Source organism: Oxyura jamaicensis, chromosome 4 (assembly GCF_011077185.1).
Source record: "Oxyura jamaicensis isolate SHBP4307 breed ruddy duck chromosome 4, BPBGC_Ojam_1.0, whole genome shotgun sequence".
Lineage (NCBI taxonomy): Eukaryota > Metazoa > Chordata > Aves > Anseriformes > Anatidae > Oxyura > Oxyura jamaicensis.
In genome coordinates this window covers 8,742,810-8,886,988 of record NC_048896.1, presented here as the reverse complement: position 1 = coordinate 8,886,988, position 144,179 = coordinate 8,742,810, and the positions used below count along the sequence as shown (strand labels likewise).

The 144,179-nt window shown below is 39.7% G+C and overlaps 1 protein-coding gene and 3 long non-coding RNA genes across 8 annotated transcripts in view; 1 reads left to right on the top strand and 3 right to left on the bottom strand.

The window, feature by feature from the left end:
- LOC118166552 overlaps positions 1-8,764 on the top strand; it is a 90,721-nt gene extending 81,957 nt beyond the window's left edge. The window contains exon 4 of the long non-coding RNA XR_004750571.1: positions 8,501-8,764. This is a non-coding gene — a long non-coding RNA (uncharacterized LOC118166552). The remainder of the gene's footprint in view (positions 1-8,500) is intronic.
- A 22,442-nt stretch (positions 8,765-31,206) lies between these two features.
- LOC118165648 lies at positions 31,207-36,703 on the bottom strand. The gene is made up of 3 exons (XR_004750157.1): positions 32,800-36,703; positions 31,291-31,297; positions 31,207-31,218 (listed from the first exon to the last, which is right to left on the bottom strand). It is a non-coding gene; the product is annotated as an uncharacterized LOC118165648 (long non-coding RNA).
- Positions 36,704-43,778: 7,075 nt separating this feature from the next.
- On the bottom strand, positions 43,779-119,843 carry KLHL13 (kelch like family member 13). Of its 5 annotated transcripts, XM_035323837.1 has the most exons (9): positions 119,725-119,827; positions 109,746-109,810; positions 101,368-101,426; positions 63,468-63,609; positions 61,186-61,318; positions 60,781-60,977; positions 54,196-54,991; positions 46,981-47,094; positions 43,779-45,343 (listed from the first exon to the last, which is right to left on the bottom strand). In XM_035323837.1, the coding sequence occupies exons 3-9, from the start codon at positions 101,385-101,387 to the stop codon at positions 44,856-44,858; spliced, it is 1,890 nt and encodes a 629-aa protein (XP_035179728.1). In that variant the 5' UTR covers positions 101,388-101,426; positions 109,746-109,810; positions 119,725-119,827; the 3' UTR covers positions 43,779-44,855. The 5 variants fall into 5 exon arrangements, with proteins under 5 accessions (XP_035179728.1, XP_035179727.1, XP_035179724.1 ...); XM_035323836.1 differs by lacking the exon at positions 101,368-101,426 and having other exon boundaries at positions 119,725-119,843; XM_035323833.1 differs by lacking the exons at positions 101,368-101,426; positions 109,746-109,810; positions 119,725-119,827 and adding exons at positions 78,827-78,939; positions 79,409-79,805.
- LOC118165647 lies at positions 64,719-67,007 on the bottom strand. The gene is made up of 2 exons (XR_004750156.1): positions 66,015-67,007; positions 64,719-65,978 (listed from the first exon to the last, which is right to left on the bottom strand). It is a non-coding gene; the product is annotated as an uncharacterized LOC118165647 (long non-coding RNA).
- Positions 119,844-144,179: the final 24,336 nt, after the last annotated feature.

Here is a 144,179-nt window from a genome sequence, read left to right as displayed (position 1 = left end):
GACCCTGAGACATGAAGGAGACTTCTCATCCAAAAGACCCCACTGAATGTCCCATGGGTCAGTCCCCTCTCAGGAAGAAATGTATTCATTTACCTTTATTTCCTCCCTTTCTTTCACTGTCATTTTTTTCCTGCTTTTCTTTCTCCAGCAAGGGAGAAAGGCCATCACAGAAGCATGCCAGCATCACAGCAGAATGAAGGGTTTTATCCCTTGCACCAGGGATGATATCGGTCATGCTGATTGCATGAACATCCTGGGAAATGGCTGGGCTGCAGAGTCCCCAGGTTCCCTTCAAAACACTCCTCTCGGAAACAAGAATTGCACAGGGTAATACAGCAGCATTTCTGCTCTCTAGTAGCACTTTCCTGGTTTGAGGTAAACCTGCCATTCCCTGTTTCCCAACTCTCTCATTCATTTGCAATGGGCAGTTGGCTGAGAGTCCAGCAGAGTAGTTTGCTTGTGGAGAAGATCTGGATGCAGGAAATCAACAGGATTTCAGATGACAAAATTATTGGTGTGCTGGAAGGGAATATATATAGCTATAGTAAACCAGCTTACTTATTCTTTTATATCATTTTAAAAGAATACCCATACAACGTTGAAAGATCAGAAGTAAGGAAAAAAGAAAACTGCAGGACGAGATGCATACAGGATTCATGAAACAAGACAGAACCATACCTCATGGCACTGAGAGACGCAGAGACACAAAGAGTAGCACAAAGCCCTGCAAGCTCTTCTACTAGCGTCCCACAACCCCGTGCACAAGCAGCCACAACAGCCACCACCTACAGAGCTGGAGTCAGTACTGCAGCTTCTGGAGAGATGTTACTCAAGCTGCTGCAGTTATTTGCTACCAGAAACAATGCAAAGACATCTTTAATCAACACATCTACCTGGGAAGGAACAGGGCAGGAAAGAAAAATTGCTTCTGCTGAATAGACATTGATGCCAAACCTGGGCCTAACCCTGGTGAAGCCACAGGCTGAAGCAGCCCCGAGGGACTGGGCAGAGCCCAAGTGCTGCTCCTCCAAGCTGAGCCCAGCACAGCTACCCTGGCCAGGCTGGCTCTGGGGCTTGCTACACCTTCTTCATCTTGCTCTGTCCATGCACACTGCCTGCGGGCTTCAGCTCAGGGCAGGCTGGTAGTTGCTCCCCCTGCACTTCTTGGGGTCAGCAGCAGTCCTGGGGAAGCCCCAAGGTCACAGCCCTTGGATCTGGCCAGACCCTCCTTACACTTTCTGGAGTCTCACAGCCCAAGTAACCTAATGCTATTTTTCTTTGTTTGGTCGTTTGTGAAGCTGATGGAGGCACCGGCCTCACACAGACTGCGGTGACCACCACACCATGGCCCCTGCTTTGGTGTATTGCCTGGTTGTGGAGATCTTACACCCGTGGCATGTGTGTTTAGCAGATATAGTCCTAAAACCACATTGGAGAATTGGACTTTGGACAATGTTTCCTTTCCCAGGTGTCTATGGAAGTGCTTCTGCAGGAAGTCTGAGGGCTTTGCTTCTACTTAATGCTCTTATTACATTTATCAGTCAGTCCATGAAAGATCTGGTGTTTGCTTCAGTCCTTCCCTTCACACACTGGGGGCCAGGAGAATTGGCTACTTATGCCAGGTTTGCACTAGGCTCTGCCAAGCTCTACTAGTGCTGGAATTTTTAAAAAATATACCTCTTTCTGCCACATTTCTCTGCTGGCAAAATACATGGCAGAGATGTGTAGTGCCAGCATAAATTGCATTTGCCAATTGGGCTTATTTTGCTTACTAAAACAGCTCTGAAGCCTGCATTTGTGTTTTGCTAGAGCAGCCAAATTTCTCAGCACAGACAAAGCTGACTTTCCAGCTCATGGCTCTGCTCTGGCAGAGGAGCAGATCTGACTCTGCAGACCCTTGGGCAGCCTGGGAGGCTGTCCAGGTCCTGCCTCCACCACAGCTCCTCTGCTCCCCAGCTTCCCTGCTCCTGCCAATGATGGGAACTGGCTTCCAGTGGGTCCAGTTGAGAAATCTGCCCTTTCCTTCTTTCTCTTTTAAGAATAAAAATATTAGACAGCAAATACAAACTTGACTCTATGTGTAAAGACAATCTAAAACACATTATCTTTTTACAGAAGGCTTCAAAGTAAAAAATGATTTTAGTTATACCAGCAAGGAGAGTTTTAATCAACGTTGAACAGTTCAGCTTCTCCTCTAGCCCCTGATTAATGAACATGAAATACCATTTACCTTATAACTACTCCCAAACACCTAAATATGTTAAATATCTTTTTGATTCTCTCTTGCTTTTTGAGGATGTGTGAAGATTCTGCTGAATACAATTTGTGCCATCAGCAACTGGAGTTATTCCATAGTTGTCACTGTTAACATTACATTTCTCTTAATGATAATGAGGTGACACTGAATTATGGAAGTCTTTATACTGTTTTAATACTGTGACCATTCAGGTGTTATTAATCTGTAGGAATGTTAAGGCAGTTTAGCTATACATCTGCCCAGGCAATACTATTTCCAAGGATTTTTTTGACCAGGCAAATTTAATCAACAATTTAAGCCACAAATGGCTCTCCTGCACCTCCACTGCAAGTAGTCAGGGGTGTCTTCTGAGGCACTTGCTAAAACTTCTCAAATTAATCTCAGCTATCAGTGAGGGCATGAAGGACATCTGGAAGGAGAGGAACACAGGTGTAGTGAAGTCATTCTTTCAGAGAGTGGCTATGTCACCTCTCTGACAAATTTCACCACTCTTTTCAGTGGTTTGTGGGGACAGGACAAGGGGCAATGGCCACAAAATGGAGCACAGGAAGTTCCGCACCAATATGAGAAAGAACTTCTTTGCAGTGAGAGTGGTGAAGCACTGGGACAGGCTGCCCAGGGAGGTTGTGGAATCTTTCTCTGGAGATATTCAAGGCCCGTCTGGAAGCCTACCTGGGCAACCTGCTCTAGGGAACCTGCTTTGGCAGGGGGGTTGGACCTGATGATCTTTTGAGGTCCCTTCCTACCCCTACAATTCTGAGAATTCCTGTATTCTTTGAATCTGTGAAAGATGTTCTCTGACAGCTGAGAGATGTAGACCTGTTCCAGGATTGAGTTAGACTGAACCAGTGGACATGCAAGAGCATATGCGTGAACCTCCAGTCACAAGCACATCAAACACATCTGCACATGAATGGGGCCACTTTAAACTTTGTGCCAAGAAGGAATCTGGGATGTCTTCTTATGTAGAGGAGGATGTAAATATTCGTGGTGAAGCATGACTGAAAAAAAGCTACTAAATATTTTAATCAACTCAGTCACCATGTGAAACAGAAGTAATTTTCCCCTCCCAGGGCCACATGGATGGGTGCACATGTGCTGCCTGATGTAGCAGAGATCATCTATTTAGGCTGCTTTAGCTTAATAGCTAAAATTCAGCTCTTTGACTTCCTATGTTTAGGAAAGAATTTGATATACATTTTTAAAATCTTGAAATAGAAAGAAGCTAGTAATAGCTGCAAAGAGGGAAAAAAAAAAAAAAAAAAAAAAAAAAAAAAAAACATTCAGAGAAAGCACAGCCTAGGATAATCCAAAATTAGTTTAAGAGCATTCCCCCTTATACTGCCCACTTCTTTATCTCATTTTAAATCTCTCTTTGATAATCCCAACAGTCCTTCCTAAATCTTTATGTTATATACAGGATGGTTTTGTTATTCCCTATCCAGACCATTAAAACAGGTGTTGAGCAGTGTGGTAGCTAGGGCAGGAACTCAAGCTCCTGGCTGTCAACCTTTGCCATGAAGAAAAACATCTATTTCACCTCAAACTTTGTTTGCCATTTCCTCCTGATTTCTTTCTGTGCCTCACCCTGTGGGCTCTTCATTTCTCCAAGCACTCCCTTGCAAGCAGAGCTAAACACCAACCTCTGCCATAGTCCTTGTCCAACAGCAAAGTGTGCACGAATTTTCATCATCTTGTTTTGCCAAGAATAGGAAAAATTAAAATGTGATGGGATATATTTGAGTTGCTTACACCCAGAGCTCATGTATGTCTTACCATTATTATTAATTTAGATTTTCAGTATTATACTTTAAATTATGAGAGTCAATTAGACTGGTAAGTACTTCTGGAGTACTCTAGTCCAACCCCTACTTAAAGCAGGGCCAAATTCAGAGCTGGACTAGGTTTCTCCGAGTTGCACACTCCTATAGAACATTTCAATTGGAAATCCCATTTTGGGCAGTATTTAGGCAACCATTTACAAATTTCAGATCTAGTAGATGTACTTCCAGTCCAAGCAGTTTTCCCACTTCACTACATAGTTCTTAGCTACTTTCCATACAGACTGAATAAGAGAGCAGGGAGAAATACATAATTTTAATCAACTGAGACAATTTTTGAAGAGAAAAGGGAAAAAAACAAACAACAACAACAAAAAACTATGAGAACTACTTGAAATGTATCTTGCCACAAAATGTTTGGAAAGCAGTCCAAAAGAAACTTAGGTACCAATGGGGGCCAGACTTAATACCCATCTCCATAAAGATAAGTGAACCTGTAGGTACAGGTAATTAATTTCCAGGCAAATGAGACATAACCGTAACAAATTTTGGCTCAATTTATCTTCTGAAATCTGTCGGCACCTTGCCATTGGTTTCATTGGCAGCAGGGCCCAGTTCCCCGTTCAACACGAAGCTCATTTTCATTCCCCAAAATGGGCTGTGCCATGAGCTGGTGGCCTGGAACAGCCTCATGCACCTGGGCTCAAAAGCAGCACCCCAGGCAGTCTGAACTCCCATGGGCACTGGGGATGGTTCCGCATGTAAATGAACATCATAGATCACTGGCCTTTTGCCAGAGGAGCTCAGCATCATGTGGTGCATTTCACCCCCCTCCTTTCAAGTGGTCTCCTTAGGGACTTAGAGAGCCTCATATGGGGGCCACAGGGCCACTGCAATCCCTGCCTGGGAACACACTAGTTTTGGCACCTGCATTACAAATCCCAAAATGTGCTAGTACCCAAACCAAAGCCAAACAGTGTCTGATTTCAGAAGTGAATTTAGACCTTTAGAGCCTAATCACAGGTCTCTGGCCAAAATCCTGCCATCCTTCAGACTGAAAATGAGTAATGTCAATAAATAAATAAATAAATAAATGATCATAAAATCACTTTTCTTATATTTGTTTCCCATTTCTTTTGTACTCTTCTTCTTTGCCAATGTCTGGCCAATGACTTTCCCTCTTAGGTTTTTTGGCAATCCCAGTTCCCTCCAACAGCAGCCAGACTGGCTGCCCACGAGGGAGGTGGGACTGAGCAAACTTTTCAGATACATGTGGATCATTTTACTGGGATTTCAGGTTTGTTAGGATGCAAAATTAATAAAGTTAATTAAATTAATGGAATGAATTAAATCACATTTAGGGCTGTGCCTAAAACTGGATGTTTCCCTGGCAACATGGAGAACTTAGTAAATCTGAGGAACAACAGTGCACAGATTTCCTCACTGTAGTATCAGCCCATGGAGCAGCAGGGAAATGGCTGGGAACAGCGAGTCCTCCAGCTGTTGTGAGCCACCAAGCATCTCCAGCCCAGCATGGGCACAGCTCACTGCTGTGAATTAAGCATCTTTTGGCGGCACAGACACAGCCTCCTGCACGGCCTGTGTCCAGCACAAATGACAATGCAAAGGCTGCTATACCTGTAATGCCCAGCAATGCCATAAAATGAAGAAACTACAGCAGCAAAGTGCAGTTTTAATTCTTTCCACTCAGAGAAAAAAAAAAAAAAAAAAAAAAAAAAAAAGAGAGAGAGAGAGAGAGAAAGTAGTTTAACTTGGAGGGCACCTTGACTTTTAACAGAGCAATGCCTGTGAGAAACATAGACCCCAAAGCATTAAACTACGCAAGTAGAAAACTCAAATATGTCCTCTCTAGGTAATTTGCCTCAATTCCCACAGTGCAGCTGAAAGGGGAACCAGTCTTCTGACCCAAGACAACCTGCACAGATGCCTTGACCTTGGTTAATGAGCCAAGGCTTCCCAAACCATACTGTCAGAGGCGGTGACAGTAAGTATTCAGAATCAGTGTTCGCAGGGAAGAACGCATGCAGTGCAACCAAATTAATTAGAAAACATAAAAACTGACATGATGTATAAGAAATGAACAAAAAGGAATCCAAAATTATCTCCTTTGCTTCTTCTTACTGAAAATGTTTTAGTGTATTGTTCTTCAATACAATTCATATTATCAGCTGGTAGGACAATTATCTAAGTAAAATATTTAACCATAATTAAAGACTAAACAATATTATGAGAAAACACATACTCAGCCTTGCTTTAACTGAATTTCAATTCCCCACATATTTGGTGCTTTATCTACGGATTTTCCAAATAACCAGTCTATGAGGGTGCTAGGTAGCATTTCATAACCTCACACACAACTTACTATCCATTACATCACTACCAGAAGGACCAGCACATTCATTGCATGAGTTTCTTTGGCCTGTCCCAGTCTATACAATTAGCTCATGCCATATTTTGGATTCTCAGCTGAATGCAGTTTATTTCTCTTCCAGCATAAAATACAGGGAAGCCTAAAACCATGTCTGTATGTGCACAACACATCAACTGCAACAAAGCAGTAGGGCTCACTGGCTATTTTGCTTAGAGGTACCAGAAAATTCCCCACCAACACCTTTATAACACCTTTTATATTGCTCCTGTCTTTTTTAAAATAAGAAGTTAATATCACAGAAAATGGGGAGGTAGCAGAGGGTGGATGGGGGGAAGGTGCTTTTAGTTTCTCACTGCTCTAGTCGGTTAGTGATAGGCAATTAATTATATTAATCTCTCTATGTTAAGTCTGTTTTGCCTGTGACTGTAACTGGTGAGTGATCTCCCTGTCCTTGACTCAACCCTTGAGCACTTTTTCAACACATTTTCTCCCCCTCTTTCCTATGAGGAGGGGGAGTGAGAGAGTGGTTGTGATGGAGTTTAGCTGCCCATCATGGTGAAACCACCACAATAATAAACAGCATTCTAAGGACTGATAGCACAAGGAGATGAGAGCCAGTTTTCTCCTTGCCACACGCCAGCCTCTCCCAGTTAGGCAGCCGCAGTTGACCTTTCAGTGAACAACAGGCAACTGAACCCATCAACTTGTCCATGACAAATGATAGAGTGCATTAAATTAAGAGTTTTACAGCAGTGAAATGTCAATAAGCCAATGGTTCCTGATGACTTTCCCTATGACTAAGCAACACGTTCATATCCAGAAAATGTCAGCATCTTGTGGCAAGAGCTGACAGACATTCAAAGCATGTTTGGCTTAGGGACCTATGCAGCCATACCTTACCATTGCCAACATTGCTTGCTGCCATGCATGATTCAGCCTCGAAAGACCCCAATAAAGGAAGGGATAATACACAGAAATGCAACCTGGACTTACTGCAGTACTGCTAACTTCAAAGCATTTTAGAAAATACTCAGGTGTACATACCAATACAAGGTTGTGCTATGGTGTATCAGCTGAGAACAGAGAAGATTAAACTGACAGTCTATATTTTGATTTATCACATAAAAATGGCAGGGTTTTTATTCATTTGGCTTGATAAACAGCTCTTCTACTTGATTTTTTAATTAAATTGTGAAGACTATTTATTATATGACCATAAATTGTTTGTGTAACTAGTTGTGTTATTGAGGGATCTGAGAGCAAAGGACAAATAAAATAAAAACTAATAAAAATGTATGTTTTTCTCCAAAAAATCAATAGTAATTTAAGCATGCTACAATTCTATTTGAGAAAGATTGATTATCTCACAGGAAGAATTTTTAAACATTTGGCTGGTTCCTTCCATTTTCCTAGAATTGCTTTCTTTTAGAAAACTGACAGCAAAATGTTAAGACATGTTAACTTTAAAATCCCGGGCTTTGAAAATCACCTATTTTTTGTGCATATCAGGTAAGTGACGGGGAATATATATTTTAATAGAACTGCCCATAATCTTGATAAAAAAGTGACAAAAAACTGCCTGGCATAATGCTTATTCACATGCAGAAATAAAAGTAATCTGCAATAACTATTTCCCCACATATGAATTCAATGCCACATAATAACAATCAATACACAATAGAAGAGAAACTACAGGTACAAAATTCTGTTAACATACAGTGATGTTGGATGAGCTTTATGCCAGTTGGATGACAGAAAACTGCAAGGAAAACTACAGCTGAAGGAAACTAATTATGGAAAATCCTGCAGAACATAACACTAAACACAGAACTGAGTATAATAATTTCCAGACCTTTCTCTTCTACATTACAGATGTACAGATTTTTTTAGGTAGATTTCTATACCTACACTTGCATTATATTTTATCTTTCTCCTCCTTACAAACATAATAGTACCAATTAAGCTTTAAAAGCTGTGCAAGATGGATCAGTGAGGCTTAAAAATGCCTTGGCTGACTAGACTTGGAAAGGCACCTTGCATTTAACATATTTGCCTGGTCTATGTCCATAGAGCTGAAGGTGACTTCCACTTCACAGGATTTCCAGCGGAGCTCCAGATAAGTGAGATGCCTCCATCTCTAGGAACTCCTCCAGAAGATCACATTTTCAGGCAGAGCATAGCTTCCTCTCCTCCTAGTATCGATCTTACCTTCCTTACTTACGCTAAGTGATTTTTAGGCATGAACAAAGCCCCACCGAGGGATTTTCCATCACATGATTTGCAGAATTTGCCCTGTACCACCTCCTACAGATATTTAAAAGGACATGTATCAAGCCAGGACTCTTGACAGAAAATGGATGTAGAAACCCAGGACCCCCAGCAGGCCCTCTGGAAAAGCAGCAAGGAAGGCTCATGTGCCTTGGCAAAAGTTCCGTGAAACACTTCATTTTCAGTGAATTAGCACTTTCAAAGGAAGAAGTGCTGCATCAGAATATTGCCCTTTAGCTCCAACATGAAGGTACATAACAATAGTTTGATTTGCAACAAATCCTTCAATAGAAAGTGCTGAGCTAGCAGGGCTGCTTGCCTGGAAGGTTGCATGAAAAATTTGTACAAACACCATCAAAGATGAAATGAAGCGTTAACTTCTGGATTATAACTAATCCCTCTGGAAATAATCACTTATTCAATCAACAAAATAAGACCAGTTACATTAGCCTTGAAAGATCTACTTATAGCTACTCTCCAAGCTTCACATACACAAACAATGAGGTTTAGTACCAACAGTTCCTTGAATCTGTTTCCTCACACTATTTTCACTATAAAACAGTAAAAAATATCCTCATGGCCTTTTTACTGTTTTGCTTAAATAAAATGTAATAATTCAGGAGCTAATTTTTTTTCTCACATGACCATGTTTATTTCAGACCCTACTTCAGCAAAGTTGCACTAATGCATGTAAACACAGAGGAAAAGCACACAGGGAGGAGCTTTCTCCACACAACACTACAGAATTTTTTAAAACCTAATTCAAAGTGCCTGCAGAAGTTGGGTCCTGAACTAAGACCATGACAAATTCAGGACATCTCCAGTCAGACAACTGGCACAAGTTTTGAACTCTCTCTAAAAGCCACCATGAGCAAGGGGATCCAAGCATTTTCAGCATGTGTTGCTGGGCTGCAGAGCAAATGGAAAGAAGGCTGGGAAAGGAATTGCTTTTTCTTCCCCCCCCCCCCCCCATCATCCATAACTTAACTGCAACTTCCAGTGCAGTCTATTTTTTTTCTCAAGAATAATTCTGACAGAAGATGGCTTCCTATGTAAAGCATCATGCTGCAATGTCCTTTTCATGTTGTGCTGCTGCTCCTTTGTGGGCAATGCTGTGTCCATGCTGCACAAATTGCCTGTGAAAGGAAAGACTTTGCAGTAATCACAAATTCAGCATGGCCATTTCTGGAGTGTGGCCATTTCTGGTGATGGAGCACCCCACGAGCATCAAGCAGATGAGGTTTGTGGATACAAACCCATCTCCATGCAAACAGCACACACAGCTCAGTGAGCTGGCCAGTGGGAAAGGAAAGAATGTTCCCTCAGCCATTTCCAGTTTCTGAATCCTTGAGTTTTTTTCCAAAGAGAAATTCAGAATAAATCAAGCAGGACAGGTCATTCAGATAACCCTGGCAGGTAAAAGCTACAGGAACATGAGAGCTTCTTGTCTAGGTCCATACCCTACCAGAGCTTCACGATTGCTCCACAGGAACCCACTGACAGCTGAAATCACTGAGAAAGGATGGTTCATGAAGAGCCAGGAGCCATCTGGAAGGCAATGTAAAGCTGCAGTGTGCTATGGGCAACCATACCATTCACAAAACTGCAAAAACTCAGCTTTTTTTCAGTATTCTCATAAAGCAGTGGCATTTAACTGCTGGCTATGCAGAGACACCAGAATGGCAGTTTCCTAAAGAGCTGGAATTACCTGGGATATGGTCACTGAAATTCAGGTCTATGAAAGGGTTTCTGTGCTGTACTCCATTTCAAGCATGATACCAGGAGAGATCAAGATGCCCCAGGGTGGTTTCCACAACTGCCACAAGGTTACATAGGGAGCTGCCAGCAAAGATGTGGAAAAAAGGAGGTGTCTCCTCTTGGCCAAAACTTGTTCAGTTGCAACTGCAAATACTGAAAAATATTGTGTCTGGTAGTGTTCCTGGAGATGGGCAGCAGCTGAGCAGAGAGCTGAACTTAAGCTCTGAAGTCCTACAAAACCCAAAAGCTCAGTTCTTGGGTGCTCAATCCAGCTCTGACTGCAGAAAGTTTATTCCAATGAACTAAGGAGCAAACTTTACTGGTACTTATATTTATAAAAAATATAGCTAATATTTCTGCGATATTCATTCTGGGAGCTCTTGGAGGACAGCAACTTCAGAAGAAAGCAAACTGGAAAAGATAAAAGAGTTTGAGTCAATAAAAAATATATAATTCATATATTTAACAGCTGCACCTTTCTGTGCAGTTTTTAAAAGAACTCACCTTCATTTGCTAGCTGTGCATTTGTGAAACACCTTTAGCCTTCAATTCTCTGGAAAAAATAATTAAATTTAATAGAATCCACTCATGTTCTAAAGCTGAGATGGAAAGTACTTATATTTAATAGAAACTACAGCTTCTAAAGGATTATAGTATTTAATTTGCATTTTCTTTACTATTTTAACTGGAGCTTTATTAGAACTGCATTGCTGGTTGCTGTGTTTATCTTTTACCACCACTGTCATGATAAAAAATAAATACATGGAAAGCAGATGAAAAACAGAAAACATAAAAAGACTGAGCACAAGCAGAGTAGGCTGAATATTTGTGTTTTGGGAAAAAATAAAAAAATAAAAAAAAAAAAACTCAGATCTCTAAAAAGCTCAAATCCCCATTTACTCTCCTTGTGAGCTTCCAGGAAGAGAAAAGAAAATATAGGATGGGGCTGGCTCATTTCCATACCAATTAAACAGAAAGAGGCAGGCTGTCAATTGGTGAATGTGCAGCACTCCAGAAAACTGTGCCCATTGACACTGGTGGAGGAGCCTTCTCATAGCCTGCCTTTTTCTCTCTGCTCTCTCCCTCTGAGGTCCAGCCAGGCTTTGTGAGTTGGACCTGATGCTCGAGTTTTGCCGGTTCAAATCCCCAGCTGAAGATTACACATCTGCACTCAGATGTGAATTTCTGTTAATAAAATCATCACAGCCATCAAGAAACAAGGTTGTAACACTGGGCCTAGAGTGCCCAGAACATTTGGCAGAGGTGAATGAGGATTGGGTGGGAGCAGAGGTACCCAGTGGGGTGGGTGAGCTGGGACCAGGTGGGTACCCAGAGCCCCACAGCCCTCCTGAGCCCACAGCCCTCCCGCTCCATCCCCAGCAGTCCCAGCCATGGAGGAGGGACGGGGTAAAGAGTCAGAAGGTAAATGGCAATGGGGGAAGGTGAACACAAAAGCCAATTTGGTGAATAATCATACTGGATGATAATGATGTTATACAGTCTGAGCTGCAGTCTCAGTATCCATGTTGTCCTCTGCTACTGGCTCAATAGCATTTGCCAAATAGCTTTCAGAGCAGTCACAATGCCCATATAGCATGTTTACACAGGGTCACAGTCTCTCCACGCTACCCTGAGTTTCTGGTGGTGACTGACTTGTGGAGAAGGGTCCAGGCTGAAGGACACCTTGAGCTACTTATGTCCAAGAGGCACGTGAGCAGATCTGCCAGTTCCCCTGCATGCTGCTCCTCCCTGTCTGAGTGCAGGAGCACATCCACCTGCTTCTAGCAGCAAAGAACCAGACCTGTGCAATGCCTGCAGAGATGTTAAGTGAGGAATGTGGATCAGGGCACTTGCCTAGAAATCTGCATATTTCTCTGAAAGGGCCGTCATCAGTCAGCATTCCCCAAGCCCTCCCACAGCAGAAAGTATTGAAAGAATTAAAAGGGGGAAGTCAGGAGGACTGTCCAAGTGCAGGAGCACCTGCTGCAGCACGAGACACTGGTGAAGCACAATATATTCAAGCAACCAGAGTACCCCAATAGCATTCACAGCTAATTTATGCAGAATGACCCATGTGCCTGCAGCCAAAAACGGTTCCTGTCCTGAATCATGGTACAGGAGTTTGGCTAAAAAAAAAAAAAAACTATCTATGCTCACTCTGCTAATTTAGTCATTATACTCTCCTTCAACTTTGACCATAGGTGGGGATTTGCTCAGATTCATTTAGTCATTTTGTCACTTTCTGGATAGAGCAAGGAGCACTAGCTCACCTTTTTATAGATGTCACTGATTTTATGGCCCTATGAAACTGTGCTAAGTAGTCAAGGCAAATGCAACAAACATGATGTCTCCACTTGCTAAGAAACCTGATTCACACACACACACACACAAACAACAACAAAAAAACTATAATGATTTCTTACTGGTTCTCTTTTTAACAGGGAAAAAAGAGAGAGAGAGAGAGAGAGAGAGACTACAGTGAACTATATTTCTTGTGAATGACAGGCTTATTGGAAGACTAATGTGTCCGTTGATAACATTTTAAGAAAAAGGACGTTGTCCTTCTGTTAACTGCTGCTTTTGAGACTGTCAACCTTTTGCTCACTTCATTCATGAGTGTAGACAGATCACTACCAGAAAGCAAAGTTTGATCCAGTGTAACACTCACCAAACCTGGAGCAGAGCAAAAGATGCCTGCAATTGCAGGACAGCAACAAGCTTATATCCTGGGGTTCCTGCACTGCAATGCATAGAAAATATTTCAGACAGCATGATTCAGATAACATTTCAGATAGCATAATTGATAACAATTGTTTTAATTAACCCTTGCCAAACAATACAGAACAAAGCACAGTAATACCAATACTCCAAGGTAGGTGCACCTTTTTAAAGATTCGCTTACACATGCTCAAGTGGATTGTCATCACAACTCTGTCTTGGCAGGAAATTCAAAGAGAAATGGTTACTGGATCATTTATGCAGAGACACATGAGCTTGCAACTATTAAACACAAACCTAGCAAAGACCTTACTAGATGGGAAAATAGAGGTTCAAAGAGGAATTAGCCTGTATTACCAACTGAAAATGATTTCTTCAGTGGTTTCTCTGTGCCCAAGCTTGAAGGTCTTCAGCCTTTCTTGAAACATATTCCATGTTATCTCAGGAGAAATACTCTAAAGAAAAAAGTCTATCAGTGCTTGCACTCTTTCTTGTGAAAGACAGCTACCTCCTCCACCTCCCTTAGATCTGCAACAGAGAGTGGATCTGCTGAGGAGTTTTTCAGAGCAAAAACTTCTTAAGATAATGATGCCAGACTACGGAGCACAGCAGGCGAACCCCCAGATTTCACTTCATAGCAAGAGAAAGAAAAACTGCTTTCAGCATTTGAAATCTTCTTATAAGCAGGTCAGATAACCTGATTAGAAGCACTCTGGCTATGTGGAAGATTTTGTAGGAGTTTATAATGGCAGAGAAATAAAATTTATATACTCCATTACAATTTAATTAATTGACTTGTAATTATCCAGCCTAATTCATCAACAGTTGTGCCAGGATGAAACAGTATATACATCAGCACAGCAGATTGCCACATGTGGCTCAGGGGTGCCCACACTGGTCTCAGTCAGCACCAGGGGCTGAGCTGGAAACCAAACCAGTCAGAACACAAATGCTGGGAAAAAGCAAGGGGGTTCAAATCCTCATTTAGGTGTCTTCCCAACATGCAAAGTTTGAACATCACAGGCTGTTCCCAAGGGGTATGAATGGTCACGTCAGGTCTTCCAGTCCATCTCTGACCTCTGGCAATGAATCAAATTGCTCTGCAGGCCACCATTACAGATGGACAAGGCAAGCCACAGGTCACCATATGTGAAGATGATGTCTGGAAATGGTGTTACAACACAAAAACAAACATGTCCTGTTGCACACTATTGCTTTAGAACCTCACCAAGTCCTCAGATTGTGGCTAAATCTACCAGGCTCCAGCTGCACTTTGCTCCTTTCTAGCAGTGCTCCATTGTTGGTGTTCACTTCAGGTTGAGTTCTTCCTTCAATTTTAATTCTACTGTGTCGGCATGTTTTTGTGCTCACATTCAAGTGAAGCTAATTTTACATGGCAATATGCCAGTTCAGGAAACCAATACGCAAATTCATAATTATTCATGCATAATTCAGGAATTATTTGCATACAGTAAACAGGCCATCATCCTGATGAAGTGTCAAATGATATAAAGTGCTAATGAAAGAAAGGAGAATAGACAAGAAGAGATCATGAGACCAAGAGAGAGATAAAGTGGAAGTGTATATGTATCCTCTAATGAACTTTTGAAAGTCTCTCCAGGCTCTTGTGCCTGTAAAGAGACTCCCAAGACACCTTTAAGCCCAGCTCCAGGAGCCATCCCCTCGCCCACATTTGTGTTCAGGACAGCACAAATAGTCCCAGGGAGCAAAGATACAATTTCAGTTTGGCCTAGGGGTTATCTGGGTATAAATCAGATCTTTCCAATCAAACCAGAAATTAGTTCTTCCAAGACCTAGTAATTCAAAAGACCCATCATTGCCAGAGGTGAAGTGTTTCATTATTAAAGGGCTCTTTGGCTCTCTCAGGAGGGTGCCTACACTTTCCTGGAACCCTGTTATGTATTATGTATGGTGAAATTATTTTAATCATTTCACTGCAAGAGCAAACATTTCCCAGACTCATTCAAGTCTCTCTTTTGTTCTTATCCTGGGGTTTGTGAGACAGAGTCCCCAGCTCTGGCAACTGTGAAAATACTCTATATTGCTAAGAGTGCTCGTTAACAACATGGTGTTCACTGAGGAGGAAAGGCAGAAGTGGATTCACACTCGGAGAGATTCTGGCATTGGATTAATTCACATTGTTTTACAGTGCTATATTCAGTGGAGCAACCTGACTCTTACAGAAAACATGTTATTCACAAGGAAAAAAACAATCAAGTTTGCAGACAACAGTAAATTCTTCCGTTTTAAAATTTGCAGATTTTATTATTATTACCTAAAGTTTTAAAGCTTTAATATTTCAGAAAATGTCTTTTAGCTTTCAAAATTCAGAATAAACCTCTTATTTTTAATGTGATTTTATGTAGATATGTGGATAAATATTTCTACCAAACTGTAGACCAAAGTTATTTTAATATTAATCTTAATAAAAACCTCAGAGTAAAATGTTGATTTTTTTTTTTTTGAGAAGAATGTTTTTCAAAGTCATTATAAAGTGTTTTATTTTGAAAACTTCTCTTAAATCATAGTTGTTAATGAACAAGTTATCAGAGCAAGGAACAGTGCAAAAGCAAATTAGAAAGCACAGTTTCTGTGCTGACTTACCATGTATGACCCTGTTGCTTTATGTATATTATACTTTGCATAAAATTAAATAGACGTGGTAATGGATTACACCTGGTACTAACTCCTGCTAGACTGGATGAAGCCTAACCAGGTTAATTTAGGTGTGCAGGGCTCACAGGCCCTATTGGAGTTTCTAGTGCTTTTTGTGTGCATGCATTATTGGTTGGTTGATCATTGATTAAGGTTCATAAAAGACCTGACTTTGATGGCTGTTTCTATTGAAGTGGAAATCGGTGATATCTACCCAGCCTTGCGATAGATTTATTATACCTCCACTGCACTGAAAACATACCTATTATTAACGGAGGGGCAGTTGACATCATCACTAAATACAGGTACCAAAACATTCATTATCTCTAAGCATTTTGATTATATTACAGTTTGCTCATTTATACTCTCATATCAAGAGCAGCAAGGCTGCATTCAGAGGACAAAAGGAGAGACAGGCTTTCATTGTGTGCCTTTTTGTTTGTTTGCTCGCTTCCTTTTTAAGAACAGGTTTTGTGGAAAGGCAATATTATTTACAATCAGCACTTCACTTTTGCTTGCTGTTGGTTTGCTGTTTTTTTCTTTTTTTCTTTTCCTTTTCCATTTTTTTCCCCCATGAATTGGGGGAAAAACAGGGCAAACAGGGGGGCTGAGATTGGGAGATAAATACATAGGCTGCAGTAACTCTTGAGAAGAGCTGGTGATCTGTGTGTCCTTCTGTTTCATGCTGCTGTATGCATGATAAAAAGGACCTTTTATGGGGAAGATGGGTTAGGAGAAAGTGTTCTAAGCACAGTGCATGGCACAGAGAGAAAGAAGGAAACAAAGTCTGGAAAAGGCAGGAGCACTTTGTGCCATAAGAAAATATTTCAGCTTGTCAGAATGAAAGACAGGCATTTTCAAAGTGCGTAATTTCCACAGAATTACATGGGATGTGGGTGGCTTCAAGGTTACAGCTTCTGCTCTGCCACAGATAGGTTTCAAGGCCAGAACATAATTTTATCCTGTGATATAACCATCCATATTATTAAGTTGCTGTGGCATGTCTGAACGCCTGTTGCCCAAAGCCATTAGCGCCTCTGTTTCCTTGTTTCTCTGAAGCTGTGGACAGCATGAGAACAGGGCAATTTGATATCACTCTGTGACTTTTCTCACCTTGGCCTTGTGAAGTGTGTGGGTGACACAGTCACAGTCACAAACATTGCTTTGAGCAGCAGCAGAGCAATCAGCAGTGGCTTTTAAGACATGATGAAGGTGGTGAAGGGGAAAGAAAGAAAGCAAAAACTCCTGCAGCGGACATGAGCTAGGGAAGATGATCTTTTTTTTTCAGTCATCCCAAAGAAAATTCAGCTTAAAATTTAACCACTTCAGGGCAGGAAGCAGAAGTTCAAGGAAGGGAGATAACATGGGCAGTATTTTGTACTTGTGAATTCACAAAGGCTGACTTCACCTACTCCCTAATGAGTTTGGAATCACCCTTGGAGAGTCATTGGGTTGAAATTTGATTTCAAGCAAATTTCCCCAAAGCAAAGCAAAGAAAACACAAATTACATGCCAACAAGACAGACCTCGAGGAGGTTGACAAGGATGAATGCTTTTTGATGTCTTTTCCTGATAGATGATTGTAGGGCTGGGAGAGGACTGCATGGTTGTGACTTCCAGAAATTTCTCTGTCAGGGCTCCCAGGATGTTCTCTCTCAGACCAGGGCAGGCAAACATCTTCACATCCATGGCTCCTGCCTTAGGGCAAGAACTAGGCAAAATGACCTCCTCCAGTCCTTGTGAGTCCTGCTAATAAAAGATGTCTTATTATCTTTGAGCTCCCCCTAATTTCTCTGTTGTCATCTGCAATGGATTCCAAAGAGACACAAGGAACCCCTGTGAAAGAAATTTGGGGAATATTTTTTGATGCTCAGAAGGCTTTGCCTGATCCTCTGGAGTGTGTCATGAGATACATCATGTTGTAGTTAACATGGTTTCTAACAATGCATTAATAAATACTAACAGTTCCTTGAGAGATGCTGATCCTTCCAGCCCTCAGAATTAAAAATAAAAACAAACAAACAAACAAAAATAAATAAACAGCTTGATTCTGGGAGACTTGCTGGGCACCAGTGGAGAATCAACAAGGTGTTTGTCTTCACACAAGTTATGAATAGACCAACTGAAAAGAATCAATATTCACCTTCACTCACATCAAAATGTCTGCTATCAGCTAGGAGAGCTGTGTGTAGCAATCAGAAAAGAAAAAAAAAAAAAAAAAGAAAAAAAAAAGTACAAGTACTCCTCCCTTTGTTACTTTACCCATAAATAACAGAGAGAGAAATGTGCCAAAATGCTCATAAATATGCTTTTTCAACATAAAACCAAACCTACTTATCACAAGAGCCATGCAGGGCTGTGCAGCAAATGCTGACGGGTTGAATACACAGTTGCTGCCTGGGGCCACTGCAGAAAATTTCAGGTTTTGCTGTCACCGCTGTGTTCCAAGGACAGCTCAAAACAAGGTTAAACAACAAGGTAAATACTGGAAAGGGGGGGGAGGAGAGGCCTTCCTGGTGAAACACATCAGGATTTTCGTACCTTGCAAGTCCTTTCTCTCCTGTTTGCTAGCTTACCCATAGTGGTATTAAAGCAGCTTTCTAATGACAAGCTCAGAGTCAGATTTTCCCTGCCTACATAAGATCACTGCCAATTCCACCCACCAAAAATATTGACCACTGCTTGGATGGGGTCATGCCTAGAGCAGCCAGGAAATGGAGAGCTACACATTGTAAAACACAAATTAAGTCTCCACTGACAGTGGTGAGTGCTAGCACAAAGACAACTTTTCCTCCCAGCATAAGGCTTTGTAAGAGGTTGCAAGATTGAAAAGAAAAACAACACGTGGTGAACATGACCTTTGGGCAAAGGAAGAGCCTAGGATAAAGCAGTTGCATCTGTTACAGCCTGAGGAGGTGCAGGAGGGTGCTGTGACAGTGGCAATGCTGCTGAGGGCCACCTCTCACTTCTGCAGCATGGACAAGACAGATGAACTCATTTTTTTGCCCTAACTGAGCTGACACCAACCATCAGCCCTCTCAAGTTAGATACCCAGGGCCAGCACAAGCACTAAAACAGGTTGCAACCATAAACCATAAATTCCCTTGTGAAACTCTGCATTAATGCAAAGATTACACCATCTTCACAACACAGCCCATATTTATTTTGCCTTGTACCTTACCTTGTATTTAGCTTCATTAAAATCAGCTTATTCTACACAAGTGCAGAGCTGTGTATAAATTATGCTGCTGATGATTATAAATTCATGTTGTTATTTTCAAAGTAGGAAACCTTCTCAAGGTGGGAGAATCTCTCCTGTAATCCTTCTACTTTAATCAACCAAGCTTGTAAACTTATAAAGTAAACAATCAGAAAACTGGTATCAAATTTGTGTGACAAGGTTATCTTGCCCTCCTTTAATATTTTACTGGTTATGAAGTAGGATTTAAAATAAATGCCTTCAAGGTACCTTCAACCCTGGCAGATGGCATAAGTAGCAAAGCAAGAGCTGTAATTGAAAAATCAATAGCAAACTCATAATTTACTGCCTCCCACATCAGTGTTGAAAACAAAGAGAGGGGTTCCTGTCTATGGATGCTGAGAGTGTCCTTCTTCCGGGCTGATAAAGCTGATGAAATCCTGCCTGAGAGGCCTCTGGCTAGGATGGCCATATCCCCCTGCAGTGGTTTTGGAGATCTCCAGACTGCTCTGTTGTTTCCAGGACTGAAGCCAGGGGAAGATACACCACTTTGCCTGCTAACAAATACCCAGTCAATTTTCTTTAATGCCCGTGGAGCAGATTCATGGGAATTGGCAGGGGAAGGGCAATTAGTCTGGGACTGTGCCTTTCACAACCCCATGACAAGTGACCAGGCACAACTCTGAATTTCACCAACACCTGGTTATAACATGCAGAAAACCTGTGCTCCAAGAAAAGTTCCATGTAGGTATGGATTAGGGCAGCTCTACTTACATGTTTGCATGGTATTTTTCCTGATTCCCAGTTCCAGAGGACTGGCAGCAGGGCTGACTCATGATCCATGCATTTAGAAGGAGCTGTATTCGTAAACCATAAAGATCAGCCCTGCATTCTCTAGGCCTGCTTCCTGAAATATCAACAAGGACAGCTAAGGAATGAGTAGTACATTGCCAAGGTTCTCAGCAAGGGCTGAGACTGACTGGCATGGCCTGAAAAAAATAAAAATAAAAAATAATTAAAAAAAAAAAAAGCAAAAGTACCTGAAATATTGGCTGTGCCTTGGCTGCAATGCATTCAAATATTTGTGCATCTCTACTTTCGTAACCAAGTCCTATCTGCTGGCAGGCCTCCAGCATGTCACACAGCAGGCTGGACTGGTGGGGAAGCAATCCCAGAAAGGAGGTGCGGGAAATTAGAGAATGTCATGTGGAAGGTAACTGGGCAAGTGGTGCAGGGGAACAGGCAGCATTCAGGTGCAAGTAATTCTAGAAACATCCATAGAGCACATAAATTCCAGAAAAGATCATTTTCCTTTACTGGCCCCTTCATTTTGCTTTTTATTGCACTCTTCATATACAATAAAGGAAAAAAAAATTGGGGCAATAAAACAGCCACAAGGAAACAGCCAGGCATCTTCTGAAATACTGCGCAGGGCAGGACCCATATACAGTTTCGGGAAGGAACAGGATGCTATTAATGAAGGAACAGAATTGATGAGCCAGTGCTGGACCAGCCCTAAGACATCCATCTGAATGAAAACCACACACTGTTTACCCTTTGTCACTTTCCCTGTTTCAGGACACTTGCCCACAGGTCCCCACAGTAGGGACCACAAAGATGCCTGGGGAAGTGGAGCTGGATGACAGATCCTTTGAGTGCCTGCAGTAGGACAGCCCCAGAGCAGTCCCATGTGATTCAGGTGCCAGATGTGATGAGAGGAGATGGTCCAGGACAGGGTCTGTGGCACCACGATGCATCATCAGGAACCAAAGCAAGAAAATTCCACTCCCATATCCCAGTCAAGGCAGAGTAGCCCTAATTGTACTGCACCTCACCGGAGAAAATTTGGCCTCACAAATTAAATACCCAGGAAGAACCTTTTTTTCTTTCTTTCTTTTTAGAAACTATTAAAGTATCAAAACCACAAATTGTGCAGGAATGCTACAGAGCCCATCTAGGGAGTTAAGATGCTTGCTCCAAGCAGTACCTGGAGCAGACAGGACAGGAGCACGCTGTGGCTTAGTGGGACAAAAAATCTCAAAAAGGTTTCAGATGAGACTCCCAGTTTCAGAAAGAGCTCCATTGTGCACTCAGTAACTACTTGCAGCAACCTCATTTATGTGAAAAACCTGATAATTTCTCTGCCTATGCACATGGGACTTTGCTGCTTGTAAGGCATACCTGTGAACAGATACACCTTCTGCACAGATCATACACACTGCAGAGCAATAAAAAGCTTTTGATTTTGGAAAATTAAAGTTCGTCTCCACTGTGCTAATGAGCAGTCATTACTTGAAGATGCCAGCATCAAAGTCATGCGAGAGAGATTCTGCAGCAGAGTAAAAGCATGAAGAGTTATTGGAGAGAAGCACAATCACCTTTCCTGCAGAAGGATGGGGCTCTCACCTAAAGGCTGCTGTGTTGTGTCCTGGAATGCATCTAAAATAAAAGAAGGTATCAGACAAGACAAAAACAAAGTGGCTGAGCTGGAGATGTAGCAGCCATGACCCAGCATTTCTGGTTTGGAGGCTCAGCTCTGCCTTGAGCACAGAAGATTCTCACCAGCTCCAGGGTGGGGTAGTGGTTGCAGCCAGCTTGATTGAGCATAGGCATTTGATCAGGATGACCAAATGAGAAAATCCACCCACAACAAGCCAAAATGGAGCTAAAATCCCTGTTGAGAAGCATGGGCTCTGTACCGTGTGCTCAGGTGGGATAGTCTCAGGCTCTTGCAGAGCAAAGCAGGCAAGGAAGGGAAGGCAGGAGCAGGAGAGCCCTGGGGGCTGCAGGAGGGGTGGCAGAGTATGGAAGGGGCTGCACTGGAAATGGCCATGCAGAAGACAGGTCACTCACTGGGGTTTTCTGGGAGAGCTCTTCCACCTGGGTTATTCAATCCTACCTATTTTTGGTGTTAAAAGAGCTTAATAAATCCAATACAGGAGCAAGCAACACAATTAGTAAGCAAATTACACATCACAACATGATGAAGAGTGAATAAGGGAGAGGTAACTCATTGAGATGATCTATTTGCAAGTCTCCTGTTGGAGCAGGCTACATAAACAATTTCTTGGAAACTTATTACATCTGTATGAGTCAGAACTGTTTTGAAAGCAGCAAAAAGGTAAAAGTTCAAAAAATTATAACTGGCAACAAACATTTGATCAACCCCAGAACTAGTATCTTAACAGTGACATAAACAATGCTGACTTTCCTATGAATTGTGTAGAAAGACATTAAATAACATCTATTGCCATTTCTAATTTAGCCAGATAGTGTAAAATAATGCCTGATAAAAAAAAAAAAAAAAAAAAAAAAAAGCCAGCAACACCTAATTGAAATAAAATTATTCACTCTGCATATGCAATTAGAAGGCACAATCCCAGGGCCATGATATTGTCAGTCACTTAATGTCAAGCTTTTATATGAGGCACAGTTGATGACACTCACTTGTGCATGACATGGAGGAAATGCCAAGTGCTGGAATTGCAGTTTTCATTTCCAGCAGATATTACTGTTTATGATGGCCCTGATCTTTTTGTCATAAATTTACAGATCCTACTGCTGTGCACAGATATCACACACTAAATCCATCAGAAAACATTACCCAGTATAGCTCTTGGCAACACCGATTCCACTACATCAACCAGCCAAAACAGGGCTCTAAATGAGGACAACAACTTGGATCATATGTTTTACTAATTATGCACAAGAAGAAGATGTAAACAAGCTCTATTAAGATTATTATGCATGAGTTCATGTTTCCACACAATTCACAAATTACCTATAACTGTTTTTCTCAGATAAATAATGTTGGAACAATAAAACTGACATTTTATCCCAAAGATTATGACTTCATTGTGGCTTTCAGGAAAATTACCCTTAGATTTACAGTCTTATTAACCTGTGACCCTGAAAAATGTCTGATGAGACTTGTTTATCATCCTAGTCTGGTGGCTGAAAACAGTCCTCATCCTTAATCCAGATGACTCAATGCAGAAGCACAATGGATCTGGACTGAATTCTTAACGAGGTGGTCTGAAAAAAACAGCCTCAATTTACACCCCTGTGGATGCCCCTGTTTTGCCTAGGACAAAAGCTGTGTCAGGAGGAAAAACAAATAGGATATATTTATTTTTCTAATGGAAGTCAATCCTATACAAAAACATTTAGGTGTGCTCAAAAAGATAAACCTTTTAGAAACCATTTGTCCAGCAGTGTCCCTGGATCACACCAAGCCTGTGATCATCCTGCAGAGTGATGGATATTGAGCTTGTGGGGTTGGGACAAAGACACAGGGCTCCTGCCAGTGGCACCGCTATGTCTTGGTTAAAAGGCTCCAAATGCATTAAGCCATGGCCTCTTCCTGGGGCTCAGATCACTCTGAGCATCTTGCTTTGCAATATCACTCCCTTTTTAGAGTCCTCCAACTCCAGCATTTCTGGCCTCACTCCTAACTTTTGTTTGTTTGAGGCTTTCTGTTGAAAATGTTGAGAAGTGACTGCACTCATTTTATTTTAACAGTGCATAATCACATTGGGGCAGAATTGTGACTTTTTATTAACCATATTCTCATTTTGATACTATTTTCTTCTGGTCTGTTATGTAACAGGAACAACTATCTAACCATTATACTCTGCAAATTGCTCTGATTTGTTCCTACTGAGCACTGGCCCACTAACACCAGGAAGGACAAATCTTACTTGAAGAGATTGCATGTTTTCCTATAGTATCTCCTGCCAGAGCTAGAAGAGAGAACCAAGTTCCCTGAGATGAGAATAACAACCCAGGACAAGTATGTCATCTCAGGCACCACTGCAAACTGAGCTATGCTGGTTTGTGGGAGGACAGCAATGCTCACCAGGCTTCTTCCCTCAACTGAACTTGTACACATGGAGGAAGCATTAACTAACATTTCTTATATTTGTAAGTCCCTAAATGACCTTTCCTTATAATAGTTCTGAAGCACTGCAAAGTTCACCAACCTTCTGTCATTTCTAAAATTATACTGAGAGCCTTTGCTTACATTGGCAGTGGGGTAAAGAGTGGCTTGTCCCAGCTCTTCACACCTAAAGGGCTTTAAAAAGATGACCTGAGGATTTCTGGAGAAACCTCATCCATGTTCCTAAGCTGGCCATCATAAGACGCACAGGTGCTGTAATACTGAGTGCCCAATGGACAGGAGGGTGGATGGACAGGTCCCTCAGGCAAGTGTTCAGGCACTTATCTTTCAAATTCAGGCTGCTCAGGGGCTCCTGCTCTACGTAAAACTGTGCCCAGACCCTGAACATAACATTTGCAAGTGGCATCCGTGTTCTCCTTGACCATGACATAGCCTTTAACTACAGGTATTTTAGAATTATATTAATGTCTCTAATACTACGTAAGGTGGATTAGAGTTCTGTTCCTTTTAGTATTGCTCATCCATCATTTATTTAACTTTGCACATTGTCATTCAAAGCAAGTATTTTAAAATCAAGGCTCCATTAAATCTATTCAATTATCTGTTCTTATGGGTAACTGTTATCACTGGCTGCAATAGCTTTTAATAACTGAAATAGAACACTATGAAAATAAAAATACAATTGTTAACCTTGGAGTATCCCTAGGCCCTCATTTTAAAGCAGCTCAGGCATTAATTCTGCAGCTTATAAATAAATGATTATTAAAAAAAAGACTAGGAAAAGTTGAAGAAACGGACAACTAAGCAATGTCTTCTATCATTGACTTTGCTTTTTTAAGCAGGTAGGTCTTTTTTCCATGCAGCACACAGAATGGCTTTGATGTTTTATGTAATGCTGTCACTCACTGAAAGGCAACTTGGAGTTCAGCATAAAATTCAGACTGCATTCTAACCTCACAGCTTCTGCATTCCTATTTATGAAATATTTTACACTTAAGAGTATTAATATTGCTTGAAAACTGTGTTCAGAAGAGACACAATTGTGGTGACTCAGTCTTAATCACTTTGTAATTAGACGTGGTTTTAGTAACTTCAAAGTGAGGGGAAATATTCGTCTATTTCCTTATTATTCTTACTCTAAGTCACGCTTGTAAAAACTTCAAAGTGTTTTAAAAACAGTCTGATTTCATACATAATTAGCTGTGGAACTGATACTTCCAAACAGAAGCCTAAAACAATAGCAACCTACTTGCAGCCATGTGGCAAGGAACAAAATGAGACAGAGATGACAGCAAGAACTAGCTGATACCAGAAATCACCTCCCAGTTCCTGACTGGGGAAGTTTGGGATCAGACAAACTGCACGGCCATGTTTCTTTAGGCTTCTCATTTGTGCCAAGAGGTTAGAGAAGAAATCTTATGGATTTAAGCATGGGAAAAGGTCACGAGATAAGTGGCTAGACACAGGAACATTTTAAACAGGGAGGTGCAGAAGAGAAACAATCTCTAAAGGAAAATGCACTCAGCCCAGCTCCCTAGGGGCCAAGGGGACCTGGTACAGCATCATACAAAGTAGCTAATTACAAAACAAACTTGCAAGACTGAATCTGCAATTTCATGGTGCTTAGACACAATGGTTAGATTTGCGTGGGGAGACATGTTAAAGCAGGACTCTAGTTAGCTTTCTTTTTCCTAATCCTGGTCCATGCTACCTCACCCAAATAGCCCAGACTGCTCTTCCATGGCTGGCAGTGGTTGCACAGCACAGCCAACACCATCTCAGCAGTTCTCTGGTGCAAGAATCAATGCAAACTTCTGTTAAAGCATATTTTTCTGCTGTTTCTCCATCACAATGCAGAGAACAAAAAACAAAACAAAACAACAACAACAAAAAACTTTGAGAGTTGTACATATGAGATTAGATGAATTACAATTACAGGCAATATGAGTAAGGGATGCTTTCAGGTATTGACTAACCTTCTTGCTCAAAGTAATTATTGCAGGCTGCAGCAAAGAAGCTGCAGTCCCCTAAATACCTTCAATCATATCTCATTGGCCTCCAGCCAGATCAGCTTGTAAGAATCTTTTCAATCACACAATCCTATAAAAGCCAATTTGCTTTCACAATGGTGATGAATCTGTCCTCTGACTAACCTTATTATTTGCTTGGTCACCATGAGAACACCCGATTAGACAGCTTCAGATTTATCCATATGTTTTCAGTATTTGTTAATCACTCTATTGCTTTATTGATGTACCCATATTGGACAATTATCTTCATCCAAAGAACGCTTTTTAATTGTCAGTACCTGGGAGGCTGGGCATTTGTGATAAATCTCATTAGGGGAATAGCATCTCTGTTGATCTATCTGAACATAATAAGCATCTGCAATACAACAGGTTAAAAACAAGTGGAAAATTGAATAAAATGTGTTTTCACCTGTAAGAAAACTACCTTGTTGGACCCAGGAAATACACTTGTCCTCATCTGCCCAGAGTGCAGCAGTCAGTGAAATCTCCCTGTGCTCTGAGGTGAAGCAGTTGGGAATTAACAGCAGGAACCATCTCTGTGAGGCATGCTAGCTGGCTGTGCTGGCAGGAGACTTCTCAGAGCACAGACATTACCAGCAGGGACAATCCTGCACATGATGGCTGTTAAGGTCCACCTGTCGAACAAGCAGTTGTGATGTTCAAGGAGCATTTCAGACTCACATTCAAGGCAGTTGTTTTACAGGGCAAGATGTAAGATTAAACCTGTGTAGAACTGCACTGTACAATTAGGACTTGCTTTTTTATTTTTAAATGTCAAAATGATCAGCCTGAGAGCCAGAGAAAAGGTGGTGATATCAGAGGGACTAATAGCACTGAAGAGCAGAACATACTGCAAGGAGACACAGCTCGCCTCTGCCCTGCATTAGGCTGGTAATTACCTTTCCATACCCCTGGGAAGGGAGGCAATAAAAAAACATTCCACCTCCTAAAGAATGGAGATCTGAAAAAAATGTAATTGACGATGCAACTTGCTTCTAATTCAGAAAATTTTGAGGTCTGCTGCTGTGGAATAGTTTATAATGAAGCAATTTCTACCACCATGCTGAAGAGGATAGAAATTTGGGCCAGGAACAAATCAAAAGCCACTCCACCAATATCATCCCTCTTGAACAGCCATTAGTATTGCTTCTGAAGTGCCTTCAAAGCATGTGACTTAGCATTTATTATCCACACTGATGCCATGCTAACCTGCCCAGTGCAGTTGGTGTATCACTGGCTTATCTCTGCTGCCTGTGCTGTGCTGAGCCTGGGGGCCCAGATGATATTTGAACTCCTCTGTGCAAGTAGATGTGCGGGACACAGAGCATGAGCTGCTCCCATTTGCCCCTGAGAAAAACTTCATGTCTAAATAATGAAGCAGTGGAGGAAAAAAGGCATTTTATAACTCCAGCTGCTGAAGCTTGTGTCTGCAAGGGCTCTACTCCATCACAAGTAACAGCAAAGACTCAGCTGGTGCAGAGCCAGCTGCAATGGCTGTAGGATTTCCTCAGCTCAGCCAGGGCTAGCGAGGTGCAGGGGAGCATGAGTGGCAGGAGGGCTGGGTGCCAGGACAGGCACTCCAGGGCTGTCTGCCAGCCCTGGGAACCAGCACCGGGAAGTCTTGGCCAGGGCAGCTTCCAGATCGTGGCACTGCAGTGAGGCAAGCTGAGCACTCACTCTAACGAGATACCAATTACATCAACAAACGGCATTAATTTTAATGTTCTTCCATTTATGCCAGAGTCATTACGCCTTCACACTCCATTTACCTGATGGTGTCTGCTGAGACAAACAGTGGCTTATTAAGAGCTGGGACATCTCTGCACCCCAATAAGCTGTGGGTCAAGGAACAAATCTCAGGTGCAAGCTTGCCTGGGCAACTGGTACTGCCAGCTCCTCCATGGGCAGGCAGAGCCACCCAGCCCCTCTCACTGAAAAAAAAAAATAAAAATGGTTACAGTGTTCACTCTCTCACATTGAACTTTTAAACTGAAAACACCACATCTTCAAAGAAGGCCAAAAGAAAAAATATGCACATAAACAAAAATTAATAGAAGTATTTCCAAAGGAATCTTAAGCACAAAGAAAGTTTTATAAATATCTATGGAAAAAATTACTGTTATTTTCGACCATCTGTAGAGTCATCACTGAGCAACAGATTTTGCTGAGCATCCACTCTTCTAGAATACTTCCCAGTATAGAAAGCAAAACTCCCTGTTTTTTCAGTGCACTGAATTTGTTAACTTTGTCTGAGGAAATCTACCTGTCCAGCTAATTACTTTGAACTTCAGAGCAGTCGCAAGGGAGAGGCTTGGGGCAGCAGCAGGGACACAGGTCTGTCCCCAGAGCAGGGAGCAGCACTGAGCTAGGGATGTCTTGAAAGAAAACCCAGCAGAGATCACAGGGAACAGAACCCTGGGAGAGGCTGGAACAAACTGTATGGCTGCAGCTGTTGACTAACAAACAGCAATTTACTATCCAACTTAGCATCAATTAGTGTTAATGCACGAGGACCTGGCCACCCCACAAGCCAGCAGCAGCATCTCCCTTCAGAGCCTACAGCACCCAGATTCATGCATATGGGGCTTTCTTTCTGGTAATTACCAGCAAAAACAGCAACCTCTCTGCATACAGATATAATAATAATAATTTTAAATGGTGGAACTAATGTGATTTGACCACACATTTAGGTTTTTCCCTTCCCCTGGATAAAGCCCTTATATTATAATTTATTTATTAGCATAAATCCTTATTGTAATCAGGATTAACCTCCTGCCTTGCACAGCTTGGAACTGCACAGATAGCAGGGATACGTGTGCAGCACAGGGGACCCACAACCAAAGGTCCCTATGGTTTTGTACAAGCAAGGGGGACTGGAAGAGTTACCAAAATGGCACCGCTGGTTGTTGGGAAGAAAACAGCATCAGCGACGTCTGTGGCTGGCACCAGAGAGGTGCTGGCAGCTGCGCCTTTGTGCATGTTGATGCAGCATCCTCTGGCTGAAGGCGAGCGATGTTCCCCCAGGCAGGGCATGATGCACATCCATCAGGCAGAGCTGTCCCCCAGCATCTCCTCTGGCCTTGTCACCACCCATGCATTCTCCCAGGTTTTCTGCCTGTACCACGATGACTAAGAACAACTGCACTGCTGAGATGCATCACTGTGTCATCCAAATGCAAGTGTGAGTACAGGGATAAATGTGACTTCCAAAACCACAGCAGGTTTGGTGTGTAAAAACATTTTTTGATGATAGAGTAAAAATCTCAGAGAAAAATCTACAGAGAAAAATCTCCATACCTACCTTTTTTATGCTAATCTGCAGTATAACAGACCAACAATCAATCTTAGTAATTCTAGTTAAGTCAATGGAAATACTCAGGAACTAATTTATTCCTAAGTGTTTGTTTTGTGACAGTTAAGGTGAATGACAGCATGACTCCTCACTTCTTTTGTTTGTTTTTAACAAGTCTGGACATGAATAATAATCCACCACGTGGACTATTACCAGAGTATTGAAGCAATTTTGGTTCAACTCCAAATCTTCCTGAGACAAAAGGCCTGCTTTCATCGACTCTGAAAGGTGTCAAGGCTCACCTCCTACTTCCCAAAGGCTGTGTTGCCCCAGGCACAAGATACAGAGAACAAATATTGGTGGTCATCTGCAGGCCTGACTGGACCAAAGCCAGCATCTGTTGGACTGATCTATCATTGCTCTGTAGAGTTGGGGCTGCATTAAATAAATAAATAAATAAATAAATAAATATTATGGAAGCTTTTTATTTTTATTTTTTTAAAGAAAGGTTCCTTCACAGACCTCTCCTGGCCACACAGGTGGGATCCTGCTTCCATTGACCAGAAGAAAAGGCTGTGAGATCAATGAGGTTGGATGACATCTGAGTTTCACATGTGCCAAAATTAACTCAGTAAGCTGTCAATGCCACAGCAGATCTTTGCAAGGCAGGCTATTTGTAAAGTTATTTAAAAAAAATGAATTGGGAAAGAGTGTAGGTATTACGAACTCCACCTGAAAACTTTAAAGACAGTTCACTAACTAAAGAACACAATGAAAACAAAACAAACAAAACAAAACAAAAGAATAAAACTCAGAGGCTTTTAATTCTTTATTTATCAGATAATCTAAATATAATAGCTAAATCCATCAGACTATAATATTGTCTTTAACAGGTTTAAGTTTCAACAATTTATTTGCTATTTTTAGTGACTACATGAAATCAGTCAGCATCTTGATTTTTTTTAAAACGAAGACAAATGTTAAATTATTATCTTTTTAAAGAAGCCCAAATCACAGTGGGTGAACATAGAAAAGGAAAGCAATAGCAGAGAAAGATGTAAAACCTAATTAAAGACCTTTGGCTGCTGCAGAATAGAAAACCAATTAAAGAGCTTCTTTTGCCAAGAAAAGTCCCAGAAGAAATTCCTAAATCTTAATTTGCTTCTGTCCTTATCTCCTTTGTGACAGGTCTCTGAAGTCTCCCTGCCAAGGCAGGATGATAAGAGAGGAGTGAGTAGAGGTGCACGGGGCTGCCTTCCCCCTCTGCAGGCAGAGACGGCTGAACTGCAATCTTTAATTATGGAGCATGACCAGATGCTCCATTAGAGAAAGGCCTTTAAAAACCAGAGCTCTTTTTAAAATTTGATAGGCAAGCCTCAATACATTGCTGCTAAGTATAGCCTTTGTGGCTGAAGAAGGATGACATTCAGCCCAGGCCATGCCTGGAACCCACCTCCTTGTGCCAGCAGCTTCAGCTGTTCCTGGCTCAAGCCACACTGGGTAAAACAACTGCAGCACAAGCAAGAAGTCAAACTGAAGTTTTCAACTTTATTCAGAAAACAAAAACATTATAAAAATCAGCACAATTCTATCCTGCTGTGAGGGGATACTGCTTTAGCACTTTGCCAGACACCTGATAGCATTTTGTTTTATTACTGCAGAGAATTGTCAAGGAGAAAGCGTAAGGACATTCTGAAGGAGCCTTGTTATAGGTTTGTATTTAATTTAAGAATCTAGTAGTAGATTTTTCGTTGTTGTTGTTAAATTAACACTTAATTTTTTGCTTGCTATTTGAATGAATTCATATTTGTGGCCAGCCAGCGAAGACAAAATTGAAAATTACAGTTCTAGGGGTCCTATGCTGCATGTAAGTAATCTTTGTAAGTAATCTTTATTTCTTACATGGATTTAGCCATCTATTAATTTTATTTAATACCACTTTTTGTTCTGTATGACAGTCTCATTATGACATGGATTTTGACAGTCACAACCACAGCAAATGCAAAGACCCAAAGGAACCAGGGAGCTTTGCTCCCAGTCATATACTAGGACCGCAGCCTGTCCTCTGTGCCCTGTGACTGAGCACAGCTGCCACCCTCCCAGGCACTGCTGGCATGACTATCAGCAATCCCACATCATCAGCACCCTCTGAAACATGACCTGGGAGCTGGTGCTGTGCCAGACAGGGAGCATCCTGGGACAGAGGCAGCGCACACCCGTGAACATGATGCCTAATTGGAGCAATACAAAAGTCTCTTCTCTCCCTGCACAACTTCACCTCTCACTGAATGCCCCCTTGCTCCTGTTGCTGTCCCTTTTCCTTCATGTTTTTAGACCTCTAATATGTCTTGTAATTTCCTTCCCAGTCGAAACAGACTCAATCTTTCCAAGCTGTGCTGAGCCCTGTGGCCAGGTCAGCTCCCCTTGAGGCTGCTGGTGACCCTGCTCACCCATCCCCTCTCACATGCTCTGGGCTCCTCACCTGGAGGAGAAGAATTAGTATTTTCTTAGCAAAATGCTGTCAGGTGATGGATGAATGACAACAGCAGTTTCTTGGGCATCAAAGGTGTTTTCATTGTTCTTTCTTGCTGAAGCCCCATGCTTTATCCATGTAACCAACCAGAGAGAACAGGTCTGCCTCTAGTCAGACACAAGGAACTAACACAGTGCTGCTACTTACCAGCAATTACATAAAGCAAATTTTGTCCTTCAGAAGATATTGAGTTTACCTGTTGGACCGCATGAACTCTAGAGATCCTTTCTAACTTCAACCATTCTGTGATTCTGTGATATTTATAACTTGTGCTCCCAGCAACTTTGCTCCTTTCGCTTGTGCACATCATGACCGCAGCTGCAGGCTTGCTGCCTTGAGTGAGCCACGCTAGGGATGCTCTCACTGTTCTGTTCTTGCTCCCAGCCCCAGGTGGACACTGGCTCTTGCTCCCGCCACGTACAGGGCAGCCAGCCTGCCAGCCATTCCCCAGTGGAAAAGGGAAATTTTCTGCAGCAGAAGGGCACATTGGCTATAACTCAGGTGAGATGCAGGTGAAGACAAGCAGCAGGGCACAAGCACCCCAGACACACGCATCCCATTTAGAGCAGCTAAACTCTCTGCAGAGAAACAGATACCAGACCAGGCTCTTCCATAGCATAAAAGGATAAGGGTTTTCTGCTCATACAAAATGCTCACAGTCCCTGCCACTGTCAGGGAAGAGTGACAGGGACTCATTGTGTACATGGAGCTCACTGCACACACAAGCTCATTGACATGGAGCTGCTGTTGGAGACGTCCACATGCAAGTACGTGCGGGCTAGGGCCCCCATGCACATAAGCTGGGCAGCTGCAGGCTGCAAATTGTTCCTTGGTGGGTACTGCTGTTACAGTGCTGGCCAACAGCAACTCCTGTACATGTTCACAGGTGTTACCCACACAGATGAGAGCTGGAAAACGTAACAGTCTGAGGAACAGCTTTCATCGCAGCATCTCCCCCCAAGGACAGGGACACAGAGGACAAAGCTTTTTGTCACCAGCTGTGACCCCGAGGTCTCACTCTTAGGCATGCTGTGCGATGCGCCTCAGGGTTCTGGTGGTCATTTTGCTTCAGACAGGTACACTGGTCATTGCTTAGCATTCGTAAGCAGGCCTCAGGGATCATTTTCACAAACCAGGGTGATGAGTCATCTGATCAGCATGCTTTCCCACACAAGTGAGTCTTGCTACTTCACTTGTTACCTGAAAAAGACAGCTTTTATTTGGGGACAGCAGTTTTAATCCTGCTGGAGGACAAAAGCCATCAGGAGTCCATTTAGTGCGGTTTGGGGGAAGCTCTGCAGATCAGCTCTCAAGAGGTCAGGCAACAGAGAGGCAACTCCAATTGGGAATTAACCCATTTTGCAGTTACTGCTAAACCTTGAGGTTTAATTATTTTAAAGGAAGCATTTTAATTCCCAACAGTACTCTTTCTGAGACCTCCTAGCCTCAGAGCAGGTCCATTTCCACAATGGCAGCTTCACAGCTTTCTCAAAAGTAGGTCAGATGCAGAGCTCAAGGGGCCCCATGCCATCAGACCCATCCAGCCACTCCAAGACCATCAGCCTCAAGGGCTCTTTTACACATAGAAATAGGCTTCCATCTCACCCCCACCCCCTCACCCCCCGTCGGTTCAGCTAAAAGTAATTTTCTTTTATGCTAAGCCTTTATTCCTGCGCAACAGACTGTCCCGAGAGAAGGATGGAGAGGGCCTTGTCTAGAGGTTTGTGTATTGTGAGGTCACAGCAGGCTTTTCCTTACATAAGTCACTAATAGTATGGCTAGACATACTAAATGACATAAAAGTCTAGAGTGGACAATTAAATATAATTTCAGTGATACTTATCCTACTTGGAAAGAGTACTGGTTTTACAATGTCTAATCTTTGCAAAATGTCTGTAAATTAATAGCAATATTTCATGTGACCATGTCTCCTGGTGGTGGTCTCGTTAGTTTATCCTCTTGTTAAAAATACTCTTGGTTTGTCTCCAGGAATACAGTAATTCTCACTAGCAAATCATTGTTAGTCTTATCTAATGGAACAGCACAGACTAATATACGTCGAAAATACATAGAAGAAATTAAATGATGGCTTTATGCTCTTATGAGCGGTAAAAATAGTCAAAATGATACATTATTTTCTTTTGAAAATACCAAAACCTAAAATCCCCAACCCACTACGTGAAAAAGCTAGCAATAATCTCATGCATGTTTAAGTTATACCATATACCTCATTGTGCTCAAAGCATATGTCGTACCCACAGCTGCATCCTTTCATTACTTGTGGCACCTCTTAGAGGTCCTTGACACAAGCCATACTGACCTGGCAGGGGTACGTGCCAGCTGGAAACAACACAAAGCACTCCAGTTCTACACCAGGCTCATTTTGGCTGAAGTTGCAGCTTTCTAATGTTTCTCCATTACAAGAACTTGGCCTCTGATCTACAGGCAGTTACTGGTTGGATTTCCCCAAAGTGGGTCTTTCACATCATCCCTGCAGAAATACTGCACTCTGTGGGAAGCAGCACAAGCACTGCAAAGTCCTTTCACATTAGTCCAAATTTGCAAAAGAATACATTTTACAGAAATTTTAAAGCATCAAGGGGAAATTCTTAAGACTATACCGAGTACCTCCTGTGAAGAATGCTGGTCAGGGCACCCCCGTTACATAATGGCTGGGGCTTGACTGTTGCATAAACCTGCCTTTCCCCTGTCTCTCAAGGTCTGTTCCCTCATATTTACCAGCAACAAAACCTATTTGTTTGTTCAGATGATGTATGGGCAAGTGAGAAAGCAGCTAGTTACCATGAAAAATAACATCAGGAAGACAAAACCAATCACAGCCACAGGTTTAGTTTTATTGTCATAACAGACTACCCATCAGTGAAGAGATGTAATGATGCTTCTTGAAATGCATGGCAGTGCTTTAGGGGTAAAAAAACAAACAAAAAACCACCACCAACGAAACAACAACAGCAACAACAACAAAAACAAAACACAAAACCACACACACAAAAACAAACAAACAAACAAAAAACAAGAAGGCCAGACTTTCAGATTTTATCTGGCACTATGCCTCTCTAGGGATCTGGTTCGACAGCAAAAACCACTTTGCATGCAAGAGCTTATTTGCCTTCTCTGCTTCATTTAGTTTCTGTATTGAGGAAATGAAGTGACCAGAGTAATTTTCAGAGTTCCCAAGGGGCAGCCAGTTTGGAGATCACCCATTCAAATAGCATGGCTGAGCAAGGAGCAGCAAGCAACAACTGAAGCAGGCCAATGCTGCCAGGTGGATCGATGCTGAATCTGGCCCCTCTAACAGGCAGACAAGGAGGCTGAGAGAGACAATGCTGAGCACACCAGCAGCAAGCCATACTGCAAATAGGATGCTCCCTTTGCTGGAGGAGAGCTGAGCTACAGTTGAAGCTATAGGGTACCAAGGCAACCTTGCAACATGGCAAGCACTGAGTACTTCCACAGGCTTTACCACTTTCTTTAAGCAGTAAAATTCTAGGAATCCATCAAACGGGCCAAAAGGTAAGGAATACTTTTACTGAAGTTGCTTTAAAATCATGGTAGTTTTCATAAAAACTCTCATTTTACCAATAATTTTATCATATTGTTTTGGTTTAGAAAAATAAGAGTTGCTTCATTGCTCAGCCACAAACAAAATTCATACTACCCCTATGCCTGTAGTAATGCAAGGAATATACTCCAGATTTTTTTTTTCCTGAGCCTTATATTACTTGAAATAGCTTTTCAAGACACGAAGATCTGATTTATTATCCCCACAAAAAACATCTCAAATTGTACCATACCATTCACTAGGGATGGAAGGAAAATGACCCTTAAATGAACATACAACATTGCATCTGAGTATTAACACCTTTTTCAACTGAGGGAAAGGAGTTTCCTTGTTACTTCCTTCATGTTTATCAAGTTACTCAGATATGAGCACCTGATTACTGGTGACACATTCTAACAAGTAACCAACTTACATTGTATGTGATTGCATTACTAGAGTCCTCCTATTATTCAGGCCTGGTAAATGAAGCACAAAGGTGTCAGGCAGTTTGAAAGGTCTGAACAGTACAAACACTGCTGGTGAAATGGCTCATGTGTGTTTTCTAAGAACAGGTAGTCACTGTAAACTACTGTACCTCTGCAGTGTCTTAATGATGGAAAGCAAAGACAGGAGGGAGATTGTTTGGAAGCGGTAAAACCTTTCCTACAGGCAATGAGGAGGAGCAGGGCTGGCATTGCCATACATTCGCCCAATGTGGTGAATATTTTTACAACCACATGCTGAAGTAAAAACCATCATCTGTGATGAAACAAGCACTAAAAGTAGAAGAAAAAGTACATTTAGTTCCTATTTAGTCACTCAATTTTTCTATTTAGCTATTCAAGGTGGTCTGATTTTTTTTCTCCCCCCCCCCCCCCCCCTTTTTTTAAACAATTATCCTACTCCACCTTGACAGCTTGTTTACAATTTGTTTCTACCCACAGACAGCTGACAGATGTGATGTGATTAGCAAGACAAGCCAGCCTGAATACAGAGCAGACAGCACAGCAGAAGACACGCAACAGGACTGCAAGCTACTTTGCACGCTTCAACATACTTACAAGTGTCAAAGTATTCTTCTGAAACTAGAGATGTACATTAACTCCTACAACTCCACACAAGGTGAGGTTTCAAAATTGACTGCATTTAGGAGGAAACCCAGTTGCTTATGAATAATAGAGAAGAAGTAGACAGCTTTTTGTAGCTTGACTCTTTCAGTCAGAAACACTTTCAGTTCAATTCCACTACTGCTAGCAGAGTTACTAAAATAATTACTGCCGTTCAGGTTGTGCACTGGTGACCTCTCCTTGATGCCACATCTGCAATGCCATGGTAACAGGAACCTGTGCCATGGGTACCGCAGGCTGCCACAACTGCTCTGATCTGCAGGAACAGAGGTGCCTGTGGTGAAACGCTCCCCTCCAATATTCTGAGTTGCCATACGTAAGGTCATCTGCGTATTTGGAAATACAGAGCATAGCTAGCTGGGAGGCCACCATGTTTTTTGAGCAGGATTTTTTGTTACTCCTCTGGAAGCCATGGAAATCCTCACACCCGTTGCACGGCAGTGCCGCTTCAACACAGCTGAAGCCTGGCTGGGTTGCAACTGCCTCCCATGCTCAAAAGTGATGTCTCAGAGACAGGAAGGGCATCTTGTACCACATTAGGCATTTAGTCTGTACCACACCACACCTTCACTCAGTTACTCCTGCAATGAACCCAGTTACTTGGTTACTTGCACCAATTCAAGAACTGTTCAAAATTGTAACTATTTCACTTCCTTTCAGCCAGCGCACTGTTAAAGAACCTAGAATTTGTTCCAGAGACCATAAGACACACGTCATCTCTATCAAATTATCCACATTCTAGAAATTCCATATTGATACAAGTATAAATATGGAATAGGAAAGCGAAATGTGATTCCCTAAGAACTGCATTTTCTGGAGTAACCCTGAGCTGCAGGATGCAGCTGTTTATCAAACAGCATAGCTTCCCATGCCACTTGGTGTTAACAAGACTAAAAACTTCATCTTGATTTAGAATAGGCAGAACAAAAATAAGGAGCTCTAGTTAGAGCTCTCAGATCTAATGGCCCATCCAATGAAAAAGTACGTTTACAAATAGGATAGGCTTTCTTTGGAGAGAAAATAAGGAGGGGGAGAGCAATGAGGGCTGCAGCTTTTTTTTTTTCTTTTTTTTTTTCCCCTCTCATCAGCAACACTAAGAACAGGACATATGCTTGGTGATACGAGGAGGTCACAGTCACATTCCTAATTGCTTAGCCTCTGCATGCCCCAGCATGCCTGGAATAAGACAAAATGCATGTGAAATATTTAAGGACTGGGCAGATAATGGGAAAAGAAATTAACCCCCTCCAAAATCAGTGGCTGTAAAGTGCAAAAACAGAGTGGTTTTGTCTAGAAATCCTCTAACAATGACCTCTACGTGCAATAAGCGCACCTGAAGTTCACCCTACATTTTGGAGAGCTGAGATTCAAATAATTCCTATGAACTATCAAAGATTAATCAATAAAATATTTCTTTATTCCTGTTGTTCCTGTTGGATGAAGAGATTTCCAGGGCTTCCCCCTCTTCATAAGAGACATAGCATGAGCCCTGCTCATCCCTGCTCGGAAAGTACCAGAGGCACTGTGGCATCCTACACTCCCAATCCCTCCAGTGACCTCCAGTTTCCCAGGGCTGAGGCTGAAGTCTCACCTGAGGAAGAGGCGGCCGCACAATGGTCACTGGCATTATGCAGCTGTTCCCACTGAGGAGAGCAGATCTGTCCTCAAGGCAGGTGCACAGGGCTGGGATTTAAGCCTTGCTGCCTCAGTGCAGACAAGTGTGCATTGTTATTCTGCTGCATATGACAAAAGCCACTGCTCTGGGAATAATGCAAAAATGTTCGATTTTTTACTTTCCCAGCACTGTGTCACTGCAGGCCAAATGGAAACCTTGTGGGTTATTAAACAAGATAAATTTGACAGGATTGTAAATCATAAAATTGTCTCAAATTGCAGAGCTGCTGACAGCACATACTATAATCCAGTTGGCATCTGATGTTTCCTTAATTTCTTCTTGCCACAGGATGAAATATCCCTTCCTTGAAACTCTCCACAGCAAAAACAAAAAGCAGCAATGCCCCCAAAAAACCTGAATGATGAACCAAGATCTGACCTTTCATCTTGCCTTTGAAAGATTCACCTAAATGCAATGTTATAGTAGTAGTAACAGATATTGGCTTTAAAAAATTGTTACAAAAAATGTATATCCCCTTACTTCCTATATAACTTTAAAATGTTATTCAAAATTGACTATAAAGAAAACTGGCTCATAGGGACTAGAGCTTCATCCATGTGATCACTGCAGAAAAGTGAGGCATTTGTTATACTTAAGCACTTGAGACATCACAAATACTGTCAAGTGTTAATAGTGTAGCATATCAGCAGAAACAATCTGTCTCTTACAGGGACAGACATAGGGATTTACTTGTCTTTAGCTATAGCAACAATCTTTTCATTGCTAATATCCTGAACATGTCTAAAGGAGAGCAACTCTCCCTTTTCTTTCTAGAAAGATGGGCTTTCTAATTCAGATGTTGACTTTTCTTTCTTAACTGCAATTAAGAAGCTGCTTTGATTTTCCTTCCAAGTTCAGTTTTCCTGTCCCTAATGCAGGTTCTTGTTCCTTTGAAGCTGGGAGAGCATCGCTCTCAGCAAGTCTTTGTGGGCAAAAAGGGAGCCTTACAGGCAGAGATTGAGTAAACCTCACAAGCTATTGCTCTACCCACCTATTAGCAAGGCATATACATTATTTTTTTTAAAAAAAGAGCTACATAGGCATTATTTGCAGAATTATCTGAAAGACTAAAATGCTCAAAACTGAAAAAAGTTAGAAAGCACAGGCTACAATAATTTGCATTTAAATGCCTGATCCAGTGTAGATCTGTTCCCCACAGCAAAGTTCTTTTTTTCAGATGTATTCTGTTGCTAAGAAAAGGGAGGATCCATTTTACCACATGCAATGATGCAGCATGGGAACCTGCACCCATTAGCAGGAGCTGCATGACGTTGTAATCATACGGAAAGCTGTCAAAAGCCAGTGGTGAAAAATTGCAGTGGTTATGAGAGATCTGGAATGGTAGACTGACATGCACTACATCAGAAACATGGGATGTGGATTCAAGTGATCAGTGGTGTTTATTTTTGTGGATAAAATACGTAAGGAAAATTATCTCCACACTTCTAAGAGGTTACAAGCAATGAAATGAAAACAGAAAGCTTTTTATTATTATTTTCTTTTTAGAAATGTTTAACAAGGGAAGTAAAGACAAAGCTGTTAATGAAACAAAGGCCAAGTATTTTGGAACAGTAACTGGGAACACATTAACATGGACTGGTTTTAAGTTTTTCCTTAACTCATTGATACTGTTCTGAGAGTTAGCATTTAAAGTCTGAAATGTTCCGACAGTTTTTTGCTACCACGTTGTGCAAACAGCTGAGTGTAAATAAGCTTTCTCTCCCCTGCGGTCTTGAAAGAATGACAAAGTTCTGAACCTCCTGCCTAAAATTTTCATATGGGCACAGAAGAGAGAAAGGGCAGAAACAATGGCCAAGCAAGTTCTTTGTTTTTACCTGAAATCAACCAACAGCTAGTATGGAAGATGGGATAGGTTCTTTTACACTTGCCCAGAAATAAGAGATCCCAGCTAATGCAGAATGCTGCAGTTAAGGGAGAATACCCTCTGCCCACATAGCGATATAGCCCAGTCAAGAGTGCAAGCAGGTATGAACAAGTGAGTTCTGGTTCACCTATGCCAACTTAAAATTATTTAAAATAATTCCAGACAGCCTGAGAGTGTTCATTGCCCAAAATAAACCTCTGAACCATGCCAAGTCTAAAAAAAAAAAAAAAAAAATGCTTTGCCTACAATTAGAGTTTTAATCCTCAAACTAGCTTTGTGTGTTTGCAGTCCCAAACATTTTAATCCAAGATTTTTTTTTTCACATTGCAAACTGAATACTTCGAAATGGATAAGAAACAGCCCTGAATAGATGACTTTTTAACGATTATGTGGCTAGTCTGATGGCATGTAGCTTGTAAGGAATGGAACCTCTCACTCCTGCACCAAGTTCACAGAACCGTTACTCATTTAACGAATAAAGTGAAAAACCCAAACAGCAGCAATAAATACTCTCAAAGATGAAGAAAAAAACATTTAGGATCATAAATAATACACACAGGAAGAGGAAATCCCCATTCCATATTATCCCTTCTGGAAGGTCAGCCATGCAGGGGTCCTGCTTAGCACTACTCCCAGGTTATCTGGGCTTTCGTCTACAAACTGCTTGGTCACTAAGCAACTCCGGAAAACTCCTGCCTATCCTACCATTATTGGAATTCCTGACAAAAACTTGTCATGTTATTTTAAAGGGTAAGATATGTTGTGGAACAAACGCCATTGTGTTTTACCCTGAATAGGTAAATAGCAAGCCCACCAGAGTTGGACAACAAAAGATAGAGCCTACAGGCTGAGATACGTTCAGAGTGAAAGACCAGAACCTATGAACCAACGCCAGTCAGTGAAGTCATCCCAGTTCCCTCATTTGTTTTCAAAGCTGTGATCACCTTTTCTCAGCTGTCAAAGATCCTGCAACAGTAATGGGACCAAAGAACTTCATTATTAAGCAAAGTATACATAACTCTGCATTTTAAGGCTTCTCTGGCCTTATCTGCATGCAAAGGAATAATCATTCACATTTTGGCTTAACTAAAATGCGCACACACCCAAATCTGAGAAGTTATATATACCATGCAAGTAACACCTACACAGAGCATGGAAATCATAAAGTGCTACATAAGAATGCCTTACTCTTCAGATCTCTGGATAATCTATTACTACACAGACTAAAATGCTACATAAGGTGCAAGCAATTAGAAAATGGGAGAGGCATTACTCCTTCAACAAGTATGCACCTTTTTACTAGGTTAAACCTGCTTATAGAACTGATTCCCAAGTACACACAAGCTAAATTATGATTACATTTATCAAAAAATATTACATGTCAGCAGACTATTTCTTGTGATGTGGTCCTCACACCAAGGGAGGAAAGCTCCAGCTTTACCAATTCAGGTTAGGAGTTAAAAATCCCAGCTACAAAAGAAAAGAATTAAAAAAACAAACAAACAAACAAACAAACTGGCAGTCAGCAGTCAGACACCAATGCAAAGATGCACTAATTATCAGCTGGAAATTAAGTAGTAATAACAGTTAGAGTGAATTTTGCAAAGAAACTGCTCTGTAGGCTTTCCTTGGGTTTTCCATTTTCTCTTCCCATCACTTGTCTTATTTCAGTACATTACACATGGGAAACGTCATCTTGAATGTCTTGAGTTGTTCAAAGTACTGTGTTTCTTTGCAAGAATATCAACCAGATCTTTTGATGAGCTGTGGATGGAAGAGAGCACTTCTGGCATTTGCTGCTAATTGGGAACCAAAAAAAAAGTCCAAATGAATTCCAAGATTGTAATGAGACTGTAATGTGGATCTGACATAATAAAGACAGGGTAGACAGCTCCAGTGGTTCTCCCAGCCAGCACATTGAGGTAGTCTTATTCACATTCACATCAAATAGCTACTAATTGCTTTTTATCCAGATGCTTTTCTAATTTAGGTACTATAACTACAAAATAGAAGTATTCAAGATCTATGAGAAAAGAAAGGGCTGCTGAGTATCTGGGCACTGCTGGCACTAGATGCTACGGTGGGCTTACTCTTCATAAAAACAGCTTTACTGAATTTGGAGACAACATATGCTACAGCTATATGCACACCTGATGCTCTGGATGCAGAGACAAAGGGTTTGTTATGGTATGGTTAAGAAAGATGTAATAGGCAGTCATTTCATACTGCATTACAGAAGAAAACAGTTTGCAGTCTCTGGCAAATCTTTGATGTTTGCTTTTCACACCTGGTGAGTATGTTAACTAATGTCATTATGAACCCTTTAATCCAGAGGGAGATATAAAAATATTCAAAGATTAAAGATTTTATTGAAGCACTACATTTAATCTATGCTGTGTCTAATACTGATGACAAAATGATGTGCAAAAAAAATTCCTCTGTTTTAAGTAGAATAGATAATGCATCACTAAAAAAAAATAAAAATAAATCTCTACGTTGCAGCAATGTAGAGATGTAGAAAGCAGCTCCTGGGTTATTCTCAAGGCTCAGACAAAAATTTGATGTCCTGACCTCTAGCCACCTCTTAATGGAGAGAAACCACCCAAAGCTTCTTCACAACGGAGAACGCCAGTGAAGATACCCAATTCTAAAGAGTGCATCTCCTCATCCCCAGCATACAGACAGTACACTGTACGTTATCCAAGAGGAGTTGCAACTACTTCAACTACTTTACTGTTTAATAAAACAGAATAAGTTGGAATATGAATTTCAGAGGATTTAAAGTCAAACAGTCTCTAAAATCTGGAATCTGACTTGGAAAAAAATCAGTAGCATGTAACACATACTTATATGACTTGCATACTTAAGTGACAGAGCAGCATTTTCCTGTCTAGCACTTTGCACAGCATCTGAAGTATTCTTAAGGTGACAGGTCTTTCATCTTGACTGGCTATTCTCCAAGAACATCCATCCACTGGTGTAACACTTCCACCTGCAATGGTCTTGCACAGCTACACAGAATTAAGATATTTTTTTTTCTTAAGAGAAGGAATTGCTTTCAATTTTAACCAAAGTAGTTATTAAACCTAGAGCTTATGCATACGTTTTGGTAGTGATCATAACTAGTAAACTAGATAAAGAATAAATATCAGTATTTCCAAAACTGACACCATAAGAATACTGCTGCTTGGTTCATCAAGCAGGGACAAAACACAAACAGCATGCTCCCAGTAAGTCTATTAAGCTTTATGTGGTTATTGGTAATAGGTAGCACAATAAAATAAGCTGATTTAAACAATTTTACTCTATAACCATGTTTGTTAGGAAAAACACTTGTAACACAATGGGAAGTTTAGGACAATCATGATGGTATTAGCCTTATATAAGCATACAGAGCCACCGTTTGTCAGCAGTGCACTGTATTTTGGAGCAGATAAAAGATTTCTGTAAAATTTGAACTGCTGCATAGACAGGCAGTAGTTCTCCTTGAAAAGAATTAAGACAGGTTTTTTTTGTTTTGTTTTTCTCTAGTCCTTAACAATAAAATGGACACATCAGGCCAAAATAGTTTCTTGAAAGTAGGTCAACAATACCCATTCACGATCGTTTCTGCATTGGTTTCCTAGCAAATTAATCTACCCACACAGATATACGTAACGCGTTTCCTGGATACAGTGAGGCAGAGAAAGAAAACCAAATACATTAATGAGGTAGCTTAGACTGAATAACTGCAGTTAAAAGTTTTATTGAACAAAAGAAGGTAAAATGTGGTAGTCCAAGTTCACCGAGCAAAAGCAGCTCTCCTGCTGAAGCTGCACTTTGTGCTAAATAACCTTATTAACTGAGACTATACAGAGGACACATTATGCAAGTTATCTCAACAGCAAAGGAGAAAAAGATTAAATTTAAACTGATGGAAAATTTCGGTCAAATTCAGTGGCTTAAGTTAATGTTTCTAGCCCTTATCTAACTATATTCAGTACAGGTGTACAACAGAATATACAACTGCACTGAATTCCCATTTGATATAGTTATGTGCTCCCATGTAGGAAGCTCCCATTGGCAGAAGCCAATTCCTGAAAAAACATGAATTAAAAATACCCAAATATTTTAAATCTTGTGTTTGAAGCATCACTCATCTGACTCAGGAAAAACACTCATCATCATGTTATAAAAAACTCTCAGCCTCTACAAGGTCCAATTCCTGTATAGTACTAATATTTTAAAATTAATTATTTCTCCCCTCTGCCTAAGAAACTTTGTATGCTCTGAACAAACCCACAACGTCAGGTTGGTAAACAGATATGTCAAAAATACTCTGTGAAAAGAGGGAGGTAGCTCAGGCCCCTTGGCAACCTTCTGTCATAGCTAACATTGATGTCGTCTACCTCCCTTTGTAATCTGCAGTTAAAAATGAAAGAAAAATGGATTTTAATTATGAAATTTAGTGAAAGAATGAGTTCAATACAAAGTCTTCAAATGTGACTCACTGGGCTTCCAAATTAAGTTGTAAGGTACCTCACACCCAATACACAACATTAATAACGTACCTAATTCATACATTTTACAGACAATATCTTTCCATTTGTTAAACATTTGGCTCGTGTGAGTACATTTTTTTGTTAACCACTTGACAAACATTCTAGGCCAGACAAACAGCACAAATAATGTCAAAGTCTTTTTTTCCAGTAATTGTACCAAATGCTGTAGGCTAAGCCTAACAGAAACTACTGAAGAAAAATAATAGACTCCATGATGCAGTGCAAAGGTGTTACTACAACATCGTAAGTCAAGGGATGTTTCTAAGGTGCTGAAAGAGGAGATTCTCTAGACGGTGACCCTGTATTGTCCTCTGGTGGGAAAACAGTAAGAGTGCAGGCTCGAATGCCACCAAGTGATTCTGGAAGGTCAAATACTTTATGCCACTCATCTTTTTCTGGATCATATTTCTGAACTATTTCCACCATACAACGGTTATTCCAAGAATATCCTCCAACAACATAGATTTTATTTTCAAAGACAGCCACCCCAACATCACTTTGCCCACGTAACATGGCAGCAATTGGAGTCCACTGGTCTAGAGTTGGTGAATAATATTCACAGCTTAGGACATCATCATAATCACTTGTTCCTCTAAAGTGATTTCCACCAATAACATAAAGCTTGTCTCCTACAGTACACATGCAATGCAGACCTCTGACGGTTGTCATGGGAGCTTTCTGAGTCCATTTGTCTGTGTCAGGGTCAAAACACATAAGTTCCTTTTGGAAAGTATCATGTGTAATTCCACCTAAAGAAATAAGACATATTAGAACAGTGCTTACACTAATAGCCAATAAGCAGCAAAAGCCTATACTTCAGTGGATTAATTCTGTCTTCCTTAGAACTTCTTCACATTGCCTTAGATTAGCATCAGAGACATACTCCATTTCAAATTACATTTTTAATGTACCTTGTTCCTTTAAATTTGAATAAAGAAAGGAGACATGTCTTATACAGTGCTTCATGATATAAAATGCTACTGGTAGATTAAAAGAACAAAAAATTGTTACCCATGCTTCATTCTGGCAAAACATTTTTTTTTAAACATTTGTTTGCTTTGCTGGTTGTTTCATCATGAAAACAGGAATCCACTTCTTTCCATTTTTGATTCAATGTTACTACAATTTAAGTGGCCCTTACCACAGAGCTTTCTGAAGAAAAACTAGATAAAGAAACAACAAAGGACTGATTTTTACATTTTCATCCCCTAAGTGTCTTGACTCATGGGGATAACTGAGGGGAGATGTAGAGGAAAAGAAAAATCTGTGGCAAGTATACAGCATCTATATGAACAGCCACAGTAGGGAGCATATCCACGTGCTGCCTGCAGTAAAACAAGCAGAGCAGGGGAAGAAAAAGAGTACAAATAGCAAGACAGTGATTACAAGCTAGCTCGATCAATTTAGGCATAGAAATACAAGCAAGCAGCTGTACTTTATGGTAAATTTGGAAACAAATTCTTCCTTTTCTACTGGCACAAGGCCTCCCCACTCCCCAACTCAAAATATCATGAGAATCAGCCAGCTCCACTGTATCTCCCCACCAGTTGCCTACAGCTGAACAGTCTTGCCCACCTCCTGCACAGAATTTTGGCTTGGATACTAGTGGATATTCCTTAAAACTGCAGTAGAACATACACAGGGTTATGTCCTCCTTTCACCTTCTCTACAGTCACAGAGAAGATAATACTTGTGGATGACAGCAGATGCTAACCCTAAAGTATTTAGAACAACAAGCCGAAATCATAGGTGCAGGGTCTGATCTTTCCCATCACTGGTAGAAAAGTAAAGTTGGAACAGAGCTAGTAGAGACCACTGACAGACTGAATCTTCAGAAGATGAGCAGATACCAGTCTTCCTACTTCCCCAGTTTAGGTAAAAAACAATGAAGCTATAACCTGGGTAACACTTAAGACTAAGAATACTACAGTGAAAGGCTAATGCAAATACAGTCATCATTTGTAAACTGTGATTAACATCACGCCTTATCCCTTTGTGTTACCTGCCTTAGCAAAGGCAGATGTCTTTCTTCAAAGGATTAAAATATCCAATGCTTTCCAAAATGCATCAACACGGATGTGTTGAATGGCTACTGCCACATTAGTGTATGTGCTGTTGCTACAAAAAATGTATTCTGACAGCTAAAGTGAATAACTGCTTTGCAATTAAAAGCTGTTATTCATTATGTAATGCATAACCTAATATATATATATATATTTTTCAGACTCCTCAGTGTATTTGTTACTTGACTGGCTCCATATGAAGTTGTGTCACTACTTACATCACAGCAAACATACTGTGTCCAGAGACTAATTCTTATCGTCTCCCATGAAATAGAAAAAAGTTAGGCAATTGTTTGATAGAAATGACATGATTAATTATTTACCTGAAATATACATTAAACCTCCATACACGGTTCCAGCATGACCATAGTGGGGTTCATTCATTTTTGCAACATAGCTCCATTCGTTCATTCTGGGATTATAGCATTCCACAGTGGCTGTTTAAAACAAATGAGAATATAGAAATGTTGAATCTAGTGCAGGAATTTGGCTTTCAATATAGTAGCAGTGGCATTAATATATTCATGAACAGAGGAAGTATCAATGGGAAACATTGTTTAGCTGAGAAAGTGTCAAAGGAATTACTGAATATTATGTATAGAGGCAATACAGAAAAAGCCCCAAGCTTTGTCCCAGAGGACCAGAAATGAATAAAAATCTTGCTTTCTTGCCTTCCACTCATCTCATTCCCATTCTTACTTGGCAGATAACCTGGCCAACTCATGAACCCTACGAGAGGTACAGCCATGGGACACCAGAGAAAATGGTGTTAAAGATGGATGCATTCAGCTTTTCTACCCCTTCTTTTTGTACAACTGCCTCTGATGTCTGCTGTAGAGAGACTGAGAATAAACTTTAAACCCGTCTCAAAGAGACTCAATAGATCTGGCAGCCAGAACTTTCTTCTCAAACCCTTCTTCTCAGACCCATTTCTTCAGCAACGTTTCACTCATGCAGAAGATCAGGCTAGATGTTCTTAACATTTCCACATTGACATGGTATTATGCCCTCAAAATGGGGAAGCAACTGTTGACTAAAAAAATGTATTGTCTTAGCAATGTTTTGTTAAGTATGTGTACAGCAACATACAGCAAAACATATGCAGACCACTAATTCAAAGTTTACAAAAAATACAAAAAAAATAAAAAAATAAATATATATATATATATATTTAAAAAAAATACAAGATGAAACACTGGAAACACCACTGAAGCTGTGACAGGGGAGGGTCAGGCTGGATATTTTCCTGGTCAGGAAAAGGTTCTTCACCAAGAGGGTGGTTGGAAACTGAAATAGGCTCCCCAGGGCAGTGGTCAGGGCACCAAGCCTAGAGTTCATGATGCATTTGGAAAACACTCTGCTCTCAGACACAGGGCTTGTTTTTTGGGTGATCCTATGTGGAACCAGGAGTTGCATTCCATGATCCGTGTGGGTCCTCACAAACTTGGGATTATTTTATGACTCTATGAATTCAGAACCTGTGTTGACACACAACTCTATTTGTGCAATATTCTTTGTGAACTGGAACATCAGAATGATCAAAAGATTTATCAAATCAGAAACTGTGAAGGGTAAAAATGATCATAAAGTTAAAAAGAAACCCAGAACCCAGACATCCTTGCAAAAGACAGTTTCAAAGAAGGAATCCTCTCTTGGAAGTGGGATGGAAGAGATTTAGGGTTCCAGGAAAATGCATGCACAATAAGGACAGAAAAATATTAAATAATGGATCCAAGCAAGCTATAGAGACTGACAGCTTGAATAGTATAACATGACCAGAGATCCTGAAAAGATACAGTGACCTTATGATGCACAAAGCAATTACCAGTAATTGTGTTATCTTAGACATATTAAATCTCATTTAAAATAATTAAGAATCAGATTCTAATGCATGTTATATAATGCTTTATCTCTGAAGAGAGATATTTATGGACTATGCATACAAAATGTAATCTGTCTTTGAAACTGGCATTTTACTTGGTCTAGAACAAGCTTTTATTCAATTAAGTGTAGAAAATTTGAGCCAGCTTTATGGAATGCTGACTTACAGCCTAGGATTTCACATCAACAGATAGAAAAAACAGAAACAGAATCTTGACATTTTAAAAGCAGAAATGAGTTACAATGGGTTCAGCACAATGTAAGGTTTAAAAAAAAGACACTTCACAAGAAAACTGCTAAACTGTTACAGCACAGTGGATTTTTTCACCCCCCCCCCCCCCCCAGGAACTGAAATATAAATTTATACGATGCGGAAAAAAGCCTGGTTTAAAGCAACTGGAGTAAAATGTCTCTATACACTACTGCTGACATGACAAAATTGATTTAAAAGACCTGCCCAGAATGGGGAAGTTTCCATGTTTCCTCTAAGAGATCACTCCTTCACTGAGCACTTTTCCTACAATCTAGCCCTTTTATTATTGCAATGTCTTAACTCAGTTATTGGAAATGAGTCTCAGGCTGCCTTTTGCATTACACATACAGATAAATAAAAGCCTGCATAAGGAAAGGGTAAGAAAAGGCATTCAAGCTTTCTTCTGCAAAGAAAAGTTAAAACATAAAAATCAAGCCTGACTTTAAAATCCAAAATCTCTCCTTAAAAAGCTTGGCATTTTTCCCATTTGACGTCCTTCAGAATTTTTATATCCATCCAGGATATATACTGTCATAGTGCCAGTGAATGCAGGAGACGGAACCTTAACCAATTAAGACATGTATACACTGAGATATGAATCCACAAATTACACCTACATTTAGATTTGAGTTGTATTTCTGGGTTCTGGGATCCTGGCACCACATGCAGTATTTGTGCAATCCTCAAATGTATCCATGTTCTTTCTTGTGTAAGTGTATTCACCTATTCCAATATTTTCTAAAATTGAAAGGTCCTTTCTACTCTGCTCCATTTAGCAATCAGAAAAACAAAGATGTGCAGTAATTTCAAGAACAGAGAAAAACAGATCTGACGTGCAAGTAATTATAGCTGTCCCAGTTCTACCCTGACAGCAGACCCTTCCAACCTGCTGTTAGCTGCCACGGTGCACCAAAATCATCATTCGGTTTGCTTTCACAAAAACAAAAGCACCCTCTTTCCCATGCTACTTACGTTCTGTGCTGAGGTGGGGAACTTCAATTTCAAATACAATATAAAGACAGGAAGAGCAGAATATGTATAAAAATCACAAAGCCATCGGTAACCAGAAAATAGCAATGTAACATGACATTCAACACTAGACAACTGCTGATCTTGCTCTGCACTATGGACTCCATTTGAGAGAATCCTTAGCCAAAAGATCACTTTAGCAAGAGAAGACAATACATGCAGAATTTGGTATATACTACTTTACTGGCATCACTGTATCACCATGTTGTAAAGGCATCAGCTGTTTGAGAAAAGATGCTACTGTGTCCCTCTCTACTGCTGAGGCTTCAAAATTCTCTTGACCATCACCAGTACAGATAAAGAACTGCTTGACAGTATTTCAGACAAACCATCCAACTCAAATCTTGTATTTAGTGTGCTCTTAAATAAAGCTAATTACTTCTGAGCTGAAAAAACCCTACCGTTCTTTTTGGGTCATGTACATAGTTGTTTCCCTGTTTCCCTGCTAGGCCATTCCATTTCTCCCCTTTATCAAGATCTCCCACTACAGTGAAAGAAGAAAATATTTAAAATTCTAGTTATTACTTAAAGGTGCCCATCATTTTAACAGACATCAGAATGTTCTGTATATCATCCTTAGACTGAGTACAGTTGACAAAGCACTCAAAAAAACTATTTTATTGAACCGAAGTATATATTTTACATAGGATGAGACTGATTAATTAGTTCCTCAAAAGCATGAATTATTCAGATCAGTTTTTACCTGTTTTAACAGGGGAACTTCTGTTTGTTACCAATAATAAAGGAAAGACAGGCCACATTTTAGTAGAATTAAGCAATCTCAAAAGGACACAAAGCTTTGGCAGTCCCAAGGGATGCTCAGTCTGCACTCACTTTATAGTGCCATCTGTGATGCTATTTGAGGAGTATATAGATATTTCCCATTTCTCTGTCAGTAGTTTCTAATGCATCTTGAGGTTTATTACAGCAGCACTTAGCAACTGCGTGTGATATCCAGAAACTTAGGATTTTCATTTTATTGTATTTTCTACAACACAACATGCTTCTAAAGAACTCAAAGCTTACTTGGTTAAATTAAATAAAGCCCTGAGTAATACTGCCCCTAGCATAGTGAGCAGTCACTTAAACATTTAGAATATGAACAAGTGGGTTGTTTTTGTCTTTTGCTTTCTTTTAAACACAATCAAAGAATTGCTTGATTTGAGAGTTCATCATCATCATCATCATGGAGGCCTTGGGCCCTGATCTACTGGGTGGCATCCCTGCCCATTGCAGGGCATTTGGAACCAGATGATCTTTAAAGTTTTCTAACTCAAGCCATTTTTATCATTCTACGATAGAGGGCACCTGGAAACTAAGTGCATTTCCAGTTGTTGGACCAGGAGTCAAGAGAGCACATAGCTGTTCTTCCCTAAGCTATGAGTCATCTGCCTTTACTGCAGCCATGAAGGTGGTACCAATGACAGCCCAACATACTCAAAAGTGCTTAGGAAAATCCTACATAGAAAATCTCAAGTAAGGAGTAAAGTGAAGTATAACAAGTAAAACAACAGCAGAGCCTGAAACATCAGTAAAGTACCTAACTGCATAAGTTTCCTAATAATGAAAGGCACAGCTTCTGCCAGCATCAGGCACCATGACTAAGCTCCTTGAGAAAGGATAATAAAAATTTACTTTTTTTAAGATGGGAAAACAGTATCCTGTGCTCTGCACAACTGGAAATTGTCTATGACACTGCTTCTTGAATATCTCTGTGAACCAGATGTGTTTTTTCCTTTGTCTCCTTTTCCAATAAGTCTTTTTTTTTTTAATGCACACCTGGTTTCTCCAAGCTGGTCTTGGAGTGCTGTTATTTCTGCCTTCTAGGAAAACCTTTGGCAGGTGCCTGCTGTGACATTTAAAAAAAAAAAGAACTAACCAGAAATACGCAAAATCATCCTAGGACTGGTGCATACTTGGAAGTCTGAATTATAATTCCAGAATTTGGAATATTTCAGATACATTTCCCATACTTTTCCGCACACACAACATACTGTCAGTTTACTCATCCTTACCAATGAACCCAATTTTTCTTGAACTGTCATGCACTGTTAAACAGGAGCAGTTTATTACTGCTAAAGCACATACTGAGTTTAGAAAGCGATATTTATGAATTTCTCAGAAGATTAAACATTTGAAAACTGTTTTGGGAATACTTGATAAAGAACCTCAAAAAAATAATTTTTATTCCAGTACTTCACCAGGAGATTAAAAAAAAAATGAAAATAATTTTAGTAACTTTAAGCCTTTGACCATTTTCCATAAGAGCTCGTCTTCTGTAAAAATTGAATTCAGGTTTTTGTAATTTTTTCCTCTCTTACAATAGATTTAAATTATTTTGAACTCAAGGGCAAGTTCTTTAATACCTGTCCAACACACCTGACCTTCTCTGGTATGAAAAGCTTGGAGTTTTCCTCATCTGAAGAAAATGGGAAGTTAAAGCTGGATTTCATCTTTCAGCTGTCAAGGCTTATGAAAGAAACATGAAAATGAAAAGTGACTTGCCTCACAATTAAGAAGAAAAGAACCAAGACCCAAATCAAAGCATGAGACAGCTACAACAGTTAACATTCATAGAGTACTCTTCCCACTGAGCGATCCAATGAGATTTTCCAGGCCTATGTGGAAATTGCTGCAGCATTTTAATATCTTTACAGAAGAATCTTAGGTGATAAATTTTGTATTTTAATTAAAGTTGCAGGAGAGTTGAGGTCAGCAGAATGATATTGCTTGATCTAAGAAAAACACTGCACTTAAAGCCTGCTTTATACGCAGGTTGCATTGGCTTGGTAACAACCGAGCTACTTTTTCATGGGCATTCTTATAACCCTATTCTACTTAATTGGTACAATACAGAAGGTTACTCGGATCATCTGCTATTAATTCACATCAGTAGAAAATAGCTCAACAAAGGTCAGGTTTTCTGACTGTCAAGATAACAATAAATACATATTAGTTTCAACTTTTTAGAATTATTTTCAGGTATACAAGGTGACATGCAAGAAAACCTATGAAAACCTCTGTATTTACATCAGAAAATGGCTAAAGAAAATGATTTTTTTGCCAAACAGTTTCCAATGTTTTCTGAAATCGGAAACATTTTTTAATGTCTAATTTCATCAGACAGTAAGATTTTAAATGGCAAACAAAACTAGCCCAGCTCTGTGTAGTACTAGCAGAATACAGCATATTTCTTAAGAAATTTTGCAATATGATCATGAAAGAGGGTTTATCTGAAAAGCTGAGATGCATTAATTAAAAAATTAAGCTGCTACCACACAAATTAGGTTTAGTATTGTTTCAAGTAAACGTTCCTCAGTTGCACTGTATTTGTAAAAAGCAAATCTTTGCAGCAAGAGAAACCACCACAAAGAAATGACGAGACACAGCTGAGTATTGGGATGAAAGCAGCAAACAAAATAATGAAATGTTACATCTGTACTAGATATTTTAGCATGCTAAAATGCCACACACAATCCTGTTTCAATTTCAATGGACTTGGACGAATTTACAGTTGATTTGGTTGATTCGGGTGCAAACACTATCAACTTCGGAAAACACATGGACCAACATGGACCATCCTCTACACAGTTTTCTTAAATTAAAAAATACCACGTCTCTTTTCTTTGTTTCCAACCATCTTTATTTCTCTGATTATTGTGTGGGGTAGTGGTGGAGGCAGGGGTGAATAAAATGAATAATCATTTGGCAAGGAGAGGAGGGGGGAAAAAAAAGGAGGCATCAAGTCTTTTATATTAATGGTAAATTACCTCATAAGATCATAAGCAAAATACAGTATTTTTAGTAGTTAAAAAATCACAGAATGTCAGGACATCTAAATCTCATTAGCTCACCTTCAGGTAACTAAAATTTAAAAATGACTGTTCCAAAAAGTTTGCATCTTACAAAATGCAAACTTCCTGTCTTTCACTTAAAAGGGTATCTCTCCCTAAGAGAGAGAAGAGTGGTTTTGGTTTCTCAGATTAATTATATATATATATATATACATATATATATATATATATACATATATAAATATATATATATATATATATTTGTTACAGCATGGCTGTGTATATACACACAAATATATATTCATAGTTATACGTGTAGACACACTGATGACAAAGTTGAAGAGACTGGATATTTTGCATTGGTACATAAGATATGTACTTAGATTTTTTTGTGGAATCCCTTCTAAAATGAATTGCTAATGGTATCCAGACAAATTTCTCTAAGCATTTTCAAGATTTCCAGAAAGAAGCTGAATGGCAACAAATTCAGTTGGTTTTCTCTCCACCCATTCAAAGGGCAGCACAGCATTTCAAGGCCTAAGAAGAGAGGCAAGAAGTCATGCTTCAAGACAAATGCTTACCTAGCTCACCCGCTGCATTTCGACCACCAACTGCATACAAATGTCCTTTGAGGGCACTTAGGTGGAAGAAGGTACGCTTCTCATTTAAAGATGCGACTTGCATCCACTTGTTATAGCGAGGATCAAATCTGAAGACCGTGTCAACTGCTGTCTTTCCTTTTGTGTCATAATTGCTCTGGCCACCAACTACATAAAGAAAGTTTCCAATCACAGCAATGCCATGCTGGTACCTTGGTGCATCCATGGGAGCTAGTGATTTCCATTCGTGGGCCTTTTCATCATACATCCGTAGTTCCTTGCTCACAACCAGTTGCTGCCTCAGCACTCCCCCCAACGTTACCAAGTGAGTACTGTCTGATCGAATGGCAGTTCTCTCTGACTGCATAACTGGTTGCATGTATGGCATCATTTGGTAATTGCTGGCTTCCAAAAGCAAGTTTACACAGGTATTGTCAGTTCTCATGAAGTCCACTGTTTGAACATAGTTAATAAGATCCTGGGGCGTCATCAAGGGAAATCTGATGTTCTTCATTAGCTTTGCAGCATACTCCATCCGAGGCTCCTCATACCGCAGCCAGCGACAAGCCGCCTTGAAGAGTTCAAGTTCAGTGCAGTGCTTAAGGCTATTACTTGAAAGCACAAAGGCAAGACGTTCAAAGGGAAGTTTCACAAATTCACCAGTGCTTAATAATGCAGGGAAGTTCTTCAGGATGAAATTATTAACATATTTATCCACTTCTGTGAGATTGTATGTGTTGGCAATTCGCCCAACCTCAACACAGTTTTCCAATGAAACCTATTAAGTAAATGGAAAGATGGATCAAAACACTTTCTTAATTTGGTTTCTAAATGATAACGTAGAATTTAATGAATACTATAGAATCAGCAACATTTTCAACATTTGACATGCTCAAGGTGGTTTTCATATGAGCAAATAAATATTCAATGTGATGTATATATTCATGACCACAAGGGGAGAGCCAAGATACTCCTTATTTTGAACAAAGAAATGAGACAAGTAACAAGCAGATGGCATATATTATGTCAGATACATCACACAATGATGATACATAGCAAATATAAAGTACTCTGACTTTGAAATATTCCACAAATGTCTTTGTAAGAAAGAAACATGGAAAATAAAGGTGATTAGCTCAAGGTTACATAGAATGATGAAAAAGGTAGGGCTTTCCATTAGATTTTTCCAACATTATTAAAACTTTTATTATCATAACCTCTTTTCCAAAGGAAGGTTCAACCTGGTTATTTTTGTAGGTCCCTCCTGGGCCTATGATTTGATAATGCTGTCACAGAGAATGACACAGCCACCTCTCCAATGCTATATACTTCAGACAACTTATTCCTTAGAAATAAATAAAATTGCATTTGTGCATCTTTGGTACTCTTAGAGAATATGTTCAAAATTACATACATGGCATAGTCAAAAATAACAAAGCTGGCAATTTAAGATAATGAACATATTAGGATTTCCCTTAAAAATACCCAGCACATGAGATTCTTTAGCAGTGTGGATTGTACCAATTCAATCCTTGAGTGACCATATGTTGGTAACCATACCTTTTACAGTGCTGCTGCATCTACCCTTATTACATCTTAGACTCCTTACATTTCTAGGGCCACTCAGCATCCAAGGCCAGGGGAGAAAGACAGATGGGAGGGATGGGACATAACTTAAGTGGGACTTCAGTGAACCCAGTCATTTCACCTCTGCAGGCTCTCTGGTACATATGCACAGCAAGTCAATTTTCAGACTCATGTTGAGAATTGCAGGGTTTTTTGCATTCAATATTCTAGCACGAGCTTCATTTACACGTGCTTTAAAGTCTCCTTACAGGTCAAGCCAACAGCATGTCAGTCCTACTCGATGACAATTTCCACAACTTTTTTTTTGTGATTCTTCTATTTTTTAATGCCAAAAGAATTTAAGCTCCCACATCTTTCAATTATTTTCATAATTTCATGCATATGTATATATAAATACACACGTAAGATTGAGACCTGACCACAACCTAAGAATACAGAAACATTCAAACAGTGTTCTGGCCATGACAGAGTACTGTATAACTTTAAGTCTGATCACATTGTCCTTTAATATGGGCAATTCCAAAAGTTAGTGAGTATGGGAATAGCAGATTTGATAATTCACTAGAAACTGATCTCATTTTTCCTAGAATTAATATCTGCAGTCAACAAAAGACTTCATTCACAAGTCTTGAATCACCTTCCTAAAAATCAAAGGCTCCGTATCTGATTCTTCACCTTTACGAACACTAATCACATAATCAAGCCCTGTCTATAGGAGTGGCAGACTGACAGGTCTTCATTATAAAATATCTACACCATACATACACAAAAAATATTTTTATATTAGAAAACAGACCACGTTGTTTACACTAAAATATAATCATATCACCTAGCAATGCTTGTAAAACACTCTCTGATGCTCAAGAAACATTTTGGTCCCTCTTCCAACTGTTTTTAAGAGACAGTATCAAACTTGCTATAAAGTTATGGCATTTAAAAACTTACTTTTGAATACATCTACTGGTATCCAATTATAGAGATGCAGCATTTTCTCCATGTCAAGATAAGTAGAAATATATTATTGCATATAGAAACATCATGCTTGAAATCAAAAGATCAAGCAAAAAAGGTACAGATTACATACCATTGGTACTTGAATTCAGGTTGCAATGAATTATTTACATATATTATGGAACACATGCCAATTATCAGGTGCCCAGCACAAAAGACTATTTATTCTAAGCTTCTCCCAGTGTTTGCATCCAGTTGATGTATCAGTATAATTAAGTTATATTGTAAAACTATCCAATTGGATATATTCCTGGAATGTCTGCACTTGAGTAATGTGTCAAATTTCTCATCGTTAGTGACAAATGAACACCACATCAGCAGTTCCCAGTGCCCTTCGACTTCTCATAGAATTTCCCTGTAACACTTTAATTAACCTAATGGGATTCCATTGTCCTCATATTATTACATGTACTACCCATTAGGCTCATGAAATCATGCCCTTTTTGGCTTACTAACAAATAATTCTACCATTCACCTCAAAAAAGGGTACCATATTAAATATTTTCTTAAAGTTTACTTTCCTCACCAAAAGTTCTATTATCAATATCACTGTGGTCTGAGACAACGCATCATACTAAATTATGTTGCCAAAAAATATACACTAGAGATTCTGAAGTCCTAAGCAAAAAAAAAAACACAAAAAACACCTTCAACAGAAGGGAATGCTATAGTCCCTTCCACTTAAATATCCAAAATTAGACAGGGTTAAGTTACTATAATGGTATTTAAAATATTTTTGTTTAAACAAATTAACAAATTATTCTCCAAAACGTTTGACTTATGTTATGGTACTTATGAGAGGTGTGGAAACTGTTCTGTATGGAAGTCAGTCAATCAGGAGCTCATCAACAAACAGAAGGAACTGCTACTTCTGGAAATCCTACTGAAGTGAATGGGAGGAATGGAAATATCAGACAAATATATAACTTTGTACAACAAATCCAGTAACTAGTGAAGATATTCATGCGAAACAGCTAAAAGCCATATGGGACAAACACCTAAGCAACATCCTAAGAAGTTAAAAATTTTAGATGTCTTATTTAACTTGAGCATTGACTACTGTACAGAGCTGCTACTCATTCATATTACTCATTGCAATTACTTATTACAAAGCAGAAGTAAAAATTTCAGAAAATAAAAAGCTTTTCAAAGCGTTGAACGCAACTATATTACTACAGCCAGAAAAAAAATGCAAAAGAACTTTCCATAGAAAGCAGTTAAATTAATTCTTTGAAATTTTGAAACAAACACTTCAAGCTCTGTTAAAAACTTAGTTGACTATGAAATACTACCAAACTGGATATAGAGCAAAATCATAGCAAGTACAAACACCCTGGAGAATAACTCAGGTGATCTTGCACAGAACATCAAGATCTCAAGCCCGTTATCACAAAATATTCAGGCATCTAACTTTCTTTTGTTTCAGTGACTGTCAGACTACGAAGCATTTAATGTGGCGTTTCAAAGAGTTTAAGATTAAACAAACTTATGTTCCCCTGAAATACCCATTTGTCTTTTGAGCTCCCATATACACAAGTCCAGAAATAAGTGTAGAAATTTGACCAGCTCAGAAAACAGAGTTGATCAAACTCCTACTTTAGAAAATGTGGATTTCTATAGCAGCTGGTAGCACCACCCCCCAGAGTTAGATCCCACTGTACCACAAAACTGAAACCATCTTGCTCCCATTCTCAATTAACCAAGACAGACTTCCAAATACTGAGACCTCAGTATTTGAGGATACTCTGGTTTCTGCAAAAATGTGAAGGACAGAATTAGAGAAGAAATAAAATTTACTTATTCAGCTATATAAAAAGGAACAGATAAATTTATTTTCAATCTTTTTGAAACTCCTGTGTTCAAATTCTAAAGTAAGCTAGTTCAAAAAAAAAAGTTTTAGGGTAGTTACATTCTCAACTTCCTTGCATAACAGTAAAGACCTTGTTTTGTACTTTCTTTAGTTTTACAGTGGATTTCTCCATTTAATTTCTGTGCACTATTTTTCTCCCTTATAAATATTCTGGTTCTGATTAAATAGGTATTCCTGTACACAGGCTGATTTATACCAGTTTCAAGAAAGGCCAAATATTTTTGACATGTTTAATCTCTAAACACACACATTACAGTGTACATAGATCACAGTTATCAGAAAAACAGAACCCTGTATTCAAACATAAATCAGGAAACATGTCAGGAGCCCTACAATACATCATTTCAAATAAACTTCAAGTCATTTAAGATAGTATTCGAAGCATAGATATAGAAAAATTTACACTTGTTTGAAAGAACTTAAGCTCTTACTTCAACTTGGTGTTTATAGAAGCATAAACCCTAGATAGACTGTCTCACTTTGGAAAGGAAGCATCCTACATTGGCAATGCCTCTATCCTGTGTTTAAGATAGGATACAGAAAACTGAACCCATATTTTGAGTTTATGCTGTTTTAACTATCAAAATAAAGTGAATATAATTGAGTGAGCAAAATGCATACAACTAGGTCCACTGACTGTAATGGTAGAATGAGTGCAGTCATGTAATGAGACCCCAAAAACTTTGATATCTAAGATTTAAGTTGTAAAACAAATCTAGAAATAAAACCTAAAAAAAATATACTAAGCTGATCAAATGTATGCTACCCATAGCTCACATATACAACAAGATTAAATAAATTATAAATCCACTGCTTTTAACAAGAGGTTAAATCTAGATAAATGAAGGGAATATTTTCACATCACGGCTTTTCCTTGCATTTCCTTTCCTGCCCATGGAGGCAGAACCCTAGAAAAAGCTTACATGAGAAGTCAGGTTACCACTTCAGAAGCTGAATTTTTAACAGCTATCCTGCTTTTGCAGAAACAAAAATAAGTTTGTTTTTTAATATTTTATTATAGAGAAAACTGCAGAAGTATTCTAACATTCAACTTGAATGAAGCTTCTCTAAAGCACAGACTCACAACAAAAGAGGACAAGAATACTTAAAGAGAAAGGGAAGGAAGAGCAAAAAAAAAAAAAAAAAAAAGGTTGTTACCAAAGCATTTCCCATAGACTGGGCTCATGACCTGAGATTTTAACATAGTTTAGTGCAGTTTAGTGCAACACTAAACTGTAAATAGACTGTATTGCAACTACAACTGTATTGCAACTAAACTGTAAATAGACTGCATTGCAACTACAATATACTAGTTTGCAGGGCCAACTTTTTATTTGTTCTAACCACATAAAAGCATACATGCTACAAGCTCCATAAATATTCTTCTTTTAAACAAGGATTAATAGCGAATGAGGAAAGGGATGCTGCTCTGGGGGCTGTTCTCCACATACAAAAGTGCTTCATTTAGTCACTGTGAAAATACATTTTCCAGTAAGCATTCAAAGCCATTTTTTGTTCTAGCAAAATACAGAAATAAACAACAGTCTTGTAGCTACCGGTCTCATATAACCAATGTTTCTGTATCATCTTTACAGTATACTACGTCCTCTAAAGCAATTACTTAAAGGGCTGACACCAAGTTCACTGGTTTACAAGGATGATGATGTAAAGATCTCTGTGATAGTCACAATTATGAGCACTCTACAAAACACAGAGGTTGATTGTTAATACATTTTCTGGAAACAGCAGACAGCTCTACCATTTTTTTCCACTTTAACTCTGCAAGTCCCTTTCTTATGGCAGGATATAGAATGTGAGGGCATGAGCTAAGATATCGAGTAATGAATCCGATCTATAATCACTATGCCATTACTGCAACACACTTGAGGATTAGAAGAATTTTAATGTGGGATAACATTGATATCAAATTTATACTAAACATAATAGAAGAAAAAAATCAAAATTAAAATTATGTGAAACCAAAGTACGAACAATGGCAAGACAGACTTAATTTTGACTTATGTATAGTCATTGTTCTGATGACAAAAATATAAACAAGTCTTTATCATTGTAAATGTGAAACAAGAATTAAGTCTTACCCCAGAGATAAGAAACACTTTACAGAAGTCCAAAACAGGTAAAATCTGCAAAAAGCTAGCAGCTTCCAGAGTGTCCTGAAGATTGTCCATGTTAAGGGAAAGTTTTGCGGTATAAATGAAATCAATGATCTTCTTTAGGCCTATTTTGTTCACACCATGTAGCTTAATGCACATTAAGTCCTGTTCCTTCATTCCTCCTGAGAAAGACACATAGGTAAGTTTATATGATCATTTCAACTGGATTGAAATAATTTCATAAATTTGTACAAAACTAAAATACAGTTTTAAAGTTTAATTCAAATAACAGCAGACAGACTCTTACAGCTCACAATCCTGAATTTGTGTTTGGGTGGCCAAATGACAATTTAGAGATAGCTCTACACGTTACTTTAACAAAAACACCACCTGTGAACATAGCCTTGAAGTAATCACTTGCAGAAGCCATCATTGCTCTGTGAACAGGAAACACTTCATCACCATCTCCTGGAACAAGCGTCACATCACAAAGCAAACCTTCCACTCGCAGTTGGTCAAAACCCTGCAGGGAGAGCATAATGCGAAGCATCCATTTGATTTGAGAGCAGTGTAGAAATGTGTTTCCTCTTCCTCATCTACATACTTATTTACTTTACTTATTTAACAGCTCCTATAATTTAAAATTCAATATATATAGCCTTTAAGATGTTTTAATATTACAAAGGTATGTAAAAAAGAACATTAATATTTGTATGACAAAAAAGAACAGTGCAAATGAGGAAATGAGTTATTAGCTCCAATAGATACCAGAAGCTAAACACAGCATATGATATTTATTGCCAACCTTTCATACCAACAAAAGAGCATAACTCATGACATAATTCCACTCAACTGCCACAGATCTTAAGTAAATGGGCTGTAATTATTATATCAAACTTGCATGACAAAGAACGTCTACAAAACCTAAAGGGACATGGAGAACATTTACAATTTAACTTGTTTCAAAATTTACAGACATGGGGGACCTATGCACAGATGTCCAAGCTTCAGAAACTAAACCAAAATAATCACTTGCTTCTCTGAATAAAAAAAAAAAAACAAAACAAACAAAAACCCACAACTCGTTACTGTCCCAAAAGTTAGGCAATCTGTTTAAATTGGCAGCAAATTGAAAATTAAGAGAGTGTTCTCCAAGGAATTATGCCATACAGAAAAGTCTGCACTCCTGAGAAAGACTGCACTGGAAAGTAGCAAGAATTATGCCAGCTGTAGGCTCAATTCTGTCTGCTGTGTAAAAGTACCAGCAAAAATGAACAGATAAAGAGACTTTACATTTAAACTCTTAAAACTTCAGAGTGGACAACATTTTTATTCATTAGAAAGATGTTCTACCATATGATGGTCTACCCAGTTCCTGGACAGATTGTGACTACGCAGACACAAAAGTAGACTACATCTAGGGAACCTGTTTTTTTTGTTGTTGTTGTTGTTTTAATTGCAGCTTAAGATAATAATCACACACACACACAATCTTCCAGCCAGAATGTTCCTTCATATAGAAGTTAGCCTCGTTTCAATAACATGCACACATTTCAGACAAGCAAAAACATTAATCAACAGAACATCCAATGTTAGGAAAAAAGTTTCGTAGAGTTTGGTTAATACCATTATATATATATGAATATATTTTTAGTTCAATTTCAAAGCAAAACGAATTACATGAAGCTCGTTTTCTTCCCTTTTGTAAGATCAATAGTAGCTTTGCCATATGGTTTTTTTTTTTTTTTAACTTTTATTAATATAGAACTTTTGAAGATTTAACTTAATTGAAGAAATAGACCAGTAAAACTGTTAGACTTATTGGCAGAAAGTATTATGTCCCATGAGAAAAAAGGATATTCATTTGTGACTAACAAAAATTAATAAATTTACAGGCTATCTGCCGCATAACTCCAAATCTCCAATATATACTAACTGCAAGAACATGAAATGCATTGATTTAATAGCAGTTAATATCTATCTTGTTTGCCTAGCTAAATGTCAATCTGCAGTCTGCTTAACAAGCCTGTTTGTAGCATATACCTATAAAGACTAAGAAAATGGAGTAGAATGCAATTCAGCAGAGAAAAGAAGTTTCCCAGCAGTAACTTGTGTGCAGGCTCCTTTTCTGCTATGCAGAAGTTGCAGGTGCCAGCCTTCTCAAGAGCATTCCCAGGACACTGTTAGACACAGCATAAGGCATCACACCATACCTGGCAGTGCTTTGTCATCTTAAGGTCATGAAAAAGGAAAAACTCTCCTCGTTACATCTTTAAGGCTGCTTTCACACAGAAGATAGTACAAGTGTTTGTCTTACCATTATATGATTATACTCATATAATGATTATATTCAAATTAGTTTCTTTGATACCACTGTTACTTGATAGTTTAAGCCATATTACCTCTTAGAAATCCACAGTGGGCAGGGATACTGTCCAAGGAAAAGGCCTCCCCCTTTTACCCTCCACAAGCTATTGTTAAAATGTGAACCTTTAACTGGGAGGAAAAGAAGTTGCAAGCCATGCTTGCTTGTGGGCATTGCCAGCACAGCACACTAACATTTTTGAGACTCGGGAATTACAGGTATGGTAAATTTTTTTGAGTACAGATATTCTTTTCAGTATGCAAAATTCTCAGTACATATCAATGTTGACACAAAAGTATTCGATTACCTGTAATACCACAGAACTGTGAGTATTGCTGGTGAAAAATCTTGTGGTCCCTGTCTTTGAAGACTGTAGATGGGCAGAGACGCCCATATCGCTGCTACCAAGAGATACTTTCATATGAGGATCCTCCTCTTCCACCAGAGATCTAAGAAGATGAGAACAAAGAAACCTTACAACCAAGCGCGTTTCCATTAAGTGCTCTTGTATATCAAAACTGCAGTCTTCTGGGATGCGAAGTGACAGCATAGAGGCTATAGGTCAAGAAAACTAGTAGGCAACAGAATCAACCCTTTTTGGTCCCATTCAACTAATCTAAGAAGGTAATGTGTTATCCTGTCTAAACTATGTAAATTCAAAAACATAATTTGCAGCTAATAAATCCTGCACCCTCTCCCCCAGATTAAGATACTTGAACATTATTTAATCTCTATGTGTGCTTCTAGTGTTTCAGGATACTTGGAGGGGTCTCATCAAGTTCTCAAAATCAACTATTGCATTAGATCACCAAGGAAAGCTAAAAGATTGAAACACTAAATGCAATTTTAAAGTTCAGTGATTTCACTGTTACGGCTTGCATTATCTTGCTCACACAGGATATAATAGCAAATATAACTAGTAGAGTCTCAAACAGTAGCTTTAAGCTACTTTTAGAAATAAAACTAGAACAATTCCTTTAGGACATGATATCCAGAATTTTCCTACTGCCAGCAACCACTTCATAATTTTAACATTTGTTAGTGTGAAGTCAGTACATGTGTTTTTAATTCCAAGCAATTACTGCCCAAATTCAGGTAGAAAGGGCTAATTTTAGATAGAACTGTTAAAGAATTACAGCACTATTATTATCCTACCACTTTAATCTTGAGATATAAAATTAGATTTACATAAAGAGATATGCATATGAGATTCTAACTACCCTAACCTGCAATTATTATAAAATGTAAATAAATTTCATCTCCAGAAATATTACTAGTTCCCATAACTTCTGTGATCTAATGTACTACCTATTAGAATGAATACTGGTATAATACATATATACACAATATTAATTAGCAAACATAAGCCACTAATCCATAGACAATGGTATTAGTTATTAATCTCAAAATATAACCATAGCAATTTGAAATAAATGCTGCAAATCTCAGATACAGAGCTTTCCAAATTTTAAACACACAGGTAAAAACATTAGCCTCCAAGCCAGTTTCAGAAATTACTTTAAGTAACAAGAACACGTTTGAATTCGTTTTCTTTTTCACTGTTTTGACTGAGATCACTCTAAGGATAACATGGGAATACAGTTGAAAAATACTGTTTTTTTCCTTCACAAAATGCTTGGTTTCTTTTTCAAAAATTATTTCCCCCCTCCTTCTTTTAATACATTACCTGTATAGAGCAGTTTCTTACGAATTATTCCGATTGCACTGATGTGCTTTGTTCAAACCCATGGTTACATAAGGTCAGCTATGAAAACATTCAAAACAAATTCACCATTCAACAGTGCACATGGGTTTGAAACAGTGAGGTTTAATGCACACAGACATAACAAACTGTAGGAACAAGGCTACATCTAAATAGCTTTGACTTCCTAACGTAGCAATCCAACACTCAGACATCTGTGAAAATAAATCAATGTGGATATACTGCAGCATGCAAGAATTTAGTCGTTTTTGAAACTGAATTCTCTCATAAAACCAAATGTGATTTTTTTTAAATACAATGTAGATTTCAACCATAAGTGCTTTCCAAATTCTTTGCCGTACAGTAAACGCATACAACAATGTAACACAGCAGCAAAGCAGTTGCTAGCTGATGACCTACAATATTTTTGTTCACTTGGTTCAAAGTTTTTTTTGTTGTTGTTGTTAGTTTGAATACAATCACATCAAGGAAAGAGTCTAACAATTTCCAAGGACATCTTGTCTTTAAATTTTACATATTTTTCAAAGAGAAGAAATTAAGATAATGTTGGGAGACTTATGAACATGGGTGGAAAGGAACTGCAGATTCAACTAGCATGAATTTGACTGTATTTGCTCTTGAAAGACCTTCTAGAAGTGTCAGATTAGATAGCTATTACATGAAGGGGCTTTTTAAAGATTTCTTCTAAACTCAGAAGAAAACAGAAGATGTACACATCAGCTAAGATCATTAGGAAAAAAAAAAAAAAAAAAAACACATGTAAAACAATTTGCTTCCCTGTTTGGAACAGGCTTTTTCTTCTGACACGGGCTTCTTCCAACAAGTAGCATACTTGATAAGGTTTGCAAACAAGGCAAAGACCTTGGCCATGATTCATTTATTCCAACAAGGCAGTAACAATGGAAGCATTTTGCTTTGCCACTACAGAGCATCAACATTTCTGTTGATGTTACATAGCTCCCTTTCCAGCAGGTTCAACAACCCAGAAGTAACACAGCACCGCTATCTGTGCATGTACCTCCTCACCCAGAACGTGCCAACACGAGGCTGCTAACACAAGTTGTGGTGAAGTACTGGAAAAATGAGAAAAACAACCTGCCCCAAATACATTCCATTAGGGCGTTCACTAACTTGCACCTGAAGTTCTAGAAGGAAGATGCTGGTAAACCCTAGAAAGAGCATGCAGTGTGCAGCTTCTACACACTGCCGAATAAAATGGGGCCTATTTGACAGTTCTCTATTAGCGGATCTGGCACTAACATCTTGAAGCGTTTGCTAATTTTGAGCACAAGATTTATTTTACATGTGTCTGTGAAGGCAAATTACATTTCATTTTCCCACCTTTGTCCTAGGAGGACCTCTGTAGCATGTGATGCCTTGTTACTAGTGCACATCGAATGGGGAGGATAAAATATATTTTAAAATAATTGCAATACTTAAAACTATGTATTCCACGTGCCAGAGGTGTGGCTGTAAGCAGTTATTTCCCCTACCTGATTTTCAGTACATAATGGGTCTAATATCTGTATCCTTCAATAAATGCAGCTGCTCACAACTCAATGCTATTCTGCATAAGAGATTTTCACAATTTCCCTTCTATAACTGCTATTCTATAGGTACAAGAACTTGCACATGTTAATTAAACATTAAAAAAACAAACTCCCACACTATAAAAATCAACCAGAATATAAACATTACAGTTCTATTCTCAAATATTAATGTGGCTGCAATTGACTCCATGTGAATAAAGGTAAGTATAAAGACAACCAGAATATATTATTCCCAGATTTTATTATTCTTACATTGGTTTTTGCTCTATACTAAATAATGACACGCCTATATCATGCTTGATGGCCCTCTGCTTGCATCAGCTGACAGAGCATCCAACTGAACAGAAAAACATGTTGCCATAAAGATACACTGTTTTACTCAAATTATCTACTCTAGCTGTATGCTGCTCAACATTTTTTTTGATTTTGGCTGTTTTCTTCTGTGGAAGGTTACTAAAACTACAGAATAAATCCATAAATAATTTATTTTCAAACTTCCTCTCATTCCTATCCAAATAAAAACAAGGAGTGCTGTGTTTTGTTGTTGTTTTGGTTTTGCTGTTTTTTTGTTGTAGTTGTTTGGTTGCTCCCTCCCTCCCCCCCCCTCCCTTTTTTTAAATGATTAAGTACACACCATTTTTATCTACAGTTTCTCTAACAGTTTAGGAATACCCAGTACTCCCCCATTATGCAGCAAGTGACATTTGGGAGCTTGCTTTGGTAAAAGTTACAATTTAAATCAGCAAAATTTGGCAACAGTGCACTGATCCCCTGAATCCCAGTCTTGTGACATTCAGAGAGAGAAAGAGGACTCCCAGAGTGACCAGAAATTGTGTTTGTTATTGGCATTGTACCAGTTTTAACATTTATCTTGACATAAGAACAGAAATCCACCTTTGTAAGACCAAGTAAAAACGCAACAGCTCTTGCATACTACGTTGATACCAATGCAAAAAGAAACAACAAATACAAATGCTATATCATATGAGATATATTTAAAGCTGCCTTTCAAATAAATTTCAAACTATTCAGAACACAGCTTCTGTTTTGTGACCCGTAAAGTGGATCTTCAGAAATAACTCCACCATTCATACCCAGAACACATGGATAACATGGTTTATGTCTAACTGAATTCCCAATAAAAGCCTGGTAAGTACATCCGCCACATTTGGATGCTGTTACCAAAGGCATTATTTATATTCATTAACATAGATCTTCTATGCACTATAATTAATTAGATAATAATGAATGTAAATATATTGATTGGTACTTTATTGTAAGTACAGTATATCATGATAAAGCATACTACCAAATGATAAAGCTAATTCGCTTTCTAATTAATTCTATTGTTCTGATCAATAGAAGTCATTAAAGAAGAAGTGCGGCAGTAGTGTTTTTAATCAGGGTTTAAAAAAAAAAGTTGGAGGAGACAGCTACAACTACAACATAAATTGATAATTCACAAGTGGCTCTAAACGTGGACATTAACACCACTTTCAAAGTATACAATTGCTCTGGATGGGCTTTTCCATTTTAAGTAATAAGAAGAAGGGAACATCAGAATTTAAAATAGAATGAATATTAACATTGCAGTAGCAAAGCAGAGGAGCTTCCTGACTTTCTGCAACATCTCAAAAGTAGTCTGCAGTTCAGGGAAAGCCACAGGAGGTTAATTAGTTGCCATCACAGAATAAGTTGTCATTCAGAAGTTTCTTTCTAACCTCATGCTTATTCTTTGAAGTACAGAATATTTTTTTCCTAGCTAGCGTAACCAAGTGTGCTTTCTCATGACTCAAAGTTAATCCCCCAAGTAATTCCAAGTGATATTTTCATAGCAGTGAAATGCGCATAATAGGGTGAGTTATGTGGATATTGATTATATATCCTAATTTCGTAGCTTCCTGTCAATATGAAGATACTTTTTATATGGCAAAACGTAAAGCTAAGAAGTTTTGTTTCTCTAGATAATTGCCCACTAGACTGTTTCATTTATTCTCTCTGAAGGTGTTATTTTTAATCTTGTTCATCTACTAAAACACATCTCAAGACCCTCTTCGACAGTTTGTGCAATTAGCAAATATTTTAGAACTAGAAAGAAGACTAAGCCAAATGCTGAGCTATGAAAAGAGTACAGCAACAGTTCAAGAGTCTGAACTGAACATGAATCTGCACTGCCTTTTTTATAGTGCAGAGGAAAAGCATACTGCAGTATCACGGTTAATCACTGTATCAGTGGGGAAAAAGTTCCAACTGGAAAAACCCAGTAGTGCTCTTTCACATTTATCCCATTTGAAAGATACACATTCAGTGGCTTTTAAATACTAGTGAGACAGGTATATAATTCAAAAAATCTTGTCACAACACAGGACAAAACAGTGGGGCAACAACAAAAATAGTTGATTTCTATTAACAAAAATAAGTCTGCAAGATTAAAATCATCTCAGTGGATCTTTGTGAGTTTTTTTTTGTTTGTTTCACTGATAGCACCTGCACATTGAGAAGTGGCCTGAGTCTGGCACATACATCGAAGAGGTTAGTGTTTTGAGAGAATACTAAATATGCCATTCAAAAATAGAACTAATCAAAATATTTACATGAGATCTGTTACAGCTCCCAATTCTCTATATAATCTCTCAAGATTATTTGCAGAGAATCACTTAAAACTGTGTGAACTGACCTCTAAAGAAGAAACAGAAGTACTTACACAGCAGAAGAGCCAACAACCTAGTGACCAGGACAGGACATGAGAGCCTGTAGTCAGACCCAGAATTTGAACTTCACTCACTCAAACCCTTAACCGAAGGCTTGCTGACAGAGGCAGCTTTCTGCATCTCTAGCGTAATCACAATTTGTACCTTCCTTCAAAATATGCTTGAAGTACTGGAAATTTCCAGCAAATACTGACAAATACTTCTGAATAGGCTCGAGTTACAGCATGATTCAGAGGCAATAGGCAAATTGCTTTCTAAAGCACTTCACAAATATTAACCTGTTAAAAAAGTTCAGAATCATCCAAGTGACTTACGATAAGCAGAAATCTGTGGAAACTATGACAAATTTTACTTTTGACTAAAATATTCCCATAGAGCTGCCGCTTGTTATAGTGCTTAGAAACAGGAATAAAATGAAACTATTCTTTTGTGAAGTTTTCTTAAGAAACTGAACTCCTTCTGATGTGACAGAAACAAGGCAACTATGAACGTTATTGGGATTTTTTTTTCACTTTTATCTGCAAATCGCCACTTTGAAACAGGCAAAGTATAGTGCACAGTCTTTGAAAACAAAGTATGAAGATAAGCCTACAGCTACAGGGATCTTAGTGTGCATGTTCTCCAATTTAAAATCCACCATCTTTACATAACTTAGTAAAATTACCATCCAATGAACCATGACTGCAAGCATTGTGGTGGTCACTGGTAAATGGCATCTTCAAAAATCACACTTGGCATGTGCAAGTACTTATCAGCAAACAAATAATTCCATTTCAATTGCATATTAAGACATTCTTATCACAATACAGATCTTTACTATTCAATTATCTATCACAAATATGGTATATTACAGGGCTATCCTATCCTGCCTGCATCTGTGCGTGTATTTTGCTAGTGAACCTATGAGAATCTCAATGAAATACAACAAAACTTTCATTTACTGTTAGACTTACAGTAATTATTTACTTTGTGTGCATAGTCTGCCAAAAAACAGTTTAAGTATTGCCTGTCTTTCTATCTTTCCATCATGAACAGATGTTCCAGCTTCCTAAGTAATGAATTTAGGAATTCCCCAGCAAATTACTTGGCCACCTAGTAACTCAATAAACATAACTGATATGGCAGCATTAAAAAAAAAGTTTGTGTTTTTATTAAGAAATTCAAATAATATAACATAGATGAACAAATTGCACAATCATGGTGTTTCACCTTTCTTCCATTCTGTATCTCCTACCAACACAATTTCAGGAAATCCTTTATATCAGCAAATAAGTTTGTGGTTTTTTTGTTTGTTGTTGTTGTTTTTTGTTGTTGTTTTTGTTTGTTTTTGTGCCTTTTTTTTTCCCCACTTGTCCCCTCCTAAAATAACATTATTATTTTTTTACTATTTTTTAACAGGAGTTTCTAACTTCATACCTTTGCGGTATCAGTAACCAGTTTTATCATTTGTTCATGGTTTCTTATTACAAAAATGATCACAAAATCTTGTATTAGAAACACAAGTTTACTTTTAGCAATACAGGCACGACTTCAGCCAGAACAGAAAACAAAGACAAAAGGTATTTTTGGTTTGGTTTTTCTTTTTCCTGACAGGTTGACAGACCAAAAAATGTCCAAACCTCTGTTGCTGTTTTGGGGGCACATAAGAACTGGCATAGGGCAGTTGGTGTCATATTCTGTATCTTTTGCTGGTGCTAAACATGAGAAACTAGGATGAACACAGGAACAGCACTGGAAGACACTACCTAAATGGCCTGTCCTACGTAAAAGCATTATGAGCAGGAAACACTGTATTATTATTTTCTTTTTAAATGACTGCAAGTCCCATGCTATCAGCTTCCATAGTCATTGTTTAAAAGCCATATTTTTAATAGATGAACTAGAGGCTGATAATGCAACTAGAAACACTTTGGCCTTACCAGGTTACTGCAATTTCTTAGAATTCCATTTTGATGCTGTTCATCTGAAAAGAGCCACCACAATGAGAAGTCTGCAAACCTTTACCTTAAATGAATTAACATTGCATTGTCGCTACTGTGGTTGCCATTTTCAGAAGTAGCTAAGTCAGCTAGTTCTGAGTACTACTCACCTGGGATGTTTATATTTGAATATCTCAGTTTTTACACTTGACCTTGTTTATAGATTAGAAGGGCAGTAACAGCAGAAGATGAAAACATTTGTTTGGTAACATGACATTGAACTCTCCTAAATCTCCACTCAGGAAGAAAAGGTATTAAATAAAGCTTACTGTTTAATTAAGCAAACTGATGTTCCAGTTTGTCATTTGTCCTCCTTGCCTTTACACTAAGGCTGTTCTTCTAGCATTGCAAAATGAGGACAGAAAGCCAGTCTTTATGCAGCAAAGCAAACAAGAATTTGCACATTACTTTCTTGTTGCTGTAGTCACGGGCAGCAGCAGCAGAAAAAGGTGTAAGGTTTTCTACAGGGCAGTAAGCAAAGGCAGGTGGGTTGCCAACTTGAACTTCTGTTTGGACACAGCTACAGCATGAGATACTCACTGCAATGATCTTGGCCTCTGATCTTGACCCAGTTTCATATCAAGAGAAAATTGATTAAATCTGCAATGATCATTCCTCCTTGCTGCTGCAGCCCTCTTCTGCACATCAGCGCTTCGCAAAGAACAAGAGCTGTGGGGTAACTGCCTGAGAAAGTGAGCTGCAATGGCAAGGACAGAACTGTAGGAAATGCATATGCAGAAAAAATCAAGCCCACAACAAGGAGAACAGTTAATCAGTCCTACAAAAAGAAAAAGACAAGTAAAGCATGACATTTTTAGAAAAAGGAAATTCTGACTGGGCGATGTGCACTATCTACTATTTATAGTACAATTTCAGCATTTTCACCACAGCTTTAAACTGTGTCTAAGGCAGAAATTAAGTACCGAAGCAAAGCAGTCTGCACAGCTTTGCAAGCACAATCACCATAGGTATCTAAGCCAATAGGGGAACTATCAGACATGCACACTGACGGATGGATCAGACGGAACCATGTTACACTCAGTCAGGCTCAAGGTAACCCATTTAAGCTACTCTAGAAACAAAGTTTTGGAGAGTAGTACATAAAGTAAAGCCACTCCCAACCTTTTTCACTTTGGCAAACAAGTTTCTGCCCAAGCACACAAGTCCATGATGAAAACAGAAATAAATGAAATACTGGAAACACTCAGGTGATTAGATCAGCAATTACTGTTCCCAAATGCCAATGAAACTGGGTGTAAAGGGGGCACAGAAGTAAGGCTATTTCTAACATCACTTGAATGTTTTTATATACTTGATATAAGCAAAATTTGTGACCAAAGCCAGCAGAAAAGGACTGAGCAACATCAACTGTTTAGGTATGACTTCCCAAGACATGTACACAGAAAATATTCTCCTTAAAATTCTTTCTTAAACAACCGAACTATCAGAGGTCTCAAGCTGTTTGCTGCATAATTACAGCCCACTAGTTAAATCAAATATGTTTTCCACAGAAACAAAGCAATATTTGGCTCAGTCATTGCTATAAAGCTTTTGTTCCTAACTGTATTTAGTCTCTCTGGGAGCCTTAGTACCACATCCACATTTATCTATTTGACAAAGGGTTTATATTCATTTAGCCATTTATAGCTTAAATTTGCAGACTCAGATTGTTTAATGATGCTAAATTAGAAATGGTTCTCTAATGACATTTTGCCAAAGTGGGTGTTAGTGTATTGATTCCTACCATTAAAAACAAAAAGAAAAGCATATATGCATGCTTTATAGCTTTTCTGAAGAAGCAGAACTAATTTATTTCCTTGAAGTCTGAAACTGTAGAATACAAGTCACTCAGAGGCTTCACATTTTAGGCTTGACTGACCCTGCACATCTTATCCTCTGACATTCACATTGGTCTTAGATGTTCAAAAAGCAGGTTCTAATTTTAGTTAGGCAGCTTAACACTTCCTGTGCGCTACGTAAAAACATTTTGCATGCACTAGGAGCTTACAGTTCTACCTAATGTTTTTAAGTTTAGTTTTCATATGTACACAGAAAGCATTAAATTAGCAGAATAGTTCCTCAGAATGAAATCAAAACTAATGGGCTAAAATCCATATATGTTTATGGTGGTACCCACACTTTCAAGACTTGGTGATGAAGTATATATTCTGTTGTATCCCTGCAACTCCTCCTCTCCCTACTTGATCTTTCTGTCCCAGAACAGTAATGTCCCCCACCCAGCCCCTTACCCTCAATGTATTACAAAGGATAATTTTGCATGCTTAAAGGCCAGCAAAAGTGTAAGCAAGATTCTGACACACATTTTGCATATTAACCCTTACTCTTTCTGCTGTCTAGATCTGTTCTATCATTCTTGCTTTGTCACTTCTCACAGTTGTTTTAGTGTCCCTTTGCTACATTCTCCTGAGGAGACTGTAGCAAATTTAAACATTTCAAGTTGCAAATTATTTTTCCTCCACATTATTAAGGAGTTTAAATGTATGCACATCAGATAACACATGGGGTACTGGTCAATCCCAGGAAAAAAAAAAAACATTTCTGCAGCTGATATTGCAAGTCTTATTATTACTGTAAAAAATTGTCTAGTAGTGATTATGAATATGCATTTCCATTTTAGTGTTATATCTACATATTATCACACTACAATTCCTACTACTACCAAGTAGAATACTGACTATTACTTTAAAACCCACCAAGTAGTCTCTAGGAAAATATGCAAATATCCCCATCTATACTTCAACAGAAACTACCATACACTATAAAAGCCAGCAAATATAAAGTGATTGCACAACAAGGTTTTTCTACAACTAAATTATGGCAAAAAAATGGCAAATTGGCAGATGTGGCATTCTGACAGAATAGGCTCAGCAATACACTCAAGATATTTCAATAAAAGTGCTTTAGTATGTCACAGCATAAAGTCAATATTGCAACGCTATGCTGTGTCAGGACAAGGTGATTCTGAGAACCTACAAGCCATAGAATCACCAATGAAGATCTGTCTAGAAAAATCAGTAGCACTGGGAAAGTTCATGACAAGTTTCTTTTGTTTTGCCAGTGTATTACCACAATGAAATTTCACTTTTCAAACTTAGAATAACCTATTAAATAGTTATTATTTGAAAAGGAAAAAAAAAAAATAAGACAAACAGGCATGAGATGTTTGTGTACAAAATGTCTTCAATTTACAAAACAAACCCTTTCCATTTCCTACCTGTCCTATTCAGCTGCTGACATGCATTGACAAATTATTTTTAAAAATATTTGTGGTGACTATACATTGACTTTCAACATGTTGAAATTTGAAATATCCAGGAAGTAACCATTTAGAATAGAAAACTTGCCAAAGACAGGTCTTTGTTTTGGTGTGAATGGTCTGTCTAATGCTCAAGATCCCAACAAATGGTTTACTAAAAATGACCGACAAAGACAGTAGACACACGGGGTGGTCACATAAAAGAAAACTGCCCAATACAGATGGCTTCTGATGAATTATGTATACACACCTTTCCCTGCTTATCATCGTATAGCATAAATTCAAAGAGTTCATTGTAGAGTAAATTAAAGACTTGAAAAAACACAGGAGCATTAACCTACATAAGCAGCTAAAACCAACACTGATTACTCCAGAGTATTAAGATTTTATTCTACTTTTCTGCACAGTAACTGATTTCCATTACTGCACAGCATCTCCAATCGGACATATTACAAAAACAGATCGCTCAATAGATATACTGTACTGCAAACCATTTGATAGCTATTTATTTGGAACAATGCACTTGTTTATTTGTCCTACAATTAGTCACTTATGAAAATAGATTCAAAAGATAATTTCCATTTTAAAATATCAAAACTTTATTAAATGTAAAAGGATAAAAGTCATTAAGTTTACAGACATGATACTACATTTGTATTTTTTCATTTTACTTATTTTTAAACACTTAACAGAACTTTTTATACTGAAAACATGTTCACAAGAAATAGGATTAGAGGCTCTCCTCATCATTCTTTCTACTGATTTTTTTTTACTGTTTTGTACTACTGAAATATTACTATTGATTTATTTGTAGATGTGTGCCACAATAATCTCCAGACTTTCCACAAACATTTCTTCCATTCATGTCAATGCAAGATATGCACAGCTTTGAAAAACAGTAATAAATGACATTGCTACTGTGAATAAGAAATTCTCCATTAAGTTCCTTATGTATAAGGTGATATTAGTTGATGGCATTGTGAACAATCAATAATTATTGTGTGTATTCTATTACACCTCAAAACTGCTATACATACCCGAACTGAGCTGTTGCTCACCCTCTTAAGTAGAGCTTCAGTTCTTAACTTCTACTTACGTCAATCTGTGCGGGTTGTTTGTTTTAATTTGTTTTTAAAATGAGGTTATCAATGAATACTTGCAATTCCAAGAAATCACCCATTTCCAATTTGGATTATTCACTTCATAATTTCCTCCAATTCACTTGCTGAAACTGCTCACCTGCACCCACTAACATGAAGTCACCTAGGTCTGTCCCCATGTAGTCAACACAACCACACATGTGAATGTAACGGCACCAGTGGAGTATACACTTACTGTACGAGCTTTTGCACTGATTTCAACAACAAAAAAAAACAATGAAACAGAATGTAAAATGGCTTGATGAAAGCACACATCTGCACATTCGTAACTTGTACACTAAGTCAGACTGCACTATACCGATACATATTGGTCACATGCCAGTACTCCAATTCTAATATTATCTCTCTTTATGAAATGTCATCGGATCTCTTGATTGACTTCAGGGAAAGCTCAAGCTATTTTGGACCAGCACCACCAGAAGTCAGAGCAAGTCTGGATTTCTCTGCAGAGGGACACTTCACGCTCCACATAATGTGAGGGCTTTCTGGAAGTGTCCCTGAAACTGCAGCTGTACCTCTAACTGTGGGAAACAATATCACAAGCCTAGAGGCAGTGATTCATTGCTTCTCCTTTCCATTGCCAAGAAAGCAGTACCAGACCCAGCGAAAACGACAGACTTCCCAGTAACAGCCATATACTTGCCTACAAATCCATTAGCTCAACTTCATCGTGTCCTTTATTCTATATACTACCTGGATACAAGTTTCCTGCAGCAGAGGACTCTCTCAGGTAAGCTCTTTGTACTCATTCTGCACCTTTGGAACGACCGCAAACTTTTAAAGCAGAACCAGCAGTTAAACTGATTCAACTGCACAGCTCACAGGCCAATTAACCATTTTACAGTGGTACTTTGTACATAGATGCCTGCTTCATCCCAGCAGCCAACCATGCTCATAACCATGAGTCTCGGCATTCCAGTAAAGGGAAACTAAGGCAGAGTTCAGGTATCAGGTACACAGACCAAATAAAATCTTTGTGACCTTACTTTCAGTTTAAGATAAGTTACTTATAAATCATAAGTAAGATGAATCTTCTAACGTTACGGTCAACTTACAGAAAAATTGGAATTTCATTGCAAGTCCAAAAAAAAGGTACCTTTAAGATCTTCCTACTCTATGTTACAAATTGGACTACAAACCTGTGAGATTAAGACATCAAGTATTACAGGGATTAAGACTTAAATTATACATTTGTATACTCTAGATCCAAATTATCAAGTATGAAAGTGCTCATTTGTAAATTCAGTAGAGCTATTTGTTTTACATCAATAGGTGTTCCTGAGTCTTTTGCTTGACGCATAAGCCTTCTGCCAGCATGCAGAGTATTACTTGTGGAAGAAAACTTACAAATGCAAATGTGAGAAACATATCAGGTAAAGCATTTAGCAAACTTAGCATAATCTCCACAATGAAGATTATAAATTCTATAATGTATTTTAATGGTCAACCTAAGTTACAAGGCTGTTTTTAGCAGTTGATATATACTCATTATCAAATAGATGGCATTTTGTAATGTTTCTCATTTTTTGTTAAAAAGTGTGAGAATAATTTTAACATTAGATTTAAGAGTCCTGCTAACATCAGGACTGTGCCAGTGAATACGTGTCTCCATAAACATTGGGATACACTGAATCATTATAAGATGATGATTAAGGCTGCTAATCACATATTTCTCATGCTCCAGATAAGCTCAGCATCATATAGTTAAGCATGATCACTAAACCTGCTCACATACTTTCAACACATTGAGATAATCAGCTATGTGATCCCTATCATAAAAGCTGGAGCATACGAAGCTAGATTAACAATTTAAAGGTGACAAAAGAAATTTTCAGCAGCTCACTAGGCTATTTCTGATTTTGCTTGCATTTAGCAAATACTGTAGTTTAAAAAGCAAAAACATATCAGACAACACTGAAGATATTATTTCCACAAAATATGTTCAAAAGCCTCACTCCTCTTGTAATATGCCTAAATGCAAAGTATTAAAAAAATAATAGCAAGTAATTTATTGGAAATAGCTTATTTTCTGATAGCCTTAAGCATATTTGATGATGCATCCAGTGAGAGAAAAAGCTTAAGCTCTTTCATGAAAATTAATCTTAAAACAGGAGCATACACTGCACAGGTTCTATACAATCAGGTTAGCTCCTTAAACCCTAGACTTTCTGAGAACAATAGTGACCAGGCATAGATCGTGCCTCCTGTATTGCTTTGGCTCCACTGTTTATCAATGCAATTCTCAGCATAAACCAAAAAAAGACATTTAAAGAATGTGAAAATACCTATGTTTATAGCATGTCTTATATAGCATGTTCAACAGCAGTTGAAGCAAAAGCCTACCTGCAAAAAAAAATTAAAAAAAACTTTAAAAGTACTATTGCTGTAGCTATTAGGCTGGAATACTATTGGAAAGTAACAGCAATTTTTCAGATACATAAGTCATCTACACAATTGCTTGTGCATTTAAAAGCAACTCTCTCATTTTGAAAGAGCTGCTTTTTTAAAGGCAGAAGCAATTTAGTACCCTATGTTCAGTTTTATTTCACAGAAGGAAAAAAAGCCACCTGTATATGCTAACACAGAACTCCAACAACAAAAGGTGAACAAAAGCTCCACCAATATTTGGCAAGACAAAGGCATACTGTTTTCATGTGTATTAAAATATTCATTTATGTAAAGCTACGTTACATGGACAAACTGAGTAACTATAAGTATTCAGATAAGAATGATTTATATGCATCTTTTAAGCTTTTATTTTAACTCTTCAAAATCATAAAGACATTCAATTTATATTAAAGCTAAGACTTTCAAGGATAAATCAAGACCAAAGCAAGATGATTTCTTTTGTTTGTGTTAGTTCTTATATAAAAGTGCACTACAATAGAGCAGGATTCCACATTCAATTTCCAAGTGTAATAAGCAAGAGGAGGAAATGTTAGCATATATACTACAAATAAAGCCTGCCTCAAACTTCCCCATTCAAGATCAGCTCTACAAATTAACATCAACATGAACTTTTCAAATGAACATTTACAATATTATGAATATGGCTTAATCTGCACAATTTCTCTACATTTCAACAAAGAGGGAAAGACTCGACACGACATCCATCATGAAACATCCAGGATAAAATCGGAAGGTCTACATATAAAACAAGGTAAGATTCTGGGTGCCAATGTCATTTAATATATAACAGGGTATTTTGCCACAGGGTAGTCTCATGAAAGAAATCCCACCTTATTATCCTCATTTCTCTCACTTACATGTATGCTGGAGAAAGTGGCGATGACCTGGATGTTTTAAGCACAGGAACTGGGAATTTCCAGATAGCAGGAGAGCTCGTTTTCCATTTCAATGGCATGTTGTCACCACGGTACTACAATAACAGTAAACAGCGTTTCCATAACAGACTACCAACTAGGACTTCCATTCCACACACTACTGACACAGCAGTGGCTGCTGCTAAGAACAAGGAAATGATTCTGCCAATGCCCTTAAACCGATGCTTCCAATCTGTAAAACAGGGCTGCAAGGCATCTCCTTTTAAATCCTGCTGTCCCCTAAAGCAATATGATGATTCTATCGCTCTAACTCAACAATAGTGCCACCTCGTTAGGGAATCGCTGACTGCAGTATATGTTTAAAAAAAAAGACTGCACTGTGCACACCAGCACAATGCAGCTTTATTTAATAAAAGCAGCTAATTCTTAAAGAACTATTTCTGATACTATTGTTCTACCTTAACAGGGACACTGCAGCACTGTACTACATTCTCTTCCTATTAGCCTCGTTTCTGACCAATGAAAGCAGAAAAATGGGTTTCATATAAAAATGAAACAACATACCTACTCAGAATACACTTGTCATCCTCTGAACATTCTTCTTTTGAGCTGCAACAATACAAATGGGATATAAATCTCAGCATAGCCTTAGGCCACGGCTAATAGAGATCAGTGACTAAATTCAGCAGCCTGTTTTCCTCCTGTGCAAGCTCTGACCAAACAATACAAGAATGCCATTATGGAAAAAGCCCATTGCAAAAAACAGTCCTTCTAATCCATAGCTAGGAAGACAAAATAAAGCATAAATCGCTGCAGGTTTCTGCATGCTCTTCTAATAGCTTCTTGTTCAGGATGCTCTCATTTTCCTATTCTCATTTCCAAGGAGGATGAGCAAAATCTCATGCATTTTACAACATGCTATGGGAACACAAACATCACTCTGTCTTCTGCAGTAGAGAAGCAGAGAGTAGCATGCTGTTAATAGCAGTCCTTGTAGGGACGCTATCAACAATCTAATCCCCCACCCCCCCACCCCAGCAGCTCACAAATTGCCTGAAGAACTGACGAAGCAGACGGTCACGCAGGTGTCCATCAGGGACCACTCTGCAACTCCGCGCTCAGTTTGGTGACCTCCCAGGGCTAATGGCAGAGGGGAGTTTTAGAAGGCAAGCGATTAAAAATGGAATGGAGGATTTAATAGCACATTGTGCATAAACGGACCAGGTTTCTAGGAAAAATATAAAAGCTTCAACTATATTAACTCCCTTGTATAAAAAAATCATATTATTGCCACTGTGGACAGAATCAACACCGTTAAAGATATTTATTCTACAGATTTCAGAATAAGTCTTTGTATATCACGACAATTTTTCTGTTCATCAGGACAGCTTAATCCTATCACAAAAAAAGCCAACACCCCGTTACACTACTGGGCAATAAAGAATGGAACAAAGAGCAGGATTTCTATATTTTAAAGCATTTTAAGAATATTTAGTAACAGTGATAGATTTTTCATAAGTAAACCCCACATTAAGTTGATTTCGGGGATGAAATCACTGTGCAATAATTGCTGCTTCTGATCATTCTTATTGAAGATGTTTCCCCAAAATAGTTTTGTGCATTTAAAGCTGTTACCATAACCACAGGCAATGAACTAAAATAATCCAGGAAGATCATAACCCAGGACTAATTCAAAACTAGGTCTCCCAGGTCTTTACAGAAGTTCTTTGTTACACATTAACAGCATTAATACAATGAAACTGTTACTCAGAGAATGATGAACAGACATGCTGTATAGGACAAGTATCTATATGCTATAAATATTAAGTAACGCTAGCCCTGCAAAGAGCAAGTGTGCATTTTTATCATTCAGGAATCTACTTTTGGTAGAATTTATGCATTTACTTGCCAACAGCCACGCTTGTCTGCATGCATTATAAATAATGTGTGCGGTCTCATACACATACGTAATACCAGACTACTAGATCATGCTTTCTTTGCATTGAGGATCTAAAAATTAATTGGAAAGACATGAGACAGCAGGTCGTACAACCACACGAAAAAAATCTCCTTTGAATTCATATAATTTTGCTTTTGTATTTACCAACACACAGAAACCATCTTATAACTAATAATTATAACAATTAAAAAATTATAAATAGTTATAGCTGCCTTATAACTAAGGAAATGCTGTTACTCCCCTTCTTAATACTCAGTGGACAGCCAGTGCCACCAACTACTAAACATTTTTAAAAGTCTACATCTGCCTGCTCTACCAAGCCCAAGGATTTGATTGTGTATTTTAATTACATATTAGTAACACTGCTGTTAAAATAAAATGCCAAGGACAATCAATACATTACCTTTTCGAAAGTAACTCTTTAAATACCATTTGTACCTGTCATTTACCAAGTAAAATGCCAACTTCAGCGATATAGTCACTCCCACACATTGACTAGCATTTAAATCAAGCAATGGACATCCAGAAAGCAGCTACTTCTCCATTCTGACACCAACAAGATTATTTGGTATATAAGGCAAAGTTAGTGCTCAAATACCTACTCTCCTTTGTGCACTTCTCCTGTTAAGTTTTCCATTTAGTTTACAAGCAATCTAATTAAAACCTCTAGAAGAAAACCAGTAACAGTAAACTGAACATTTCTAAAAGTGTATGAACCCAAGCACCACCCAACTTTATCATCTACCATTCAGCACGCTACTTATCAAACAGTCAGTGTAAAAACTACAGAATTAAAGTACCTATCAGTGCCACGTACTCTAAAAATAGGCAAATGCTTTTCACTTACAAAAGAACCACAGGAGAAATGAGTCACCTATCTGCAAATAAGTAGAAAATATAAATAAACCACCTTCTTCCTCATGGTTACAAATCAGGCAGGCATTCCCAGGGAAAAGATTACCTGAATATACGCTTTACATGAACTCTTCCTAATACAACAGGAGATCTTGGTGTATTATTCTCTTACTTTAAGTCTTCAAAAATAACACCATAGTACATATTTTTTAAAGTGGAGAAAAAAAATCATGGAGTGCATGATGCCCACTGAATATACTACTTTTTCCATTCTCGTATTATATTGCTTTGCTACCCATCCCTAGATCAACTGGCATTGTAAACCAAAAGCAGAATTACAGTTCTGTGCAGAATCCTACTTGCTGAGGAAACAATTATTCCTAGAAAAGTGCTATGAAAACACACCAAACTGGAGATCTGCTTTTCTTCAGTATTTACAAGTTTTAAATTTAAAGACTATAACTGCTCAGATTAAACAGCTTCTTGGGACCACTCCACTAATTACGGGGTTTGATTTCTGTATTTTTTCTCTCAAGCAAGTTCACTTTTGAGTTATAAATAGCAGAAACTTCTAAAGTTGCTTAGTGATATATTCTACTTATTATCAGAGTCTCTTACTTAACTTTTATGCAGTATATGAAAAATAAGAAAGAAGTCTTTGCTTTTTACGCAGTTATTTCCATGCTAGCACTTCTAAACCTGCACTGCATAGACTGACAGCAAAGGAAGTAACTGACAAGGTATCAAGTACTGCTGCAGAAAACTCCTGCATAAAGTAACTGAACAGGTGGCATAGAAAGAACAAAGACCAAAGGCAAGATCCCAAGCTGCCAGTTCACAGACCTGAGCTGTTAAGAATGCCAGAAACTATTGACTGAGGCTGTACAGCGATGCAGCTCTGAACCCACAAAAAGAACATACATACACTGTGCTCAGCAGGGCAAGACATTTCTTATCCCTTATCCTACACCACCTGCCCTAAACCCTTCATTATTGAACAAGAAGCTTGATTTGTCCCCAGATGAGAGGAGCAGACTTGGCGCACCGTAACAGTATGAACAAGCCATACACAGAAGCATTTGCAAGTATGCTGATCACAAGTTAACAGCATCTTCTGCAAAGCTTTCCCAGACCTTCAAGGTAGGAATGTGGTTAAAAATGTTTCCCTGGTCATTCTCTTCCTTTTTCTTGCAATATCCTCCTCTTTCCTTTATTCAACTTTAACACTAGGCTACTATCATATTGTTTCACACATACACCTTTGCTGCCTTTTACAAAAATGCACTGCATTACAAAATACAATTTCTCCTCTCACAGCACAGCAATGCTTACGTTTCTGGGGCATGTGCATTTCCAATAAAACTTTGCACCACCTCTAAATTTCCCATAAGACTTCCCTTTGTGTTTTTTCAGAGAAGAAAATCTCACAGACAGAAAGATGCATCTGAATGCAGCAGCAACATAAGAATACATTAGTCTGAAAATATTTATTCTTAGCCTTGGAATGCCACATGAATATGAGAACTAAGCAGGGTTAGTTAGCTTCTAGACTTGCCACTGGATTTTCATCACTTTCCAGGTTAACTTATTTTTCAGTCTTTAAACTGTAAAAAGAAGAGCCAAAAATCAGTCAAGTGATTTACTGTGGTTAAGAGATTTGCTGTTCTGCTCTAACAAGCTGCTTACATCCCTACTTTTATTCACCTACTGAGCACCTGAGGAACTGAAAGCACTAGGTGAAAAAAGGGTTATGCTATATGGAACCTTTTTCAGTCTTGGAAACACTTTCTAGTGGGACCTGAAAAATCTTCAACCCTTTCAGAACCCTGGACTTGTTTTAGCCTTACATAAAGTAAGGTGTTCAAAATTACAGTGACTGGGTGATTTAGAGCTCCCATTTTCATTTAGAAATGTAGACAGAGGTCTAAATATTCAATTTCACCAGAAATATGTTTTATAACTTTAGACTTTCTACTAATAGTGTTTAAGAAAAGATGACAGACTCAATGGCAGACAAAAATAGTTTCAAACGTTGGTGTTAAGTCTTCTAAGCATCTTCAGACTTCTGATATTTTGTCCCAATACCTGGTGTTCTACAAGTTCATTGATTCAAAGTCATTTTCCATTTTAAAATGGGTGTTAACCTCTAATATGTAATCCTCTACTACATGATTTTAACACTAACAAAATTTGCTTCAAACTGAAAGCAGAAACTCAGTTCTACATTGGAAAGAATTTCTCTAGTCTTTTGCATATCTTACAACTAACAACATGCTGAACTGATGCATGCTACCACACGGCCATTTTAACATAGAAGAAAACACAGAACCCCCAAAATCTGATAAAATATTCGCAAAGCTATAGAGCTTAAACGCACTAATCATTTCAAAAATCAAACCAAATTTCAGCTTCTTAAATGTGGCTTTCAAGATACAAGCCTAGAAAACGAATAGGAGTAAATAAGGATGCCTAACTCTTCTCTTCAGGATCTCTAAAAAAATTTACTCTATAACACTTGAATCAACTTCCGTACTCAGCTCTTCCCCCTTCACATCTATGCTTGTCATGCCTTTACCTCTGCCTTTATTTCAATCTATTAAGCTGCAACTGTTCCAATCACTCGAGGAGAACACTTAAAAGATGGAGTTGACAGTACTGCCCAATATGTGTGAGTCGGTTAATTAATACTCTCACCAAACATCATAGAAAATATTGGTAATAAAATTTGTATGAAGGTAAAGGAAATCTCTACTTAAAAAGGTATCTGAATGAAACCAGCACAGTTGTGCCTGCAGTGTCCTCACAGCAATACTATGTCATTCTCCAAATATTAAAGTACAAGAAAAAAAAATAGCAGCGTACATCTGAAAATACTTTTCTTGAAACTACAGCTTTTCTAGAATCATCTGAGATCTATCCTAATTAAAAATTATTTCACTGTAATTTTTTAAGACAGTAAGAAATAACCTCTAAAATACTTGAAGATAGCCCTGAGAGCTCTACATGTACTTCAACTCACTATCCACTATGTTGTATCAAAGACACGTGGATTTGTTTTTCTGTGGTTTTTTTTTTGTTGGTGGTGGTGGTGGTGGTTTTACGGTGTTTTTATTTTTTCTACAGGTAGGGGGAAAAAAACTTCAGGTATCAGATATAAATTACAGTATCATTCAGAAGTAAATACACTGAAGAAATTAAGATGCACACAGCTTCATAAATGGACCAGTTATTTTGATAGTATTTTGTAAGCATTTAATTTCATTTTCTAATATTTTATTCTTGAGCTGACTCAAGAATAATCAAATTGTAAAGCACTGAATAAAAGGAGTGAGAAACTATTTTCATAGCCAACCCCTCCTTCTGTCAAAATGCTACAAGCAATACAGCCTCCTGTCTGTTATAGCAATGTATGATGAGCTATTTCTAACACAGAATAAAAACCCAAATCTTAAACATTACGTTAAGCAGTTACAATTCTATTTAGGGCACATACCACACGTTTAACAAAAAAATACTTCCATGTGCCATCTATCTACTCAGTGTTTTTTCCTACATGAGGAAAATACTGCAGTAACATTTTAGGACATTTCAGAGAAAATTATATGCATAAATACACATATACATACTACGTGTGCATATGTGTGTGTGTATATATATAAATGGCATGTATATATTCTTTCAATTTCAAGGATACTCTACATATGCAGAGTCACAGAAATATATAAATACATTCTTAAGTGTGCATTTATGGCCGTGAAAGTAATTTGTATTTTACTCCACTTAAGGACATCCTGTATATTCTCAAAGAGTGTTTTGCTCTAAAATTGAGGCAAAATTTCCATCAGGAAGTCACTTCCGGGAGTCAAGATGCAATATTAACTTGATGTCAAGCTACAGTTAATACTGAACAATCTCAGCTTTGTTTCAGCAAGATATCTCTTACATAAAAAAGATCAGGAAAAATAAGTTCTTAAAACACTTAGTAGAAGGTAAAAATCAAATTGAATTAATGAAAGTTTGTAACTTTCGATTTAAGCCCATGTACTCTGCTGACAACATACTGCTAAGAAGAAAGAGTTCTGAATTAACACCAATTTATTCAGAGAATTGTGCTCATCTTCCCCAGGTGATTATATTTAATCACCACAGAAACATGAAGACAGTCACAGCCGGACTGACCCTACTGAAAATAATTAGCCCAAAGTAATAGATATTTTTATTAGGTCAATCTGTTCACTACAAAGCATTTTTTTCTAAACAAATTCTGCACTGCTGTTATGGTTTGTTGACTGCAAAAATTTTTAAGTATACCTAAACACATTTATACATTGGACTGTACTATACAAATACATTAAATAGTTGTGTAATTAAAAGGAAGATAGGATAGAGGACCCATCAGTAATAACTTAAGTACGTCCTGCACCACAGACAGCAAGTTGAAAATAACATTAGTAATGTGTCTATTAAAGTATTTTAAAATTATTCTTAAGAATGTATGCTTTATTCTTTCTTTACGTGGAAAACAGTCTTTTAGCATTCCCTAAGCCTTACTCTCCTTAACCAGAGGACTGTGTTTTTCTGGTCCTGCACACACATGCAAAGCAGTCCCTGGTCAAAAGGGCAGGCATGGGGAGGCAAGAATAAAGCCCATTGAGTCACTATAGAAACACATCATACGAACAGCGATCAACTTCTTTAAAAGACAAAAAGATTAACTTTTTCTGAGCACAGGAAATCTCACTGTGTTGTCACCACTGGTGGATCCAGTCTGATAACCCACAATCCCCCCAGCTTCCAATGTGGGCGTCTGAATTCTTCATCTGAAGGCCAAAGTCCCTCAGGGAAGACTGAGGCAGCAAAAGAATGAGAAGGTTTAGAGAAAGAAGTTGATGATTCAAGTCCAGGTCATTAGAAACCACTATGTGCCACCTGGGGGCCAACAAACAGCGGGAACATTTGTTCTAGGACAAGACTTAGAGCTACTATACCATATCACAGTTATTTCACTGCTACTTGCTAGTTTACTTTAAATATTATTTCTCTTGTGACTTCCTGAAGAGATTCAGTCAATTTAATTATATGCTTAAGGCTGGGTGATGGCAAAAGTCTGATACAAATTTTAATGAAATAGCAACTTGAATTTAAAAGTTCAGCTTGTCTTTGTACAAAGGTGCATGAAAGGCTTACAAAGCAAAGAGTTCCGTTTCAAATTTTACATTAACATTAGTATTTTCCCATTCAGTATAAAAGAAAATTGTACTGTTTCTCTACGCTAGAAAAGGGACTTCAAGAATATTCCATCTAAATGCATTAAGGAACAAGTGGAACTAGTACAGAAGCTGAAACAGCTGAATATGCCCGATGAGTCAAAGCAGTACTGCACTAAAACCCCATGACTGAAAATCTCTTCCCTCCAACTCCTCCGCCCCTGCTTTTTTTTTTTTTTTTGCCCATAAAACGTAGGTGATCAGGAATCAACTCCTCCCATTTGTCAAAGGTAGGTGTAGTCCAAAGATTCCCTCCCAAAAGACAAGATGGGGGTTCCTCCCTAGTTTATTTGTTCAGGATCCTCCCTTCCTCAGCAAGTTACGTCACTGAAAATCTCTACACTATCTTTTTCTGAAAAGGAAAATAAAACCGAGAAACCTTGTTTCTACTTGTTTTGATGCTCTTCTATTCAGGATTAGCACAATCTCACTGGTTATAAAAATGCACGAGACTTAAAATGTGTAACTCGCATACAATTAGATTTTTCCAAGACAAAAGAATGATCACAGAAATCACTGTCATGGTAAATTTGCATGTCTGAAATATTGATATTAAAAATTACCATCAAATTTCAAAATTCCTGCTTCATAATTATAGAAAAAGTACAAATTGCTATTTCCCTTAGCATCTATGAGAATATAAAGAGATACTTTTCCTAGGCAAAGTTTCAAAAGATTCAAGTTATTTCATTCAAGTTTGTTATCTTAGGCAAAAGTACAAACTATGATTTCATTTCCAGAAGCAGATTTAAAATGATAGTTTTAGGATATTCACTGAGCAGACTGGAACAACTCTGCAGTTATAACATCCTTAATTAGTGGCAACATAACTATCTTGATAATTTAGGATCAAGATAGGGCATACTGCATAAAAAAGTGTACACAGCAAAACCTATCTAAGCACCAGCTGTTTTTCCAACGATTCATGGAATGCTACCCTTATTTGGATTTTTAAAGACTATGAAGTAATCAAACCAGTAGTTTAAAGTCTCTTGATTGTAAACCTTTATTTCATAACATTTTCAGAAGTATTTTATATCACAGAAGACTTCCACAATGAACTTCAGATTTGCAAAAACACCTAATCCCTAATGAAAATTAAAGCTTAGTGCTTCGAGAAACTGTTTGGAGGAGAGTCTAAGGACGCGGCCCAGATGACAGCTAGTAACAGAAACCTTGTGCACCTCTTCCCTTCTGCTTGATGTTATGGAAATTGTCAGGGGAAAAAAAGCTAACAATTCTTCAAAGAACTCTAGACTTCTATGCCAAAGTCACATCGCTTATCTGTGCTGCTCTAGAGAATCATGCATGCTCAGGAGAGATCATGTTAGAGATAAATTCAATACATGAGCACAGTATATAGAGGTCCTTGAGGTGAAATGGCATTGCAGAGCTATGATGCACAAAAAGATGGTACAAAAGTCAGCTGTTGCTAAATGACTAATATTTGCATTTCAGAACCTTCTGCAGCTGCAGTCATCTGCATTCTCACAGCTGAAATTCTCTTTTGATGTATACACTCACACCACCAAACAACTGCAATAACTTTGAGCTAAGAGTAGCCTTTTTCTGAAATACAAACTCGAAGCAGTTGTAATTCAGGTGTTTGTCTGCCAGAGGGAGCTGAAGCAAAGAAAAAATACCTCCTATGTCAATACTTCAAAAGTTTTATGTTTGGTTGGTACTACACCAGTTCATTTAACTATTCAGATGAACCAGGTTCTGCTGCAAAAACACCACCACTTGTGTTTGGCACAGAGCAGTCACTGCTTCATCCCACCCAGGGCACCCGTGTACCTGCACCACCAAAACCTTTCCAACTATATCCAATACACTCATTCTGTCAATAGGTTCCCCAAGATCTTTGAATTAAAACAATACTTTAAGATATATTTAACTATCTTTGATACACCACAGCTGCTTCAGAGATGGGCTTCTCTTACTAATAGTTAGAACATCACCTAAGATGCTATCTAATGCCTTCATTTAGTAATGCACAGTAACACCGTGCAAAGATGAGTCTGACAGAACAAAATATGTACTAAGGTGAAAACAGACTTCCATTCAAATATTTACTGCTCTTTTTTAAACACACACTTTCCACTTACTGTTTCTAAAACCTAGCATTGGTATACGTATAAATCTGCACATAGAGTTGATATTGCATAAAGCTCTAAGTTATCTTATTGCCAATTTATTCTTGCATAACACTAGTTAACCTGAAAAGCTTAAAACAGACAGGAATCGATCTCTTCTTGCAAATTGGTGAAGATGTCTAAGCAATTTGTTCATAGGAAAACAGGATTCTGAAGAACAGCTTCAGTAATCAGAAGGAATTTCACTATACATAATGGGCTACGCTTTTCCATCCTGTACTTCAGTTTAACTATTTTAACTATTTTATCTACCTTCAAAAACATTAGCTATAAAAGCCAGCATGAATCCCACCAGAGTTTTCACAATTTAAGAAAGAACAAAGTGTGTATAGTTTTAAAGTTCCCCTAAACTTTAAGTGCTAAACTGATGCAACCTTCCTGAGCTCAAAATTTAACCAACAGGCTTTAAAATAAGCTTAGTAGAATCCTGTGTATTTCTCACACTTAAAACAGCTTTAGGAAAATCAGTTATGCCACCTTCTGGCATTCTTAAGAACTGCTCTACAAGGCAAATACTCATTTTTATAAATTTCCATCTCTTGAATAGGGGAGGAAAAAAAAAAAAAAAAGAAAAAAAAGAAAATTCACTTCAGGTAAGATGCAGAATGTGACTTTTTTAAAGCTTTGATTTATTCATACATCACCATTAGCTTGGACCAGTTTGTGCCCAGCTTCAAAATACCTCACCTGTACCACCTTCCTTTCCAGTCATTCACCCGCAATACCTTGTTTGAGGTACGAGCTATTCTGCTCCTTGTCCCCATCCCAACAGATACAGCAGAGTTACTGAAAAAGGCAGAATGAAAGGACAAGCAAACATGTGAAGTGGCTTCTGTGCAAGATACAACTTGTAGACTGGACTTAACAGCATGGAAGAAGAGTGAGAAGATACAGTAACAGTCTGAAGTGTCAAAAAAGCATGACAAAGGTGAACAAAGTAATTATTCACCAACTTTGTAGCATGAAATAGGAAGCTCATATGAAACTAGCAGATGTCTGGTGAAAAAAAAAAACAGAGGAAATGCTTCTTCACACAACACATGCTTCAGCTACCAAGCTATCAGCTTTTCAGTAACCATTTCTTCTCACTACGCAAAGATTCAAAGAGAAGCAGCTGTGAAAAGTAGTAGAAAAAAAAAAAAACACAGAGCTATAGAACATTTTCTTCTGATCTGGAAGGTCCCTGAGCATAAATTATGTAATTATCATTTTGACCACGCAAGGCAAAATATACACAGCATGAGAAGTAGGAAACATTACTTTCATCACAAACACCACTGGAAGTCAGGCTGCAACAACAGTTAGTTTACCTGAAGGACCTTGCAAGAACCACAGAAATAATACACGTAACACCAAGACTACAGAATAAATCCTCAAAAGAATTAGCATTGATAACTGTGGCCAGGCATAATGTGACCGCAGCCACCTGAACAAAATATTGCTGCATATATCCTGAAGTATTGTCTACAAAATGCAGTGCTATGATCCCACACGAAGTGCTAAAATATTTTTCAAAAAGCAAGCACTGATAGCAGTCATGCCTTAATTATTCCTCCCTGCCCATGTATTTACAGACATTTATAATTAATACTAACTAGATGCATTTTTGTATTTTAGCAGAGCACTTTTTCACTCACTTGGAATTCTAAATTTCAAACCTCACACTGAAAGCAGTGTTGGTGTCTAATAATTCAAAGGCAATTTCAAATGAACTCAGTACTTTTATGACTTAAAATCCCTGAAAGATGAAGCTTTTAAGGACTTTGAATAGCATATACTGGAAGCATGAAAAGAAGGCAAGATTAATTCTGGAGACACCTGGGAAATCTCTGCTGAGCCAGCCATGCACTACTACAAATCCAAAAGCACAGGATACAGCAGTCCACTTAGGAAGGGAGGAAGACAGGGCAATAAGTCATTTATTCAATAGGGTCAGTACTGAGCTTGAAGTAAAATGCATCTAGTAGCTCAAGATAAGATGAACATTTGCTACAAAAATCTTTGTAAACAGCAAATTACAAACCTTCCATTAAATAATAAGCCTATATGGGGAAACCAAGAGTTACAGCAATTGCTGGACCACACACACTTTACACAAACACTGTTACTGAACAGTATCCTTTCTTCAGTGCTTCACATCAAATTTCTGCAAATTTGTGTTCTGGCTCATGTCCTGAATCAAGCAACAACGTGCACAAACATACCTTTTTCTGTTTGATTCCTTAACTGAAGCAGAAACATAAGCAAACTACCAACATCTTGCTGCAGAAAAATCATCTGCTGGGAAAAAAGACACACAATCCAAAGGGCACGTATTCCATTTGGAAAAAGTAAAATCAGGTACAATTATTGAGCCTTGCCTTTCAGTTGCCAAACATATGATAAATTATTTCTAACAGCAAATTCCAGTAATATGATTCAGTTCGTTCACCCTCCTTCTCCCTCCCTTTGCCCCCAAGTTCTGCACTGTAAATTGTCTTATAACCCAATACTTGAACTGTCCAAAGAACAAGGCCATTCCTGTTCTCATACAGCACTCCTCATTAATCCTAAACCATGTATAGCAAAGAGGTGGCTAGACTAACTTCAGATAAAACCAGTATGCATCATGTAATTACTCCGTGTTGGCCAGTATCTTTGCCACACCCCACTAAAGAGCAGCAATGAAAAGGACATTCACTTTTACAATGACAGACCAGTGATGTCCTAGCAAAGCCTGTGAGCAAAATCCAAGTGAGACTTCTGTATATTTTACTACATGGGTTCAGCTTTAATTATCTAAAATCAGAAGTGAACGTGGTTGTACTGTCTGTCTAATCACTGGGGAAACTGAGCAAGAAGGTAGAAATCTAAGACGAACCCAGACAACAGCTAACGATGCTGTGGAGAAAACAGCTTTACAAACTCCTCTGCTTTTAGTTCTTATGTTCTGCTTTACTCCCACATTGCTTTGACTCACTCAAATCATGTCAATCTACATTTAAGCAACTGCAAACACAACTTCACTATCCTTGCCCAGATGGGGTACCGAGGAACTTGCCGACTTGTTGGTACACGACCTCTGCACTCTTTGAGACAAGAGTAGACTGAGAGCACCTGAAGATTTAACACATCTATTTCATATGAAGTTTCTTTACAGAGCCTTGGCTGATACACCTCCATCTACCTGGTTGTCAGGTATGACTCAATTAGTCTGAGCAGGTAAAGTGGAACAGAGAAATGAAAGTGAAAGGAATTTGGAAAAGGGCAGCCACATGCTGAAAACATTTGGAATGCAAAACAATGAAAAACTTAGGAAGACAGAAAGAGCTAGATGCTAAAAGTATCATGAAGTGTCATTTCAGTAGTGTCATGTAAGTCAGGTATAAAAATATGTACAATATTGTAATGAGGCAGGACTGTAGTGGCTACAGCTGAAAGTTTTCTGTGACAGACGTACTTCTGCACTTCAACAGTGCAACAGTTTCAGCTGTTCAGACTTGTTACCTGCTGAAATTATACTGATATCTGGACTCCGGATTTCAGTGTGTGTATTTATGGAACTGGTAGTCTCCAAGCTATAGAAGAATACTCTTTGGAAAACTGAGTTGTTTCCCTAAACAGCCTTCATTGATCCTGCAGTATTCTTTTCCAATGTAATTGTTCCTTTATTATGAACTGTATTTCAAAATGGAAGACATTAAAATAAGCTTGCTGGAATTTCTTTCAGGAGAAGATAAGCATCTCAACTCCTTACCTTAAATCTTTTTTCTTTCTAAATTACAACAAGCGTAAAAAGAATAAATTGCAAGTGTAACGAAAAAAGACAGAATGGCTGAAGTCAGTATATTTTAAGACAGAAATCTCTTTTCAGTCATATCAAAAATGTTTCTAGCATACTCTGACAGTTTTCACAAATAAGTTATTCCCTACTTGTTCTAAAACTGGTCTTTAAAAATCTAATAGTTGATGCAATGGCAGCTGGATCAACTAAATCAGAAAAATCTATGGAAGTCGTGAATTAGAGAACTGTTGAAAGTAAGACTTTTTTTTCCCTATGTTGTTTAAAAATCATGTAGTCCATTATTAGACAAATTAGTTTACAAATCACTAAGTCCTTTTGCTTCAAAAGTCACTTGATAACTAGCTCTTTCAGACTTCCTCAATTTTTCAGGTAGGGAAAAAGTTCTCAGGCTGCCACTCTGAAAAAAACAATGCTGACATCTCTCCAGGAACTTAGCCACTTGCCACATACCTGTCATGAAGCACTGCTGACACCTCGCCTCTGAGCACAGAATGATCCATGCCACTGAGGTTAGCAACTGTCCTGTTGACCAAAGGAGATAAAATGCAATATGTAATCTTAGATGAGAGCAGACATCCAGAAGTGTGCCTAATATGGTAGAAGAAACAAAGTTTGCAGCCAATACTGCCCAAGTTCTGTGGAGTCCATCTATTGTTTTGATGAGAAAATGAGCCTTTTTCTTTGAAGAAAAATAAGTTACAGAAAACCACAAAGCAGACGAGACATTCTGAAATTTATTGAGGCACAACAGCATCTGTGCGCAGTCCCCCACAATACTCTTTTGAAATAATATTTTTGATGAAATGTAAAGACCAGCAAGACCAACAGCAGAAAAAAAAACTTAATAGCTTCAGATTCTTCAGTTAAAGCTTGAAGGACAAAAGCTGTGACAACATAAAAAGGTCCATGGACCTAGCACATACAGATTATTTCTGTATGAATGTACTGCTCAACTGTGATGCCTGCATTTCTACTAGTCCCTTAACTACCATAAACTGTGGTTAGTCCTCTTCTGCTTGCAGAGACAGGATATAACCCAGGCTGCTAATTTCTGATCGAAGTGTCTTTTATTCACTGGTACCTTATGAACACAAGGAGAACATTTACCAGCTAATACAGCATTCAGTTTTAATGCAAGGACCAAAGCTTCACTGCACCAGAACTTTGCTGCTCCTTAACTTTTAAAGTATGAACAGAAACGTTATCAGACTTGGACCTCATTTTGAGTCTCAAGAAAGGAAGGCTCAGGGGGATCTAATCCCAGACTTCCTTAAAGATATTTAAGGGAGAAGGAGGAACTTGTCAAGGATGCACAGTGACAGCACAACAGGCAATGTGCACAAGATAAAAAAAAAAAAATCTTCACACTAAGAGCAAGCAAACTTTGGAATAGGTTTACTAGAGAAACTGCAAATTCCCTCACTGAAAATATTTAAGACTTGGCTCCATGGGGCCCTGGATAACAATCTGAGTCCCTGCTTTCTGGAGAAGATTGGACCAGATGATCTCCTGGGGTTCTTTCCAAGGTAGACTTTTCAATAATCCTATAATCTCTAACTTGAAGCACAGAGTAAATGAAACAACAGAATGGAATTGTTCACTTATTTGCTGATCTTTGTTCAACTGGGGGGAGTCTTGGTGTGACCTAATCACAGGCTTCCAATACCTAAAATACAGTCACAGAAAAGATGGAGGTACTCCTTTCACAGGCATGCATTTATTTTTTCTCCTTTTTTATTTCAATAAAATATTTCTTGAAAGGTAAGGACTGAATAAATTACTTCCCAATGAAAATCAACATTACCACTTTTGCCACCATATAGCATTCCAGAAAATGAAAATATTCTGTATAAAAATCACTGAATTTTATTAGTAGTTCTCTTTGCCAAAAAAGCATCAATAATAAAAAAGAAATTCAAAGTTGAACTCGATCCTCAGACATTTTAATGTTATAAATCCATGAGTGAAAGTGACAATACTTATTAAAATAATCTTTCTTCTCTATTTATATATTACTTTGAATCTTTGGATAGTCTACATTAATCCTTTTCCTCTTGCCTGAAGTACTAGGCAGGGAACTGAAGGTATAAGAAACATGAAGGGTCCTGTTTCTTTAAAGAACTTATGCATACTATCAAAAGCCTCAAATGCAGTTACTGCTGTAATGACACCAGTTTACACTACCAAATCAGAATCAACTGAAGAAGCCATGTTCTACTAGTGCATGCTGTCTGTATAAAGAATTGCTGTCAAATATATACTATTTTTTTCAGAAGTATTTGTACAATATTTTCAAGATTCTCCCTCATTACTTACACAGGTAAAATTCATCTTTCACAAAAATATTTCTAGTTTCAGGCAAACTCCAGTTTTTTTAAGCGTTTGAAACTCTACTGAAATGTCTTCCTGCCTTGTCCCTTCAGCCATGTTATTTATTACAGTGCATCCATCCAATACGCCTACCTCTCTCACCACATTAAGCATGAAAAGCTGCTTTTTAATGCCCTTAAGGGCTCAGCTTTGCTGTATTTGCAACATTTGTTCCCCTTAATTAGATCAACCTTTGGCAAATTGTCCAACGAGCACCTCTGTTTTCTTTCATGTGACCCCTTATACACAAAGGTGTTTTAAAATACAGCAGCAACAATTCCTCCAAAACAGCCATGACTGTAATGCATAATAGCACTTGACATTGGTCAGAGTGATGACATATTGCAACTATTTGACTTGCTTGATTTTCTACAGATCTCCACCTGTATGTGATCTTATTTTGTACTCAAGTTATAAGAACTTTCCATTAAAGATGTTCTGATTTACATTTGTATACTAGTAATGCTGGTTGGATGAATATGCAAACAATTATTACCTAAAGGTTGTTTCTGCAAATTAAGATATTGAACTGTACTTTCCACAGCATTTTCAAAAACTTTTTAAAAAGTAAATAAAACACAGAATCATTAAATTCAAAGGAATAAAAGATCTGTACTTGTCACAGAGTGAGTCATTCACCTGGCTAAATTTAAAAGCTAAAAAAAATATGATTAAAAAAAAAAGTTTGTAATATGACAGTAGGTAAGCTGATTGCCGAGCACTCTGCTAGCACAGTAACAGCACTGACCCAGGCTCTTCTGAGGCTGTTCTGATCCAGCTACATATTCCCAGCTGCAACATCTGTTGATTCAGGGATGCTGATGAGCAAGCACTAAGAAGGGCTTAGATATACCGTTAAAGAAACATTCCCCATGGATTTCACTTTAATTGCAATGATGCTACAACAGTGTTTGTCACTACATTTTTAAAAAAATCAACGTATTCTTTCCAAAGCTATTAAATTTTGTCTCCTTGAGACAAAAGCAAAAGATTATTATTAAAAAAAAGTGTGAAACTGTCTAAGGCCTACAATATAAGGAAGCTTCTGTTATTGAAAAAATAACCCATTTCACATCACACATGGCAGTTCATTAGAATTCAGACATTATCACACTCTGGATCAATTCAGACTTCCTGAAATACCATTTACTAACAGTAATTTCAGGTAAGCTGCATATACTAAGAAGGAAGTGAGACTGTTTAATAGGACAGGATCCACTACACTGAACTCCATATTACGAAGTCATATTTAAAATCAGTGAGAGTAATTCTCATTTTTATGTAAACCATTCTACTGTAAAACCTGCTTGTATAACAGACAAGCATTACTAAAGCTATGTAAACATTTAGCTTGTAAAAAAAATGCACTCCAACACGCAGGATGCGAGCAAAATGGAAATATTATCAGCATGCGTACTATAAAGCTTGAAAATATCTACCTGCATTCCCCTCATTTTAAAATGTGTCCCAAAATTGTCCAGAAGGATGTCTGCACACAAGCTATTTCACTGCATAGCTACAGCAACCTTTAATATGACATTGTAAAGACAGCAAAATAAGCCTCTTGAGCTGTTACATGGGAAAAGAACAACGTTTATACAGTCTTAATGCTATCAAATCTATAATCACAAAACCATTCAGCAACTTCAATCTCTGCATAACATTTGCAGGAACACAATCATGCTTCTGTGCTCCTGAGCTAAAACGGAATTATTTCATTGCCTAAGCAGACCGGCATCTGTGCCCTAACGGATCTTGGCTCTGAAGTCAATTCACGTCTGGCACTTACAGGCTCCATAATTTGAAGTCCAAAAGCAACAAGTCTGACAACAGCAAAGTCATCATTAAATTTCAAGACAAACATGGAGTGGCATTCTACAGAAAGATCTATGCAACTGATATTTAAAAACAGACCTGTCAGCTTATACATTCAAGTGACTTGTAGGACAATAGCTGGACTTCCAAAAAAAAAGCTCAGAGCACACACTTTTACTCAAACTCCAGTTCACTACGATCATAGAACCAGTTGTGTCAGCCACATGTCATCAGGCATCCCCCTTCTCTTCATACACTTATTGCAGGTTAACTCTAGAAATAATCAGCTACTCTTTCCACACTCACGACTTTGAAGACAACACTTCCTCAGACTTATACCCCTGCATTTAAACTAATGCCTCAGGCTCGTCTGCTACAGCAGTGCAGCTGATGGCCTCATCAAGAGAAAAGACCAAGAGCTCTTCCCCAGTACTTCACATCCAGTAGCCACCACAGGAATGTCTCTCCAGACTGCAGTGGAAGTCTGGAGACCGTGTCTTTCAACATCCACCATTTCAGGCTGCATTTCAGATTTTGGACAGGAAGCTGTGAAGAACCAGGCTGGTGACTGCCTAGTCCATATTCACCTAACAAGCCTCAAAGCAGCCATTTCCTCCCATTCTTCAATGCCCTTATTTTACTGCCAAAATTAGCTTTTACCTGAAGATTACCAAGGGTGAAAAAGCCACCTAGTAAAACAGCATCACATCTTTCATGTAAATGGGGCAGGGGCCTGAAACTCACCCATGTCTAGAAGTGGCTGCATGTGACACGAGATCAGGGTACTGTGCAAGGACAGCCTCAACTCACTGCACTGAAACTGAAGTAGCAGAAAGCAGTATTTTTGCAAGTGAGGTGTATGTCAAAGCAATGCTTTAAATAAAGTATTATTTTGAATTGTAAGTCAGCTGAACAACTGTTTCATGCCTGAATGTGCATAATGAACCAAATTTTATCTTACATTTATAGCAACATGACTCAAAATATTATCAATCTGGCCCCAAAATACTAAATTAATTTAAAAGCATTCTTAAAATGTTTAAGCCCCTACAGAGTTACCATATTTCAAGTGTTCTGTAGAGGAATTCCATCTCACCTTTCTCCAGTACAAGTCATCTATGATCATGACTTCAGCATATTAAAGCTCATTCATCAACATCTACACTTAATAAATCCACGTTAGTGAAGATTCCCTTGACAAAAGTTTGATTGCATCTAATCATGCAATGATTAGATGAGCATTGCATTTTAAAAAAAAAAAAGCACAGAGAAGTTACCCAGCAAATGTTATACAAGTAGAAGAAAAACCTGTATTATGACCAGTTAGACAACAGAACTAACAACTCCCTCTCACTAGCAGTGAAAAAAAAAAATCACGGTAACAAACCATCTGCTGACTGTCAGTTATTTTGAGAGCATAAAGGTTTGCGTGGTTACTAAGATCAGGGAAGGCCAACGGAACATACTAGTCCATTCACTAGGAAACTGAATAGCTTGGATACAGCATGTCCCTTCAGCACCCAGCTTGTCACATACACCCCTAATCTACTGATTACCAAGGGCACAGCTCAAGTACCTATTACTATTGTACAAATTAGACTTACTCAGATATGGACAGATGTCAAATAGAACAAGGCACCCTCATTCAGCCTGTCAGGCTCAAGGAGTAAAATCAACATAGGAAAGGAGTATACATCTCTGTATTTTGCTCAAAGATGCTTTCTACAATTTCAATATTATCCAATATACTTATGAATTAGTATTCTTGAAGTTTATGAACATAGAAGTCAATACTGCTAAATGAAAAATCTAATCGTACATTCTCGACTGTCAAAGACATTTTAAGTCAAGTTGCAGTATGCATTTTAAGCCCTTTAAAGCTTGCTGCTTGAGCATTCAAAGGTAAAAGATTTTTCTGCTGTTAACCAGAAATCCTGCACACTGAAAACTGCAGAGTAATATTGACAACAACAATAAAAAGTAAATAACAATCTGCATTATACATCTCACAAACTTTATAAAACTAAGTATCAATCACAGAGAGAGATACTGCTGCAGAGGTTAAAGCCAAGGTTATGATCATGCAGAACTGAGAGAAGAACCCAGTTCCTGCACCTCCACCCTGCAACAAGGATTAAACTCTATTCAATTCACAAGTTATCCCATTACATCTTACCAAATTCACCCTTGCAATAATCCCTTAAGAATTAATGAAACTAGCCAGTTATTTATTACCTGTTATTGCAGCTACTAATGCTGACACAGAGGAGTCTTAAAGTAGGCAAATCCAGAAACACTATTCACGGTGGGTGTCATTGGCTGTAAGCCTTATCCGCTCTCTTAAATATCAGAGCACAACCTGACCCAACCATATGCTGAAGACCGTGAAAAGCTGACTGCTATGCAGCTAAAAGGTCCTTAACCGCAACCATCTGTACAAATTAAATGCTAGCCCCACAAGATAACTGCCGTGTATTTTTTCCACAGAGCCTTTTCTGAAAAATACCACACTGAAATAGTCAATAACTGTTTAAAAAAGTAAATAAATTTGGTATTTCATCAGTAACTACGGTATTGCTAAGAAAACATTCATTTAAGGTATGAATTCTGATATTTGGAACATTTACACCGCAGCTGTATTTCTTGTTAGGAGTGTGAACAACTAAGTTCCAATGTTACTAACATGATAATAATTAAAATAACTCACAATGAATTACTATTCATTATTAAGTTACCATTATTAAAAATATAATGAATTTCTCAACTGCAAATTTTCAAACCTCTATACAGTGATACCCAGTTGGAGAGTAAATAAAACTGTACCTGTCTAAAACACTTCAAATAAACTTATTCAGGCCTGTACAGACCTGACAGCCACGCAACTTCTACCTCCCTCATTCACCTTTAAACCTGCTAGAAAGTTGCTTCAAGTGTTCAAGGAACTTATTTTTTAACAGGGTGAAGACTTATAGTTATGTAAAACCTCTTTTGTCCTAAGGAAGAAACACAGAAAGTTGAAACAAGAGCGTATGTACCAAATGGAGTCTTTAGTTGCATCCCTTTGTTATCATTACCAACAGCAGGAGTATCTGTTGTTAGGTTTGGAGAATTTAAACGTAGACAATCTTAAGAACAGTATCATCCGCTGAATGATCACACAAGCCTAATGAAGCAACAGACTACTGAGCAATTGCTACCTGATTTGCCAGGTCAGAGGTTGGACTGCCAAAACATCACCGAGACAGAACAGAGCACTTCAAAGAGCTGCAGTAAGAAGCTCTGCCCATGATATCTTACCAAGAGACTCTGCTTGAGCCCTGACCAGAATGTGAAAACAATTGGACTGTGCACCATGGCTGACAATCAGGTAATCCACTACACTGACTACCTGCAAAAGGCATCACAGTAACAGTTTTATTAAAGAATTTATTACTGTTAATATGGAATATTATTTGATAAAATTACTTTTATCACTACTCTCAGCCAACAGTGGCAACGTCTTTGTGGACTTTGGCCAAAAGAGTGGTCTGAAGGTCATAAGGTAAACCAAATCAGTGCTGTCTCTCCTTGATAAGCCAGGTGGATCAGCACAAGGATTTCTCCTCCTGCTTCATGAAGAATCCAGCACCTTGCGAGGACACTGTTAGCAAGAAATACTCCAGCATCCTTCCTGAACTGGCAAGTGCAGAATGCTGGAAGAAGCCAACGTAAAGATGACTAGAAACCATGGTTATCCTGAAGCAGAATTTCCTCTTGACTGAAAACATGACAGAATACTACCCACTATTTGCATAATATGAATCTCACATCCCAGAATGAGGAAATAAAGCATCAATTCCCCACACACACTTTTTTTTTGGTAGTTACTAAACTACAAATCACAAAGCTGTATCTATGAAAATCCAAATTAGACAAATACAATAGTATTAACAGCCCCCCTGTAAGCATTATAGAACTTGAGTAAGTACGTCATTAACCCTACGTGAAGGTTACCCACAGACCAAACATCACAGGTTCTTACTGATGTCTAGAATGCATTCGGTGGTCAACAGTAAAAGCCTTTGGTAGACTTACTGTAGAAAAGTTGGTCATTCTGGTTAATCATTTACGAAACTATACATATTCTACTGCTCAGTCCTCCAGCACTTTATTTCAACATTCAGCTTTGTCTATGCTTTCCATGAACAGATCTGTATTCATAGCTTTTCAGAACCAAAAAAAATATTTACGCAAATGACAGTTATTCTATATCAGAGGGAAAAAAATCATTCCCACATTATTATTTTGGACTTCTTAGGAAACACACAGTTACTCACAAAGAGTCTCTCCACATCATCTCTGATAAGCGGAAATATCTTCTCTGTTCTTCATGCACCTGTAGTCAAACAGAAAAGAATTGACACAGAGTCACAGACAGACATCCATAAATAGCATTGTGTCACTCAGATCCCACAAGTTTTCACAAAACAAATCAGTATTTTTTCTAAACATTCAAAATACAACTTTTTCCCATTTTACTAACTTTCTACAGTAGAATTACAGATAGAAAGGAATATAAAAGAAAGAAAACTGCTTCTTGTTTGCATGTATAACACTGCTCTTCGCGTTAGAAACAAGGATGAATTATGAAAACTAATCAAGTGAACTGAGAGAACACATGACCTAGATTTTTCAAATAATCTCTTGGTTTAACCCAGTTGTTCCTGAGCCTGCCTATCCTATGAACAATTTACTAAAATGGAAGCTGTGACTCATTAAAGCCACCTTTTATTTTAAGGGAGAGAGAAACAGCTCAAATTATTTATGTGCAAGACAATCACATTAATTTGCACAGAGCAGGCCAGAATTTTAATGAGTTCCATTTTTAAGATCTAATATAGTTGATCAAAAAGTGACAGTCTTGCTGGATTTTTTTTTAATGTCTCAAGGGTATGATATCTTACAGCTATTAATCAGAATGAAATACTACAGCCTATCTTCCAGTTTGAAACCACACTTCTACTTGAAGATAGAGTGGCAAAGCTGTAATATTTAAATTCTCTGACATTGTTTAGCAGCAAGCACTGAAAAATGTAACTACGCAACACCCCTGAGAAGAGTCACATTTTTATTTTCAGTCTTCTGAATATTTTGCATTGTTAAGCATAAGTGAACATTAAGAAAAGAGGGAATTATGGATTTCTTTAGATTTACTATTCCTTCATGGCCCCAAGAAGAAATTCCTGCACCAGAATTAATATTTTTAACACAAATGTAAATGAGTATTGTTAGATACAGTCACAAAACTGTAAACCTATATCAAGATTTGAAACAACAGATCAGTTTATGTATAATGAAAAACAGAAACTTCTGCAAATCATCCTCTCCCACGCAAGTGTTCTGTACCATTATAAATAACATTTTGGCTTCAGGGAGAAAAATCACATGCAATGCTAATTTTGGATTTAGTCAAAAAATTGATTTTGTTAAAGCAGACTAGATATTTAGTGGAAGGAATCCACACATAGTATTTGTAGGCATAAGCTACAAATTCAATGTGTGCTTTGCAACACTTTAAAATGTACTATAACAGCGAAGTGAATTATTTAATAGTATCTAACTCACTGCTCCCTCCCACTGATGCTATAGCAGCTGGTAGAATAATGTGGTTCTTAACCTCCGCTGTTACTGCACTTTAGGACATCCACTTGTTTCAAATAAACCGCAGGCTTTCCTCCATTAAAGAAGTCTGCTGAGTAAACAGGGTATGTTTTATCTATCCTTCACCATAAAATACATTCAAAAAGTACCATGTACATCTGAATTGCTTTCCTACAAATACACAGGAATAGTTATTTGTAAAGTCCAGTAGGATCTGGAGAACAGTTCACACAATTTGAAGGGACAATGCAGTCTTGTTCATTGTTTTACGATCCTGTGCACAAAGCATAGATTTCTCTGATGAGACAAATACATAACTGTGTGAAGTTATCAAAAGAATGGTGTTCCTTGTCTTCAAAAAGATCTATGGTTAGGACCAAATTAACTCCAAGAAATAAAGGAAGTTGGCCTTATCTTGGGCAAGTATACACTACAGGTGGTTTAGTCATCTCTCCAAACACCTCCTTGATGAGGCCAAAACAATTTTCTCTTGACATGGTCTTTAATTGGATTGCTTATCTGCATATCAACTAAAACGATCACTCCAGGTTGATCAAGAATTAGGAAAATCCAACCTTTCAAATATTAATTACAGATATATATTTTAATTCTTCCAACTTACCTATTTCCCTAAACAGGTTACTCTAAGTCAGCTAAGCTGCAAGTTCGTTGAAGTTGTTTTTGAAGAAATAAATGTGCTATTAGTGCACAGTAAATTTGCACTGTGCCCAACAAAACTAGATCTGAATTCCGAAAATAACAGTTTCACCTTCTTCCAGAGGAATTTTAACAGTACAGACTGGCCAAACTAGTCACATAGCCAGTAGCACTTCTATTAACTTTAAGCTTGTCACCTAGTTAAATAAAAAGCCATCGGTGTGACTTCAAAAATGAAATCCCTTATACATGTACATTTCCTCCCCACACCTAGAAATTTCTTTGGAGCAAGATTTTAAATAGCTTGTATGTTATCCACTCAAAGAATGCTGAGCCAGTTACACTGGACGGTGAAAGTTGAGTTTTTATTTTTGAATTTGCGGCCTTTTTTAAAACCACTGCTGAGAGGAAAAAAACTACATCCCTTCATCTGTGTCTGTCTTGCAATAGAAAATGTTACATGTATTGTCTTCCTGTACACAGGAATAAAGTAAAGATTTTAAAAGAATAGTACAGGATGGGTAAGTTGACACACACAAGTTCTCAAACTGAGAACTGAAATTTCACTCCAAGTAAAAACTCGGAAAGTGCAGAAAGAATATTTGCCACAACTCGTTACCACAAAAATTCAAATAGTTCAAAATGCATTAATTTTTAAAGATTTTATTTAGCCTTCCACTTTAATGACAGAGCTATCACCTTTCACATCCTCACCATTGATTCTCCATGTCCAACACATGAGAGAAATTCACATCTCTGCTTACAACCTTACAGCTACTCACTATGTCCACAGAAAGGAAAAATGTGATCACCAGCTCTCCTCTTCCCGTTCCCAACAGAAGCTGAGCACTGAATTTCTCCCTGCCGTGCAAGTTCCTCAGTTCTCTTAGGTTTGTGTTGTCTGTCATTGCTGCTGCTCATTTTGCAGCAGCTATATAATTTTTAAATAAGTGTTCCTTCCAGAGCCAAGCACGAACCATGAATTTTACCATAATTCTTTCAGATATGTAAAAGCAAGTACACGTATTTATGAATAACGATTCACTTCCTACATAACCCACTACATTTCTTTTAATGACCTTCAATATGAATTTAGGAATACAATTTAAAAGTAGTGTGGTTAAGAGCCATGTAAAATTGATTAGCATTTCACAGACAAGTTAAACTACTTCTAATACCGACTGCATAATATAAAGACTCCATATGCTGGTCATATGCCAGTGCACAGAACTCATACGGCACCCTGTGAAGTTTATCTTTTATGTATATATTTCATTATCTGTCAGAAGACTTTAAAATTTTCAAGGTTTGTAGATGATAGGGCTTCTGTAGGTTACTTATCTAAAGAACTGATTACTGATACAACAGCAAATTAGTGACACAAGACACATCAAGGAGTGCACAACAAAGGGCACAGTCTAAGAAGCCACGGAATGAACAAACCCATGCATTCTCCAGAAAAGCAGAGAATGGAAATTAAACCCATAACAAAACTGAACTGCTGAAAAACACAAGACAATTAAACAAATATGGAACAAGCGGCTAAACTCTAGCCTGGGAACATTAATTAAGGATGCAGTTCCACATTACACTTAGTCTGACCTAACTAATAGTCACCTAACTTGTGCCCAATTTAACAAGCCAACTAGCTGCACAATTCAACAGAAAGCCATTGTCCAAGGGAAGACCACTGCCCATTATAAATAACCGTTTTCTGTGAGATGAGCAAAATAATCCCACTCACCTAGTGCCAGTTGCACCTTCCCAGGCATGCACTCAGCTGCTATATAAAGGAGCAGATGAAGAAAGCAGTATTGTCCCTTTTGGCAGCACCTGATTCAATTTGACATTGAACTATACCCTTATACATAGAATGGTTTTAAACTCTGTATAAGAGATAATATGTAAGAGACTCTCTTTCTAAATATAGAGACATCTATGCCTATAAAGGCATTTTTATCTTAAAGTAAGACGTAGAATAGTTTCATGCAGGAAGTTTTCATGATAAAACTTTTTTTTTTAAAAAAAAAAAAACAGGTACCAGAGTTCCATTACCTGGAATTGGCATTAACATTATAAAACATCCCCTGATAATCAATAATTAACAAGTAGAATCATCACTATTTTCCATCTACAAACTGGAATTACACAAATATTTTCAAAGAAAAAATTAAGTCCATACACAAAAGAAACCACTATTCTTACCCTACAGAACATACAACAGAAGTTACCAATTTATTGCAGTCAATCCAGATTCTGTATTTTGAAAAACCCAGTGTCAGAAAGGAAGCAATTATTTGTCAACTGCTGAAATACAACACTAGGTAACAGAACAGGTATTATACTAACAGAAATTTACTAATTGCACTCAGTGAAAAAGTTTTACCCACCAAAAGTGATGCTATCATGCTAGTTAACTTCAATTACATCATGTCCTTTGTCAGCATACTTTAAAGATGTTTTACAAAATTATTATTCAACATATTTCAACACTATATAACAAAAATCAAGCTTCAGCATGCTTACACAAGCTTAGAAGTCTTCAGTGCTATTTATATATATATAAAAAAAAAGCTTCATTAGTATAGCTGTTCACTCATGTAACAAGAAAAAATAGTTCTCTGAAGAATACAGAATCATTAATACACTGCTTATAAATTGCATTCAAGTAAAACATCTGCAGTTTAAAATAGCACCAAAGAGGCAGCAGGAAAGTACTATGGCATATTGGAAGCTATATCAGGAGCATTATCAGGAGCTTCAGCAATTAGAGTAATCCAACACCAGGGAATCAACTTCTCTCCTGTTAGGTTGAGCTGTAACAAGACAGCTCTGTATGCAGCAATCCCCAGCCGGGACCAAAGGAAAAGGGGACAAGGAAGAGGCTGCAGATAACACACAGCAGTGACAACAAGTTGTGCCAGCACAAGGAGGGGGCAAGGAGACAGCTGGTACCACTGTCCAAAAACACAGGAAAGCACTGGTGAGACATGCCAGCTCCATGCCAGAGCTGACAGGTTAATAATGCCCCTGGGCTCACAGGGACTTGGTCCATTCAGCAGCAGCACTGCTCTCTCTCCCCTTGGCCCAAACACCTGCACCATCTCTTCACCCAGAGCAGCAGCTCTGAGCATCATTTGGCATTACACACGGTGCCTGGACGCCCAGGCAGTGACATCTGCCTAAAATGCTCTTCTCCTCCTTCTGCTACCACCACAGCCACAACTGGGAGCAGGTCCCTACTGCTGACAATGTCCGTATCCATGTTTGTGGATGTCCAGACTACACAAAAAGCATCTTCCATGCCACCCCTCTAGTAGAAGCAATGTGGGCTACTGCCCCCATGATTACAATAATTGTTAAAAACCTACCTCTAGTTCTCTGTCAAAAGGCCTGAAAGCATGGAGTTAGTGACTCTCAGCCTACCAGGACAGTTTCCATTTGTCAGGAGCTCCATTCTGGAGAGCATATGCCACAGACTTAGTTATCAATTAAACACTGGACTGGAAGAGTAAATCAAAAGGCTAGCTTCACAATAGACTGAAACCAAGCGATTATAACACGAGTTCAAATCCTGGGAAGCTTCCTAGTAAAATAAAGCACACTTCAGTGGTCTGAAATCTTCCAGTCCTAAAAAAAATGATTTTCAAGTAGCCAGAATAAATCAGCTGACAGTAAAAACAGAAAAGCTCAGAACATTAAAACTTGCTTTCCCCTTTTGTGCTGTAAAACAGTTCAGTGCTCCACTGTTACATTATACACAAGAGTATCATAGCCACCTGCTTCACTGAGAAGTCCTTGGTATTTCCTTAAGCTAGCACTCAAGTACCCGTGAGGAGCCACCTTGGAATCACTCTGCACTAAACTGAGCCTTCCCACCTGTTGTTACTTTATTCAGCCACATCCCTTACCTGCAGGCTTCATCTAAACCACATCCTTGAAAAAATTATCTACATATGCAAATAAAGGCCTGGGAAAAACACTTTTGGCCATGTTAGTCAGCATGATTTCCAACACCAATCACCATCAGGAAGCTTATTAATTCTGGAGTGCTCTTAATGGTTAAAGCTGGAAGCTAAGAGAACACCAGGCTGCAGATCAACTGAAAGACATTACTTTTTCTTTGCTTTTAACAGCTGTTTTGAGCATACCTCAAAGAGACAACAGCCATTGAACTAATAAAATTCAGGAAACCCTAGGTCATAAGGCTATCTAGAGCACAATATAGCGCACCCACCATTCGCTGGCTTATCATAAGCCAAACAAATGACATGAGAATTGAATAAGATGCGCTTCACGTAACAGCGATTCAGCTTAGCAGCAGAGATATTTTTCTAACACTACAGAATTAATGTCAGAGATGAGGTTTGGATTTCTAATGGTACTTGTCTTAGAAACAGACTTTAAGAATCTCCCAAACACAAGGAACTTGAACACTAGTACAACAGTCAAGATTTTGATGCCAATAAACACCTCAAAAAAAGAGCCAGAGGACAAACCAACTCATTTCTAGGTAACTGATTGCAGGGGGATGGAGGGAAGAATGATACAACCAAGACTATTTGAGATATCCTAGGTAAGAGAATCATTTCCATCCTAGGTAGGAGAATCATTTCCATCCTTAAAATTCGTCTTAACTACATGCAGGATTATTCTGATATTACATAAATTTGTTCACAACTCCACAGGTAACAACGAGGTTCTCATCACAGAAAGCGTCAGTGAATGTTGTTGTGCACATGTTTACCTTTCAGTGAGGCTTGCTAAACAGAACAGTTAAAAGTAAGTGAACGTTTTATCTCAGAGCAGCATAACTTGAACTCCATCTATCTGTGACTACAAAAACTAAAGCTTTCGCCACATTCTAGTAAGCTTTCAAACCTATCTTCTATTTCATAAATCTAAAAATTTGTCCTTTTCAGCTAAGCTGGACAAACTTATGAAAAAGCTGACAGCCATCAGTTTTAACAATACCTCCTTGTTTTGCACACACAATTTCGCTCATACAAGGAACTAAACAGCTTCCTCTGTCATTATCAATTGTTCTGATAAATGACCTAATGCTATGTAATTTGATCCAAGATTATAATTTAACAATTACAGCATTCTTATTGAGGGAGATTTCCAAGATTTAAGGTATTAACATCGCCTAATGCTGCAAATATATTCACCAGCTTTTGAAAGCCTTATGTAAAAATTGCTCTCGTGAAAGGATTAAACATGACATGGTCAGAGTTCTACAAATGAAGACAAAGTATTTTGCATTTAAACATTTTGTATGTTAAGCATTTAAACTGCTGTGAAGAGTTTAGATACAAGAGCTGCTCATTTCCAATCAATTATATCTATCCAATTCACGATATTCAACAATACACAAGCCTTCTAATTTCTGTCCCAGTAAAGGCTGACAAATGGTGTCAACAGCACCAAGCTCATTTGAAATTTACACTTCACAAGCATGCTACTCACCCACACAGTCTCTCATAAATCATCTATTTTGTGCTGGGGAAAACTCAGCAGAATAATTTTTCAATGCATCAAATTAAGGATGCCTATTACAACATCTGGAAAAGACTACATAAAGAATACAGATACATAAATATTTACCTACATATATACATAGATACATAAATATTTACCTACATACCTACAAACTGGAAAGTTTCAGACCACCAACACTACGAAAACATCTGAATATTTTCATCAACACTGCAGATTATCTCTAAAGGTGCTTGTTTTCTCGGAAACATAAACCATTTAATCAACATCTAACAAATGCTTCATATAAGGAAAACTCCACACAGAAGTCAGACATGAAAGGTCAGACCAAAGACCTGTTTAAACAAGCTTCCTGCCTGACAGCAGACAATTCATCAGCAGCGAAAGTAACAACTAACATGACTGCATTCTAACAGCTTTCGTCAGCCAGCGGTTTAGGGCCTTTATCACACAAACCGCATCCAGAACATAGTTTTTAAGCACTCCACAATTCACTATTTTCTTCCACTAATTTGTCTGGTGACATTTCAAGCTGCGTGTCCAAGATATCATGTGACAATGGAGTCTCAAGATAGTTATATACTGGATTAAAATGGAGTCTCACAACACGGTTACATATTACAGGAAAGCATCCTTCAGCTACCAACTCTAACTTCATGGAGCTCCTACTGGCTGCAGAGACTTCCTCCCCTAGCACTGTTTCCCAAAGCCCTCCCCTAACAAGCCTTGCCTCTGATTTACTGTGCTACCTCTTCACTACATGAAAAGCTGGGAGCACACCCACCCTAACATAACTAGACAACACATTGTGCAGTTTAACTGAACAAGAACGGTTTCACTGGGGTTTAGCCATTTAAATAAGATCAGTTGCATACACAAAGCATCTCAATTTTCTTACTGTTCATGGCAGGATCCCAGGGCTACGTTTCGCCATTCCCAAGTAGTCCAGGTTAATTTTGACATCTAGAACAAGGTTCAGGAAGAGAAAAAAGAATGTCACACACCTTTGCACACAATCATTGTAGATGTTATTTTAAAGAACTGCAGGGTACATCATCTCCCACAGAGTCAACTATTGGTTTATGCAGCTCCTTGAGCTCTATCTCCACTGTGAGTGGAAAATTGGATAACCCCACTTCTTGCCTTCGGGGAAAGTTCATAAAACTCACTACTGTCATGTCCTGCTCTTCTTCCATGTATACAGAGTATTTCATACACAATTCTGCAAGACCACAGCTGCAAATAAAAATTAATTTAAATAGTAGCATTGAAGAAAAAGGTGTCAGAGAGTTTTTGCTTTTAAGTTAGTCAGCCTTTTTGTGTATCTCAGAAGAAGAGCCACCGTTTTACATAAATCACTAAATGCACATAAGCCCCAGAAGACCTAACAGAAGTAATACCTTGCAACATGTCACTAAACCAAGCATGCTTTTTATAAATTCAGCTCATGATGGTTGCTATTACAGCAGGAAACTATCTGGCTGGGCTTGCAAAAAAAAAAGTACAGGTAACAACAGAGCTGTAACAGTACAAAGTTACAGCGAAAGGTTTCCCAGCCATTTGAAAGTCATTTTTCTATATGGAATGACCAACAGGAGAACAGAAGCGGAGAGGAGATGCCGCTTTTCTTTGTAACACTGAAGAGATACTGTACTCAATTGAAAAGGAAAAACAGCCAGTCATCCCAAAATGCAAAGAACAGTTAGCAGTATTATAATTTGCAATGGCAGCAATTTTTTTTTTGTTCATTCTAATGCAGACTGAAGAAACACTGGTAGCAATGCTGCCTGCTTTTGCTTTCTCTGATTCTCCTCTTTGAAGATCAAAATAACTAAAGCATTACATTTGGCATCTCGTATTCTCATGTTCAGCTAGAATCAATAAGTTGAGTCACACCTACAATGCAATGAAAGCATAAAAGCATTTTTTCAATTACAAGCCCTTCTCATCCTGAAGCAAATCTACTCATCTAGTTAAAATAATACTAACAATAAAATCACGTAGGAAATTACTCAATAAACAGTAGTAACAGAAAAGAAACAAAACATTTAAGACTGAACGTCCTGTACCAAAACAAAGGAGTTACCTGAAGATTAGATAAACCATCGCAGTCTTATTTCATGAAACTTCCTTCCTGTTGGTATCGCTCCTTAAAATGCATTAGTTTGCTTTTTACAGATGCACATTTATGCATGGCAGCCATCAGAAAGACCCGTGTTCCAGAACTGAAGGAATATTAATGTGCCAGGGATGACACACACACTTCATCACAAAGCACTACAGTTTGTTTTGGTGAAGGAAACCAGAAAGATAAGAAATTAGAAAGTAGTTTCTGCTGGCAAGAAGCCCCCTAAGAACTGGGCGTAAGAACCAGGCTTCCCACCATCCTGTCTGAGCATTTCACATAAACCTGCATCTATGCAAAGCGGTGTCAGGCTACTCCAGTGACACATACAAGCATTACAGTGGAGGTCTTTATGAAGGGCCCTCAGTAAAGAAAAACTAGAACAACGTCAGACTTGTTAGACACATCTGGGATGGCACTGAAACAATAAAGTCAATACAAAGACAGCGTTTTTCCTCCAGCCCACTCATTTTTTCCTCCTCCTATTTCTTTTTCCACCATTATTTATTCTTGACTCCATGTTCAGGAGCATAGTGTTGCCATGCAACCTCTTCTGCAGTCTCATTTTCTGGGCCAACTCCCTCCTACCATTAATTGTACTAATGAATAAACAATCTAAACTACTAAAGGGAGCTGATTATAATCATAGTATGGACTCTTTTCTGTGCACATGGGGAAGACAGGACATGACTGCACCATGTCCCACAGCACCCACAAGCCTGGCAGCACATTCAGAGGCATGCTAGTACTATAGCCTGCTTAAGTTTTTACCCCACACCAGAAGATTATAGCCTAACCAGATGCTCTCTACAAGGACTCTGAAGGGGGTTGTAGGATTATTTGCAGTGGAAAAGCCACATTTATGCCGGTTGAGCATCCTTTTAGCTTGTGAACCTCTGCCCTGGATTTGGATCTCCTCCTAGATACAGCTGTGCCCTAGAAGAGCTCATCACCCTCAGCTGCTGGTCAGTGTTGTCTGCCAGAAGGCTACCAGCTGAGCTTCTCTAAGTACTTTCTAACCTATTTACTTAGGATCAACAGATAAAAGACTGATTATTTGGGCTGTTCAAACCACCCCAGCTTATTTTGGCTGTCATTCTGCAGAAGAGCTCACAATTGTCTCAACTGCCAGAGGTAAGGTCAAGAGCCCCCTAAATGAAATATGGAACTCTTCTAAACCTGGGAATGATGTCTAAACCCAGAGAAGATATCTCTACCCACATCTCAAAAGAAACGAGGTCTCTTGGCTCACTTACCATCATCCAAAGAATCCATTTTAAAAGAAGGGCATGGCTTGCTTATTTATTTGCTCAGCCCTTTCCAGGGAAGCAATTTCTCCCAGCTCCCAGAGAAGCTAACTTGCAGAGCTCCGCATGCAGGGACAGCTGTGTGAGCTGCATGTTAACACTGCATGCAAGCCTCTGCCCTTGGAAGAAGATGAGATGCTGGTAAGACCCATCAAGTCGAGTTAAGCCTACAAGTTTTGAAGCACAAAAATGACACCACTATATTCTAAAGTTAGACTGCATGCTTAGCAAGATATTGCCTACGATGCTAACTGCTTTGTTATTCCCCTGTGTCCACCCCACCCACAAACCTCACAAAAATAACAGGTGAAAGAAAGACGACAGTAAGCATAGTAAGATTTAGGAACAGAAACTGCCTTTTGGTTCTGCATATGTGAAGCGCAGAATTCAAGGTCCTGAACCATCACTGTGGTTCTTAATCAGTAACATCCTCTATTTTTTTTTTCTTGTAAAAATAATAGTAATACCCTAAGTTAGATGTACTCATTAAATATATATATATATATATAAATACAGTTTTTCATTACTGATAGAAACATTTATAGAAAAAGACAAGTATTAAAGCCTTAAATTTAGCATCAACCAAAAATAGAAGTCCATTGGACTTCTTATTGGACTTCATGGACTTCCTAGAAGTCCATGCTATAGACACACAGGTCAGCAAGAGCATTTATTAATAAAAAAGCAAGGAATCATGTTAAAAATAACTTCAGGGCCACTGTCTTCTTGTAAAAAGGAGACACTAGGGAAGTTTTATCACAGTCAGTTTAGAGACTCACTGCAAACTCCTCCATGTATTCAGCCTTACATTAAGAAAAGTTAATCCATTCCTAAAAAAAAAAAAAAAAAAAAAAAAAAAAAAAATAGCCTACTTGCAAAGATTTAAGCCAGAGTTTCTCATAGCAAGTGATATCACCAACATCACTGAGATCACTGGTTGAGTTAATGACACTTTTCCACCACCTCCAAGATATCAGCTATCACAATTATGTCATTACTGCTCTCCTTTAAATAATAAAACTCCTGGTTTGGACACCAAAATTTTCAGACTCAAGGGAAAATATGGTACCAAGAGCGACCTGAATTACATAACAACCCATACTAACCCTTCCATCATTAGAGGTGCCAGTGCTTTATACTGCCCATATCTAATTAAAAAGAGTCAGTGAACACTTCACATTTACCTTTACACCTCCATGGCAAGTGTGAGTAGCCACAAGAGACTGGTCTGATTTGCATAGCCACTGAGAAAGCAAATGTAAGGCTACTTGAACAGTCGAGTAAATTGAATACAATATTGCTTAGTCGTCTAGATTTAGCCTTCAGTTCTTTTGTAGCTCATGTATTTAATCCAAAATTCATTGTTTGAAGGCATAAACTTGCAAGTCTTAGTTTATACAAAATCTCTCTCATGGGGCACATGCCCTGATAGAAATACTTCAGTTCCATTTAATGCCATATAAAAACAGCAACAGCAATACAACTACGTATCCATTTTGTAACTTGTAGTTGCGACCACATATAAAGTTATTCACGAGTAACGTGCTGAAAGATGACTGGGGTGAAGACATGGGGGAAATAAACTATTAATATGTCTTCTACAACTCTGGCACCCACGGTAGATAATCAACTTCTAAAAAAAATACATAGAATATGTGCCAAAGCGCGTAGGATTCTAGCGCCACTCGTGGCTTTCTTTAAATAACGGATGTGCTACTCACTTCCTCTGTTCTATTCAAAACCTGTGGGCAGCCATAAACTTGCCCAGAACCATGCCTGTTTCGTAATAGTGAAGCTATTTGAAAGCCAGGTGCTGAGAAGCCGGAGTTGACAAGGCATACGAGCAATCCCCTCCTCGCGAGCAGGACGCAGGCCAGCGCTCTGATCCCTCCCAGACCACAGCTTTCCCTCTCCCTTCTTTCAGTGCAGAATTCATGCTTTCATGTAAACTCAAGCTTCCAGTAAAATATTTACAGGAATCATGCAGCTCCTATGCAAGTAGAAAGCGAGCTTCAGAACAGCAGCTCGAGGAACACCTCCTCAAAGGCACCTGCAGATGTGACCAGCTGGAGACGCGAGCCCTGTCTGCTGCTGCATCCTCCATCCCCAGCACGCGCTGGGAGCAGTCCTGCCTCCCCTCTACTCACCTCCAGCCACATCATTCCTGCTCTACTCGTGGGAGAAACAGCAAGGTGTAGCCACAGGGTGAGTTAAACCGATAAAAAACTTACTGAGTTAGCTTCCCATGAGATAAGCAGCATGAAAGCAATCATCCCACAAACACGCAAGCATTAGCTCTGCAAGGAGGTGCAGCTGCAGTTTGCAGCAGAGGCCAGGGGCAGGATCACACAAAATAGCATCTGGTAAGGTACCTGCAGCACCAAACTGTCTGCGAAGTGTCTAGCACCAGATTTAGCCCTAAGAGCATGTATCTCCTGGTAATTTTTCAATTCCTAACAGATTCATAAATAAGTCTTAAAGTTTTAAATTAATAAAAGAAGTGACAATTTGGCATTTCCGTCTTACAGAATCTTGTAAATATATAGAATACATTACTACATACAACAAATAGAGCTTCAACTTTAGAGAGCCGGGTTTTGTGCCAATATAGTAAAAACCTGCTGGGTATTTCAGATCATTTTAATATACTGCTGGATATTTCACATTAGTATTACCAGATAAGGTCACTTCTTCAAAAGAATCAAAGTTTCCATGATGCTAATGAAATGCACATGGAACACACTCAACTTGGAAACAGAACAGAACACTTACACAAAGATCCTAGACAATAATCAGGAAAATTGAACTGGATCAAAATGCATGTGTTTATCCTCGCTTTCTTGAACCTACAGGATTCACTTCTGAAAATTAACCACTATAAACCTCAAAAAATTCTGGTTTTTATTCCCGTGACATGAAACCTAACCTTCCTTGTAACAACAGTTTGCAGTTGTCCAGATGGAGGTGTAATCAAGCTTGTTTACAATGTACCATGGTTTTCATTTGTCATCTTGCGAAGTCCTGGTCTGCAATTTCAGACTGATACAGATTGATAAAATTAGCCTTCCAGGTTATTTTTCTCACCAAGAACGAAGTACCAGAATTCTTCCCTTGCTTCAGCACAAAGATGGAAATCTACATTCACAAAGAGACTAACTGATTGTTATGCTGAGCAATGTAATAACTTAAAACATTTACTTTTAAACCCTCAGAGACAAGTACTCGAATCTTCCCATCCCTGGTTTTAACCACGAGAGCTGTGCAACACATTCCCATACACTTTGTGCTGACAACTGTTCCACGAACAAGGTGGAGCATAGAAAGAAGGCCTCTATCCTAAAGCAGCTTATAACTTCCACCTTCAAGCAAATTAAGAGACGTCCAAGAGAGAGGACAAACAGGCACATATAGCAGTAGGAGCCAAACAAAGGTGTCTGACACCTTTAGTTCTGCTGCTTTGACTGCTGACCGCCAGTTCCACTTCTGGTCCCATCCACACCTGCATGAAGAAGCACAGGCAGTTTTGTCTTGTCTATAGCCTTCCACGGGCATCATCATGTCTGGGCACCTCTCCAGAATAAGGCCCTTCAGAGAGGAATGGCAGAATACATAGCCTGTAAATCAAGCAAGCATAGAGCACCTGATGAGACTGATACTCTAATATGGAAATGGAAAAAGATATTAACTATCCACAAACTTTAAGCGACTATGATATGGGGCAAAATCTGAGAATTTATTCGACATCAAAACTTCTGCTTACTATCTGTTTTCATTTCTACTTTCACCTGTACATAAGCATTCTCACACTATCAATATTTCCTATTAAAACAACCAAGCAAAAAAGCTTTAAAAATGGGCAACGAACTAATTGGCACTGCCAACAAATCTCACATTTTTCACATCTATAGAATACACCAACAAGCAGCTGCATCAATCACAAAGAAAAACTTACAACAAAAGCCCCAAGAAATCATATGACCAGCGTCATTTGTATTTACAACAAAGCACTGTTTCCACAAAATGAAACAAAATGAATTATTTCCTGCAGCAAGTTTAAAGCAAAAAAATTGACTAACACCAAAAATCCGTAGCTACTGCATTCTCCAAGAAAAATTAATACATCGGATTCACTTAAAAATAGCTTCTCAAAATAGGCATCAAATTCTTTATAGTGCACTGACCACTGGAAATTTTTCAAGTTTTCTTTGGATTAATCTTTGGAAACACATAAGCCAATTAAAGGAGTTGCATGCAAATTTTGTCCCAGTTTGCAAGCTCTTCTTGGGTTCACACGGATCCCTTCCTACCTCACAATCCAAAAGGTATCTTCAAGAATCCACTTCTGAAACATTCCTGTCACCAATATCAAGTCATGCATTGCAAATCCCTGTATCTCACATCTCAAAGCACCCACAGCTTAGTTCACTTGTCATTCCCTTCTGGATACAGGCAATCTTCAGTATGCAGCTTAGGTGTGCTTTCACCCTGAAACAGTTACTACTGTGTAGAACCCTTGGATACAAAACATAAATATGTTTTATGTAAATAATTCAGATGAAAACAGCAAGTCTACAAAGTAGCTCTTATCCTGAGCATCCACTGAAAGGACGCCTTTTCTTCCAGAGACTATTATCTAACCTTTCTTTATTACCCCTACTTTTTCAAAGACACTTTACTTAAAGATAGCAAATATACTATGAAAAATTTATTACACACTAACTTTCTGAAGATTTCCATAAAGCGCTAATCTCCCAATTTTAAGAATTCTATTACATCACAAACAGTTGAAAGAAAACCACACAAATGCTTTCATGCAGTATTCTGACAGTGTAATACAGCTGTGAGAATTATAAAAAAGCTCAGAGCAGACAACCTTGAAAGAAAAGCAGAACATATGTTGCCCCATCTAGTTAAGCTCTTGCCTACCTCCCACTCACACTGACACCCATAAACACTGTGCCAGATTTGTGATAAAGACATCTATCCATGTGAACCTAGCCTGGGGCCATCTAAGTCAACTTTCATAAGCTATTAAGAGTCATTAGAAAAGTTTTCTACTATTGATACAGTGCAACAGCCAAACACTGAAACCCTTCTCTCTGAGGCAGCTAGCATTTAACAAACGCTTCCATGTCTTGAATCTTGCCACCTTACAGTTTCTCAGAACGTTGTGCCAGCACAGATGCATCAACTAAAAGAGTAAAGAAAAAAAAAAAATACTAAGCATCACCGCACTGTAACAGCGATGAAAAAGAGCATTTTTGACAACTTTGTTTATGGTGTTCGTGGAGGTGATATAGTAATGCTAGTAGGAACCTTTAGCAGAACACACTGAATTCATGTGGAGTCGCTACCAACATGTTTCTTTGTAGTGTCAACTAGTTACCCCTTTCCAATAGCTGGACCACACTATGAACATGCAGCCCCTGAGGTAACACTGTTGGAACTTTTCAGGTCTGAAAACAGAGGTTGTGCCTTTATATCCAGCCATCCTGGGCTTGATCTCCACTGTCAAAGAAATATATACAAATATATTATATTGACATACACTGAGATATCTTGGTATAGGTTTTTTGCTTTTTTTTAAAGGAATGCCAGCATTTTTTATCAGTTTGATGCGAAACAGAAGAAAAAACATATTTAAGGGTACTACAACTCAGAGAAAAAAGGCAAGATTTTACTGTGTGCCCAATCCCACCATGCGTCTAGCCAGCTCACATGCCAGTACAAGAGCCCTTTCTACAGCAGCTACATTTCACTTCCCCTCTGAGTCCCCTCAGAGCTTAAAGGATTCATCATCAGTCTCTTACACACTGCCTTCTATAGCAGTATCAGCTGAACATCCTCCCTCCCTGCTTCGCCCCACTCAACCCTGTGTTAAGTAAGCCTCACAGGCTGTTTGAGATAAGCCCAGTGCTCATCATCTCCCCAAGGCCACACCGTCTCATCATTTGCAGGACCGCATTGCAAACTGAATCGGCGAGTCTCTTCACAGTCCTTGTTTTCTAGTCACATAAGTTTGCTGATCTGCTTCATGTCTGGGAATCACCAAAAGCTGTGCCAGTGTGACCACAAGCAGCAAAATTCCTCAAGACACCATTACTGCTACAGAGTAGGTACAGCTGAACCATGACCTCAGATGACTTGGACGTGTGCAAACCTTTTGCAAAACTGCAGAAGAAACACAAAAATAACAAAAAAATACTGGCTTGGGCAAAGTCACTCTAATTCATTTTTGACACCTGGTGTTGAGCCAATGCTCACAAGAAACAGCCTTGCTTCTTTGAAGCAGAGCAGCATGCTAATTTGTGCTGGCAGCTCACTGCAATTTTTTGAACTTCAGAAGCGAAGGAAAATGTTTAGAAGCACAATTTTGAAAATCACGGAATCAAAGAGATCACAAGAAGCGCATTCAGGATATCATTTAGTCCTAGTTACCATCCAAACTTTTCACTATCACCACTCCGCAGTGCATTAATCAGGACCGCGGAACAGGCTTTGCCATGAAATCAGAGAAGTGGGGAGAGCGCCCTGAAGGTTCTTCATTAGCATTATCTCTGTGCGTAGCTCACTGGGGAAAGAATAAGGAAGACTCCTCCGTGGCATCCTATTCAAATTCATGAGCCATGTTTAAACGGGTGAGGGAGATATTTCTGATGAGCACTTCACAGCAAGTCCAAGCCAGCATCAGTTTCGTTAAGGCTCAGAACAGCCAAGCGTGAGAGACCTTTGCCATCCAAAGCCGATGCGCACCTTGCGTCTCCTGAATTACACAGAGCCCAAGAGCCCACGGGCTCTAAAATTAGTATCTCTCAAGAAGATAAAAAGTCCTGAACAGGACCTCATAAAAGCACCGCTCGGCCTAGATTTCATGCGAGTAGGGTGAAGAGAAGACCAGCAAGTTAATTACAACCTACAGTTAGCTACATCCCCATCCCCAACGGCTGCTGCCTGAAAATAACCCCTAAGACCCCTTCCTGCACCCAGACTCGCCCTATTTCGAGCCCACAACACCCCACCACCCCCGACGAGCAGAACAGCCGGGGGGAGGGGGGAGGACAACGACCACCGGGGCCGCAGAAGAGCGCCGGGAAAGGCGAGCCGAAGGCGCTTTGAGCCCTCGGAGGCTCACGGAGCGCCCGAGCCCCGTCCCGGAGCCACGGGCCGGCGGTGCCGAGGGTAGCGCCGGCGGGGGCAGCGCCAGCGGGGGCAGCCCTGCTCTGCCCCCTCCGCGCCCACCCAGCCTCAGGCCCCCGCCGCTCGCCCTCGGGGCAGCCCCCCCAGCCCCTCGCAGGGGCTCCCGATCGCCGAGGGGGCGCCCCCCTCCATCGTCCTCAGGGCGCAGCGGGCAAAGCCCTCCCCGCCGCCGCCACCGCCGCCGCCGCCCCGGCCCCGCGGGACAAGCGGGGAGCGCCCCCCACCGCGCTCCCCCCCCCCCCCCTCACCTGCGAGCCGCGGCCGCCCACCCGGCCCCGGCCGCGGGCCCCGCTCCGGAGCGCTCCCAAAGTCCCGAGCGCGGCCCGGGAGCGCGGCCCCGCTCCCCGCGCCCGCCCGCCGCCGCCTGGCCCCGCCTCCCGGCACGGCGCGTCACCGCCCGCGCCAACATGGCGGGACACCGCGCAGGCGCCTGAGGCAGCGGGGCGGGGGGGAAGGAGCGGCAGGCGGGGCTAGGGGAGGGGAGGAGAGAAGGGGAGGGAAGGGGAAGGGCGATAGAGGGGGCGTGGTTTGGGAGGGGGCGGGGCTGTGGGGTGCCGTCGGGGGCCATAGGGGGCCGTAGGGGGCCCGGAGCTGGCAGCGGTTGTAGGGGGCTTGGTGCTGGTCCCACACGGCTGTGTGTTCTCTGGAGCAGGCCCGAATCAGTTAAATATCCGTTTTATTTTAATAAGAGTTATTGTGCCTACAAGTTACACCGCGAAGCTCAGCTAATACGGGTGATGGGTGCACAAGAATAGCTTCCAGCTGGGGTTAATTTGGGATCAGCTTTACTAGCAAGTGAAAGGACGGTCCCAAGCTGCTCCCCGGACTGCAGCATTTAGTGCTGGAAGGCTCGGAATTGCTTCACCTGCTCTCGTAGCTCTGCAGTACAGTGAAGTTTCCTCACATCGCAGTTCTCTCTTTCATGTGGCCCTCATCTAGGGACTGCCGTTCTGCTGCTGTTCTGCCTGTTTTGTTTCCTGTAAACACGGCTTCAATTACCAAACCCCCGACACTCAGCAATTTTTTGACTCTAGGTAATCCTATGGTAATAACACCCTAGTTAAACCCAGCCAACCCTAATGAAGATACAGGAATTTCAGCAATGCAGTTGAGGGCAGAACTTGATGCAAAATTAATTATGAAGCTGTTGCATGGCTTCTCATGGCAGCTCTGTAACTTCAGCTTGGTAAATATTTTTGTCTTGAAAGATGCCAGCTTTAACCTTAAAGAAAAGGTTATGCAAAATTCAAGAACATGCCATACCATTTGAGAGTTGCCCATCCCCAATGTTGCTTGCTTTTAAAGCTGACTTTTATATAGAAGTTTTCAAAACTGGTCTGTTAAAGGCAGTGCATCATCTATGTCAGAGGGAAAGAGTTTCTAGTTAAGTAACTAATGGATATTGCTATGGATAGTTTCAGGTTCACTTCTGTTCTCCTCACATCATTAACATCAACTGAGGCAAACTTCAGCACAGAAAGCCAACTTACACTACACTCAAGCTGACAAGAAATTCAGTGTCTCGCAGAAGAAAGCATTTTTTTGTGTATATATTTTCTGACTTCTGTCCGCAAAAACGACCCCTTGATAAGCCAATACCTATCTCTACTTATCTTCACAAAACTTGGGAAGAAAAGCATCTCTGCTGAGAAAAGACACTGAGATAGTGACACGCTGGATATCTCACAAATGTTCCCAAATAGAAGAAAAACTTTTGGGACTGCTTACTCACAGTGTTTTACAAATGGCTTGTAATCGTGAGTTCTTCATCTTTTTCCTTACTTATCTCCATTAGAAAGAAAGTGAAATCTACCTTTTAAATAGACTGTAGTTATTAAGCACATACCCTTTAAACACAAAGCTCTTGCAGCTCTTTGTCCTCACAAGGCAAGGTAATGTCTCCAGTGCACATTTAACACAGGCTCTTGTCCAAGTTTCAAGCCGATCCCACACTCCTAGCCACACAGAAGCTTTCTGACCCTCATTGCTTGCTGACATGGCAGAAGGTGAGTTTTTTTTACAGCCCAAGTTCAATCTCATTTCATATTTGAATATACTTTTTTTTTTCTTTTTTTCTTTTTTTTTTTTTTAGCTAAGGACTTGGCAAATAAATCAGGTGTTCCAGTATTCTTCTAGCTGTTCCACCCTGAGCACCAGGCAAGTTTTCTGAGGCTTATGCAGGGCATCACAGCACCAAGGCCCATGAAAATTCCTTTGGAAACCCCCCGGAGATCACAGCACAGCAAGGAAAGCAAAGGGCTGGAAATCTCGGTTCATCTAACCTATGTTTTGTCACTAAGGATTCACACTTTTTGTGAAATGCAGTCTTACTGAAATTACATGTAGTAGAGCTGCTCAAATGTTATTTTGTTGTTAATAAAATTATTCTAAAACACTCTTCTACAAAGTTTTGATATATCTGTTATGTATTTCTTTGCGAGAAATTCAACTTAAATTTGCTGCAGATTCTCTCTGTCATCTCAAACTATAAACATGACACAAGACAAATATACAAAATTACTAATATAAAAATACTTGCAAGGTAAGTCCTTTATACATGACTTTACCACCAGACTGTAATCACAAATGCTTCCTATTGAAGTCTACATATAGTGTAATTCCTTTCAAAACACCATTCTAAGTAGTTATTTATGCCCACAAATCTGACATTTGATAACTGCATTGAGCACAATTTATTGTCACGCTATATATTTTCAACATCTAACAGCAGTACAAGGAATGAACAAACTACCAGTTCAGACAACCACGTTTATACTCACTTCATTTTTTATTAATATTTCAAATTAGACAAAGAGAACAATACCCACTAAGCAAGAGTATTTCTCATTCCAAAAATTTGCTTGATTTATCTAAAAAGAAAAAATAGTTCATACCCAGCACCTGAGCTATAAGCATCGCATACTGAACATATGCCATAAATTATAACAAAGTCTATTATAAAGCAGAACTTGGGTGGAAGAGGAACTAAGCTCTATTAAGCTTCAATTGCTTGTGACAAGGTATATTTATTATTTGCAGTTCTGCAGATATTTGCTGGTGAACTTAGCTTGAGCATGTGAGTAGTTCCAGTGGAAGTTCCCACACACACATACTTACAGCAGCCCTTCCCCAGCTGTTCTGACTTGCTTTGACTGCCAAAGAGAACTGTAAAATCCATGGCCCCCTCTACAAGTGGTCCGAGGGCAATGCTTTAGACAGAGGGGCATCTCTCTGCCACCAGGTCATGAAGTGAGCTCGTGCTCCATGAGCCCTGCTTTTGCATCCCATTCCCTTCTTGGCATTTTTGTGTGCTGCAGTTTGGAAAATGGTTACTTTCAGGATCAGGTCCGTTATGCCTTCTCTGCAATGAAAATGTTCTGTTCCAATAGATATATATGCATATTCATGCCACAGTAACAGCCTGAAAAAAATAAGAGATGAGGTGCATATATGTCAACCTCTAAACACAGAAAACAATTTCCGTTAAGAAATCATCCCTTTCAAGTATTGGTAAAGCTCTCAACTTTCCCCCTCACCCACAGCTATAGCCATCTTGTTTCCATCCATATGCACATCTTTCACCGTATTTGCAAAGTTCATGGACTGGTCTGGTCCCTACTAATGCACAGCAAATCCTGCATGGCCATTTTTTCCAAGTCATTTCATTAACCTGGAATAAAAAGTCACATTTATACCTGTTCAGGGGAGCTCTCACAGGCAGACACCAGTGTCCTGCTCCATCTCCATTTCCAGCACCAGTCGCAAGGCAGCAGGAAGCCCAGCATGAAAGTGCCTCTCCGATTTCCCAGATATTTTCTGCAAGGAGAGGCTGTGTCCCAATCCAAAGTGCAAACTGCAGACATGCTTGGTGCCCAAAGTGGAAAAAGGGAAGCGCCAGCCCTCCAGGCTGGTGCTTTAGGGCAGAGAAAGAACTATAAGCTGGGTGGGTGGGTGACTTGTATGCAATCTTGTAGACATGCCCTCAAAATAAACTACACTAAAGATATATTAAAGCTTGGTGCAAAAGGTATTTGAAATGTCTTTGAAATTTGTTTGAAATTTCATGTTTGACATGGCACAAAACTACCAGATTCATCACAGTTTTTCTCCGTCCTTAGAAGAGGAAATATCTGCCTGCTCTCTGCTGTCCAATACCAGCATTTTAAATGACAGTTACAATACAGAAAAACTATTCATGGCCAAGCCTTGATTTTCAGCCTTTTTCACCATTCACAGTCATTTCCACATGTGCAACAAGGGTAAAACACCAACCTAACAACTGTTTTTTTTGATACCACTTTTAACATCTTGCCTCTCCTAGCTGTTGGTATAATCTCCCACCACAGAAATGACAAGTATTGGGGCAGCAGAGAATCACACACTGTTTTGACAATCTGCCCTTCTCTTCCAGGCAAAAATGCAACAGAGCAAGGAACAAATCAGCATAAATATCACTGCTAATCTCAGAGAAACATTTTCAATGTAAATGGAGCATTTCACTAGAGAGAAACAGTCAAAATATTAAAATATGTAGGAAGGGGGAATTATTTTGGCCACTGAGCATTAAAATTCATCATGTGTGAAAAAAAAAAAAAAAAAAAAAAAAAAGGAAAAACATTCAATATACAATTGATCAAAACCTTAGGAGTTTGGAAGAATAAATGAAATGTGAAGAGAGTGAAAGGAAGGATGGGGAAATCAGAGGAGACTTCTGCAGGGAGTACAGTCAGTAAATAACATTCTGGCAGAAAGAAGGACAGCCAGTGCAATCTGAGGTTTAAATGCCTCAGGAATTTTGAGTAGTTGCAAAATTTAACATAACAGCTATTAAGACAGTATCTGACCTAAATGCACCACTTACAACCTTACACTGTCTGGTGCTAAAGTAACCTCCATAATTTGGGAACATGAAGGACTAAAGTAAAAATAACACTGATGTCTTAAAACCATTTTTTAAAGTCACAAATGATAAGACTGCTGATTGAGCTAGTCTTTGTAAGAAATACGGTGGGCCTTGATAGGTTTGTATAAATGAGTAAAGTCAAGATCAGAGAGCCTATTGTTTCCTTTCATCACCAGAGGTCCATTGTACAAGTTATCATGGTGGATAAATTGAATGTTTTACACTCTTAGTCTTGCAAATACTTGTAAGATTGCAACATCTACATTTATAATAAGGACTTCCTCATCTTCAGTGTTTTGAAAGACTTCATTGAACACATAAGCACTGACAAATAACAAGCCTTTATCAACTGCAGTCTTCCAGTCCCTGACCATAGTTTTCCTTTACTTCTAAGGATTTTTTTCAAAGAAAATATATAGCAGTGAAACTTGCTAATTTCTTCCAAAGTCATTTTACAGTTCCTCATGTTTCTCCTCCAGCTAATCTCAATGAAGCAGAATTTTAGATTTGGAGGAACAGATATTTTTAAAGTAGACTTCTTAATGCTATCAAAATATAAACATCTGTCAGATGACCAGTGATTGGTTAGCCAAGGTAGGGAGCTTTGCAAAGCTGTAGGCAGTGCCTGAGGACTCAGTCAAGCTGTTTGTTTGACAGTTCAGGTGTTTTTCTACAATAACATTTATTTGTAGGTCAAAAAGGCATTTTCTTGTAAATTCTTTCATTGCTGTCTTTGAGATATATTTTTATTAAGAGTAGTGGGGCTACTTAATTTCTGAGTTGTATTGTTTCTCTGCATATCTCTGTTTCTTAATTTCTGAGACAGTAAGGAGCAGGGTGGGAATTTGAAGTTTGAGACATAGATCATAGATTTTCAGCAAGTTGAAAGTTTCTGTTATCTGAGTTTTTAAGCCAGACTTGTATCTTCATGCTCCTTTTTCCAGGGTTTTGCTTTCTGTCTCACTTTTACTGTCTTGGGAAAAAATAGCCAAATGTAACTCTTTTTCATTATTGAGCAATAAGTGAAGCAATGCAAGTAAGGAAATGTTCCAAAAAATGTCAAAGGAAAAGAGCAAAAAAACAATATTCAGGTTCAGCTGTACACATTTCCAAAATGTACTACGATACAGTTTTTTTCTTTAAATATCTATACAGTAAAACATGCAAACATTAAGCTTTGAGGTGCTACCATGGGGTTGTTTTATCACTCATTAAATAATTACTTTCTTTTTTAGCATATATAAGTTCCAAGAGCCAACAACAATCCAGGGCTAATCAATGTCTTCTACAATTTGTCACTGTTCTTCTGGTTTGGTCAATAACTACAAAACGATTTGCACAGAATCGCTTGTCACTGAGGCTAACTATTTCCATCACCATAGATTAGTTCCAGGCTAAACAGTTTATATGCACATTTATATGCCTTTGTTCCCCACTGGCAAATGGCACTAATTCCTTGTGTATGGCTGCAGGTAGACATTAAGAACAAGAGGAATTTTTACATAGTTTTTTTAAAAAACCTTTTTTTTCTCAAACTTCAGTAAAATCATCTTGCTTTTGACTCATAAAACTTACTTAAAAAGAGGAAACAGGGAGCTCAACACTCCTCGTCTTGCCAGGAGTAAGGAAGGATAAAGAAGCACACTTTCACCTCCCTTCCTGTTCCCACAGGTGGGGATGGATAAGGAACAAGCACTAACAGAGGAAGCTCTGCTCCAGCCAACACAGTTCAACAGGATGCAGGAAAAATGGCCTGTGCCAGATATGGGGCTTGTGTATAGAATTTCCCCTGGAGCAGTAGGGAAAACAGTGACTTTGGATGAAGTAATAGAATAGTGCAATCTTTTGCCCAAGGTGTGTGCCATAACCCATACACCAGCTTGGTGCCTGGACACTTTTTCCCATAGAAGAAAGCAGTACATCCTTGTTTCCTTCTATATGAGCACTAAAGGTAAATAAATAAATAAAATAACAACCCCTGTGTCCCCTATTAAATTATCATTTCTCATGTGATATCAAAGCAAGATACAGACTTCTGTCATGTGTGCTTTTTAGTATCATGAGCAAATGATTAAAAGCAAGATTTTTCTTGTCTTCTGGAAACACTCATGCTGATTTCTGGAGTGCTGCTGATGTGCACAAGATCTGATCAAAGGTGGTTATGACACAATATAGCTATGTTCTAGCAGAAGACCTATTGTTACCTCTCCTAACATCACAAAAGCAGTACAAGCAAACAACTGTATGTTCTTGTTCCCTAGAATGTAAGCTCAGTCTTTCCACAGCAATTAATAACTCTTACACCCAAGCAATCCATCTTTAGGTTAATTTCCACTTAAAGATTACAATCAATATAAAATAAATTACTGATTGCTGACAGGAAATGCATTAACAAACCTGTCTCCAAGCAAAAACAGCTCAATGGTACCAAGTGGAGCAAATTTATTAACTGTCAGCGATTTGGAAGTTCTCATTAATCAGCCGAGAAGACCCACTAGTAAAGAAGCTCAGTACACACTGAACTGCTCCTGAGCCAGGTCATGGAAACAATACAGGACTATCCAGTGTGTATTTCCAAAAGTGATGCTTCAAAAAGAAGTTTCAAGTTGCCACAGGGCAAAATGCAGTGCCTCCTCAGATGTTCCTAAAAACAACAGAGGCCATGTTAAATTTAAATGCTCTCCTACCCCGAGGCAAAAAATAGTGACAGATTTAGACACAGCTACCAGGGCAAAGCTGGACTGCAGGAGCAGCAGTGAATTATTTATTTGCTAAGTTATTTCTTCAGAGATAAACAAATCACAAAAAGTGCTTGCTCCACTGAGATATCACAGTGTGCACACAGGATCAGAAGAACCTCAAGAAATGGGCATATTATTGTTACAGGAAGCAGAATCTGTGTAGATATAAATCCTTAGTTATGAGTTGTGACTGCACTAAAAGTCCATGCCCTTATCTTTCTGACTAGCAAAAAGGTATTGATTGTGGAGGGAGAATAAAGAAACCATCCAATCTTTTACATTAGCAATAGTAGAACATTTCAGCTACTTGCACACAGAAATGGTTAAGACCAAGATTTGCAAGACCAGAGAGGGCTGAATTGAATTTTAGGGACCCCCTCCCTTGAGCCCAATGAAACAAGGTAAAAGTCACAAACAAAAATACAATATAACACACATCAGAAGAGAAATGAGCAACTCATAAGCATCACAGCCCAGACACTGAACAGCTCTATCACTCCGCAAGATCTGCCTGGGGATTTCTGTTCTGACCAGAGATTTATTTGCTTTATGAGCTGTCTAATATGGGCTTCATTTCATGAGGCACATTTTGCAATAAACAACAGCAATCGCTCCATAATATCACAGTTTCACTACTGTTCAATTTCCCATAAAGTGTATTGCCATGTAGGGAAAGAAAGAGCAAAAACTCCTCAATATATGAGCTTAGTACCCATCTCTAGGTCATCCTTCCAGGTAGAAGATAAGAAATGATGGAAGATCCCTGAAAAGCTGCTTGGCAGGTACATCTACTACCTATTGACTTGAATGTTTTCTGTTGTTTACACACATTTTCAGCTCCTCCACTCCTGGGATGCAAAAGCTACATTTTGTGTATGAGAAGAAGGGGGCACAGCAAAGACTGCCAATGCTTCTAGAAATCTTGATCACCATGGGCCCTCTTCACTGTGCCTCTGGGCCTGTAAACCCCCTGCTTGCTTTGCTGCCAGGGAGGAAATATCCTCCTAATTTTAAAAATTTGTTTCTCTGGTTTTTGGCAGAAATTCTCAGCAGTATACAGTTCTCCCTTCAATGAGACAAGATGAATTAGCATGAAATGGGGGTTGTAAATTACAGGTCATCAGTATTGGCAGAGAAATTATAGGTGTTCGGCATCACAATATATACTAGAGGTAAACCCAGCCAATTGCTTTAGAAACTCGTTATTTAACACTGGCTACAGCTGCAGAGCTGTGATGGCTGTGAATATTGCTCCTGAACGATGGGGTGTGCTTCTCAAAAAAGTCTGTCCATAGTGTACAGGGGCAAGTCTCATGAAATACAGCATCAGAAGTAAAACAAATATACAGGATGACTGGGTCAGTGAAGCTGTGCTTCGTCTGGTTCAACACATTGTTGAAAATCATTTCCATTAAACTATTGATCAGGCATGTTTAAAATATCCCTGAAAAGATCCTGGAGAGAGTTGCAAGTGCCTGATGAGAGAGCACAGCTAGTGCTCATCTTCGTGCCATTAAAATCAGTCACAGAAGCAAGACTTGATTTTCTTTTCTTTAGTGTTTTGTTGTCTGGGCTCTGTGACAGCATTTTTTATTCAACGATTGGAGCCTGCACAGCTGGGGATTCAGGGGGTTTTATGATACAGATCCTCCTTTTCCTTTCAGGCATCCTGGATGTCTGCTCTCCAGCAATCCCTTCAGTGCCAGGAAAGCTCTAATCCAGGTGGTCAGGCAAAGAGGGGAAAAGGAAATTGTTCTTATATTTCCCCTCAGGGGCACAGGTTGCAATGTGCAATCCCTTGACAAAAGAAGGTCCTTCCGGAGAGTGATGTCCACCTATCCTTCCTGGGCATATTTTTTCACCTCCATGAAATCCTGCTGCAGAAGTCATTTCTCTCCACCCAAGCATGTGGGATGATGTTCACTCAGGGGGACATCAGCCTCCTCTGTTTCCAGCCTGCTAGAATGCTTAGAACCATGCTCTGCCATGCAGGGCTCCCTGCAAATATTGAAAAGCTTATATCTTTTTCTACTGAGGAAGAAATTTAGAGCATCATTTTTTATAATTGTTATTGCCCAGCTCCATTTCCTGGCCAGCCCATGCACCATAGTGGGGCAATGTGCCTCTGGCCAGGAGGAATCAGTTTATTGGAAAACGAAATGAGGATTCTCACTGAATGAGAATAACCATGTCCATCTTCACAGCTGTTATCTCAATGCATCATTGCTGAGTTGCTTAACCCCCTTCTTGATCTCCTTGTGCAGTTTGTATGCAGTGACCCAGAGGCAGATCCCAAAAGCCCTGGGCTGAATGCAGTGCTGTGCTATGAGTCTCTATTGAGGAGGAAAAAAAAAAAGAGAGAGAGAGAGAGACTGATGTACTTCAAGTTTTTGCTTTCATTAACAGACTTAGCTTTAAAAAGACACATTTCTGACAGCAGAAACTTTTCACTGGTCCTGCCTAATATTGGCAAGGAAGCCTGAAAAGAGAAATTACTGCCGCTGCCTCATTGCATCCTTCACACTGCTTCATGTTACTCAGAAATGCACATGCATGCCCTGGATGCTGCCTGCTTTTTATTATGCATCTCCTAAGGGGCAGTGAGGAATCACACTTTAATACAGTGCATCTAAATTTTTATTGAGTTTTAGCCTGCAGCTAAGCAGAAAGACATGAAAGTCAGACTTCAGTGTTTCACAGTACTTCACTGTACAGCTGATGTTCCACTGTACCTCTGAAATAATTTATTTTCTCTATACCAGCTGGACTGCTCTGCCTCTTTGCTTCCTTTCTCCTTTCCTATTGATAGGAGCACATGTATTTGGTCTGTTAGTTACTTTATCAGTTCAATTACAATCTTACCTTATTTTAAAGTCACCTGTGAATATACACAGGGAGAGGATTGCATGTCTGGACACTGCTGATGCCAATGCATTGCCATTCTTCACCTGTGGCTCTACAAGCCCCTTCCAGCAGCCTGCTGTGTCTTCCTAGGCAGGCTGCAGAAATACGGACCATGTCCCCATGACATTTGTTCAAACCTCTGCCTGATGCTGACAGGGCTGAAGTGCACGTATTTCCTATGTAAATTATATTTCAATGAGGAGTGCCATAAGGACAAGGTATTATAGATAATCCCTAAAAGTAAAGAGGGATTGTGGCTGCATAACCTGAGTCTATATGAAACACACCTCTCTAAGGAGGTTATGTAATGAACAGCAAAACCCTGGGAGAGCAGGAGGTTTTAGGCACTTAGCTCACTGCTTTTGCTTCAGAAGAGAAGAGCAGCTGTGCCAAAAACTTGTCTGCTTTTTTCAGCTGAAGAAGTTTAAGAAACCCTCTCTCCCCACTACTCCTCAGCTAGAAGCTTTCACCAGGGTGGAGCCCTTGTTTAGCCAAAGCAGGACAGAAATAAGCATTGTTGAGGGACCATGCAGGCCTAGGGGAACGTGTCTGGCCAGAATCATGGGGTGTATGTTGATAGTCCCACTGTGAAGTGTAGGCAGAGAAACTTCTTCAGGGAACCAACAACTCCCTTGTTGGTGCTGTAGATGGGAGGCAGCCTCCAGGCTGTCACCTCCAAGGTAGCTGGGGAGAACAAATGACAGACACACATACACAGAGAGGTTGTAGAAAGCTCCTAAAGAAACCAAACATATGTATATTACATATGCTAAATGGCATAATAAATGAAAGAGGCACAGACCACTTCAAAAACTATATGAGTCACTGTGCACTTTGCAGCTATCCCAAATCAATTGCTCTCTGAATATGTTTCAGTGGCAGCTACAAATTTATTTGATTTGGATGTACGTTAGCCCATTTAATTTGTTGTGCTTGGGTTTTGCAGCATGACTCCATCCTCGTGCTGAAAAACACAAAGTCAGTGTCAGAAACAAACAAAAAGGTATTAGGAACACTCATCCCCATGTTTCTGTGCATCCCAGAGAGGAGAGCAGCCAGGCTGCCTCATGCCCTGAGCGTCACTGGCAGCTTGCTGATGTGCAAGAAGTGCAGACACTGCTGGAGCATCCATGCACCGCAGGGCAGTTTGGTGGTGGTAGACGCAGTGGTCAGCCCAGGCTATGGCTGCTCCTGAGCTCCAGTTTAATATAACTTCCTTCTGCTACAGCCACTGCACCTGCTGTGCTCCTTTTACATGCATGATTTAGCAATGTCACTCAAGTTTGTTTGTTTCACCACCAGTGCTATTGTTCTCAGCTACTCTACATGTAACATGAACATGGAAAATGTGTGAAGGAGGGTTGTATAAGTTGCTGTTTCAGCTGGAACTCAGTGAAAGAATGAGAAAAAACATGATCAGACAGAAGAAACATGGAGTTGCTATAAATGAAATCCACCCTTACAGAGTGGATTTCCAATAAATGTTTGAATACATAGACCTCTGAAATCAAACTGCTAAAAATAGTCTATAGCTTTTCTTTTCAATGAGGAGAGTATCTTGTTGCCAGAGGAGATTTCTCTAAAGTTTGAAAGAAAAGGGGAACAAGAGATAGGTGGAAATGTTTTCTGGGCTGGAAGAAAGGAAGGTTGTGCTTAGAGGGAATAGTCTCCCACACCATGGAATATAACGACACTTGCTGATATGAACCTGCTGCTTGCCAGCAGTGACAACAAGCCATGCAGGTATCATTGTCATAGAAAATGCTGTGTCCTCATCAAACTTATCTCATTTTGATTCTCAAACCACCACAGCTCCAGGAGTGTCACTGCTAGGAATTTTCTTCTTGTTTTTATGTTGTCTTGCAATTCCCTGTTTTGTTTGTTTGTTTTAAGGGTGTTTCTTGATTTAAAGAAAGCTGTAACAATATAAAAAGCAACCTTACATTCAAGAGCAAGACTTCCTTGCTATGTGCACTTCACCTTTGGAAGACCAACATTTCTCCCTGCCCAGCTCTGGGAATCCTATCCAGTGACTTCCACAAATATATTTCATAATTCATTTTGTATATTTTATGACTCATTTAATGTGCTTGGAATAAATGAACAGTCAAGGGTCCACACACCAGTTCCTCGAAATGCCTGTGATTTAGAATATAACTATTTTTGCGTAAGAGGAAAAAATAGCATTCCTAAAAAATGAAATGTCACCAAGGAGCTGGACATTGAGGGGGTGAAGAGAGATCTAAGCCCTTCTGCCACTTCCAACATGGGGACAGAAATTACTTCCACTCCTGGGGCAGCACTGGGGGGCTGGCCCCAGTTCACTCTGATACCACTGAGGGTATTCACGGGGTCTCTGTGAGTACAGGGCTCGTGCAGAGGAGCTGAGACACTGGGATACTGCATCTATGAAGTTGGGGAGGGAAACAGGGAAAGGCACAGGTCCTCCCCAGGAGCCCCAGGGGAGCTCAGTCCAGATTTGCAGCCTGGGACCTACACAAGCTGCTGCTAGGGCAGGCATGTGGTCAGCAGTGTGCAGCCCAGCGGGAAAACAACATCTGTTTTCATAGTTTGTGGAGATAATTCAAAGCATCCTGAATGAAAAAGATAAAACAGGCAGAATTTATAAATCTTTAATAATGGTAGGACAGTGTGACAATTAATGTTGAATGTAACTAACATATGAAGCAAAACTGTGTGTCATTTGGGAGATGTGAGCTCTCTGTGACAAGCCCTACCTCTCACTGACTGCTCCCTGGAGTGACAGCTGTAGAAAACTCTCAGTGCTAAATGCAAAAAATAATTAACCCAAACATGAAGGCATGAGCAAAGGGAAGCTGTGGATGTGGTGGGAGGCAGCATGTGGGTTGGTGGCAGCGGGAGCCATTTGCTCTCCTTTCTGCTCTGCTTTCGCCCCAGTAAAGAACTGTGTATGCTGCTCAAGCAGAGAGGGTCTGCCAGTGCATGTCTCGTGTGCGTCACTTTCCTCCCTTGAATGCATGCTGGTCCCTGCCACAGAGCTCTGCTGGCCTGGGGACACAAGGCAGTGTCCTGCATGTTGTCTTTGGCCCATGCAAGTATTTGCAAGCCGCAGGAGAAAGAGCTGACACTAAAATTCAGCCAACAAAAGCATCCACACAACAGAGGGTTTATTACTTGCATGTGAGTGACTGAGAAGTGCAAAAAGCTGTTCCCTTGCAATACTGTGTCTTTCTGAAAAAGTAGGAAATGAGAAGAGACCAAGTGTCCTGACAGAGGAGAAAACATGACTGGCTGGGAAAAAGAAAGCTGCAGGAAGAGGTGCAAAAAAATGCAGAAGAGCCTTGAGCTTCTGCTCTGAAATACACTTTGGCTTCACTGGGATATGCTGCTGCTGCATCTGTCCCACTCATCTCAGGTCACACCAGTGGCCATGGGCATTAAAGTGCTCCATTGCCACAGTGGGAGCAGTGATCTAATCCAACAGCACCGAGCTGCATCCATATCATTTTGTTACATCAGTTTGAAGTGCTTCATGTGACTCCCATGTCCTCGTGATTCTCTGCTCACAGCGGCTTCCCTGCAGGGAGGAGGACAGGACAGGGTTGGGGCTGTGCTCTGCTGGCTCCGGGCTTCTGCCTGGAGCCCCCAGGGAGCACAGGGAGGAGCCATCCCTTTGCCTTCTTCCATCAGCCTCGTATTGAGATTCATCTGAATGTACACATACTGCCACAGAATATAATTGTATTTACAAGCGTGAATGAATCCCATCAGCTTGGCTTATTATTTCAAGGGGGGTTTGCTAGCTTAATGCTCCATAGTTATTGTCTCTGCTGTAGAAGAGACAAAGCTATTGCTCTGTTCTCAGTCACAGCTATTTATATCTTGTAATAACACTCCTCAGGATACAAGGGAAGGTATGAAACCAATAGTGTAAAATTAGGACAAAGACAAAACCTCCAGGGCCATTCTGCTCCAAAGCTGTCACTAATGCTATCACCTTGCTTTTGTTTTCTCTGCTGGGTTGCTCCCCTGCAGTCTCTCAGGTAGAAGCTCTTCATTTCTGTGTCTTTAAGCTTAATTCAAATTAAAAGGAGCCTGTGTCTTTGGGGAGATCGGTCCCACATTCAGCACTACACTGACACTTCCAAGAGGCCAGCGAAAATAAACCTTTTAAGAGCCTCTAAACGCTGGGGAAATCAGTGGTGGCTTTTGCCAACGTGAGCCAGTGAACATCCCAGCTCCACCTCTGGTCACAGCTCTCTCTGTGTGTGGCTGCTCTCAGCTGGACACGGCTAAGCCTCCTGGCCAGCGTGAAGCTGCTCACTGGAGGAGATTCCCAAGGGACCAAAAGGGAAATGGACACATGACAATCGCCACATCTGAGCACTTGGCAAGTGCATTTTGTGCCTCTTTAAATACCTCCTCTAACTTTAAAACCACAGGGGTTTTTTTGTTTGTTTGTTTGTTTTTGTTTTGATTTGATTGTTTTCAGGAGTTTGTTGAGATATTGCATTGCTGCCCCCAGGATGTTTTGCTCTTACTGATTGCCTAAGGATTAACTGGCTTACAAAACGAAATACTTAGTGATATATATATATATATATATATATTTTGAATTAATATGGGGATGCTATTCCCTTTCACATGCCATTAAATATCTTCTGTCCATTTCATTGCACATATGCAATTCCTTGTGTGTGTATTTAGATGATTAATGTTTTGTGTGCTATTAAGCCCATCTACTAAAGTTTCACAAAGATAACATCAGAGGCCCCACTCCTTCAAAGAAATGCTGTGCTTGAGAATGACTCGTGTAACCAGATGTGACACAGTGTGTTACATATACTCAGGGATATTTTTATTCTTCACTGTTTTCGTCACTGATTTAAGCTTTTATCACATAACCTGGCACTGTGAAACTGCTGCTGGAACTCAACACCACCATTCAGTGCTCCATCCCACCTCACATCTCAGTCTGGGTATATCAAGGTAACCACAGGGAGATGTTGCCCTGTATGCTCTGGGCAGATTGAGCAGCTTTGAGCACAGCTGTGATGCCACCTGCTCTGGTTTTGGTTTGAGAGGTGTCTCCTCTCAAAAGGGAGGAGACGCCTGGGCTGTACTTCAAGGTCTGCCTGGGCTCTACTTCAAGGTCTTCCTGGGCCTGAAGGAAGCCAGTTCGGGGCAGGGGAGATATGAAGACATTCCCAGCCCACCCTCACTTCATGCCTGCCGTGGGCTACAGCCCCAGCAGTACTGACCGATGGCATGTGCCAGCCCTTGGGGACAGCACCAAGAGCTGGGCATCCATCAGCTACAAAGCTGCCGGCCATGGGGTAAGCCCCAGTCCTTTCCCTTCCACTTTTCCCTACACCTTTTACTTTTAGAACATAGGCAAAGGGTGAAATTTACATGGCTCCCAAAAAAAATTCAGTCACTTGGTAAGGGTATCAGAAAAATGTCAATTTACAAAACCCAGCCATCATGTAACGTTTTTAGAAAAACACACCCAAAAACCAAACCAAACAAAAATGAAAAACCTGTCGATATTTCAGCACTTGTGACCAAGAAGCAATTAGTGTAGATGTGCCGTGCATTGCCCTGTGTCTGCAAGGAGTGTGTCTGGAGCTTTTGCACCCAGGCAGATGCTCTGCTCCTGAACCCACGCAGAGCTATTTTGTTTCTCCCATCAGCTCAGAGCTGCTGCATCAGTGCCGGCTGCAGGAAAAGTGTGCATTGTATCTAGACAACAAACATGACTTCTTCAGCAAACATTTGACTAGAAATGTAGACAGCATAATCAAGATAGCCATCTACTGCAGAAAAGGCTTCTGAGGAATTAAGTTACACCCTTTATACGTCACATACCAGATTATAATTCAGTTCCCCCTCAGGGAATTAACATAGAAGCTAATTATTATGTAAACTGCAGGATGTGTGGGAAACTGTCTCTTATCAGCAGCAGTGTTATCCCTGGGAATTAGAAGGCTCCACAGCACCAGTATGCTATGTCCTCCCTGAAGCCCTGCCGCCCACTGCTCCAGGCTGCTGGATGCTTTGGGACTGGGGCAGGCAGTGGCTGTGAATGGCTTGGCCTGGGGTTTTCCCTGTTCTAGGCCCCCTGGGGTGGGTACAGAAATTTGGGATCGCAGGTCCTCTGCAAAAACAGACTCTGACACAGCTGTGGTCTAAGGCTAGGTATGGGGGAGGAAAAAAAATTGCAAGGGCTGGTGATGAGAGCCTGAGAGCCTTCCCAGAACCTTGCAGCTTGTTCTGGAGGATGGCAGCCCCCAAAGAGAGAGTAATTCACCCCAAGCACCGCTGGCACATCTGTAATCCCCAAGGCGAGAGCTGGAGCAAGCTGATGCTCTGTAGATGAAGATGAGTCTTTTTCTTCCTGAGCAGCAGCTTCCAAGTTAGCAGGCAGGATTTTTTTTTCTTTTTTTTCCCCAGTAATGCCTCTCCATGGACATGAGCAAGTACGTGATGCACTGAGCAAATACCTGGCCATATTTACAGAGCAGGGATATACTTTCAGACTGACTGAGGGTTGAGAAGGTGCCTGGCACCCTGGGGCAGGTCAGGACTTGAGTCTTCATGTGACATCTCCCTGGGCATCATGGCAATTCAGGCAGCCCCAGCAGTGCTGCACTGACCCGAAGTAAAATGTTTTGGCATTTCCAGTTTATTCTTTATTATAATTATTATTAACTTTCCATTTAACAAAGACTTGGTACATACACCCTGTGTCCTGATCCAGGGAACAATACATCAATCTGCTGGCCTCTCCACAGGCCTCTCCCATCACTGCTGACCTTTGCTAAACAAAGCCTTGCCCGAACATCGAGTTCTGAAACAAGTTGCTGGCTGGCATGAGGCTGCTCAGGCTGAAGGTGCAAACAGGTTGCAGCTCTGCCAGTGGGCAGTGCAGCCCAGGATGTGGTGGCAGCAAGGACCGATTGGTATCAGCTCTCCAGGACATCTAAAAAAGGGTACATTTCTACACCACAAGTTTACAGAAAGTCTCTGGGTCGTGCTGCTTCTGCTTCCTTACTTCTGGATTTCTGAAGCCACTCTGCAGAGTTGCCTTTGTCTTATCTACAGACAGGTACAATTTGTGGTTCTTTATTGCTAGTGTTGGCCCACAGCGAATAAACAGCAAAAGTCACATTAGCATTTTCCCACAATAGTCTGCATGCGAGCCAGGGCTACAGTGTTATCAGCATCAGTACAGCGCTAAGTCCCTGAAACCAGAGCCCTGACATTTTCTCAGATTAGGACCATGATATCCAGCCCCCAAGAAATTCTTACACTGCCATCATCTATGCAGAGGCCTGGCAGGCTATTAATTGAACGCTTATTTGAACAGCTTAATTCAAGTTGGACCTAAATTCAGTGCCAAGGGTACCTGCAAGGAAGGTGAGCAGCTCCTTTCTGCTCCTGGTTCCTGAAGTGTCACAGACAGGGTCCACACCCAGCACCCACCAAACACTGAACACTGATGAATTCCACCAAGACGGCTGTCAGTGCTTTCCGTCCTGTATAAATAATAAATGCAATAATAACCCTGGCCTGAATTTTCCCCTTAAAGTCCAGAGGAAGCTGAAATGAAGTTCAAATAAATTAAATCTGCTTGCTCCCTTTTGGTGATGAACTTGACGTTGATGAAAGTGAACTATTTTTAGTGCTAGCTAGAGGCACAAGCAAAGGGCTGGCAAAGCACAGAGCACGTTTCCCTGCCCTGCCAGTGCATCCAGCTGGGATCTGCACTGCCTCAGTGCAAATGATGGCACAAACCTTGTCCTGTGCCTCACACCATGATGGCAGGGGGATGGGGATGCTTGTATGGGGGCTCTGCAGAAATAGCCTGTATTTCTTTCAAGTGTTCCAAGGGCTGCTGTTGATTTCAGCTTTGCTTATTGTAATGTGTCCTTTACTGTGGTCATTTGTCTTGTTCTTTAAAGGCTACAGCCTGACATTTGGGTTTTGCTGGATTTAGCATTGCTTGTGAGCATAAAGGTTCTGCCTGCTTAAATAAAGTTTTATCCCAGATGCTATTTACAGGTTTCTGTTCTCTCCTCACCAAATGTCAATATTTGCTTTTAACGCAAGCTGGCAGGGCACCTCACGCTTGCTGCTAAATAGCACTGCAGCCTGGCCCACTCAGCCTGTGTTTCTGAGCCCCCAGCAGCAGCTTGCTGGGGCCACGTGCCCTGGGAAGAGGCAGTGGGGTGGCCGGGCTGCCCACAACATGTAACTGCAGCTTCTCTGGGAAGGGTTTGGCTCCTTAATTTCAAGATTCATGTAGGTAGCTACTCATTGGGCCTTTTATACACTGATATTATCTCTTAACATGTTTTCTTCTGTTCTTTGATATATTTCTTTGTGTTTTTGTGCTACATGCATGGAGTATATCTGCCTGGGATGTATACGCTGTCCCAGAAAAGGCAAGTCTGTATCTATGGGCCTGGTAGAATTAGATGCTCAATTTGCTGTTGGAATAACAAATGATGGGTTGAAATCAGCAAGGCAGCAGGATCCTATCTTGTGTTTCCAAGCACAATCCAAGGCATGCACAGACTGCAGGGAAGGAGTAAGGCTGCATTGGAGGCGATGGCCCTGATGGGCAGAGGGAGCAGCAAGGGTGAAGCAAGGTTCCTGCCCACAGCAGCTGCTGGATCCAGGCCAGCACATGAAAGGACAGGTGCATGGCTTTCCCTGCTGAATGGCATAGCTGGGGCATTGCTCCAAGGGCTTTCTTCCATCCCGCTCCTGCTGCAAGGTTTTACATTTAAAAGCAGTGATGGCTGTGACACCTGAGAAGCAATAGAAAAACAACAGCTTGCAGAGATAAACCATACTGAAAGTGATCTTCCACGTAAAGGAGGTTACTTGGTCTCTTTGTGCACCCCAGTCTCAATTACAACCATGTACAGAGGTCCTTCAGTTACAGTGAACTGCTCTGAACTCACAGGAGTTAATCTATTTAAATTACTCTGCCCTGCTGTAGGACAGGCTCTGAATGTCAGTGCTAAGGCCTTCTCACATAAACCCTGTGCTGAGGGCAGACAGCGGATTTACCGCTGACAATTGCCTGCACATTTATCATGGATGGGCATCTGTTCTGCAATGTTATCTGGGAGATCTGGAGGCTGTGATCATTGCAAGACTGCCAGAATTTTAGTTATGCATTTGCTGTCATTAATGACAGCAGTTGATAAAAATGCAATTATAAAACTAAGGCATAAGAAGTACCTCACAGAGCATTCCTGTGTCTCAGCCCACTTGCCCTTATCCCTGGCAGTGCCCATTCTTGTGACCCCTCATCACCCTCCAAGCACTGCGCCAGGTAGGAACAACCCTCCATGGCTTTGCAAACTGCCTTCCAAATCATACAAAAATCCAGCAGTCTGCATGCCAAAAGGAGCAGGCTCGCAGGGCTGATGCTGCTTTGGCTCTCAAGGCAGAATGACTCTGTGGGGAATCTGGCAGCAGAAATCCCCCCCTGCCTGCGGCATGACTCTGGTGTTCATGCACACATGGTCCCCCACAGCAGTGCCATCTGCATGTCGCAGTGCTGTGGCAACACCCAGACACGGGTGGCAGGGGTGGAGAGAAGCCCGTGGTTGCCATCCTTGGTGCGGCACCCAGTTCTGGACCCTCCTGCCCAGGGCCTGCTCTGCTCCAGTGCCGAGGAAGAGGGGAGCTGCATCTCCACTGCACCAAATTGCATTTCTCCCCCCACAGCAGTAGGTTTTTCCAAGTCATTACTGCAGAAGCAGCGGTGCTTTTCTGTTGTACCAGAATTACATTTTGCTCCTGCCTGAGGAAGTGTGTAGTGAAATGTTGTTTGCTCTGCTTTAGGAAATTCTGAGGGGAGATAAGCCAGCAAGCTAACCAATACAGCAAGTTCTTTCCACTAGACACAGGCCTGTGCTGAGATCTGTGCTTTGTTCAATGAATCGGTGTTCTTCCCAGAGACCGTATGAAACCAGATTTCTTTAATTCTGTGGCATTCAGGATGCAGAGCTAGACTCACAGGAGTTGATCTATTTAAATTACTCTGTGATTTATATTCAAGAAAACTGAGCTAAACTTGTAAGAGTTAATGCATTTCAATTGAATTTGTCTTTCAGCCTTTCTGAAATACCTGTGCAGGAGAGCCCACATGCTTTCTGCATTTCTGAGTTAGGAAAGAAAGCAGCCAAGCCAAATCATGTATGGAAAGGGAGGGCCAAAATCTGCCTTATTGCTAACACACTGAATCTGGGATTTTAGTTGGTACCCCAAAACCAAACTGCTGGAAATGAGCTGGAAAAATTCACCAGGGTCCTGCACATTGCAGTAAAAGGGGAGAGGATCAAAATAACACCTGAGAGCTGCCACAGAGATGAACAAGAAGATGGGTCCCAAAGGAGTGAACACATCCAAACTCATATCTCATGTGGAGTTGCTTTTTCCATCCCCTGGAGGGATCCATTTTCCCTTAAGGATGGTTCTAGCTATTGGATACCACAACAGAACATGTTCCCATTCCCCTTGCAGTATCAAACCCAGGGGAACCAGCTTCCCAAAAGCCACCAGCAGAGTTTGAAACAGGGGCCCCACCAGTATGGCTGCAGGGGCATAGCATCCACTCGCCAGGGGCTGCCTCTGAGCCCCACCACAGCCAGCTGCTCTCTGCAGCTTCAGTGTGCTGCACTGCTTTGAAGCAAAACCATGGGAATTTCTGCCAGACAAAACACTTTATCTCTCTCCATATTTTTTTTTTCCTAGAACCCATTTTATTTGTTACCTATTTGAGAGGTCCTTTCTCTGGGGAATCCCTTGCAGACCTGTGCACACCAGGAGTTCACCGACTGCTTGGGAAGAAATATAAATAAATAAATAAATAAATATGTGGCAGGACACACTCATTTGTTGCAATCTGGCTGATTTTCCTCAACCACCCTCAAACCCGGGCGGCGGGAGCCCTGCCCGCCGCGGGCTGTGCGCACTGCGGGGACCCAGCGCCACCGTCTGGGGACGCGTCCGGAGCCGCCCCGGCCCCGGCAGCCCCCCTCGGCCCCCGCAGGATTGTCCTTAGCTTCCCTTCTCCCGCATCCCTCATCTCCCCGTTTGGGGGCACTTCTGGCAGGGCGCAAGGCACCCCGTTGCATTGCCTGTGCCCCGCTGCAGGGAGAGCACTGACCTGGTTGCTCTGCACTCGCTGGGCTGTGCTTGGTACAAATCCCCGAGCTGCCACGTGCGCTGCGGTGGCCCAGGGACAGACGCAGGGGTATTAAGGACAATCATGCATTTAATCGCAGCCACGCTGTCCCTGCCAGGTCTGACGCTGCAGCCTGGTCCTGTCAGCACCGATGTGCCTCCGCGGTCAGTGAACCTGGATGCTGGCCACTGCTCTTGGCATGGATGTCGCTTCCCCTGGTGATGCATGGGCAATGCTGGCAGTGTCCAGGTGCACCCCAGCCTTGGCAGCAGGACACTGGCAACCAGTCAATAGCATTTAGTTGCAGGTGTATTTGCTGACTGCTTTGTAATCCTATGTGATCAGTGAAACACAGGTTATGTTCTTAGGGAGTGAGACTGCGCTCACAAGCAAGTGCAAGGTTGGCTTTCTGGTGTGTTGTCTTCACAGGGCTCTGTGATAGCAGTAAGGGACCTTGCTTTGCACCCTGATTTTCCAACTTAGATGAAAAGGGCTCTGTAAGAGCAGGACATTGATGCTTTTTCAGGAAAGGACATTGTGAGCATCTGACGTAACTCAGAGCAGCCCTGTGATGCTCATCCTGGCCCAGAACCAGAGCTATGACACTCAGGCAGGGACTTTAACTATAGGCTACAAGTTGCCTCCATGCTTCATTTTGATCTGTAGAAGAAGGATATTTGCCAGTCATTGCAGAGAGCTGCACCATGCTGCTGTGATGATACCCCACAAAACACACTGCAGGAGCAGTATCTGCAATGTTTACACACCTGGTATTACACCCCCAACCTCACCGCCCCCTCACACACATATATCACAGCACCCTTCACCATGCTACCTCCAGTCCTTACACCGTCCCCTCTTTGCTGGGACCATGCCCAGCACTTTCCCTAAGTGACCTTGATCAGACATCTCCAGCCTCCATTTCTCCCATACCCACTGCCCTGAGACTGCTCAAGCCCCGCACTCAGGCTCTCACTAACATTCAGCACTGGACACATCCTGCAGCACTTTTTTCCACCTGTTCCATCCCAGTGACACTGCTGACATCTCCAGGCCTTCTGCAGGAAAGGTGCTCTCCAGGAGCAGGTGCTCTGCAGGTGGTGGTCCTTTGTTCCTTTTGCTGAAAATGCAGCATGCACAAAACGTACAGGGGACAGCAGAGCCTCAGAGCATGCCAGATGGTTGCCATTTATCCAAAATATTTGAATGAAGCTGCTTCAAAAAGCATATTAGCAAAGATTCTTAAATCTTCTGTCCGTTCAGGTGAAAAATACTGACCATTTTTGAGACTTGTCCTGAAAAACTCTGTAATTTTATTTGGCTTGATTTATTTTCACATATTTTTGTTTTGTTTTGTTTTGTTTTGTTTTGTTTTGTTTCCTGATCATCTCCAGCTAAAGGGAGTCATCACGGCAGGAAGGACACTGCTGCAAAGGAAACTTCACAGGAGCAGTGAGACTTTCTGAAGACGAGACCTACCAAAGACTGCAAAACTACTAGAATGTTGCTTGTACAAACAGATATTCTGAGAACAAATTATTGTATAAATTTAGTAACATGCCACGGATGTGAGTACTTAATATCTGCCTATAAAAGACTCCTCTTGTTATTTATTGCCCCTTCCAGGATTAGCTGAGGACGGAAATGGGAAATTTTACTCTCTGGCATGTCATGAATGTGTCTGAGATTCTGAGGAGGAAATGGAGCCGGGACCAGCGGAGAAAAGTGCTTTCCAGCTAAGCTCCACAGGGTGTTTTGCTTTGCATTACAATGCCAGGAAGGCCCAAGCCACACATCTCCATTCAACCTTCCCTACAACAGGGGCAGCACGTTCCCTCTGACTGCTGGTGGGGAAGGTGACTGCTGATGGTCTGTGTTAGGAGAGAGGAGGCTATGAACTATCACTACTTGGATGAGAGTTCAAAACCGCACCAGAGCAGCAGGGAGCACTTCTGCTGCTTCCTACCATAACTGCCAACCACTGCCCAGCCACTAGCTCAGATGTGCCACATGGTCCCCAAAAGCCAGCAGTGGTGCATCCCTCACCCTTTTGGTGAAGGTCACTGCTGTCCTGCACACTGGGACATGACAAGGGGAGGGTCAAGCACGTGTCCTTCCTGCTGAAGAAGGCATTTCCCTCCTGTGCTAAATATGGGAGCAGACATAAGTTCTTCCCAGGGTCAGTGGTGGCATGGGAAAACTCGGAGGAGGTTTTTCCTTAGCCTCTTCCTACAGCCACTTCCCTCACACTGCCGACAGGGCCAGAGCCAACACAATACAGGGGCTGGAATTTAGCACCCCACTGCTTGAGGAGGGTTAATTTTCCCCAAAAGGCTTACCTGAGAGCATGCATTGCCTCCAGGCTGCCTCCAGGCAGGGGACACAGCGTGCAGTCACAACCACCGGGTTTCGGACGTCCTCCCTGGGGTGCACCCCATGCTCCAAGCCACAGGAGCATGGGGCCACAGCAGGAGCTGCTTCTTCCCAGTAGAAAGCTGCCTCTAAAATAAGTTACATTACCTTTATTGTTCCTTGGCTGCAGCCTTTAAAAGTTCAAACTGGTTTTGTTTTTCCTGGTGTTAGTCATGCACACAGACTGGGAGTCCAACCTGTAATTCTGGCTTTGCTGCTGCTATAAAACATTCACACTGTGCTGCTCTATACCAGGAGCAGAAACCTTTAATTTAATTCCACTAGAGAAGTTTAATCTAGGACTATGACATTTCAATTACTTAGTAATGCATATTTAACATTTAGCTGTACACGTCTAAAATTAAACCAAGCAAAAATGTTGTATATAAGCAACTGTAAGGATTTTATTTAAAGCCAGTAAAAGTTGTAAATTTAGAACAAAGATCTAAACAAAGACATTTAAAGTAAGCTCTTTTGCTTGTTATGCTGCATGATTTATAGAGCTCTATTCAAAACAAAATGGCCGAGATTTCCATTTCTCCCCATTTTTTG

Bases quoted from the DNA above. Each gene is read 5' to 3' on its own strand.
- KLHL13 (XM_035323833.1), bottom strand. From the start codon at position 78,924: ATGCCATTGAAATGGAAAACGAGCTCTCCTGCTATCTGGAAATTCCCA. The intron at 47,095-54,195 runs GTAAGCATTTGT...TGTTTTAAACAG, and splicing joins AAATGCAGCGGGTGAGCTAG to CCACTGTGGAATGCTATAAT. The intron at 45,344-46,980 runs GTAAATAATTAA...TTATTTCTTTAG, and splicing joins AGGTTTAATGTATATTTCAG to GTGGAATTACACATGATACT.